At 46.4% G+C, this 144,179-nt stretch overlaps 1 protein-coding gene across 2 annotated transcripts; it reads right to left on the bottom strand.

Moving 5' to 3' along the window:
* Positions 1-43,979: 43,979 nt before the first annotated feature.
* On the bottom strand, positions 43,980-110,282 carry SLC37A1 (solute carrier family 37 member 1). Of its 2 annotated transcripts, none has more exons than XM_063445514.1 (20): positions 110,187-110,282; positions 84,874-84,956; positions 84,595-84,676; positions 80,559-80,688; positions 79,870-79,948; positions 79,532-79,667; positions 79,143-79,219; positions 78,431-78,597; positions 69,773-69,810; positions 69,347-69,418; positions 68,246-68,380; positions 67,942-68,032; positions 67,422-67,484; positions 64,736-64,821; positions 64,532-64,580; positions 61,500-61,573; positions 59,601-59,679; positions 59,317-59,414; positions 47,211-47,275; positions 43,980-44,397 (listed from the first exon to the last, which is right to left on the bottom strand). In XM_063445514.1, the coding sequence occupies exons 2-20, from the start codon at positions 84,927-84,929 to the stop codon at positions 44,382-44,384; spliced, it is 1,593 nt and encodes a 530-aa protein (XP_063301584.1). In that variant the 5' UTR covers positions 84,930-84,956; positions 110,187-110,282; the 3' UTR covers positions 43,980-44,381. The 2 variants fall into 2 exon arrangements, with proteins under 2 accessions (XP_063301584.1, XP_063301575.1); XM_063445505.1 differs by lacking the exon at positions 110,187-110,282 and adding an exon at positions 107,273-107,372.
* Positions 110,283-144,179: the final 33,897 nt, after the last annotated feature.

Below are 144,179 nucleotides of genomic sequence, written 5' to 3'. Positions count from 1 at the left end.
AGTAAGTGAGTGTTTTGACGGCCATAATAAAGCCTGACCACTTACCCACGTGTCATAGCCAGGGTGTCTCGAAGGGACCTCTGTGAAGGGTAGAGCAGAACTCCATTCCTTGCAGCCCTTACATCCTGGAAGCTGAGGTGCCATCGCACAGATGAAGACTGAGGATGAAGACGTCGAAAGAAGTGTTTTTGATAATGTGTATTTTTGTGTTTTTAAATATTCAGGAAAGTAGAGGTACCGACACACCTAGCTGTGAGGTTTGCATTAAGACTACTATAACAGGTAATCATATTTTCCAGACCCTAATTTGGCATTCACAATTTGAGTGTAAAGGATATGTGTCTAGGTGTAGATACTTAGGTATAGAGTATAGTGTATGCCATTTAGGAGTAGGAGACCCTAAGTGCTTCAATCCAGAGTATCAACCCCATACGATTTGGTTGACCCTCCGGAATGGAGATCCACAGGGGACCCTAATAAATAAAACAGTATTAGAAACCGTACATTCTTCGGGTGTTCTGCTATTTGATGCATGTAAAGCGATATCAAGTGGTAGAAAGCCGTGGAATGTATGTGGGGATCTTAAATGGGAGAGAACGTATGGGTCTAACGATAAGTATATTTGTCCCAGTAGTAAAAATAAGTACGTAAGTCCAAAATGCCCAGATAGGGGTTATAATTATTGCCCATATTGGTCTTGTGTGGGGTGGGCAACTTGGGGACAGACAGTAGATAAGGATATGATTGTTACTAAGTTGCCTACCAAACCGTATTGTAAGTCTATGGAGTGTAACCCAGTCCATATACTTATTAATAATCCTGAACAATTTTTAGATAGGTTTGGTAACTTATTTGGGTTCCAGATATATGGGACGGGTTTAGATCCTGGGACAATATTATTTATAGGGATAGAGACCGATACCATAGCATCCCAAACTCATCAGGTTTTCCATTCTTTTTATGAAGAGATGAGTGTAGAAAATAAGATCCCCCATAATGCTAAAAACCTGTTTATAGATTTAGCTGAAAGTATTGCTGGTAGTCTTAATGTGACCAACTGCTATGTATGAGACCAATGGCCCTGGGAAGCAAAGGAGGTAATGTCCGGTTCTCAGACAATTGAACAAATAATATCTTCTCAAGCCGATTATCAAATGAGTGTTAGAGGTAAATCTGAGTGGCGATTAAAGACCTTCATCATAGGTTATGTTTGCATAGCAAGAAAAGGAATAATGTTTAACACATCTGTAGGAGAACTAACTTGTCTAGGGCAAAAAGCTTATGATGATAATACAAAGAATACAACCTGGTGTTCGGCTTCAAATGTCTCAGAACCACCTAACCCGTTTGCAAATTATGCCAATTTAAAGGACGTGTGGTTTGATCTATCTATCACATCTAGTTGGAAAGCCCCAGCAAATTTGTACTGGATCGGGCGTGGCCTGGCAGCTGACGAAGATGGCAGCCTAACAAGGGAGCTCCCGCGAATCCACACTAAATCCAGCACCGGCAAACAGCATCGCAACCGCTAAAAGGTACTCACATGCCCCACAAAGGTCCCAGAGCCACCCCACGCAAGAAAAAACAGGGGGGACCGCAAGAATCCTCTCCCACAGTGGCCGATATGTTTGCGGCCTCCAGATCCACACAGGCCGCACAAGATGGCCGCCGGGCGGGCACACGAGGCTCCCACTCCCCATCCTCCAACACAGATAGGGGACAGCCCGAACAGAGTGAGGATACCGCCGCACAAATCTCGAAACAGCTTGCAGAGGTGAGAACCTATCTGGCGGGAGAGATCACCCGTAGCGCCCGAGATATCAAGGCCGAGATTCAGGCCCTAGGCGCCCGCACCGCTGTACTGGAGCAGCGCGTGGAAACCATAGTGCAAGGCCATAACACAGTGATACAGCACTCCACGTCCCTAAACCTTTACATCAGCGACCTGGAAATGCAAGTGGAGGATTTATCAAACCGCACGAGGCGGAATAACCTCCGAGTCAGAGGATGGCCAGAAGCAACACAAGAGGGCCCCCTGGCACCAATCATGGAGGCATATTTCAGCAACCTCCTACCAGAAATCCCTAAGACCCAATGGACTATGGACCGGGCGCACAGAGCCCTGCGGGCCCGACGCTCGAACACAGAGATGCCACGAGATATCATTATATGCTTCCATCACTTCTCCACCAAAGAGGCCCTACTGCGGTATAATCGGCAACATGAACTCACATACAAAGGCAAATCCATCGCATTATACCAAGATCTGGCCCCGAGCACTTTGCAAAGAAGAAGAGAATGGAGGCCGCTGACAGATATATTGCGGCAACATGAAATCCGCTTCACCTGGGGACACCCATTCAAAATAGTGGCCTTCACAGCTGGAAGAACACTTGCCTACACACCGGGAGGAGACCCACACAAGTTCCTCAGGGACCTAGGAATCACGCCACCGCAAGACTTCGCCCTACCTGGGCCTACCCGACCAGCCCTTACACCCCTCCCGAGAGAGTGGTACACGATCACAGCACAAGCGGACCGAGAGGACTGAGACCCGCAAACAGCCAGGCGCAACTCCAAAAGAGCGCTCACAAGACTTATTGCAGCAATTTTGGCGCTCTGGACGGTTAAGTTCTCCTGAGAGCAGACACCAGGACTCACACACCCCTTAAACCCCCGACAACCCTCTCCTCAATTTGTTTAAAACCTATGGATGGAACTGTCTTCAGTAAAACAAGGGGGAGAGAGAGGAAGGAGAGAGCAGACGACCTCACTGCATGCTGCACAGCGGCACTGACACCAACAGCACTGCAGACCACGAGCACAGCCTGAATGGACTTAACGCAAGGGTGCTGCTTGCACTGGGAGTGATGCACTGAGACAGTTCAAATCCCATGTCATCACGACTTAATATATTACACCTTTAATACATTTCACTACTAAGGAGCCGGGATGGTCACCCGAGCACAAGAGGGAGGGGGGAGGAGGGGGGGGGGTGACTCTCAGGTAAAGATTGCACACAGGTAGGGGGACGCTCCTAGACATGCTGAAACACTCCCAACTACACCTTACTCCGCCATTCCATTCATGTGCCTAACACACAGGGCAGGAATGTTTTCCTAATGCACTGTTGAGCAACAATGATGGAGGGAGAACGGGAGGGCATACAGCAAGACACACAACACTCCTGTAAACCTTAACCACACCCTATATAGACTAACTCAGGAGGGTATGAAAGTTAGAGCGAACACTCGCAGGGGAGGTCCCACAGGCCCCAGGGGCGACAACACGAAGATGGTTGTGACTCACACCACAGTGGATTAACGCGGGGCAATCACCGACTCCGAGAGGTGATTTTTTTTACGCCACTCGGAGGGGGTGAACACCCCCATTCTCATCTGGCACAGGTTAAGACCAGATGGTTAACGAATGTTTATGTTAATTGTTTATGTGAATAAATGATGCAAATGTTCTTTCTTACTCAAGTTATTTTTCTTTTTCTTTTTCCTACTCTATTCTTTAAGACAAGTACAGATTCTTCATCCGCTCTCTCTGCCTGGATGCTGCCTGCGCCCCCGAGGAGGAGCCCCGTAAGCAACTCAGCGCACACCTCAGCCCACGGTTCCCGGAGGAAGGGGGACCCCGCCACATTCAATGCCCTGAATACATCTCCAAATGGCCCTTAAGGTACTATCGTTAAATGTCAAAGGCCTTAACTCCCCCAACAAGCGCAGATTGCTGGTGAGGGACTTAAAAGCCAAAAAAATTGACATAGCACTAATACAGGAGACACACCTCCCCAGGTCTGCGACCACTAGGTTGACGGACAGAAACTACACGACAGTTCACGAAGCACGAGCACTACGGAAACGGGCAGAAGTAGCAATTCTCCAACATAAAAACTGTCCCCTAAACATTACCACCATTCAAGCTGACCCAGAGGGGAGATTTATATACATAGGGGGCACACTCTACACCACTAAAATACACATCATTAATGTTTATGCTCCCAACGAGCCAGACCAACAGTTCTGGGCGAGCCTGGAAATGCTGGTGGCGGGAACAGGGGGAGGGGTCCTCCTGGTAGGGGGCGACTTCAATGCTGTACCCAGCCCAGCAGCTGACAGAAGCACGAAACCGGGCACCGTCAGATCACAGGGCAGAGGGAGCCAGGACAAGCAATTACACACATTCCTGACACACACAGGCCTCCTTGACGCCTGGCGGCTGCAACACCCAACCACAACAGACTACACGTTCTATTCAGCACCACACAACACCTACTCCAGAATAGACAACATATTTCTCAACGGAGCAGGGATGGCCAAAACAATCCACACGGAAATTAACAACATCACATGGTCAGATCACGCAGACATCACACTCACACTCAGCAATCTGTGCTACAAATCCAACTGGTCGTGGAGGCTCAACAATAGCCTCTTAAGGGATGACACAACACGAACAACCATCCAACACGCCATCACAGAATACTTTGACATAAACACGACCCCCGAGGTTAGCCCCACCACGGTATGGGCAGCACATAAAACAGTAATACGTGGACACTTCATAAAACTGGCCACACAGAAAAAGAGGGCCAAAACGAAACAGCTACTTGACTTACAATCTGCTCTACGCAAAAAGGAGCAACAACACAAGACAAACCCAACAGACCCACTCCTCAGGGAGCTCAATGACATCAGACACTCAATCAGGGACATCACTCTGGAGACGGTCTCACGGTCCATTCTATGGTCAAAACGACTTTTCTATGAAAAGGCCAATAAGACAGATACACTCCTAGCAAGAGTCCTCCGCCCGAGACCGCAAGGCAAAATCATAACAAAAATACGCACAACAACAAACACACTAGTCAAAACTCCTGAAACTATAAACGAAGTGTTTACATCCTACTTCTCCGACCTTTACAACCACTCCCCCCAACTCAAGACCACCAACACGACATATATGGCAAACGTGCGTCGCTTCCTCTCCGAACTCACTATTCCAAGGGTGAGCGGAGCCGAAGCCGACGACCTGCAGGCACCAATCACACAGATGGAGGTAGAGGCAGCAATAGCATCCCTAAAAGGCAACAAAGCACCAGGACCAGACGGCTATGACATTAGTTACTACAAACAATTCAAAGACGTATTGGCCCCACCCCTCACAACCCTTAGCAACCATTTTCTGCAGGGAGGGACACCCGATGGCGACATGACAATGGCAAATGTTGTCCTTCTGCCAAAACCAGGGAAGGACGAGACACTGGCCCCGAGCTACAGGCCCATCTCATTAATCAACACCGACCTTAAAATATTCGCAAAAATCCTGGCATCCAGACTGACCCCCCTGCTCCCGCGCCTGATCCACCCGGACCAGGTGGGCTTTATGCCAGGCCGCCAACTATATGAAAACACACGCAGGGGAGTTAGCACGATCTGGCACATGGGGGCTTCCAAGGCGCCTTCTCTGGCACTCTCTTTAGATGCGGAGAAGGCGTTTGACAGAGTGCTATGGCCTTATTTATTTGAACTACTCCAATTTCAAGGGTTCCCAGAGGCCTTTGTCACAGCAATACAAGCACTATACACAGACTTAAAAGCGCAAATACTCATCTCAGGGGCCCGCAAGAGACCCTTCACGCTAGGGAACGGCACCAGACAGGGTTGCCCACTGTCCCCATTACTCTTTGCTCTGACCTTAGAACCACTATTACAAGCCATTAGACAGCACCCAAACATACAGGGCATCGTAATAAGAGACACACCATTCACAGTATCAGCCTATGCTGACGATGTCATGATAACGCTTCAGGAACCCATGCAGTCTCTCCGACACCTCACACAAGTACTGGAGCGCTTTGGGACGATTGCGGGGTACAAAATAAATTACTCCAAATCCGTGGCCATGCCCTTCCACTTAGAACCCACGGACGTAGCCCGCATACACGACATATATCACTTCAAGATAGCCACTGACGAATTCATGTATCTAGGGATACGACTGACAGCAAACACCTCCTCATTATCTACCCGCAACTATACACCTCTATTCCAAACTCTCCTTAAGGAACTAGAACAGTGGACAGACAGACCCATCTCATGGATGGGAAGAGTAAACTCTATAAAAATGAACGTATTACCGAGGATCTTATTCCTCTTTCAGGCTCTCCCGATACAGGTAACCAAAGGGGACCTGATAGGCATCCAAAGAGCGATAGATGCCTTCATCTGGCATAATAAACGACCAAGGATAGCGCGCGCCCTCATGTATAGACCGAAACCTAGGGGGGGACTGGGACTGCCCAACATATACGCCTACTACCTAGCTGCACAGCTGACACAGATAATACAGTGGCACGCACCACCAGGAAAACGAAGATGGGTGGACCTGGAGTCGCTGATGACGGGTCAGGACCTCCCACAATTTTTCATATGGGCGCCCAAATCCCAAAGAGCCATGCTAAGAACCGCGAACCCAGCCATACTCAACTCCATTCAGATATGGGACCAAACTAAAACGAAGTACACCCTCAGTACCCAATTATCCCCCATGACACCGATCCTTAGAAACAGGGCCTTCCCCCCGGGAATGAGTGCAGGTGACTACAAGGGGATAGAAGCCACAGGGCTCCAAAGGTATACCCACCTATATATAAACCAACAAGTGGTCACTTATGAACACCTAGCCACCAAAGCCACCTTACATACCAGAGACTACTTTAGATACGTGCAAATCAGGGACTTTGCACACAAACCCGACGTATGGAAAGCAGCCCTAACACCATTAACTTTCTACGAAAAACTTTGCTACAACGAGACAACACAAACCAAACTCATCACACTAATGTACAATCATCTCATAGGGGCCCCAGACGGAGAAGACGCACTGCGTTATACCAGACAGTGGGAAACCGACCTGGGGGAGACACTAGAGGGCACGGAGTGGCAGGAGATATGGGAAGCATGCACCAAAACCACAATCTGTATAACACTTCAAGAGCAATCCTATAAAACACTATTTAGGTGGTACATGACACCGGTAAAACAGAAGCACATGGGATTGAACCCCACAGATGACTGCTGGCATGGATGTGGGGGGAAAGGAACATATATTCATATGTGGTGGGAATGCCCAGAGGTAGCAAACTACTGGCGCAATATAGTAGAACTTAGCTCCCAAATCCTACAACGACGACTGGAAATGGACCCTTGGGCGTGCCTACTCTCGAGACCGAATGAAGGCCTCCCCAGGCACGAACAAAGGCTACTCAATATGCTCTACCTGGCGGCCCGCAGGGCCTTGGCACAAAAATGGTCTTGTCCAGACCTCCCGAGTATATCCCTGGTCAAAACTAAAATGCGAGATAACTATATAATGGATAAATTAACCGCCCAGGTACGAAACTCAATGCCTAAGTTCCAAAAAGTATGGGACCTATGGGAACAATACGACACCTAAGGGAGCAACCCGGGGAGCAGGGCAGCATCCACGCAGCTCAAAAAGCGGAAACCTAAAAACACGATTACTACCAATTATCACCCCATCACCCGGACGGGTGGCAGCGGCACCACCACCGGACGTGTGAGGGATCAAACTCGAAAAACACAAAGAAAACGCAACCTCAGCAACAACGGATATCTATGTACTTGTCTCTTACTACTTACCTTTTACTTTCCTTTTAACTTTCTTTTATTGAATGCAAGCTCTAGTAACTCATTAACTGACAAATGAGGGAATAAAACACGTCACCCACTAGCAGTAGCAACTAATGGGAGGCAGGTAAACGGTCACACACCCTCCGGGGCCAGGGACCGAAACACTATTTCCCAACCCTACCCTCTAGCTACATGCTATTGTACATAGTTGATTTTGCTTGCCAACAAAATAGAAAATAACAGACGAAAATGTATAAAGGAAAAGCAACGTATAAAAAATGTATAATGTAACTTATACCGCTGACTCTCTGTAAAACTATACCAGCAAATGTGATATCAAATGCATAAATGTAAAAGCTTATACGGTAAATTTCAAAATCGTCTGCTCAAAAATAAAGAATTTAAAAAAAAAAAAAAAAATTGTACTGGATCTGTGGTAAGAAGGCCTATTCGGAGTTACCACAGGACTGGGAAGGGGCATGTGTGTTAGGTATGCTCAAACCATCCTTCTTGTTGCCTATTGAAACAGGAGAGACTTTGGGAGTTAAAGTATATGATGTGAATCATAGGAAGAAAAGGGGACCCCTAGAGATAGGTACCTGGGAGGATAATGGTATCATAGATTATTATGATGTGAATCATAGGAAGAAAAGGGGACCCCTAGAGATAGGTACCTGGGAGGATAATGGTATCATAGATTATTATGGGCCAGCAACTTGGGCAGAAGATGGTACTTTCGGATATAGAACCCCAATATATATGCTCAACCGCATTATAAGGTTACAGGCAGTGGTTGAGATAATTACCAATGAGACATCACAAGCGCTCAATCTCCTAGCGAAGCATAATACTAGGATGAGGACAGCCGTTTACCAAAATAGATTAGCTTTGGATTATCTATTGGCAGTAGAGGGAGGTGTATGTGGGAAGTTTAACCTAAGCAATTGCTGTCTTCAAATAGATGATGAAGGGCAAGCAATAGCTGAGCTTACTAGCCATATGGTTAAACTAGCGCATGTGCCTACTCAGGTATGGAAAGGGTATAATCCAAGTAGTTGGTTTGGTAATTGGTATGAGCAGTTTGGAGGACTTAAGGCATTGGTAGGTGGAGTCATGCTAATCTTAATGCTGTGTCTTCTCCTACCATGTCTTGTTCCTTTGGTAGTTAGGTCTGTGCAGGGCATTATAGAAAATATAGCAGAGAGAAAGGCTGCTGCACAGATAATGGCCATATATAGATATGAGGCGCTAAATCAGGGATAACTAGTGCAGGAAGAAGAATGTTGAGGGATTCACGTCATTAGTCGCAAAGTCTGGTCTGGTTCATGGCAACCTGAGGTATGTGCAAACTAAGGTTAAGTGATGCCTCTGTAATTGTGAAAATATCAGAGGCATCAAAGGGGGGAATGTGGTGGAATCTCGGTAAAAATAAATTTAGTAGGCCGAGATTACCACGTGGCATGTGTACGTGCATATACTGGTGTATCGGTCGGTTGGTTGCACGTGGCAAAGATACGATCAGTAGTGTACGGAGCATGTGCGAGCATACCGGATGTAGTATTCCCCTCCTCCATTGTGCTGGGCAAGCCATGCGGTCAAACCAGGGCCGGATTAACATAGGGGCTGATGGAGCTGCAGCTCCAGGCCCAGGCCCATGGAATAGGCCCATTAGTTTAAAAAAAAAAAAGAAAAAACTTTTTTTTTCCTTTTTTTTTTTTTACACACTACTCTTAGGGTTGCCAGGTATTTCTCATGCATTTCTTAGGGTTGGCAGGTATTTCTCAGGTATTTGAGGCTGCCTAGCCGGTGCCGGTATTGCAGTAATACCGGCAATACAAATGTCTGTCTCAGTATAAACATAGATTATTCTGCAATACCAGCGCCGGCCAGTAGGGGTCGCTGTTTGTGTGGAGAGAGGCAGTGATAAGAAGTTACGGCATCTCCCTCCCTGCCTCTCTCTACTCACTGATCCGCGGGGGAGCAGCTCTGCACAGAGAGTCCAGACAGCAGCTCCGAGACATGGGGACGCTGAGACACTGGGGAACCTGGGGACCCTGAGCATGGACGTCCGCAGGATTTTTTCCGGGGGTTGGGGGGGAGCATAATTGTAATGACATCCATGCTTGGCCCCTTTTTTACAGTGTCATGAAAGGGAAGGAGCATAGTCATTTTCACATAAAGCAAGGATGAATAGCGTTTTCACAACTATGGTGTCAGGAATATATGTTTGTATTCCTGACACTATAGTGTTCCTTTCATCAAATTACAGGAACATTCTGGTCACCATAACAACTTTATCTAAATGAAAATGCTGTGATGCAAGGAGGCCCCTGGGTGCTTTTTCTTTGAAGGGGTGAAACCGCTCTCAAATGGTTTACCCCCAAAGGCTTCCTTCAGCTCCAGATCTCCAGGTCGCTCAGTGGTATTCGACTTCTGAAACAGAGTGTCAGGAAGTGCAGATTGACGTTGGGCATGGGTGCCGCTTATTGGCTAGAGTGATCAGCTGACACTCTAAGCCAATTGCTAGTTCCCGATTCATAAAAAATGTTTTACGTTTTTATGAATGGGGAGCTACTGATTGGCTTAGAGTGCTAGCTGACCCATCTAGCCAATCAGCGGCACCCCTACCCAGCGGCCCTCTGTGTTTCCTGACACTCAGTACATAAAAGTGAACACATTAACACTGATATTTTTTTACCTGGGGAGATGAGAAGGTCCAAAGTTTCCCTGCCAGGCCCAGGTACCAACGCCTTATGATGTGGTGTACAGAATGAAGTGCTCCAATCTCATTTTCTTCTCCTTCATTTAACACAGTCTTCTTTGTCTTCTGAGGTTTCTTCTGCTCCTTTACCTTTCTGCTAATTTCTGCTTATTTTGCGCCCTTCTGCTCCTTTCTCTTTCTGATCCTTTTCTGCTCCTTGATGGCTCTTCCTGCTCCTTGATGGCCCTTCCTGCTTCTTGCAGATCCTTCCTGCTTCTTTCTGCCCCTTCCTGCTCCTTGCAGACCCTTCCTGCTCCTTGCAGACCCTTTCTACTCCTTTCTGCCCCTTCCTACTCCTAGCAGACCCTTACTACTCCTTGCTGGCCCCTTTCAGACCCTTTCTACTCCTTGCTGACCCCTCCTGCTCCTTGCTGCCCCTTCCTACTCCATGCTGCCCCTTCCTACTCCTTGCAGACCCTTCCTGCTCCTTGCAGACCCTTCCTGCTCCTTGCAGACCCTTCCTGCTCCCTCTTCCTACTCCTTGCTGCCTCTTCCTACTCCTTGCTGCCTCTTCCTACTCCTTGCTGACCCCTCTTGCTCCTTGCAGACCCTTCCTACTCCTTGGTGACCCCTCCTGCTCCTTGCAGACCATCCCTACCCCTTCCTGCTGCCCCTTCTTATTCCTTGCCTCCTGCCTCTTGCAGACCCTTTCTACTCCTTGCTGACCCCTCCTGCTCCTTGCTGCTCCTTCTACTTTACCCTCCTGCTCCTTGAAAACCTTTCGACCCCTTCCTGCTTCTTGCTGCCCCTTTCTATTCCTTGCTGACCCCTCCTGCCCCTTGCAGAACCTTTCTGCTCCTTCTACTTTACCTTCCTCTATGCGGTCTCCCCCACCCCCGATCCCTCACTTACCTGCTCTGTAGGCTGCCTCTGTGCTGCTCCCCTGCGGTTTCAGTCATGAGAGAGAGGCAGGGATAAGCTGTAGCTTCCTGCCTTTCTCCATTCACAGCGCCACCTACTGGCCAGCACTGGTATTGCACTGTATTCTCACACTAAAATGAAAAATAGCAGCACAAGCTGAAAAATCCAGGGGGGGGGGGGGCAAGTACCCTCCTTTACCCCCCCCCCATTCGGACGCCCATGACCCTGAGACACTAGGGACACAGTGGCCCCATGTCTCTCAGTGGCCCCTAGTCTGTGTCCCCATGTCTCCCAGCCACTGTCGCTAGTGTCTCAGTGGCCCCATGTCTCCCAGTGTCCCCATGTCTCTAAGTGTCCCCTAGTGTCCTAGTGACATCAGGACACTGGGAGACATGAGGACACAGACTCTAAGGGACACTGGGAGACATGGGGATACAAACACTAGGGGACACTGGGAGACATGGGGACACTGAGAGGCATGGAGACATGGGGACACTGGGCGACTTTGAGACATAGGAGACATGGCAGTGTCCCCATGTCTCCCAGCCAGTGTCCCTAGTATCTCAGTATCCCCATGTGTTCCTGGTGTCTCTCAGTGTCTGTAGTGTGCCAGTGTCCCTAGTGTCTCAGTGTTCCCTAGACTCCCAAAGTCCCCTAGTCTCCCAATGTCTCTGTGTCTCCATGTCTCCTAGTGTCTCAGTGTCCCCTAGTATAAAAGAAAAAATCTCAGGCACTCACTGTGATAGATTTAGGCAGGTTTATTGGACACCGCAACGTTTCGTCCTGTACCCAGGTCTTTATCAAGTCTCCAATGTCCCCTATGTATCAGTGTCCCCTGTGTATCAGTGTCTCGGTGCCCCAGGTCTCTCAGTGCCCCATGTCTCTCAGTACCCCATGTCTCTCAGTACCCCATGTCTCTTAGTGCCCATAGTGTCTCTGTGCCCGTAGTGTCTCTGTGCCCATAGTGTCTCTGTGCCCATAGTGTCTCTGTGCCCGTAGTGTCTCTGTGCCCGTAGTGTCTCTGTGCCCGTAGTGTCTCTGTGCCCATAGTGTCTCTGTGCCGTAGTGTCTCTGTGCCGTAGTATCTCAGTGTCCCCTAGTATAAAAGAAAAAAAATCTCAGGCACTCACTGTGATAGCTTTAAGCAGGCTTATTGGACACCGCAACATTTTGACCAGTACCCAGGTTTTTATCAAGTCTGCAGTGTCCTCTATATATCACAGTGTCTCAGTGCCCCATGTCTTCCCGTGTCCCCTCGTGTCTGTCACCCAGTGTCCCCAAGAGTCTCAGATTTCCCAGGTCTCCCAGTGTCCCCTAGTATCTGTGTCCCCATGTCTCCCAGTGTCCCAATGTCTCTCAGTGTCCCCTAGTGACATGGGGACACTGGGAGACACGAGGACACACACACTAAGGGACTGGGAGACATAGGGACACAGACATTCCCCCTTTTTGTGTATGTTCGCCCTTTCGGCCGTTCTGGTTATGTGATTTGTGTCAGTAGCCCACCCTTTTACCGCATCCATAGACTTCCTGCTTTACTGGACACTGCTGTTAGGGGGTATGGGTTTACTTGAAAGATGAAAGCATGAGATTAGCAAAGGGTATGTGTTTTCTCATAGCTGCATCCTATGAGTTTCCCTACAGCATCATCTCCATCAGATACATGACGCTTAGGAGGTAGGACTGTTTTTGTGTTTTTGGTCAATAAGATTTTGTAATTAGGCCCATCATAATTATCAGCACCAGGCCCACTGGGCTCTTAATCCGGCCCTGGGTCAAACAGGAAGTTAGTTCTTATTCGATTGATTGGGTAAGAAAATGTGTGGGTGGAGCTACTTATGGGTGGAGTTACATGCTTATATAAGGAGCCTACACTATTGCCCGGGGCTCAGAACTTGTTGTATTTTGGTGACATTAGTCCCTCTGAGTCCCGATCGGTGAACCGAATAAAGAATCTCTTCCTTCCTGAAGAAACCTGTGTCCATCTCTCTGTGCTTGGCTTCCGTCAGTTTCTCCGGTATCACAAGGTCATGCCATTCGGGATGAAAAATGCCCCGGCCACATTCAAACGTGTGGAGGACCGGCTGCTCGATAGCTTGCAAGATTATGCATGTGCATACTTGGATGACATTGTGATTTTTGGAGAGACTTGGGAAGAACACTTTAGTCATATAGGAGTGGTACTAGACTGGATAAGAGAGGCCAGCTTAACTCTCAAGCCGAGCAAATGCCATATTGGGATGGCAGAAGTCAAGTACTTGGGACACTGGGTGGGGTGTGGGAAGCAGAAACGCGAACCGGCCAAGGTGGAGGCCGTAGCCCAGTGGCCTACCCCTCGTACCAAAACCCAGGTTTTAGTGTTCCTAGCAACAGCCGGCTACTACCGGAAATTTGTTCCAAACTATAGCACCCTAGCCAAACCCCTCACTGATCTCACCAGAAAGAACCTACCCCGCCAAGTAGTATGGGCCCCACAGTGCGAGCAGGCATTCCAACAGCTCAAGCAGGCCCTTGTTAATAGTCCTGTCCTAGCTACTCCCAATCCATCTAAATTATTTCTTGTTCACACAGACGCTTCAATGTTTTTATTGGGAGTGGTACTAAGCCAGGTTGGAGAAGATGGCGGAGAACATCCCGTAGCTCACCTGAGCAGGAAACTTCTACCCAGGGAGGTATAGAAAAGGAATGCCTGGCTGTGGTGTGGGCCCTAAAGAAACTCCAGCCATATTTGTTTGGATAGCAGTTTACCCTACTCATGGTTCACAACCCATTGGTATGGCTAAACCAAGTGGCAGGGGACAATGCCCGGTTGTTGTGCTGGAGTTTGGCGTTACAACTGTATGTTTTTACTATTAACTACCGCCCAGGGAATCAGAATGGCAATGTCGACAGGTTATCTCGACAAACTGAACTGGAAAAGTGATCCGTGATTAGTCCCCGGACAACCCCAAGCCTATCAGTTAGGGATCAGACTGTGTAATCTGGCTTGTGGTTAAGGGGGGGCAGAATGGATGGTCTAAATACACTTTTGTTCGGCTGTCCGTACACCCCCGGTCGTTTACTGAACCAACTCTGTGTGGTCCCCTTGTTTGCACCTTTTTAGTACCGACCACCCCTGGCTGTTAACCACAAATTGATTATTAGAGCAAGTGTTTTCCCTGTGTGCCATTTTGTCTCCTAAACACGAGCAGCGGTACATGGTCGTCGACCGCGTGGAACTCTTTTCAGATACGGGTACTGCTGTCCATCCAACTTCCCGAACAGTTAAGAGAACGGCGTTCGGGAGGCAGAAACTAAAAAACAGGGGGAGCATTCATATCCTAACAGCCAGGGGATGGATTCATCAGTGTTCGTACGAGAACTCCTGAAAGATGACTGGTCGTTGCCTTGTTTTCTCAGGAAGTGTTTTGGGGCATCACCTCATGGTCGACTGGTCAACACTTCATTTGAATAGCGTTCACAAACCAACAAAGAGATCTGAGTGATATTTCGGCAAAGTGTGTGATCAGATCCAAACTATTCGTGACATAACTTTCGAGGGGTTCTAAAGTTATTCAAATTAATTTTTGGGGTGTTTTAGAATATTGTAAATTTTTCTGTACCTGAGAGATAATTGGATTATAGCTTTTTCTCACGCAATTATCTCTCAGGCACAGAAGATCCTTGGAAGAAAAGTCCTGTATTATTGTATGGGAGACCCCATGTAGGGGTTTGTGCATAAAAGCAGTGTGTGGCTGTAACGGATCACCTGGCACCCCGACTGGGTACCTCCGTTAAAGGATGCTCCTAGTGTTTCCTGAGGACTCCAAGCACTCTGGCAGACACCACAACCACCGAATCGGAGAAGCATATGAATGCTCTCAGGCGTATGAATGCTGTATACAGCCGAATAGGAAAAACCATGCGAATAGGTTTACACTCCTAGCAGTCAAACTGGAACAGCATACAATAAATCCTCCCCCAATAATGAGACGACACTTCACTTTGAGGGTTAAGCAGGAACTCTGGACTGGCTCATCCAGCCTGGCTTTTATTACACTTGTACACTTACAGGCCACACCCAGGGGGAGGCATAAAATAACCAATCACATACATGGTTCAGCCCACACATCCCCTCCCCTCAGATAACAGTAAACCCAATTATACGGTACACATTTTTAGCCAGGTTCTGGATGTACCTCCAAAACAGGGGGTACACCTTTAAATCCAGCATCGCTGGATAGCCCTTATTCAGGGGGACAACATATCCAAAAATCAGTTCATTCGGATATTTTGAATGAATTCCCTTGTTTGTGGGGTTCTTTCTACCGAACGGCGGGTCATTCGGTAGTTTCTATACGAATTTCTGGAAGTATGGCGGTCTCAGCGGTGTTTGCCTAGTCGAGTGTCTGATTTTAGTTCCAGACACTCGACGGCAAAACACCGCTGTTCGGTAGTTTAAGATGGCCGCCGCCACGTGTTCGTTTCCCGAATGGCGGCCACCCAGAGGACAAAGAATACATTACACTGATTGCCAATTACCCGTTTGCAACATTGTTGCAAACGGTAATTGGAGGCATACTTATTCCTGGGTGGTCTGGTTGTTCGGTAGTTTCACTCAGTATAATGAATGGAGTGATTCTACCGAACAATCAGATGAATGCTGCATACATATAACCCAGGTTAACTGAACACATTATAACATATGTAATATTCAAGGCAGTATATTGTAATATGCTCCACAGTCTTAAAGGGACAGTAGTCCCAAAAGTCCCAATATGTCCACTGATGCTTTTAAAAGGGCCAGCAGCAGCAATATAAAGTACAATATGCCCCAAATAACCCAGGGGCCATAGTCAGCAGGTAGGAGGCTAGCAAACAGGCTTCTCCAGGGCCCAGTGGCGAGGTTGGTTTTGCCACATTTCTCCCCTTTTCTAAACAGACTAACAGGGTAGCTGACCCCCTGCCGGTCAGTGCCCTTGTTAGTCCAGCAGCCCACCCACAAAACAGAAACAGCAGTACAGCCCACCCACAATAAATGGTTACTACCCCTGAGTAAGGGAAAAACTTGTCCAGGTCCAGGTGCCTCACCACGGCTGTGTGGGGGGCTGGTAGGCTGTTTTGGTGGGTTGCTGAGTGGGCAGAGACCAGTGGTACTCTGCCCTGGTGCCAGCACTACCACGGGAGTAGTCTGGTTGGAGCCTGGTTGCTGGAGACCAACTGTCTCCCCTTTAGCTGCGCAGCTCTGCTGCTGGAGACCGACTGTCTCCCTCTTGGATACATAACTCCGCTGTTGGAGGGGGAGACCGACTGTCTCCCCTTTGGCTAAGCAGCCTTGTTGCTGGGGGACAGGACTGACTGTCCTTACACCCTGTGCTGTAGGTGCAGAGACCACAGTCCCATCTGCACAGTTGTGGGGCTTACAGTCTCCCCCTGGTACATTAAGCTGCCGCTGGGGAGAGGTGGTAACCAGCTCCTCTCCCATTAGAACCCTCTGCCGCTGGGGAAAGGAGGTAACAATCTCCTCTCCCATGCATACTTTCAGTCTTTGTGGAGGGAGACCGACTGTCTCTCCTCCCAATGCAGTGTCCTGCTGCTGGGGAAAGGAGACTGGGCTCTCTATTCCCAAAAAATCACGCTGCTGCTGGGGGGTAGGACCAACTACCTCTGCCCCCTGTAACTCAGCCCGCCGCTGGGGAGGGAGGACGCTGCTCTCCTCTCCCTGCACTTCACACTGCCTTCCCGGCATATCACTCTGCTGCTGGGGGGTGGGACCAACTACCTCTGCCCCCTGTAACTCAGCCTGCCGCTGGGGAATGGAGACTGGGCTCCCAATTCCCTGCAATTCACACTGCCGCAGGGGAATGGAGACTGGGCTCCCAATTCCCAATAAATCACGCTGCTGCTGGGGGGTAGGACCAACTACCTCTGCCCCCTGTAACTCGGGCGCAGAGACCATGGTCCCATCTGCACTGGTGTGGGGCTTACTGTCTCCCCTTGGTGTGCTAAGCTGCCACAGGGGAGAGGGGGTAACAAACTCCTCTCCCTTACACACCTTCAGCCGCTGGGAAGAGGGGATAACAGGTTCCTCTCCCTGAACCGTAGACTGCCGCTGGGGAGGAAGGACGACACGCTTCTCTCCCTGAACTGTATCCGGTTGCTGGGGCGTGGGTAACCCACCCCGAGCCCTCCTATTGTCCCGTTCTGCTAGGTGCAGCAGGAACTCGATCAGTAGATTCCTCGAGAATTGCACCATTGCCTCAGATGGGTTGGGTCCAAAGAAAGACAGTCGCTCCTTCAGCATCTTGTCAAACTGTGCCTCAGTGCAATTTAGCGCCATGCTTGTTTTGCCGAAAGTTAGTCCCTTTGAAGATAGGGCCGCTGTACGCATACTAGCGTTACCCTCCATTTGTAGTTCCAAACGTTACCAGTGTCTCCGAGCTGCTTTACCTCGCACTAGGACGCCATCCCACCGCTTGCCACCAATGTAACGGATCTCCTGGCACCCCGACTGGGTACCTCCGTTAAAGGATGCTCCTAGCGCTTCCTGAGGCCTCCAAGCACTCTAGCCGACACCACAATCACCGAATCAGAGAAGCATATGAATGCTCTCAAGCCTCTGAATGCTGTAGACAGTTGAATAGGAACCATACGAATAGGCTTGCACTCCTAGCAGTCAACTGGAACAGCATGCAATAAATCCTTCCCCCAATAATGAGACGACACTTCACTTTGAGGGTAAAACAGGAACTCTGGACTGGCTCATCCAGCCTGGCTTTTATTACACTTGTACACTTACAGGCTACACCCAGGGGGAGGCATAAAATAACCAATTACATACATGGTTCAGCCCACACATCCCCTCCCCTCAGATAACAGTAAACCCAATTATACGGTACACATTTTTAGCCAGGTTCTGGATGTACCCCAAAAACAGGGGGTACACCTTTAAATAAAAAAAAGCATCGCTGGATAGCCCTTATTCAGGGGGACAACATATCCAAAAATCAGTTCATTCGGATAAACGGTTCGGGAGATATGGGGTTCCAAAGAGTTGACCGACCGCATGGGTAAAGTATCCGAAAACAGTTCCATGCATTTTGGCCCTGCGGTCGGTCACAGACAAGGGAATGAAAACAGACGAATTGCCTGTGTTATAGAGCCTGGAGAGGGTTTGAATGAATTCCCTTGTTTGTGGGGTTCTTTCTACCGAACGGCGGGTCATTCGGTAGTTTCTATACGAATTTCTGGAAGTATGGCGGTCTCAGCGGTGTTTGCCTAGTCGAGTGTCTGATTTTAGTTCCATAGTTCCATGTTCGGTAGTTTAACACCGCTGTTCGGTAGTTTAAGATGGCCGCCGCCACGTGTTTGTTTCCCGAATGGCGGCCACCCAGAGGACAAAGAATACATTACACTGATTGCCAATTACCCGTTTGCAACATTGTTGCAAACGGTAATTGGAGGCATACTTATTCCTGGGTGGTCTGGTTGTTCGGTAGTTTCACTCAGTATAATGAATGGAGTGATTCTACCGAACAATCAGATGAATGCAACATACATATAACCCAGGTTAACTGAACACATAACATATGTAATATTCAAGGCAGTATATTGTAATATGCTCCACAGTCTTAAAGGGACAGTAGTCCCAAAAGTCCCAATATGTCCACTGATGCTTTTAAAAGGGCCAGTAGCAGCAATATAAAGTACAATATGCCCCAAATAACCCAGGGGCCATAGTCAGCAGGTAGGAGGCTAGCAAACAGGCTTCTCCAGGGCCCAGTGGCGAGGTTGGTTTCGCCACAGTGGCCAAAATAAGTTCAGTTGACTCCCAGAACTATGTGTCGTGTACTTGCTGGGGGGGGGGGGGGGGGGGAGGAATAGCATAGAAGGAATAGCAGAGATACCTATGCTAGGTTTTGGAGCTAGCCATGGAACTAAGCAGACACACATGCTGAGAGCTCCAGAGACAGATCATTACAATAACCAGTCTAACTGCACTAAAAGCTTTTAAACCTACCCGAAAGCTGCCCTAATACCATGGGAAAGAAAACCAAATTCCACAGGAGCGATAAAGCCTCATTGTCCAAAGATATTGTGGCTCTGCTCAGAATCACAGCGCTTACGCAGAAAGATTTTGACTACGCCTCAGAGGACAGCAATCGAGACGACCCTCACTATACAGCCCAGCTGGAAGACATCCCCACCACCCGCAGACAGGAGACAGAAGCCTGGGAGAGAAAACCCCGAAACTTGCCCAGGCCTGATACCTGCCAGCAAAGCTGACATACAAAACATGCTGGCCAAGATGAAGGTCTTCTTTGCAGCTGACATTGAGCTGGTGAGAGAGGATATGGGGGTTATAACAGCCCGGTTGCGAGTGCTGGAAGGGGTAGTGACACCATCAGAGGCAAGCAAGATGACCTGAAAGCTGAGGTAGACAAGCTGAAGCAGGCCAACCTCACTATGGAGAGCAGATTAGCTGTCTTGGAGGACTCCAAGCAGCAACAACACCTGCAAGTCAGAGGTGTCCCCGAAGACGTAGTTGACGCTCAGATATCACACTACGTTCACAGGCTGCTTAGTTCTATGCTCCCTCCAGCCAAGGCCAAAGTCATACACCTGGAAGACAGCCGGGTTCACCGAGAAACGTAATGCTCTGTTTCCAATCCCTACAGAGCAAGTGGCTTATACAGACCACGACTATGAATGCACCTGCCTATAACTTTGAAGGCTGAGACCTCACATTTTTCAACAATATCTCCAGACCTACTATGGTGTGTGTTTGTGTTCCTGATAGTGAGGGAGTTTGTTTGTGTGTGTGTGTGTGTGTGTGCCTGATAGTGAGTGAGCTTGTATTTTCCAAGTAAGTGGATTCATCTCATAAGAGCAAGCATTAGGCTGCTAGAGTAGGACCTGCCAAATATGGGATGCATTGACGTTGTGGTAGGCTTACGCAATGTATGATCATATAATGTAACTAAACCCCCATTATTTTTTGCCTAGGTGAGGTTTTTTTAAATACAACTATTACAATTTGTAAGATTAGAAATCATTGTCTAGTGAATAAGCGAGTGCGCTGGATTATGTATTTTCTGTGTGTGTGCCTGATAGTGAGTGAGCTTGTGTGTGTGTATGTGTGCGTGCCTGATAGTGAATGAGCTTGCATGTGTGTGCACGTTTGTGTGCCTGATAGTGAGTGAGCTTGTGTGTGTGTGTGTGTGTGTGCCTAATAGTGAGTGAGCTTGAGTGTGTGTGTGCCTAATAGGGAGTATGCTTGTGTGTGTGTTCCTGATAGTGAGTGACCTTGTGTGTGTGTGTACGTTATAGTGAGTGAGGTTGTGTGTGTGTGCGTGTGCCTGATAGTGAGTGAACGTGTGTATGTGTGCCTGATAGTGAGTGAGCTTGTGTGTGTGTTTGTGTGCCTAATAGTGAGTGAGTTTGTGTGTGTGCTTGCTAGTGAGTGAGCTTTTGTGTGTGCTTGCTAGTGAGTGAGCTTTTGTGTGTGTGTGTGTGTGTGTGCCTGATAGTAAGTGAGCTTGTGTGTGTGTGCCTGATAGTGAGTGAGCTTGTGTGTGTCTGCCTGATAGTGAGTGAGCTTGTTTGTGTGCCTGATAGTGAGTGAGCTTGAGTGTGTGTGTGTGTGCCTGATAGGGAGTATGCTTGTGTGTGTGTGTGTACGTGATAGTGAGTGATTTTGTGTGTGTTTGTGTTCCTGATAGTGAGTGACCTTGTGTGTGTGTGTATGTGATAGTGAGTGAGGTTGAGTGTGTGTGTGTGTGCGCATGCCTGATAGTGAGTGAATGTGTGTGTGTGTGCCTGATAGTAAGTGAGCTTGTGTGTGTGTGTGCTTGCTAGTGAGTGAGCTTGTGTGTGCCTGCTAGTAAGTGAGCTTGTGTGTGTGTGCCTGCTAGTGAGTGAGCTTGTGTGTGTGTGCGCCTACTAGTGAGTGAGCTTGTGTGTGTGTGCAGGTTGTTGCTAGTGGGTGAGGTTGTGTGTGTGTGTGTGTGTGTGTTTTTTGTGCCGGTTTGTGAGTGAGCTTGTGTGTGTGCCTGATAGTGAGTGAGCTTGTGTGTGTGTGTGTTTCTGATAGTGAGTGTGTTTGTGTGTGTCTGGATATACTTGTCCATCTAGGGACAAATTACTTGGCTTGCAATGAGGTTTCAGATGTAAAGGAAGTTTTTAGTGTTTTTGCCAATGCTATATGGTTGCTTCCACACTGTCATTCTCTGAAGTTCTGCCTGTGCATAACACTCAGCACGACATGCGAATGCGTATTAGGGACTTTAACTTGTGGTTTGGTGAATGGTGTCGGGAGCAAGGATTTGGCTTTATTGCTCATGGTAGCTCTGTTTGGAATGGAAATAAACTGTACAAAAAAGATGGTTTGCATCTTTCTCAAAAGGGAACAAATGTTCTCAGTGAGCAGTTCAGAGGTTTTGCTAGGATGTATTTAAACTAGGAGGGGGGGGGGCAAAAGGGTGCTAAAATATTAATCCAATTGCCCCCCAAAACAAGGACAGAAGATGCCTGTAGCAAGTGTGTTAAAAAATTATAAGCTCAGAGTCATGTCTACAAATGCTTGCAGTTTAGGGAATAGGATTCATGAACTTGTGGCAATAATGGAAACTGATAATGTAGATTTAGTTGCTGTTACTGAGACATGGTATAATGAGAAAAAAGACTGGGACATAGCAATACCAGGATACTCTTTATATAGAAAAGACAGGGACGGCAAGAAAGGGGGAGGGGTGGTCCTGTATGTGAAGGATAGCATAAAATCTAGCCTAATAAATGTTAGTGAGGTGAACATAGAGTCCGTTTGGGTTACGTTAGAATTAGGTAATCACACAGTAACTTGTGTAGGTGTGATTTATAGGCCCCCAGGACAAATAGAAGAGCGGCCATTTTAATTTAGTCAAACGCGGTCAGCGGTGTATGCTAAAGAATCTATGGAACTAAAATTGGCTACGCAAATACGAGAACACCGCTGCCATTACCGTCGCCTCCACTTCGACACTTCGGTTAAAGTCAAAGTACGTTCAACAATTCGAGCATCCTGTTACAATGTGCTATTTGCACGAACTGACCCGTTCGTGCATTCGAACGGGACTTAGTCGTTTTTCTTCAGGAAATTGACCGACCGCACAATCCAAATCTATGGAACTGTTTTGGGCAGGAAAATGCGCTTGCGGTCGGTCATAAAGGACTTCTGTCTATCTTTTTATCCACTGGAGGGATTGGTATGATTTTTTAGAGTGTTTATGTTTAAATTATGCTGAGTTCATATATGTAATTTTTATGGAGATTGGATGTATGGTTTCATAGTTACTGGGTATGTGTAAAAACTGTATTTTTACTGTCTGTGATAATTATGTTAAACCATTGTGTAACATAATTATATCACAGGCAGAGGGGAGGATTCTGTGTGTAATTGCTGGGAGTGTTTTCGGTAATGTACGTGTATGATTGGTTGTTTTGTAACACCCTGTGGACGGTCCTATCTAAGGGAAACCGTCATAAAAGAAGGTTCTTTTGGTGCCAATAAACAGACCACTGCTTGACCCTCAACACGGAGCCTTGTCTCGTTCTTGGGGGGATTTACTGTATGCTGTTCCAGTTTGACTGCTAGGAGTGTAAACCCATTCATATGGTTTTTCCTATTCAACTGTTTACAGCATTCGTATGGTTCCGGTACAGCTGTTTACAGCATTCATATGCTTCTCTGGTTCGCTGTATTGGTGTCTACAGTAGCTGTGCCTGTGTCTCTGGAAGGGAAGATCGACTAAACGGCTTTTAACCCCCTTTTATGCCTGGGGGTGCCGTTACAGTAATTATAAAAAAAGAAAACTGAGTGAGAAAGACAGAATGATCGATAAGATTAGGCAGAAAGAGGCTAAGCAAGTTATAAAAGCCTCCAAAGCACACACATAAGAGAAAATAGCACAGTCAGCAAAAAGGGGACAAGACATTTTTTAGATGCATAAATAAGAAAAAGTAAAACAAGGATTAGTTAGATTAAAAACAAAAGGATAAAGGTCTAGCTGACTGCCTCAATGAATATTTATGTTTAGTATTTACAGATGAAAATAAAGGAAAGGGGCCTCAGTTAGGAAAATGGACAAGTGAGTAATTTGTTACATGTGAGTTTACAGAGAAAGAGGTTCTATTTCAACTGTCAAAAGTAAAGACAAGGGGGCGGAGCCAGTGCCTGTACGAGCCGGACGCACACCGAGACTGCTCCGTGCATCGCACTCGATAAACAGGGATAATTACCGTCCCAGGCACTGCTATACCACTCCAAAGGCACCAGCTCGACTCCCGAAGCCATGGGGAAAAAACCCAAGAAACATCGAGCGGACCCGGGCTCGGGCACCCGCGATATTGGAGATTTCCTCCGCACAACCTCGAGGACTGACACAGCCAAGATGGCGCAGGCTGAGGCCTACACGCCAACGTCGTCTGACGATGACAGCATTGCTGCCGACTCTCTACCTCCTTCACGCCCATGCTCAGGACCACAAACAACCACTGAGCTGGCAGAGTCTGCACCATCAACCAAAGCAGACATCAGGGCACTAATGGCTGAAATCAAAAAAATGTTTAATGCTGATATGGCCCCGATCCGAGAAGCGGTCACAAAGCTAACTGACAAGGTACAAGCACTTGAGGAAGGAATGGAGGGCACTAAACTGGCCCAATCAGCCACTGATGCAGCTATAGGCGCGCTCCAGAAACAATACGCAGACCAACAAGCGCAAATAGCCACCATGGAGGACAGAGCCAGAGCCGCAACCTAAGAATCCGGGGAGTACCGGAGTTGATTGCAGGGGCAGAACTCCCCCACTACTGCCGGAGACTGTTTGCCACGCTGCTCATGCCCAAACAGGCGAAGCAAATGGTGGTGGACTCCTGTTTCCACCTCAACAAGGCTTCCAACGCCGCTCCAGAAGTGCCCAGAGACATCCTGCTAAAGCTGACCCGAGACTCCGACCGCGGAGCGATAATGGGGGCAGTGAAAGGTTCCTCCACAGTGTCGTTTGAGGGGGCACAGCTGATTTTCTTTCGAGACTTTTCAAGGCACTCACTTACCTGGCGGAGGTCCCTCAAGCAAGTCACCCAGACATTGCAGGAACACTCTATCCCCTACAGATGGGGCCCACGCCGAATTATGGCGGATAAAGCCGGCAAGATGCACACAATGTCATGCCTCTCAGAAGCACCCACTTTTCTCCAACGCCTTGGCATACCAGCGGAGAAAGCATACACACAGAGCGCCCAACATGGACAGTTGCGGGAATCATTCCTTTTGTTCCTGGAAGGGGGAGACGTGAGATGGACACCTCACCCACCTGAGTGCGGGACTTACAGACACCCATGTTGGTTGTTCACACTGTTGGTGGACCGTAAGACTGCCTATTGCCTAAAATGCAGATTTTATACCTAAACCCCCCCCAAGGTCTAAACTGGCTCCGTAAGCTGACGGACTAGCCCTATATTACGATACACTACCCCCCCCCCCCCCCCCACAACGAGCAATGGCCTAAAGTTCATAATGCTTTCACTAAGCATACTATGCCTGCACGGGCCATTCCCCAGGCCTTCCACCCTAGCAATAGTATGCCAAGCGTAAAGTCACAGCAAACGAAGGCTAGCAGGCTAACTGTTAACCTCAATGAAGGCCTCAGTGAAGCCGATTCCTCACAGCCATACGGCGATAAGACCTAAGAGGCACTACGAGATCTAAGGCCAGACCCCTCTATAAACGTAGACTGCCATAATGCACCCTGCCCATAATAGGGAAACCTGGTTGATATAACTTAAAAATGAGTGGAATACCGAAATGAGACCTTGAGTAACCCGCAATTGTACCATGTTTGATTGTAAATTTTTTTACATGTTTCATGTGTCATGTTACCCTTACGCGATCACTCGCACAAAATAAAGAATAAAAAAAAAAAGACAAATGAGGCCTGATGGAATACACCAGTGATGGCTAACCTTGAAACCATAAATTGTTTCTGGACTACATTTCCTATGAAGAAAAGGAGGGTGGAACTAAGAGTAGTAGTGACTAGTGATGTCGCGAACACAAAATTTTCTTTGACTTCAATGGGCTGGCGAATTTTAAAACCCACAGGGACTCTTTCTGGCCACAAAAGTGATGGAAAAGTTGTTTCAAGGGGACTAACACCTGGACTGTGGCATGCGGAGGGGGATCCATGGCAAAACTCCCATGGAAAATTACACAGTTGATGCATAGTCTGGTTTTAATCCATAAAGGGCAGAAATCACCTAACATTCCTAAATCACAATGGATATGGATTGACACCTGACATATGACATATTGACACCTTGACATATGGATTGACACCTGTCCTCAGAGACCCTGATACACACTGACACAGAGCAGAATAGGGACTGTTCCCCCTACATAGGGTCACTTGGCAGATATGGATTGACACCTGTCCTCAGAGACCATGATACACACTGACACAGAGCAGAATAGAGACTGTTCCCCCTACATAGGATCACTTGGCAAATATGGATTGACACCTATCCTAAGGATCCCTGATACACACTGACACAGAGCAGAATAGGGACTGTTCCCCCTACATAGGGTCACTTGGCACATATGGATTGACACCTATTCTAAGGATCCCTGATACGCACTGACACAGACCAGAATAGGGACTGTTCCCCCTACATAGGTTCACTTGGCAGATATGGATTGACACCTGTCCTCAGGGCCCCTGATATACACTGGGGGGGGACCTACTGTCCTCCCCCCACTCCCACCCCTGCACGGTGGGTGGGGGCCATAAATCACAATGGGGGAGGACCTAATGTCCTCCCCCCGCCCCCACCCCTGCACGGTGGGTGGGGGCCGTAAAAATAATGAGGGGGGGACCTACTGTCCTCCCCCCTGGCCCCCACCCCTGTGCGGTGGGTGGGGGCCATAAATCACAATGGGGGGAGGACCTACTGTCCTCCCCCCCCTCCCACACCCGGTGGGTGGGGGCCATAAAAATAATGAGGGGGAGGACCTACTGTCCTCCCCCCCGGCCCCCACCCTTGCGCGGTGGGTGGGGGCCATAAAAATAATGAGGGGGGGACCTACTGTCCTCCCCCCGGCCCCCACCCTTGCGCGGTGGGTGGGGGCCCTAAATACAAATTAGCCCCCCAATCAAAGGTGACTAGGGGTCCCCAAGCCCCTAGTCACCCACCCCCCACCCCAAAAAAAGTTACCCCCTACCTACCCCCCTCAACCTAAAAAAATTGTGAAGGGGGAATAAAATAACTAACCTGTAAAGAAAAATTCAGCTTACCATTTGACGTCTTCTTTTTTCTAAAATCTTTTTTCAGCCCCAAAAAAGGCCAAATAAAAAGCCATAAGAACCGACGCAATAAAAAAAAAAAAAAACGAGCGCAAAAAAATTAATCCATCTTCACCCATGGAGGGCTCCGCGCAGACTGAGCTCTGGAGGGCGGGGGAAGGCTTATAAAGCCTTGCCACGCCCTGCAATTAGGCTAAGAACACTCTGATTGGCTGGTTTAAGCCAATCAGAGTGCTCTTTGTCATTTTACACAGCGTGGGAAAATTTCAAAGAACTTTCCCACGCTGTGTAAAATTACACAGAGCACTCTGATTGGTTAGATTCCAAGCCCACCAATCACAGTGCTTTGTGTCATTTTACACAGCGTGGGAAAGTTCTTTGGAATTTTCCCACGCTGTGTAAAATGACAAAGAGAACTCTGATTGGCTTAAACCAGCCAATCAGCGTGTTCTTAGCCTAATTGCAGGGCGTGCCAAGGCTTTATAAGCCTTCCCCCGCCCTGCAGAGCTCAGTCTGCGCGGAGCCCTCCATGGGTGAAGATGGATTAATTTTTTTGCGCTCGTTTTTTTTGTTTTGTTTTTTTAATTGCGTCGGTTCTTATGGCTTTTTATTTGGCCTTTTTTGGGGCTGAAAAAAGAAGATTTTAGAAAAAAGAAGACGTCAAATAGTAAGTTGAATTTTTCTTTACAGGTTAGTATTAGTATTAGTATTTTATTCCCCCTTCACTATTTTTAAGGGTGAGGGGGGTAGGTAAGGGGTAACTTTTTTTGGGGGGTGGGGATTTTTTATTTAGGGCCCCCACCCACCACTAAGGGGAGGGGGCCAAGGGGGAGGACAGTAGGTCCCCCCCCTCATTATTTTTATGGCCCCCACCCACCGCGCAGGGGTGGGGGCCGGGGGAGGACAGTAGGTCCCCCCCTCATTATTTTTATGGACCCCACCCACCGTGCAGGGGTGGGGGGAGGACAGTAGGTCCCCCCCCAGTGTGTATCAGGGTCCCTGAGGACAGGTGTCAATCCATATCTGCCAAGTGACCCTATGTAGGGGGATCAGTCCCTATTCTGCTCTGTGTCAGTGTGTATCAGGGATCCTTAGGATAGGTGTCAATCAATATCTGCCAAGTGACCCTATGTAGGGGGAACAGTCTCTATTCTGCTCTGTGTCAGTGTGTATCATGGTCTCTGAGGACAGGTGTCAATCCATATCTGCCAAGTGACCCTATGTAGGGGGAACAGTCTCTATTCTGCTCTGTGTCAGTGTGTATCAGGGATCCTTAGGATAGGTGTCAATCTATATCTGCCAAGTGACCCTATGTAGGAGGAACAGTCCCTATTCTGCTCTGTGTCAGTGTGTATCATGGTCTCTGAGGACAGGTGTCAATCCATATCTGCCAAGTGACCCTATGTAGGGGGAACAGTCTCTATTCTGCTCTGTGTCAGTGTGTATCAGGGATCCTTAGGATAGGTGTCAATCCATATCTGCCAAGTGACCCTATGTAGGGGGAACAGTCCCTATTCTGCTCTGTGTCAGTGTGTATCAGGGATCCTTAGGATAGGTGTCAATCCATATCTGCCAAGTGACACCATGTAGGGGGAACAGTCCCTATTCTGCTCTGTCAGTGTGTATCAGGGATTCTTAGGACAGGTGTCAATCCATATCTGCCTAGTGACCCTATGTAGGAGGAACAGTCCCTATTCTGTTCTGTGTCAGTGTGTATCAGGGATTCTTAGGATAGGTGTCAATCCATATCTGCCAAGTGACCCTATGTAGGAGGAACAGTCCCTATTCAGCTCTGTGTCAGTGTGTATCAGGGATCCTTAGGATAGGTGTCAATACATATCTGCCAAGTGACAATATGTAGGGGGAACAGTCCCTATTCTGCTCTGTGTCACTGTCTGGGGGGAGTATCTGCAGTAACACAGCGTGTCTGGGGGGAGTATCTGCAGTAATACAGCGTGTCTGGGGGGAGTATCTGCAGTAATACAGAGTGTCTGGAGGGAGTATCTACAGTAACACAGGGTGTCTGGAGGAAGTATCTGCAGTAACACAGGGTGTCTGGAGGGAGTATCTGCAGTAACACAGGGTGTCTGGAGGGAGTATCTGCAGTAACACAGAGTGTCTGGAGGGAGTATCTGCAGTAACACAGGGTGTCTGGAGGGAGTATCTGCAGTAACACAGAGTGTCTGGAGGGAGTATCTGCAGTAACACAGAGTGTCTGGAGGGAGTATCTGCAGTAACACAGGGTGTCTGGAGGGAGTATCTGCAGTAACACAGAGTGTCTGGAGGGAGTATCTGCAGTAACACAGAGTGTCTGGAGGGAATATCTGCAGTAACACAGAGTGTCTGGAGGGAGTATGTGGAGTAACACAGTGTCTGGAGGGAGTATCTGCAGTAACACAGGGTGTCTGGGGGGGGAGTATCTGCTTGTAACATTTATATGCACTGGGGAAAAAAATAATAAATTGAAAAAATAAAATAAAATGGTTGCAGCTTCCGAATGAATCTAAAATGGATGCTGTCCAGTAGGTGGGAGGGTCTGCTAGGGAGGGTGTGCTGCTGATTGGCTGGAATGTGTCTGCTGACTGTGAGGTACAGGTTCAAAGTTTACTCAATGATAAAGAATAGGGGGGGCGGACCGAACATGCTTTGTTCGCCAGGAACTATTCGCCAGCGAACCGTTCGGGACATCACTAGTAGTGACTGAAATCTAATACCATAAAGGAACCTATGTCCTATTAAAACCTAACATTTAAAAACATCCAATAAATGGACTAAACATACAAGACTAACCACAAATACAGATACAATAGTATATATACAAAAAAAATAAAAATGTTGGCTGACACGTAGGAGAGCCCTGGTAAGGATACAAGAGCCCCACAGTATCGGTGCAAGTGTCAGACCTCCATTAGGATGGTGCAAACTAAGTACAAATTAATATACAGGGAGTGCAGAATTATTAGGCAAGTTGTATTTTTGAGGATTAATTTTATTATTGAACAACAACCATGTTCTCAATGAACCCAAAAAAACTCATTAAATATCAAAGCCATGGGCGTGCGCACGGGGTGTGCCGGGTGTGCCTGGGCACACCCTAATCACACCTCCGTGCTGCACTGCCTCTGGGCAGACTGACATGTCGGGTCCTCGGTCTATGACCGAGGACCCGACACAGGAGGGGGCCCGGCGGCTTGCCCACAATGCCGCCGGGTGAGAGGCCCCTCCAGTCCGTCTGCCCAGATGGAGATCCGGCCTCAGTCTGCAGCTCCGCCGGGAGTGAGCTGCAGACTGAGGTGTCTCGCGATCTCCAGCCTGTCAGAGTGTTGTCGCGGCAACGCTCTGCCTGGAGATCGCGAGACTCACCATGTGGTCTGCAGCTCACTCCCGGCGGAGCTGCAGACTGAAGAGAGAGGGCACCCACTGGACCACCAGGGCAGGTATTTAAACCCTGCCTCCTGTCACTCACTGCCCCCCCACCTGCCTCTGTCCCATACCCCTCCTAACCCCTGTCACTACCCCCCCAACCCCTGTCACTACCCCCCCAACCCCTGTCACTACCCCCCCAACCCCTGTCACTACCCCTAACCCCTGTCACTACCCCCTAACCCCTCTCACTACCCCCCTAACCCCTGTCACTACCCCTCTAACCCCTGTCACTACCCCTCTACCCCCCTAACCCCTCTCACTGCCCCTCTACCCCCAACCCATGTCACTACCCCCCAACCCCTGTCACTACCCCTCTAACCCCTGTCACTACCCCTCTACCCCCCTAACCACTGTCACTACCCCCCTAACCCCTGTCACTACCCCCCTAACCCCTGTCACTACCCCTCTACCCCCCTAACCCCTCTCACTGCCCCTCTACCCCCCAACCCATGTCACTACACCCCAACCCCTGTCACTACCCCTCTAACCCCTGTCACAACCCCTCTACCCCCCTAACCACTGTCACTACCCCTCTAACCCCTGTCACTGCCCCTCTACCCCCCAACCCATGTCACTACCCCCCAACCCCTGTCACTACCCCTCTAACCCCTGTCACTACCCCTCTACCCCCCTAACCACTGTCACTACCCCCTAACCCCTGTCACTACCCCCTAACCCCTGTCACTACCCCCCTAACCCTTGTCACTACCCCTCTAACCCCTGTCACTACCCCTCTAACCCCTGTCACTACCCCTCTAACCCGTCACTACCCCTCTAACCCCTGTCACGACCCCTCTAACCCCTGTCACGACCCCTCTACCCCCCTAACCACTGTCACTACCCCCTAACCCCTGTCACTACCCATCTAACCCCTGTCACTACCCCTCTAACCCCTGTCACGACCCCCCTAACCCCTGTCACGACCCCCCTAACCCCTGTCACGACCCCCCTAACTCCTGTCACTACCCCTCTAACCCCTGTCACTACCCCTCTACCCCCCTAACCCCTCTCACTGCCCCTCTACCACCCCAACCCATGCCACTGCCTCTCCACTCCCCTCACCCCCTGTCACTGCCCCTCTACCCCCCCCAACCCATGCCACTGCCTCTCCACTCCCCTCACCCCGTCACTGCCCCTCTACCCCCCCAACCCATGTCACTGCCTCTCCACTCCCCCCACCCCCTGTCACTGCCCCTCTACCCCCCTAACTCCTGTCACTACCCCCCTAACCCTTGTCACTACCCCTCTAACCCCTGTCACTACCCCTCTAACCCCTGTCACTACCCCTCTAACCCCTGTCACTACCCCTCTAACCCCTGTCACGACCCCTCTAACCCCTGTCACGACCCCTCTAACCCCTGTCACGACCCCTCTACCCCCCTAACCACTGTCACTACCCCCTAACCCCTGTCACTACCCATCTAACCCCTGTCACTACCCCTCTAACCCCTGTCACGACCCCCCTAACCCCTGTCACGACCCCCCTAACCCCTGTCACGACCCCCCTAACCCCTGTCACGACCCCCCTAACCCCTGTCACGACCCCCCTAACTCCTGTCACTACCCCTCTAACCCCTGTCACTACCCCTCTACCCCCCTAACCCCTCTCACTGCCCCTCTACCACCCCAACCCATGTCACTGCCTCTCCACTCCCCTCACCCCCTGTCACTGCCCCTCTACCCCCCTAACTCCTGTCACTACCCCCAACCCCTGTCACTACCCCTCTAACCCCTGTCACTACCCCTCTACCCCCTAACCCCTGTCACTACCCCTCTACCCCCTAACTCCTGTTACTACCCCTCTACCCCCTAACCCCTGTAACTAACCGTCTATCCCCGCTACCTCCTGTCACTGCCCCTCCACCCCCCACCTCCTGTCCCTCTACCCCCCAACCCCTGTCGCTTCCCCTCCACCCTCCTAACCCCTGTCGCCCACACAGTGCACCCCTCACAATCATACACACTGTACCCCCCACACACTGAATCCCTCACAATTACACAAACTGTACCCCTTACAATCACACACACTGTACCGCTCACAATCACACACACTGCACCTACGTATATTTGTATATATATATATATATATATATATATATATATATATATATATATGTTTGTATGTATGTTTATATATAAATGTTTGTATGTATATGTATGTGTGTGTATGTGTATATAAAAATACATATACACGCGGCGTGTGTGTTTGTGCTTTAGGGTGCACACCCTAATGCAACAGGCTGCGCACGCCTATGATCAAAGCTGAATATTTTTGGAAGGAGTTTAGTTTGTTTTTAGTTTTAGCTATTTTAGGGGGATATCTGTGTGTGCAGGTGACTATTACTGTGCATAATTATTAGGCAACTTAACACAAAACAAATATATACCCAGAAACTGGCAGTAGGACTGGGAGTTGAGCTTGACTCCACCCTCAACCCGAAAAGGCCCCACAAGCTCATCTTTGATGATACCAGCCCAAACCAGTACTCCACCTCCACCTTGCTGGCGTCTGAGTCGGACTGGAGCTCTCTGCCCTTTACCAATCCAGCCACGGGCCCATCCATCTGGCCCATCAAGACTCACTCTCATTTCATCAGTCCATAAAACCTTAGAAAAATCAGTCTTGAGATATTTCTTGGCCCAGTCTTGACGTTTCAGCTTGTGTGTCTTGTTCAGTGGTGGTCGTCTTTCAGCCTTTCTTACCTTGGCCATGTCTCTGAGTATTGCACACCTTGTGCTTTTGGGCACTCCAGTGATGTTGCAGCTCTGAAATATGGCCAAACTGGTGGCAAGTGGCATCTTGGCAGCTGCACGCTTGACTTTTCTCAGTTCATGGGCAGCTATTTTGCGCCTTGGTTTTTCCACACGCTTCTTGCGACCCTGTTGACTATTTTGAATAAAACGCTTGATTGTTCGATGATCACGCTTCAGAAGCTTTGCAATTTTAAGAGTGCTGCATCCCTCTGCAAGATATCTCACTATTTTTGACTTTTCTGAGCCTGTCAAGTCCTTCTTTTGACCCATTTTGCCAAAGGAAAGGAAGTTGCCTAATAATTATGCACACCTGATATAGGGTGTTGATGTCATTAGACCACACCCCTTCTCATTACAGAGATGCACATCACCTAATATGCTTAATTGGTAGTAGGCTTTCGAGCCTATACAGCTTGGAGTAAGACAACATGCATAAAGAGGATGATGTGGTCAAAATACTCATTTGCCTAATAATTCTGCACTCCCTGTACATGTGACAGATCCATCTGTATAGACTTATATTGCTGGTTCGTCTGTTTGCCTTGATTTCGTTGGATTTCCTGTCCGTATGCCCCTGTTCGTGTGTTTCCCCAAATACCGATTGAAACTACCGAACGGACGGCTACCCAGGAGAGGAGTGTGCTGCTAGTTAACTTATTGACCTCAATTAGAACGTTGCGGTTAACCGCAGACACCTCTCCATTCCATTCGTACGGGTGGTCGTCGTTCGTATGCCGACCACGAGGCGGCAGCCATTTTGGGACACGAGGAGAATCAGCGGTGTTCGGTGCAAATCCTATGGAACTAAAAACGGATACTTTATCTGCCAAACACCGCGGGAAGTCGCCGCCCGCCTCCTATTTCGTTGAGGCGTACGAACACCGGTCAGTTCGGGAGTTTCTACCGTTCGTATGGACTTTACCCAGATAGCCGTCCCATGGAGTCGTTCGTATACCGAAGGACTTGTGAAAGACTTTGACTCCATGGCGATTGAACTATGTACATCGGATCTGAGCGCTATTCGGTAGAAGTATGCACTCAGGTCCAGGCTATCTGGGGATACATTACACGAACCATATGCATTCAGTATTTCTCAAGTTATGTATTTTAATGTATTTTTCTTACTGTATTTTAAAATGGCGATTGTCTCTATCCTTGGAGATAATTAGGTTTCTTCCTAATTATCTCCGGGATAGAGAAGAAGGATTTATGGGTAAAATGGGAAGGGCTTATGTTGAAGCCACTGCGATTGGCTACTGTCCAATATGTTTTACAGTCTTCCACAAGGTCCCCTAGGGGAGTGTCCACCTTGTGGAGACCCGCATAAATACCGGGCAGGTAGCCCCCATTAAACACATTCCTGTTTGACCTTCAAGACGGAGCTTGGTCTCGTTTGTGGAGGGATTTATTATTGGGACAGTACTTTCGTTATTTTTAGCTGTGGAAGGAGTTCGACTGGATTGCTGATCGGGAGTTGCCGCGTTCGTATGCTCTGTTCGGGAGTTTGATGATCGGCTGATTTAAAACTGCATTTCTGGAGAAAGGGGATTATCTACTAAACGGCGGCTTCATCTCCCTGGCAGTGAGTGTCGTAACAATTCGGCTCCCCCCTTGTGGGACACTCCGGCAGACCCGGCTTGACCCTTTAGCGGGTCAACTTGGGGATGACTGGACTAGGAGGTAGCAAGAACGTCGGTTTGCCGTGACAATCCATCTGCATTCCCATTCTGCTTACCGGGTCGGTAGCTGATGGTGAAGTTATATGGTTGTAAGGCTAAACTCCACCGCAGCAGTCTACCATTGTCTCCTGAGACCCGGTTAAGCCAGACAAGGGGATTGTGGTCCGTCACAAGGGAAAATTCCTGTCCATACAAATAAGGGCTTAACTTTTTCAATGCCCAGACCAGGGCCAGGCACTCCTTCTCCACTGCCGCATAACGCACTTCTCGGGGTAACAGCTTTCTACTGAGATATGCGACAGGGTGCTCTCCTCCATCTTCCCCGACCTGGCTCAACACAGCCCCCAGTCTATACATGGAAGCATCTGTATGGACGAGAAAACGTTTGTTAGGGACTGGGGCAGCCAGGACAGGGGCATTCACGAGAGCCTGCGTAAGTGCTTGGAACGCAGCTTCACAAGCTGGAGACCACAGGACCTGCTTAGGGAGATTTTTCTTAGTCAGGTCAGTCAGGGGCTTAGCGATAGAGCTGTAGTCGGGGACAAAGCGTCTGTAATACCCTGCTGTCCCTAGGAAGGCTAACACCTGGGTCTTAGTGATAGGTGTGGGCCAGTTAGCTACTGCCTCTATCTTAGCTGGCTCCGGTCTCTGGCTCCCACACCCCACTCTGTGACCCAAGTATTGCACTTCAGCCATGCCTAGATGGCACTTCTCTGGCTTCAATATCAGGCCAGCGGCCCAAATTTTGTCCAGCACTACCCCTACATGTACCAGGTGTTCCTCCCAGGACTGTGGTCTCTACCTCCAAAAGAGGTAGAGACTTAGCTGTTCCACCATTCAGACGGTCTGATGACTCCCTTTCCCGCGGTCTATCCGGTCATGCAAGGCCGGCCGCGAGGGAGTGACTGCCTTTTACACCATCTAGGCAGGAAGTCATCATCAGGACACTCCCCCGGATCGACCTGTCAGTCAATTGCTGCAGGACCAATCAGGACGTCTCGGAGGTGTGGTTACTGCTCTGAACGGGGTATTTAACAGAGCTTCCTTCATTAGCTCATTGCCCTGTCGTGGTTCTAGCTTGTTCTAGTCACTCAGTGCTTGTGTATTCTATTATCCCTTTTGGTTTTGACCCGGCTTGTTTACCTTACTCTGCTTATCTCTGTTACCCTTGATTCGGCTTGTCTCTCGCTTACCTGTCTTCTGTTACCCTCGACCTCGGCTTGTCTTTGACCATTCTATACGGTACTACTTACGTTAGTCCGGCCATTCTAAGGTCCGGTATACGTATCTGGCTACTGTTTGTACTCTGCGTGTTGGATCCCTGTCCCGATCCTGACAAGGACCCACTGTAGATCGCAATGTCATCCAGGTATGCACAAGCAAATTCCTGGAATCCATCGAGGAGCCTATCCACCATACGCTGGAAGGTAACCGGGGCATTCTTCATCCCAAATGGCATGACCTTAAATTGGTACAAGCCAAATGGGGTGACGAAGGCCGACTTGGGGATAGCGTCCTCGGCCAGGGGGATCTGCCAGTAGCCCTTACACAGGTCTATGGTGGTCAGATAGCGTCCCCTGGCAATGCGGTCTAGTAATTCATCTACCCGGGGCATCGGGTAGGCGTCAGTGGTGGTCTGCTCGTTGAGCCTCCTGTAGTCCACACAGAACCGGGTGGTCCCATCTTTCTTAGGCACCAGGACTACAGGGGAGGCCCAAGGGCTATCGGAGTGTTCGATGACCCCAAGCTGGGTCATCTCCTGTATCTCCTTCCGCATTCCTTCTCTGACTGCTTCAGGGATACGGTAAGGGGGTTGTCGCAGGGGGTTCTGTCCAGGGGTTTCTACCTTATGTTCAGCTAGGGTAGTGTAGCCGGGCTCTTGGGAGAACGTTGCCTGCTTCTCCCACAGAAGCGGTCTTGCCTGTCCCTTCTCTGTGGGGCTCAACCTGTCCCCTAGCTGTACAAGGCTAGTAAGGTCAGTCTGGGAGTCTCTCTCTAGCAAATCGGGAAGGGGTAAGTTTTCTGGGTCGTCTGCAGCCGGGGCACATACTGCAGCTACTTTCTCTGGCCTCTCCTGATACTCATTTAGCATGTTCACATGTAAGGATCGCTGGATCCTTTCATCTGAACAGCTGGCTATAAGGTAGGTAGTATCACACACCTGAGCTAACACTTTATACGGGCCCTGCCAAGATGCTTGCATCTTGTTTGCCTTCACAGGTTTGAGCACTAACACTTTCTGCCCCACCTGGAAGACCCGCTGCTGGGCACCCCGATCGTACCATCTCCTCTGTCTCCCCTGGGCCACCTGGAGATTCTCTCTTACCATCAGAGACAGTTTCTCCATGCGGTCCCGGAGTTCCAGGACATACGGTACTATGGGGGTCCCTTCTTGCTCTGTCTCCCCCTCCCAGTGGCCTCTAATGAAATCTAGGGGTCCGCGGACCCTTCTCCCATAAAGCAACTCAAAGGGGGAGAACCCAGTAGATTCCTGGGGCACCTCTCTGTAAGAAAACAACAGATGAGGCAGGAATCGCTCCCAGTCCCTGCAAGTGTCAGAAAAGGTCCTCAACATCTGTTTGAGGGTGCCATTAAATCGCTCGCAAAGACCGTTAGTCTGTGGATGGTATGGGGAACTAAGTATCGGTTTAATGCCGCATACCCTCCACAGCTGCTGGGTGAGCACAGCGGTAAATTGGGTTCCCTGGTCAGAGAGAATCTCCTTAGGGAACCCGACCCTGGTAAAAATCCTAACCAGGGCGTCAGCAACTGTCTCTGCCTCTGTATGTTAGACAGCGCTACTGCCTCTGGATAGCGAGTGGCATAGTCCACCACGGTGAGAATATATTTCTTACCGGATGGACTAGCCCTGGCCAGTGGACCCACAATGTCAACGGCTATGCGGGCAAAGGGCTCCCCAATGATAGGCATAGACATAAGCCTAGCTCTTGGGTGGTCCCCCCGCTTTCCTACCTGTTGACAAGTGTCACACCTACTACAATATATCCGCACAGCCTGATTAAAACTTGGCCAAAAGAAGTTCTGCATGATCCTATAGGCTGTGCGGCGGGACCCTAGATGTCCAGCTAGCGGAACATCATGCCCTATCCGCAGAATCTCCTGCCGGTATTTTGCGGGCACCACCAGCAGTCGATTCGGCGGATGGGCAACACTTTTCTGGGACGGTTTAGGGATCCTATATAACCTGTCCCCCACCTACTCATACCGCTCCCCATCTACTCCTTCCTCTCCAGTATCTGCCCTGTCTCTATACTTATGGAGAGTCGGATCTGCCTGGGTTTCCCTCCCAAACTCCTCTGGGGAATCCCAGCTAACAAAGGTCTGTCCTAGGGTATCAGTCGGGGAATCGGGTCTTACCTGGGTCTCAGTAGCAGGTGGGCTGGTTCCAGCAGCACGGGTAGTCACTGGGTTGACATCAGCAGGTCCCATTGGAGCGTATGCAGAAACCAAAGGGGCCAAATCATTCCCAAGTAAAACATCAGCAGGCAAGTCTTTCATAACCCCCACATTCACATGTCCAAAGCCCACTCCCCAATCCAAATGAACCCAGGCAACAGGCAAACGGAACACGGCGCCTCCTGCTACCCTCACTGCTACAGTATTTCCAGTATGCTGGTGTTCGGAAACAAGGTTCTTTTGGAGTAAGGTCATAGTGGCTCCGGTGTCCCTCAGACCAGTGACCACTTTACCATTCAGCTTAACGGTCTGTCTGTGCTGTTGGTGGTTATCCTGCTGGGCTGCTTGCACTGGTTCTGCCTCAGTATACCCCAAAATTCCTCCTGCTCAAAACAGTGAGCAGAAGGCTGGGGTGGCTGCTGATTTCCGCCGGCTGGTCTTCTCCACGACTGGGCTTGGCTGGAAGTGTTCAATGGGCACTCCGGTCTCTTGTGCCCCAATTGTTTGCACCCGTAGCACCGGATCTGCTAAGAGTAATCCCGGGCGTTGAATCGGGCTGGCTGAACATAATTGTTCGCTGGTGGCATGGTGGGGGTGCGTTGTGCTGGGGGGTGATATACAGTAGTGGTTGAAGGCAGGGGCGTATTAGCCGCGAGGCAACCAAGGCATTTGCCTTGGGCGGCATTTTCCAGGGGGCGGCAAAAAACGCCGCCCCCAAATGCCCAAGGCAAATGTCTTGTTAGCCTTGCGGCTAACAGACATGCTGGGCTGGTTGCTGGGCGGCCGGCGAGGGAGCTCTTCCCCTGAGCTCTCTGCTCAGCTCCCTCGCGCGCCGCCCGCAGAGTGAGACTGGGAGCCGGAATATGACGTCATATTCCGGCTCCGCCTCCCAGCCTCACTCTGCGGGCGGCGCGCGAGGGAGCTGAGCAGAGAGCTCAGGGGAAGAGCTCCCTCGCCGGCCGCCCAGCCTGCCCGCCAGTGCCGTCCTGCAGCCACTGGACTACCAGGGAATGGGAGAACCCCCCCACCCCCAGCATTCCCAAAGGTAGGGGGGGGGGAGTAAATAAAATAAAAAAAATAATGTGTTAATGTGAGTGTGTGTGTGTCTCTCTCTGACTGTGTGTGTCTGATAGTGTGTGTGTCTGTTAGTGTGTGTGTCTGTTAGTGTGTGTGTCTGTTAGTGTGTGTGTCTGACTGTGTGTGTCTGACTGTGTGTCTGTTAGTGTGTGTGTGTGTGTGTGTCCGACTGTGTGTGTTTGTTAGTGTGTGTGTCAGACTGTGTGTGTTTGTTAGTGTGTGTGTCTGACTGTGTGTGTTTGTTAGTGTGTGTGTTTGTTAGTGTGTGTGTGTCCGACTGTGTGTGTTTGTTAGTGTGTGTGTTTGTTAGTGTGTGTGTCTCACTGTGTGTGTCTGTTAGTGTGTGTGTCCGACTGTGTGTGTTTGTTAGTGTGTGTCCGACTGTGTGTGTTTGTTAGTGTGTGTCCGACTGTGTGTGTTTGTTAGTGTGTGTCTGACTGTGTGTGTCTGTTAGCTAGTGTATGCGTATCTGTCAGTGAATGTGTGTGTATTTAGAAGGCGGGGCAGGGGGGAAGGGTTGGGTGGGGGTGGCGCGCGCGCGCGGGGGGGTGTCTGAGTTTTGTCCTGCCTAGGGCAGCACAAAACCAAGATACACCACTGGTTGAAGGTGCTGCCGGTTTGTACTCCACTCGGGTAGGGACCTTGGCTGCTGTCTGGTCCAGCTTCCGTGCATCGGTGTACTCATCAGCCAGACGAGCAGCTTCAGGTAAGGTAGCGGGTTTGCGGTCCCTAACCCACTCTCTGACTCCTGCAGGTAACCGATCAAAGCAGTGCTCCAACAAAAACACTTGCAGCACCTCCTCCCCAGTTACCGCTTGGCACCCTGCCATCCAGTGGACTGCTGTGCGGTGTACTCTGCATGCCCATTCCACATAAGAATCGCCAGCCTGTTTGTTAGTGTCCCGGAATCGCCTCCGGTACGCCTCAGGGATAACAGCGTATCTGGCCAAAAGGGCATCCTTTTCTGCCCGGTAACTAGTAATTTCCTCCTCTGGGATGGCCCGAAAAGCCTCACTGGCCCGGCCGGATAACTTCCCAGAGAGGATAGTGACCCATTCTTCTGCGGGTACCTGGTGTAAGGCACACTACCTTTCGAAATCAGCCAGGAACCCGTCTATCTCTCCTTCTGTTTCCACAAAATTTCTAAAAGCAGAAAATGGTACCTTTCTCCTTCCATTATTATTATAAGGTACCTCTGCTGCTGCAGCTCCTCTTCCCTGGAGCGCCTGTTGTGCTGCTACTGCGGCTTGCACTTGAAACACAATATCTGCCGCAGGGTTGGGGCCAAAGTGTGCCAGCCTTATCTGGACTGCCCGGTTAAACTGTATCTCTTCGGGTGTTAATTCCAGTGGGCCCGGCACATTAGCTCTCTCCATTCCCTGTGCTGCATCCATCTCCAATAATATAGCAATAATCTTTTCTTGAGATTACTCGCTGATCGTCCTCTGCGTTCCAATATATCTTTACGGGTAGCACGCCTTAATTCTTCATACTGCATTTCCAATCTGGGATGTGTAGCTGGCCTTCAGGGCGGTGGGATTCATCCCGTCGCTTGCCACCAATTGTTACGACACTCACCGCCAGGGAGATGAAGCCGCCGTTTAGTAGATAATCCCCTTTCTCCAGAAATGCAGTTTTAAATCAGCCGATCATCAAACTCCCGAACAGAGCATACGAACGCGGCAACTCCCGATCAGCAATCCAGTCGAACTCCTTCCACAGCTAAAAATTACGAAAGTACTGTCCCAATAATAAATCCCTCCACAAACGAGACCAAGCTCCGTCTTGAAGGTCAAACAGGAATGTGTTTCATGGGGGCTACCTGCCCGGTATTTATGCGGGTCTCAACAAGGTGGACACTCCCCTAGGGGACCTTGTGGAAGACTGTAAACCGAATTGGACAGTAGCCAATCACAGTGGCTTCAACATATGCCCTTCCCATTATACCCATAAATCCTTCTTCTCTATCCCGGAGATAATTAGGAAGAAACCTAATTATCTCCAAGGATAGAGACAATCGCCATTTTAAAATACAGTAAGAAAAATACATTAAAATACATAACTTGAGAAATACCAAATGCATATGGTTCGTGTAACGTATCCCCAGATAGCCTGGACCTGAGTGCATACTTCTACCGAATAGCGCTCAGATCCGATGTACATAGTTCAATCGCCATGGAGTCAAAGTCTTTCACAAGTCCTTCGGTATACGAACGACTCCATGGGACGGCTATCTGGGTAAAGTCCATACGAACGGTAGAAACTCCCGAACTGACCGGTGTTCGTACGCCTCGACAAAATAGGAGGCGGGCGGCGACTTCCAGCGGTGTTCGGCAGATAAAGTGTCCGTTTTTAGTTTCATGGGATTTGCACCGAACACCGCTGATTCTCCTCGTATCCCAAAATGGCCGCCGCCTCGTGGTCGGCATACGAACGAAGACCACCCGTACGAATGGAATGGAGAGGTGTCTGCGGTTAACCGCAACGTTCTAATTGAGGTCAATAAGTTAACTAGCAGCACACTCCTCTCCTGGGTGGCCGTCCGTTCGGTAGTTTCAATCGGTATTTGGGGAAACACACGAACAGGGGCATACGGACAGGAAATCCAACGAAATCAAGGCAAACAGATGAACCAGCAATAGAAGTCTATACAGATGGATCTGTCACAGTACACTTTACTAGCAACTAAAGATGGACTGCTAAATGCCCAGTCCTACTGCATTAGATGATGTATTAGAGAATATAAATTGATGCACACTAGTTTGCTAGCAATTGGATGTGGGCTGCTAAATCCCCAAAACTACAAAGAAGGATGTTGGCTGAAAAAAAATATATAATAATAAATGCACACTTATTGCTGGCAGCTCAATGTGGACTACTTAAAAACTTGTCCTACAGGGTGTATCAAACAGAGGTACTGTAACGGGACTGCAATATTAAATCCCCAGATCTCCGCTGGTATAGAAGGTAATATCCCAAATCCCCCAGTAACCAGACGAAACACCGTTCAGGAAGACAACTGCCAATTTTTATTGTCGGCTCAAGGAGTAAACTGCCAACTCTCAACTTTTAAAAATGTTCTGCAATGCATTACACACACATACCCTTGGTTCTTAAAGTGGTACATACATATTGAACCGAACGGATACAGGCATTTAAACAGCAGGGAGAAGTTTTAACTGAGGGCCCACCGGAAAATACATGAAAAATCCTTCACAGGTACTATTAGGCTATCCAGAGTAAATTATTGCCATGTTATTGTTTTACAAAGGCATTTGGCTCATAGTCACAGTGTGGTAGTCTTCACTGAAAGCTAGAGACAGTGTAAACTAGAAAAATGGTCAGAGTTGTGGCAACTGACATTTAATATGGATAAGTGCAAGATAATGCATCTTGGACGTAAAAACCCAAGGGCAGAGTACAGAATATTTGATAGAGTCCTAACCTCAACATCTGAGGAAAGAGATTTAGGGGGTGATTATTTCTGATGACTTCAAGGTGGGCAGACAATGTAATAGAGCAGCAGGAAATGCTAGCAGAATGCTTGGTTGTATAGGGAGAGGTATTAGCAGTAGAAAGAGGAAAGTGCTTATGCCATTGTACAGAACAGACCTCACTTGGAGTATTGTATGCAGTCCTGGAGAAGGATATTGATACTTTGGAGAAAGTTCAGAGAAGGGCTATATAACGGAGCTCCCTGTACCCCTGGCTGGGTAGCTCCACCAAGGACCGTTTCCTAGCTGGAACAGGGGACAAACCGCAGCACTTCTGCCTATAGTTGCCGTGGCTTGACTAGGGTCCTGGAACCGTTTCTTCCTGGAGCTGAATGGGGAACTCGCTCTAGACACCCCGCCACACTGGAACAGTGCCCTCCCAGTAACCAAACAACACATAGTTCTGGGAGTACAAGCTGGAATTTCCTGAAAGTCATAGTTTGACCGACCGCATGCATGGTCCCATGGCCAAAACAGTGTCAGAGAATCAGGGCTTGTGGCCGGTCTAGTTCGGTAGTTTAAAAAAACGAACAAACTACCGAACATAGTCAATGTTCTTACCCTGGAGCTTGTTTCCCTTGTTCGTGGGAACGTTTACACCGAACAGTGTCTTTCTAAGTGTTGTAGAACCAAACACAGGCGATGATGGAAGTCCAGTGGTGTTCGGGAGTTTCAGTGTCCGAAAATAGTTCCACGAACTTGACAACCAAACACCGCTGCCAGTGTTCATGCGAACAAGATGGCCGCTACCTCGTGGTTGTCCATAGGAAATGCCGCCACCCAGATGAACACTTAGAACACTACGGTGGAAATTGCTACAAAGTATACAATTAGGCTTAACAAGCTCCAGGGTGGTCTCCGGTTCGTGCGGCTGTTCGGTTCCCGAACCATATAGTCCAAATACACGAACGGAGACTTTTACATTACATTTTACAGGGTCCATAGACTGTGGGCAGGAGGCTGGCAAGCAGGCTCCTCCAGGAGCTCGTGGCAAACTCACTTGGAAAGGAGAGTTTGTCACAGGCTACTAAACTGGCTAATGGATTACAGGATAAGCTTACAAGGAAAGGTTAAAGGATCTTAACATGTATAGCTTGGAGGAAAGATGAAAGAAACATTTAAATACATAAAGGGAATTGACACAGTAAAGGAGGAGACTATATTTTAAAGAAGAAAAACTACCACAACAAGAGGACAGTGTCTTAAATTAGAGGGACAAAGGTTTAAAAATAATATCAAGAAGTATTAGAGGTTAACACAGTAAAGGAGTTTAAGCATGTGTGGGATAGGCATAAGGCTATCCTAACTATAAGATAAGGCCAGGGACTAATGAAAGTATTTAGAAAATTGGGCAGACTAGATGGGCCGAATTATTCTTATCTGCCGTCACATTCTATGTTTCTATGATGACAAACATGCAATAACACAAACACGTGACAGGCAGGTAATGACACACACACGTGTCAGGCAGGTAATGACACACAATTACTGACAAAACAATGACACAAATAACAACCATCACACAGAAACCAGGGGCAATAAATATTTATAAATAATAATGACCCTTCTATGTCACAACGTAAGCTTTATAGTGTGAACACACATCCTTCCTTCACATTGTGAGCTGAGTGCAGTTTGTAAACAAGTTTATAATAATATCTTTATAATAGAATCTTTATATATATATATCCCAATCCTTGCACTGCAGGACGATCCAGTAACAGTCTGCGGAGATCGAGCACTCAGGCAGGTTAATGGCCGCATGTAAGTTTGCAGACATTTATGAATAGATTAACATGGACAAGTCTGGGAGCTCTCTGGAGTGTGACTGGTCATTCGCAGACAGACTGACAGACATGGTGACACAGTGAGAGCAGTCGCGGATTCATTCTTCATTTTGAAGGAGTCGAGAGAAGAGGATGAAAGCCTTCTCAATGTTCTTTCAGCCTATAAATGAATACATATAAGAGTGGGGATTAAAGAAAGGAAACAGGACAACAAATTATTAATTAATAGGGTGAGACTTGAAAAATGGGAAACAAGACAGAATACGCAATAACGGGAGCGATATGGGAGAACGCGTGATAACGGGAGCGATATGGGAGAACGCGTGATAACGGGAGCGATATGGGAGAACGCGTGATAACGGGAGCGATATGGGAGAACGCGTGATAACGGGAGCGATATGGGAGAACGCGTGATAACGGGAGCGATATGGGAGAACGCGTGATAACGGGAGCGATATGGGAGAACGCGTGATAACGGGAGCGATATGGGAGAACGCGTGATAACGGGAGCGATATGGGAGAACGCGTGATAACGGGAGCGATATGGGAGAACGCGTGATAACGGGAGCGATATGGGAGAACGCGTGATAACGGGAGCGATATGGGAGAACGCGTGATAACGGGAGCGATATGGGAGAACGCGTGATAACGGGAGCGATATGGGAGAACGCGTGATAACGGGAGCGATATGGGAGAACGCGTGATAACGGGAGCGATATGGGAGAACGCGTGATAACGGGAGCGATATGGGAGAACGCGTGATAACGGGAGCGATATGGGAGAACGCGTGATAACGGGAGCGATATGGGAGAACGTGTGATAACGGGAGCGATATGGGAGAACGTGTGATAACGGGAGCGATATGGGAGAACGTGTGATAACGGGAGCGATATGGGAGAACGTGTGATAACGGGAGCGATATGGGAGAACGTGTGATAACGGGAGCGATATGGGAGAACGTGTGATAACGGGAGCGATATGGGAGAACGTGTGATAACGGGAGCGATATGGGAGAACGTGTGATAACGGGAGCGATATGGGAGAACGTGTGATAACGGGAGCGATATGGGAGAACGTGTGATAACGGGAGCGATATGGGAGAACGTGTGATAACGGGAGCGCTATGGGAGAACGTGTGATAACGGGAGCGATATGGGAGAACGTGTGATAACGGGAGTGCTATGGGAGAACGTGTGATAACGGGAGCGATATGGGAGAACGTGTGATAACTGGAGCGATATGGGAGAACGTGTGATAATGGGAGTGATATGGGAGAACGTGTTTTAATGGGAGTGATATGGGAGAACGTGTAATAACGGGAGTTGTGGCAAACCTAGCCACTTCAGACTATAGAACTGTGACTCTAAAGGTTGTCCTAAACACTGCTGCCATATTATGTTTGAACGTACTTTGCATTCTGTATTGAAATGTATGTTTGCCTGTAATCCTTATAGCATTCGTATGCTAGCAGCCGAAAGCCGCTAGCATTTACATGGTTGTTTCACGAACAGCAACTTTACCGGCTGTTCGTGAAACGAACTAAGTACCGAATCCAAGCCCACACACTGAGGGTCGTGTGGCACCAATTACCAGATTGCAACGTTGTTGCAATCGGTAGTTAAGAGCTTTCCTGGGTGGCCGTCGTTCGACTACCAACCACGCGGCGGTCGGCCATCTTGGATCCTTTGTCTCCCCAGCGGTATTTTGTCGTCGAGTGCCTGGAACTGAAAATGGCTACTCGACGGCACGAACACCGCTGTACTTCCAGGCCGTTCGTGAGCTCCGGTTCCCCATCGGTGTTCGGTACTTTCAGACGACCTTAATAATAAAGTGTATTTCATGCGGCGTTCGGTTGTTCTAGCTGGGATCTGAGCGGTACTCTCACGAAAGGTGCACTCAGACCCCAGCTATCTACCGAACGTCCGTTCGTCAGAATAACATGAATATTGTACAAGTGGTGAATTTAAATGTAAAATGCCGGTTCTGCTGCACGGAGGGATAATCCACTTAACGGTATATTTCAGTGGGAGTGTCCCTCTCGTGCAGCAGTGCCTGATGGGAGAAATGCTCCAAATGTTAAGTCCCCCATGTAGTCCCTTACTGTATTACCCCTGCTATGTCAGTAAGGAAACCCCTTGCATGGGGACTTGCATAAATACTGGAAGCTGTGAATAAAGACCTCAGTTGACTCCCAGAACTGTGTTTTGTCCGGTTACTGGGGGATTTGGGATATTGCCTTACTTTTCAGCGCTGACTGTGGATTTACCTTTAATACCAGCGGAGATCGTGGGATTTAATATTGCCGCTCCGCTACAGGAGTGATATTGGAGAATGTGTTTTAACGGGAGTGATATAGGAGAATTAGTTTTAATGGGAGTGATATGGGAGGACGTATAATAAGGTAAATGATATGGGAGAATGTGAAATAACGGGAGTGATATGGGAGAACACGTAATAACGGGAGTGATATGGGAGGACGTATAATAAGGTAAATGATATGGGAGAACGTGTAATAACGGGAGTGATATAGGAGAATGAGTTTTAATGGGAGTGATATGGGAGGACGTATAATAAGGTAAATGATATGGGAGAATGTGAAATAACGGGAGTGATATGGGAGAACACGTAATAATGGGAGTGCTATGGGATGTTAGAGAACGTGTAATAACTGGGGACAGATGTTCAGATGATATCAGAGATCATGTAATAACTGCCCTTTAATATGAGAAACATGTAATAACAGAAAAATAGCAGTGGAATGTAACAAAACACGTAATAACAGGAAACTGATAAAACATATTAAAAGGTGAATTACATACAGTTTGATGTTATGAGAGATCATGGGCTGAATTTGTACTGACATGAGATGGGGGAGTGATATAATGATCAGGTAATACACCGTCAGGTGTAGGAATGCCATAACAAACATAAGAGGACACGACATGGACAGAACGATGCTCGTTGGTTACGTACTGTGTCTGAGTCTCCGGACTAGGTCGAATGCAGGTTATTTCCTTCTTAATGAGACGCAGCAAAAACTGTGAAAACAGAAAAGGATTTGCTTGAGCAGACTGAGGAAGCCTATTGTGTATCTGTGTGCCACATAAATTGCGGAGCTCTGAAATTGCCATTTGTTTTATTTCTGAGCCACACATGCAAGTTGTTGGGTCCATCTTATTTGATCTAATATTTATTTTGGTAGAACACTATGGAAGCAGCTCTCTTATAAAACACAAGACGATTAAGAAAAGCAATTGTTGTATATATAACAGAGGGGAGATGGGCCCAGAGCCGGATTAAGGAGGGCTGTCTAGCCTCATGGCATGGCAACATACCTCAATATAAGAATGAAATACTACACCGTATTTGGATTTCAAGCCTTACTCCAGCTGGGACATTAATATGAAGATTGTTAAGATATAAATTACATTTTCACGGTTTGATCAAGTGCCAAGCTTGTTTGGTTTTGCACAGTAGTTGGAATTGGGTGATTTAGGTTCACTTTAAGTGTGATAACAGCTAGCACAACATTCCACATTTTTATTCAAGCCATTTAGAATTGTTTAAGTTTACCAGTACGGATGGTATTCGTGAAAAATTAACATTATTTGGTGTGAGCACGGATCCTACTAGCACTATTGAAAATCATGTCTGGTTCTCCATCCAGCCACTTAAAGCGGCACTGTCATGCCGAACTTACCTTTCCTCAATCTCTTCCTCTTCTCCCCCTCTCTCAGGATCGGTTCTTCTTTTCTTCCTGTCTTCTTTAGTTTTCTTTAAAACCATAAGACAAAGTAGGGACTCTTTGTCTTATGGGATTCCTCCGCTTGACCAGCTCTGACCAGCGGAGGAGCAAAGTGTGCTTCATTTCCGCTGGTCAGAGCAATTTTCCCATGATCCCTAGCTTTCCTCCCTGTTCCCACAATGCTTCCTGTCAGTATTGCCGATCGTCCTGTCACTTAGACAGAACGCCGGCAAAACTGCCGAATTGCATCCTAACAGAATGAGCACTGTTTCTCCATTGGTGTTAGGATGCAATTCGGTACTTTGTTTGTAGCGGAATTTCATTCTAATGAATGAAACTCCGATCCTATTCATTGCCGCGGCTGCATCTTGCAACCGCTTAGTAGATAGCTCCCTGATACCGTGGGAATTAGGGAGTTATCTACTAAAAGGCTGAAAGACCTGAATTGGTCTTTCAGCCAACTTTACTAATACTAAGTAAAGATTACTTAGTATTAGTAAATAATATGCCCCTACTCGCTATACCGCGAGTAGGGGCATGTCTAGTAAGCAGTGAGCAGCCTGTGGCTGCTCACTGTAAAAAACAAAAAAACAGTAGGTCTGTGTCATTTTACACAGCGTGGGAAAGTTCAATTTTCCCACGCTGTGTAAAATGACACAGAGCACTGTGATTGGATGGCTTGAAATCCATCCAATCACACTGCTCTGTGTCATTTTACAAGCGTGGGAAAGTTCTTTGGAATTTTCCCACGCTTGTAAAATGACACAGAGCACTGTGATTGGATGGCTTGAAAACCATCCAATCACAGTGATCTGTCATTTTACACAGCGTGGGAAAGTTCTTTTGAATTTTCCCACGCTGTGTAAAATGACACAGAGCACTCTGATTGGCTTAAACCAACCAATCATTGTGTTCTAAGCCTAATTGCAGGGCGGGGCAAGGCTTTATAAGCCTTGACCCGCCCTGCGGAGCTCAGTATGCGGCGTGCCCTCCATGGGTGAAGATGGATTAATTTTTGTTTGCGCTCGTTTTTTTTTTTTTTTTTTTTTTTTAAAGTGCGACGGGTTTATGGATTTTTATTTGGCCTTTTGGGGGGCTGAAGTAAGAAGAATTTAGAAAAAAGAAGACGTCAAATGGTAAGTTTAATTTTTTTTTTTACAGGTTAGTTATTTTATTCCCCCCTCACTATTTTTAGGGTGAGGGGGGTAGGTAGGGGATAGAATGTTTTGGGTGGGGGGTGACTAGGGGCTTGGGACCCCTAGTCACCTTGATGGGGGGGTCATTTAGGGCCCCCACCCACCGCGCAAGGGTGGGGGCCAGGGGGGGAGGACAGTAGGTCCCCCCCCTTATTGTTTTATTAGGGCCCCCACCCACCGCGCAGGGGTGGGGGCCAGGGGGGCGGACAGTAGGTCCCCCCCCTTATTGTTTTATTAGGGCCCCCACCCACCGTGCAGGGGTGGGGGCCAGGGGGGGAGGACAGTAGGTCCCCCCCCTTATTGTTTTATTAGGGCCCCCACCCACCGCTCAGGGGTGGGGGCCAGGGGGGGGAGGACAGTAGGTCCCCCCCCTTATTGTTTTATTAGGGCCCCCACCCACCGCGCAGGGGTGGGGGCCGGGGGTGAGGACAATAGGTCCCCCCCCTTATTGTTTTATTAGGGCCCCCACCCACCGCTCAGGGGTGGGGGCCAGGGGGGGGGAGGACAGTAGGTCCCCCCCCTTATTGTTTTATTAGGGCCCCCACCCACCGCGCAGGTGGACATGCCCCTACTCGCGGTATAGCGAGTAGGGGTATTGGGGAGATTTTAATCTCCCTTGTGCTATTATGGGGGTCATATTGACCCCCATAGAGTGAGGGGGGGACCTGGGGGGCTTATGAAGTGGTGGGGAGCTCTGCTCCCTGCCGCTTCTATCTGTACATATTACAAGGAGGGAGCTGCACACCGGTAGCTCCCTCCTTGTAATAAACTGAACGAACAAACGAACACTGATACACAGTGTTAGTTTGTTCATCTGATTTTTTTCTATTCATTCATTCGTCTGTCTGATGAATGAATGGATGAAATTCCCGTTCGCATGTCCAGGTGTTTCACTGGGCATGTGCGGGAATCTCAAAGTCTGTGTAGTGTGGGTAGATGACGTGTCCCACAGGGACTTCACCTACCCACACAAAGATGGCGGCGCCCTGAATAAAGATCGGGGCAGAAGATACAGATTTAAAAAGAGGTAATGTGGGGGGCTTAGGGGCATTTGGGGGTGACTAGGGGGTCGATTGGATGTAGTGGAGGCGGGAGGGGGGTTAAAAAAAAAAACGGGATTCGGCATGACAGTGCCGCTTTAAGGGCTAGGAACTCATTCTGCCCAGTTGCCATTTCTAAAGTATAATAACTCATTTATTTAATTTCTTTTTTTTTTTTTTGTTAAAATGTTCTAATTCCCAGATAACACGGGAGCCCTAGCATACACCTCTCCAAAGAGCCTTTCAGAGCACTAATTGCCAAGATTAATTTGTAACATCATTACCAACCTATTGTGACTAAGTATAAACAGAATATTCAATATCGGCCTTAATTTAATATGGTTGTATAAACTTTTCAAATGATTTAATATTTTTGGATAAAGTTTTGAAATATTTTTTTTCAAAATAATATCCAAAAATATATCACTATATTAACATTTTTCAAAGTATTCAATATCTTCTACATGTATCCAAAATATAAAATCAAGGCCATTGCATGGGCGTATGTAATGTATGAATATTCAATATCTATACATTATACCCATACATTATATTTACCAACACGTTCCATCTATCCACACGTTATAGTTACCCATTGTGACAAACCGCCTGCCACCCCGACTGGGTGTCTCTGCCATCCGATGCTCCTAGTGCTCACCGAGGACTCTAAGCACTCCACCAGACACCATCAGCACCATAGCCCCTTCGCCACCGCAGCTTGATTGGGGTCTCGCGGTCCTCCACCCACCCTGGACAAGGATCCAGCTTCCAGTAAGTGGACCTCTCCTCCTCCAGAGAGTACAGCAGGTCTGGCTGTGTAGCTCTTACAAGAGCTAGTGATTATAGCCAGTATAGTAATCCGAAGCAGGTATAGGTGGTGTAGATCAGTTCAGGGGTATAGGAATTTCCTGGAAGTCATTTATTTGACCGACCACAGGCATGGTCCCATGCCCAAAACAGTTCCAGACAATCAGGGCTTGCGGTCGGTCTAGTTCGGTAGTTTGAAAACTAACAAACTACCGAACAAAGTCAATAGTCTTACCCTGGAGCTTGTTCCCCACATCCAGGTGAATTATTTCAACGAACAGTGCCCTTCTAAGTTGTATAGAACCGAACGCAGGCGATGATGGAAGTCCAGCGGCGTTCAGAGTTTCTGTGTCCGATTTTAATTCAATGAGATTCATGCCCAAACACCGCTGCCTGCATGGATGCGAACAAGATGGTCGCCACCTCGTGGTTGTCCATAGGAATTGTGGCCACCCAGACGAACAATTAGAACATTGCGGTGAGAAAAGTTCCAAGTTGTTAATAGGTGTTAGCAAGCTCCAGGGTGGTCTCTGGTTCGTGCAGTTGTTCGGTAACCAAACCATATAATCCCCATTGCACGAACAGAGTCTTTTTAAAGAATTTTGGCCATAGTCCTGGGGCAAGAGGCTGGCGAGCAGGCCCCTCCAAGGACCAGTAGCGAGGTTCTGTTCGTCACACCCATACATTATTTACCAACACGTTCTAACCACACGTTATAGCACTTGTACATGCTTGTACATAGCCCGTGTAGTTCTGGGCTGATTCATCACCGTTCTCATGATCATTGAAACACCATCTTGCATGGAGCACCAGACCGAGGGAGACTGACAGTTATTTTGTGTTTCTTCCATTTGCGAATAATCGCACCAACTGTTGTTACCTTCTATCCAAGCTGCTTGGCAATGGTTTTGTAGCTCATTCCAGCCTTGTGTAGGTCTACAATCTTGTCCCTGACATCCTTGGACTGCTCTTTGGTCTTGGCCATGGTGGAGAGTTTGGAATCTGATTGATTGCTTCTGTGGACAGGAGACTTTTATACAGGTAACGGGCTGGGATTAGGAGCACCTTCTTAAAGTGAGCACTCCTAATCTCAGCTCATTACCTGTATTAAAGTCTACTGTCCACAAAAGCAATCAATCAGATTCCACACTCTCCACCATGGCCAAGACCAAAAAGCTGTCCAAGGATGTCAGGTACAAGATTGTAGATCTACACAAGGATAGGGGATCAAATACTTATTTCACTCATTGACATGCAAATCAATTCATAACTTTTTTCTGGATATTTATTTTGTTATTCTGTGTCTCCATGTTAAAATACACCTACCATTAAAATTATGGACTGATCATTTCTTTGTCACTGGGCAAACGTTCAAAATCAGCAGGGGATCAAAAGTATTTAAATAGTAGTAAATACTCCCCCTCCCCCCTCACTGTAACCCCTTTGGCATAAGCTTCCTGTTCCCTCCAGGATCAAAATAAAACTGTTAACACTAACCTACAAAGTTCTCACTAACTCCACTCCACACTATATTTCCTCTTTACTTAACAAATATACCCATTCACTCTGCAAATAACCTTGTCATGACATTTTCTCGTTCCCAAATTGCCAACTCATCTGCAGGATTTATCAAGGGTAGCCCCGTTCTTTTGGAATTCCTTACCCCGTGCCATCAGGCTCTCCCCCAGCCTCCAGTCCTTTAAAAAGTCAATGAAAACACGCTTCTTTAGGAAAGCTTATCATCTGCCTGGGAGACTTTCGTCTAATTTCTCTCCCCTCATCACTTAAATCACCTCCATAACTCGCTCTCCTGCCACTGGTCAGGGTCACGAATGCACCCTACTCCAAGAGTGTGCGTGACGTAGTTGTGGTGAAAGGGTTAAAGTTCACTATTTGTCTCCACTAGACCGGAAATAATGACAAAATCCCCCTTTAACACCACCCACACTTAAATATAATAATATAACTATTACTATTTTAACACTGCCACCACCAAGACAATTTATAAATGGGGTGCCTTGGTCCCCTGGTTAAATCAATACTAAAACCCACCAAATATTACTTAGTTTTTTTGCAATTCCTTAAATATTGTGCTAACTAGTCTCTTTAGGTAACGTGATTCTTAACCAGACGAAGGCAGAACTTAATAAATGAATGTTTATTATGAGCAAAAATTGTCACAGTGCATATAAAAATATATGATAAACAAATTATTAACACCAACAACAGATGAAAACAAAAGGATAAAATACAGAAGTCCTAACTACTCACTTTTTTCAAAGTGCAACTTCTGTCCAGGGGGGGTCTCTGGCAAGGAAATATGGTGACTCACTTAGAATTAGATTCTGACCCCCAAGCAAGTACACCAAGACCTTTCAATATCACTTGTTATATACCCTTTGGATTCATCTCAAGTTCCCAGCCTTTCCAGAGGCCGCTCCATTGTGTTCCAGAAAACAACAAGCCAAACATATATTTTTTTTTTATCTCCTCTACTGTACTTGCCACAGACATAATAATTGCCTCTATGAATGTGTTACCATTTTCCAGGGCTATATCACATGACTTACGTTTGACCTAATATAGCAGACATCACAACCCCTGCCACCCGGTTTAAGTTGTATAAGTGGTGTTTAGACTTTATTAAAAAGGCTGTACTTGTCCCATTCTAAATATAATAAAAATGAGGTGAAATTATTAATCTGTTGTTAAGTATTAATGTTTCTTTGGATATGATAATATAGCATACCGGTCTTCATGAAACTAATACCATTACCATATCAAAGGATTGAACTATCCATTGATAGTTTCAAGCCAGATGGTCAAAGTCAGTTAGTTTACATTGAAACTAGACATACAGGCGGCTTAAGTGTAAAATGTCTCATCTCGCAGGGCCTTTGATAGAACAAAAAAAGGGCATTCCTATTCACCCCTTGCAGAAGCCCCTTTTGATCAAAAGAGCAATTCCTCTTTGCCATTTGTCCTCTACTGAGGTGTCACACTACACAAGTTATTTTAAAGGACAATATTACATAAATTATGCACCCTTGCCGTGACAGTCGGTTCTTCTACTCACCACTTTTACCAGCTTATTTCGACACTGGCATCTTATCCATTTATCCCTACCTACTCTGACATGCTGCTGTTTCTCTTGTGGCTGATCAGTGTATGAGTAAGGTGTAAAGACACACAACTAGTGATGTCGCGAACATAAAATTTTCGCTTCGCGAACAGGGCAAACCGCCATAGACTTCAATGGGCAGGCGAATTTTAAAAACCACAGGGACTCTTTCTGGCCACAATAGTGATGGAAAAGTTGTTTCAAGGGGACTAACACCTGGCATGCCGGAGGGGGATCCATGGTAAAACTCCCATGGAAAATTCTAATGTGCCACCAGATAGGAGTGGTGTGTTAAGTAGTACTATTCTTATCAGTTTAATCCCTGTTACATCCCCTATCAGGGGACGTGTATATAAGGCATCGATTTTAGGAAGCGGGAGATGGAAAAACATGCTTGGTCGGTCCTCCTACTTCAAATTTGGGGCACTGCGCGTGCAATCTAATGTGCCACCAGATTGGAGTGGTGTGTTAAGTAGTCCCCCTCATCAGGCCTTTTTTAGTCGAATGTATCGCCCACTGTCAGTCCCTTCGGGATCCATCCCTCATTCATCTTAATAAAGGTGAGGTAATCTAGACTTTTTTGACCTAGGCGACTTCTCTTCTCAGTGACAATACCTCCTGCTGCACTGAAGGTCCTTTCTGACAGGACACTTGAAGCGGGGCAGGCCAGAAGTTCTATCGCAAATTGGGATAGCTCAGGCCACAGGTCAAGCCTGCACACCCAGTAGTCAAGGGGTTCATCGCTCCTCAGAGTGTCGATATCTGCAGTTAAGGCGAGGTAGTCTGCTACCTGTCGGTCGAGTCGTTCTCTGAGGGTGGACCCCGAAGGGCTGTGGCGATGCGTAGGACTTAAAAAGCTCCGCATGTCCTCCATCAACAACACGTCAGTAAAGCGTCCTGTCCTTGCCGGCGTGGTCGTGGGAGGAGGAGGATTAATTTCACCTCTTCCCCTGTTAGATTCCCGTTGTGCTGTGACATCACCCTTATACGCTGTGTAAAGCATACTTTTTAATTGATTTTGGAACTGCTGCATCCTTTCCGACTTGCCGTAATTCGGTAACATTTCAGGCACTTTTTGCTTATACCGGGGGTCTTGTAGCGTGGACACCCAGTACAGGTCGTTCTCCTTCAGCCTTTTTATACGAGGGTCCCTCAACAGGCACGACAGCATGAAAGACCCCATTTGCACAAGGTTGGATGGCGAGCTACTTATGTCCTGTTCCTCGTCCTCAGTGATCTCTCTGAAGGTATGTTCTTCCCCCCAGCCACGTACAACACCACGGGTACCAGATAGGTGACAACGAGCACCCTGGGATGCCTGTTGTGGTTGCACGGCACATGTGTCAACTTGCCCAAATGCAATGCCGCCAACAAATTTCTTCCGTTGTCACAAACCACTTTGCTGATCTCCAGTTGGTGCGGAGTCAGCCACTGATCCACCTGTGTGTTCAGGGCGGACAGGAGTGCTGGTCCGGTGTGACTCTCTGCTTTCAGGCAAGTCAATCCCAAGACGGCGTGACACTGCCGTATCCGGGATGTGGAACACTACCTGGGAGCTGAGGGGGTGCCGTTGATGTGGAGCAAGACGCAGCAGCAGAAGAGGACTCACCCGAGGAGGTTATGGAAGAGGATGGAGTAGGAGGAGTAGAGGAGGTGGCAGCAGGCCTGCCTGCAAGTCGTGGCGGTGTCACCAACTCCTCTGCAGAGCCACGCATTCCATGCTTGGCAGCCGTCAGCAGGTTTACCCAATGCGCAGTGTAGGTGATATACCTGCCCTGACCATGCTTTGCAGACCAGGTATCATTGTTCCGATGGACCCTTGCCCCAACACTGTGTGCCAGACATGCCATTACTTCCTTTTGCACAATCGAGTACAGGTTGGGGATTGCCTTTTGTGAAAATATATTTCGGCCGGGTACCTTCCACTGCGGTGTCCCAATAGCTACAAATTTTTTGAACACCTCAGACTCCACCAGCTTGTATGGTAAAAGCTGGTGGGCTAAGAGTTCAGTCAAGCCAGCTGTCAGACGCCGGGCAAGGGGGTGACTTTGTGACATTGGCTTCTTACGCTCAAACATGTCCTTGACAGACACCTGACTGTGGGCAGATGAGCAGGAAGTGCTCAAGGCGAGAGACAGAGGGGCGGATGGTTGAGAGGGGGCAAGGAGGACAGCAGTGGTTAACGTGGCTGAAGATGCTGGACCAGGAGGAGGATGGCGGCTTTGAGTTTGTGTGCAGCTTGTACTCATGTGTTGATCCCATAGGCGTTTGTGATGTGCGATCATGTGCCTTCGCAAAGCAGTTGTACCTAGGTGGGTGTTGGACTTCCCACGACTCAGTTTCTTTTGTCACAGGTTGCAAATGGCATCGCTGTTGTCAGAGGCAGACACACAAAAAAAATGCCACACTGCTGAGCTCTGCAATGACGGCATTCTGGTGGTGGCAACAGCATGCGTTGATTGGCGTGCTGTCTGGCTGACCCCGGGTGCCGATGTATGCTGTCTGACTGTGCCACTAGCTCCTTGCGACGACCTCCCCCTGCTTCCGACTCGTCTCCTCCTCCTCCTCTCTGTCTCCCCATCTGAACTTTCCCCCTGTTCTTCTTCTCTTCTAGCGGGCACCCACGTGACATCCACGGACGCATCGTCATCATCAACCACTTCATTTGTATCTGACAACTCAGCAAAGGAAGCAGCAGTGGGTACAACATCATCATCATCACACTGTACGTCCATGTGTGTAATGCTGCCTGCCTGAGACATATCCCTGTTATCTACATCCTCTGGCAATAATGGTTGCGTATCACTCATTTCTTCCAACTGATGTGTAAATAACTCCTCTGACATACCAAGTGAAGCGGCTGTGGTGCTAGTGTTGGTGGTGTCAGGCAGGCGAGTGGTAACTTGAGAGGTGCCCGAAGCAAAACCATTAACAGATTTTTTTAACCAATCATTAACAGGAGTAGTCCAAGAAGATTGGAAGTTAGCAAATGTTGTGCCTATTCACAAGAAAGGTAGTAGGGAGGAGTCGGGCAACTATAGGCAAGTAAGCCTTACTTCAGTAGTAAGGGAAAGTAATGGAAACCATGTTAAATGATAGGACTGTTGAACATCTAAAAACACATGGATTTCAAGATTAGAGACAACATGGATTTACTTCAGGGAGATCATGCCAAACTAATCTTATTGATTTTTTTGATTGGGTAACTAAAATAATAGATCAGGGTGGTGCAGTAGACATTGCTTACCTAGATTTCAGTAAGGATTTTGACACTGTTGCACATAGAAGGCTTATTAACGGCGTGGCCGACTGCTGTACGGAATGGCCACATGTTAGAACAGCTCTGGGTGAAGAAGGCAGTAAAGAGATAACGGAGGAAACTGTAAGCTAATTTGGGGAACCCCAAGAGAGTCCAAAGCTCCCACACCAGCTCCGGGAAGACCCCGGCGGGCAAAACGGGCTCGGTTTCAGGAATATCCTGGAAGTCATAGTTTTGACCGACTGCAAGAATGGCCCCATGCCCAAAACAGTTCCAGGGAAATCAGTGCTAACAGTTGGTCAAGTTTGGTAGTCTTTTACAGGTTTCCCTGCAGGGTCCATAGTCTGTGGGCAGGAGGCTGGCAAGCAGGCTCCTCCAGGAGCCTGTGGCAAACTCAGGTAAAAAGGGGAGTTTGCCACAAGCCTGTCTCCACAACACCACTACCCTCGGTGCCTGAGCCTGTCTCCACAACACCACTACCCTTGGTGTCTGAGCCTGTCTCCACAACACCACTACCCTTGGTGCCTGAGCCTGTCTCCACAACACCACTACCCTTGGTGCCAGAGCCTGTCTCCACAACACCACTACCCTTGGTGCCTGAGCCTGTCTCCACAACACCACTACCCTTGGTGCCTGAGCCTGTCTCCACAACACCACTACCCTTGGTGCCAGAGCCTGTCTCCACAACACCACTACCCTTGGTGCCAGAGCCTGTCTCCACAACACCACTACCCTTGGTGCCAGAGCCTGTCTCCACAACACCACTACCCTTGGTGCCTGAGCCTGTCTCCACAACACCACTACCCTTGGTGCATGAGCCTGTCTCCACAACACCACTACACTCTGAAAATGCTGAAAATGAATTATGTAGAGCAACAGACTCTGCAATATGCCTTTTATTCACAACTCTACCAACTACAAAGTCTACCAGATCCTACAGTAATCCATCTACCATTGCTAGTACGTCTCTGCGGCAGTGGCTTTGCAGCAGTTCCAGCCTGAGGTTTACCAGATAATTTACAAATCTCAGATTTAAAAAATACAATTTCCTGCCGCAATATAGAGAACTGTCTACAGATTAGACAGCATCCAAAATCAATATTTGTGTGTTTGTATCTGTAGGTGTGTCATTCTGTGTATCTCAATGTGTGTCATTCTCGGTGTCTGTATCTGCATGTGTGTCTGTGTGTATATATGTGCCTGTGTTAGTTTGTTTGTGTATTTGCATATGTGCGTCTGCATGTGTATCTACATGTGTATCTGCATGTATGTCAGTGTATGTTTGTCTGTTTATCTGCATGTGCTTTAGTGTATGCATCTGTGCATCTGTAACTGTCACCCCACCACACACACACACTGTCACCCCCCTTCACCTTGCCACACTCACAATAACTCCCCAATGCCATACTCACCTCCCATCGCTCTGCCATGTTCATCCTATTACACTCACCTTCTCTAGCACTGTCACTCACCCCCCAATCCTTTTATACTCATTCTCAATCACTTTGTCACACTCGCCCACTTTCACCCTGCAACACTCACCCCATCACATTAAACCCTCCAATTCTGTCATACTCATCCCCACCAACCAAGCCACACTGACCATGTGGGGCTTGAATGAGACACATGGAGGGACTGGGAGGCATGAATGTGAGAAATGGAGGGTCTGGAGGTGGGGGCGCCTCTGTTTTTGCCATTTCTTTCCTGACAGGACAACCCATATTTTTGTAAATTGATATTTACTGAAGATTCTTTTTAGGAAATCTTCTGGGTTTTCTACACCTGAAGGGAAGTCCGTTATTAAATTATTATATTAATTTCACTTTGATCACTGAAACACTTTATATAATTGTGAAAGTCACTTTTTGCAATATTTAGATTCCAATTACTGCAGGAAAGTGGAGAACTCACCAGAAGGGCGAAGGCATCACTTATCATTAACATGAAGAAGACATTGTGCCATCCATATGGAGATAGAAGTCCAGCCAAGAGAGGGCCCAAAGCTGCACCTGCGAGTGGAGAGCAAGAGATTGTCAACTCTTGGGGTCAGACAAGGGTGTGTGAAGCATGGGACACATTGGAAAACATTATTGTGAAATATAATTGGGAGACAGCAATGAACGTGAAAAGATGGTGATAACCTATTGGTACTAATCATCTGTAGTAATTCAATATGAGTTTATTTCATTTCTTACCTACTGATCCCGTGCCATCTATAATGGCAGTAACGGTGGATAAGGCATGGGCGTTCCCTTTTAGAGACTTGTGTGTTCCCTGCAGCAGACAGAAAATAAAGAACATAGAATATATAATAAAATCCATGCTAAAACCAGAACTGCAGATTGCCAACTATCACACTGTGTTTAATAACGAGGCACTCCATCCACTGGCACTCCCTCTATATATCACACTGTGTTTAGTAATGAGGCACACTCCATACACTGTGTGATATCTGGTTATTAAAACACAGTGTGATGTATAGAGGGAGGATATTCCGTATCAGTGGATGGAGTGTATGGTTATTAAACACAGTGTGATGTATAGAGGGAGGATATTCCGTATCAGTGGATGGAGTGTCTGGTTATTAAACACAGTGTGATGTTTAGAGGAAGGATATTCCGAATCAGTGTATGGAGTGTCTGGTTATTAAAAACAGTGTGATATATAGAGGGAGGATATTCCGTATCAGTGGATGGATTGTCTAGTTATTAAACATAGTGTGATGTATAGAGGGAGGATATTCCGTATCAGTGGATGGAGTGTCTGGTTATTAAACACAGTGTGATGTTTAGAGGAAGGATATTCCGTATCAGTGGATGGATTGTCTGGTTATTAAACACAGTGTGATGTATAGAGGGGGATATTCCGTATCAGTGTATGGAGTGTCTGGTTATTAAACACAGTGTGATGTATAGAGGGAGGATATTCCGTATCAGTGGATGGATTGTCTAGTTATTAAACACAGTGTGATGTATAGAGGGAGGATATTCCGTATCAGTGGATGGAGTGTCTGGTTATTAAACACAGTGTGATGTATAGAGGGAGGATATTCCGTATCAGTGGATGGAGTGTCTGGTTATTAAACACAGTGTGATGTATAGAGGGAGGATATTCCGTATCAGTGGATGGAGTGTCTGGTTATTAAACATAGTGTGATGTATAGAGGGAGGATATTCCATATTAGTGGATGGAGTGTCTGGTTATTAAACACTGTTTGATATAAAAAAGGGGGGGATACACAGTATCATTGTATGGAGTGCCTCATTATTAAACACAGTGTGATATATAGAGGGGGATACACAGTATCAGTGTATGGAGTGCCTCATTATTAAACACAGTGTGATATATAGAGGGGGATACACAGTATCAGTGTATGGAGTGCCTCATTATTAAACACAGTGTGATATATAGAGGGGGGATACACAGTATCAGTGTATGGAGTGCCTCATTATTAAACACAGTGTGATATATAGAGGGGGATACACAGTATCAGTGTATGGAGTGCCTTGTTATTAAACACAGTGTGATATATAGAGGGGGGATACACAGTATCAGTGTATGGAGTGCCTCATTATTAAACACAGTGTGATATATAGAGGGGGATACACAGTATCATTGTATGGAGTGCCTTGTTATTAAACACAGTGTGATATATAGAGGGGGGATACACAGTATCAGTGTATGGAGTGCCTTGTTATTAAACACTGTTTGATATATAGAGGGGGGATAAACAGTATCAGTGTATGGAGTGCCTTGTTATTAAACACTGTTTGATATATAGAGGGAGTGTTACGAACTTGTTTTAAACTATGTGATGAACTCCCTCTTAACAGACTTTAGTAAAGAGGTTCTTCTATTTCGTTTCCCAGTTTGACTGAAAACCATACGTTTCCCTTTGGTTTGGTATTTTTGTTTTACCGAACAATGACCACCCACCCTGGCTCATTAACTTCAAAAGAAACACTTAACTCAAGTGCTCTCTCTTGGTGTCCGCCATTCGTATAATCGAACACGTGCTTTAGTAAAAGGTGGCTAATTTGTCTCCAAACGCAGGCAGTGGAGCACAGCATTATTAAACATTGTGTGCTGCTTACCAGATCTGCAGACACAGCAGTTGTTATAAGTGAATACGGACCATTTACGAGCGCTCCACAAACCAGTAACATAACTGGAAGAGAAAGGGAGAAGAAATGTTTAGATAAAGAGAAAAATATATATCCAGAATTTCTGTTTTATCCAACAGTTTATAAAGTCTGTTTTAATAATAAATTGGTAATAATTCAGCATGCATGTGGTACTAGAAGAGTATGCTAGCTAAGCTTGAATTAGGGAGCTAATGCCGGGAGTGTCAGGAAGGAAACTACAATAAATGTAAAAAATACGCTATAAGGGATAAAAGAAAGGAGACAGAGGGACAGAAAGACAGAGTGAGAGGCATAGATAGAGAGGGAGTCAGAGGGTGAATGAAAGATACAGTGAGACAGATAGAGATATGAACTGTGGGAATGAGAGAGACAGATTAAGAAACAGCGCACACATAAAATTACATTTCTACAAGGCTACTTATATATCGCCTATCTCAGCAAACATATATGGGTTCCACCATATCGCCATATTGTGTTAAACCCACCACTACATCACAGTACCCCAATATCGGTGGGTCCTACACCCTATTGTTCCTGTAAGTTTATTTGTAATTGTCCTATTTATAGTTAAATCCCCTCTCATAATATTGTAAAGCGCTACGGAATCTGTTGGCGCTATATAAATGGCAATAATAATAATAATAATTATAATAATAATAATAACTACATCACAGTACCCCAATATCGGTGGGTCCTACGCTAATTACGTCACATTACCCCTATGTGGCGAACGTGACCTCGCCACATGCTCCTGCAGGAGCCTCTATCCCCTCTATCCCCCTCCTGCCTCAAGACTATGGGCCATGTGAAAAGGCTCATAAAAGACTGTATTCGGGCCATTTCTCCATGCTGTTCGGGAACCGAACAGACACACGCACTATGGATCACCCGGGAGCTCATTAAACCCATTTCACACCTTGTAATGATTCTCACCTAAGTGTTCTAATTGTTTGTCTGGGTGGCCGCAATTTGTATGAATGACCACGAGGTGGTGACCATCTTGTTCGCATGAACGCAGACAGCGGTGTTTGGTCGTCGAGTTCATGGAACTAAAATCGGACACTGAAACTCCCAAACACTGCTGGACTTCCATCATTACCGGCGTACGGTTCTGAAGTTCCTAGAAGAACACAGTTCAGTGGAATCGTTCGTCTGGATGAAGGGAACAAGCTCCATGGTTTAAATATAGACTACGTTCGGTAATTCTTTCATTTTTATGTTACCAAAGTTGACCGCTAGCACTGATTTCATGGAACTATTTTGGGCTTAAGCCACATGTGCGGTCGGTCAAAAAGGGTACTTCCATGAAAAACCCAAACCCCTAAACCGATCTGAGTGATTTTTGGATATGTTGGTCACCCAGATCGGGGCTATCAGGGGATGTGACTTTTGTGGGGTTTGTACATTGTGTGTTTTCTGTACCTGGAGATAATTAAGTTACTCCAGTTCCTGACTCAATTATCGCTCAGGCTCAGGGGATTTTGTGATTTTGTATGAGAAACCCCTTGCATGGGCTTGTGCATAAAAGGCCGTGTGTGGCCCTGAATAAAACAGATGACTTCCCATCAGTAAGCCTTGGCTCATGTGCTATACAGGCTATAGGTTCTTGGAGGAGAGGTCTTCCCACTGGGAACTGGATCCAGGTGTTGGTCCAGGGTGGGAAGGGATGGAGAGACCCTAGCCAAGCTGCGGCGGCTAAGGGGACTACGGTGCTTATGGTACTCGGCGACAACTAGGAAGCGCGATTTGTGGAGGTACCCATTTGGGGTGCCAGGCGGCCCGCCACACCCAATATCCGTGGGTCCTCCACTAATTAAGTCACTGTACCCCGATATCGGTGGGTCCTACACTAATTACGTCACAGTACCCCAATATCGGTGGGTCCTACACTAATTACATCACAGTATCCAGATATCGATGGGTTCTACACTGACTACATCACAGTACCCAGTTATCGGTGGGTCCTACGCTAATTACAAATGTGGGAGACAAGTTAAGTAGTGCTAGTGCTGGATGACCTAAAGTGTATTTACATAATCTGTATTTTATATAAATGTTGGTCTTTATGGCAACTGCTTAGACATGAAGTAAGAGAGACTGAAAGCAGCAAAGAGAGGGTTTACTCTGCAGTGTGGTACTAGAGAGAGGGCTTACTCTGCAGTGTGGTACTAGAGAGAGGGCTTACTCTGCAGCGTGGTACTAGAGAGAGGGCTTACTCTGCAGCGTGGTACTAGAGATAGGGCTTACTCTGCAGCGTGGTACTAGAGAGAGGGCTTACTCTGCAGCGTGGTACTAGAGAGAGGGCTTACTCTGCAGCGTGGTACTAGAGAGAGGGCTTACTCTGCAGCGTGGTACTAGAGAGAGGGCTTACTCTGCAGCGTGGTACTAGAGAGAGGGCTTACTCTGCAGCGTGGTACTAGAGAGAGGGCTTACTCTGCAGCGTGGTACTAGAGAGAGGGCTTACTCTGCAGCGTGGTACTAGAGAGAGGGCTTACTCTGCAGTGTGGTACTAGAGAGAGGGCTTACTCTGCTTACTTAATAGAAACAGGCAGATTCGAGGAGTGAGAAAGTGAGGCAGACTCGAGGAGTGAGAGAGAGACAGACTTGAGGAGTGAGAGAGAGACAGACTTGAGGAGTGAGAGACAATTCCCCAATCGAGGAGACTGCATCCCTTCTCATAGGAAATATTCTTCATTCTTAGCAATATTAAATAAGGACATGGTGCTCCGGGCCCTGAAATAGGTCTATACCCCTGGTCACAATATCCAAAGAAAATAGAGGGGTGGATCCACTCACTATTCATATTTGACAGTTATTTAATGTCACCAAGCTTACAAGACAAGGTTTCGGTCACCGTGACCTTTATCAAGGTCTGGGTGACAACTATATAAAAAGCAAAGAGCACAAAGGAAGTGGGACTTTGTCCCAACACATTACAGGGTTAATTTAGGAGCCAATAAAGAGGGTGTTGGAAGACTCACCAACGGTGAACATTGGTCCCGTACTGCGGACTGCTGAGAAGATGTAAAGCTGTAAAAATGGTAAAGATAATTGTTATATATCTAGCCAGACTGAACACAGATCAAGCAGGAATCCAGAGCAATTATGGATGAGGAAGAGGCACATGAGCTTATACGACAAGAATTCTCCATCTAGAAGTCAGTTACAGAAGAATCGGAACTTACTGTGGGGGCTGCAAACATTAGCATTAGGCCGCATGTTGTTGCACGTTTGTGAGACTTATCTGAGATTATCCCGGCTAGTATTCCACCTGCAGGATGGGAAACATCCTTAATTCAACAAAGAAAACATCAGTAACATTTCCCTTCACCTCAGCTTTCCCTTCATTTCAGCTCCACCTCCTTACGTGATCCAATCCCTTACAATTCACATGTATGTTCATCCCCAACATATAACGCTATCAGTTACCATTAATTCCCAAACTGGATCCCATCAGCAAACCATTCATCCCCAAACTGGATCCCATCAGCATCTCATTCATCCCCAAACTGGATCCCATCAGCATCCCCAAACTGGATCCCATCAGCATCTCCAAACTGGATCCCATCAGCATCTCATTCATCCCCAAACTGGATCCCATCAGCATCCCCAAACTGGATCCCATCAGCATCCCCAAACTGGATCCCATCAGCATCCCCAAACTGGATCCCATCAGCATCTCCAAACTGGATCCCATCAGCATCTCATTCATCCCCAAACTGGATCCCACCAGCATCCCCAAACTGGATCCCATCAGCAAACCATTCATCCCCAAACTGGATACCATCAGCATCTCATTCATCCCCAACATATAACCCCATCAGTTACCATTCATCCCCTGTGGCAAAGATGCCTCTGCCACTTGTTCCTGGAGGGGCCTGCTGGCTAGCCTCCTGCCCAAAGGCTATGGCCCATGTAAAAAGACATGTTAAAAGTTGACTTCCATGGAAAATACGAACCACTGAACCGATCTGAGTGATTTTAGGAAAATAATGGTCACTCCAATGTGACTCTTGGGGGATTTCCATGGATTTTGGGGGTACTTTTGTGGTGTTTGTAAATTGTGTTTTTCTGTACCTGGAGATAATGGAGTTTGTGCAGTTCCTCACTCAATTATCTCTCAGGCGCAGAGGAGGAGTATGTTGAATGGATTGCTTGTCTGTGACTCTCCCCTTCCCCCTTTTTCCTGTCCTATTGTTTCTCCAGCAGGAAGTTGTCCGAGTGATACTGACAGGCCAGTTTAAACTGGCTGCTCTGTCCCTCCTCAATCTCCAATCAGCCCCTGCTATTGTCTGATCCCACCCTTCCTTTTACTATAGTGCATGTAAATTGTTGTAGGTAAATGAGGCTGCTGGGGGCTTAAATGTGTGTGCTATGTCTATTAAAGTTAGTTGCCGTTTTAACCATTACTAAGTGTCATCTGGTGTTTGGTCCAGGGTGAAAAAAGGCCCTCAGTGATCCCAGTCAAGCCTCAGCAACTGGGTCTGATGTGCTCCAGGTCCCTGATAGCTATAAGGAAGCAGACTTGTCATAGGTACTTGGTTGGAGTACTGGAGATCCTTTACACCATTCATCCCCATAAATGATCCAATAAATAAATAATCCATTTACATTATCATCCTCTGTCTCTGAATATCCATTGCTAGCCACACCTCAAATAATCTCACCTCCCAACTGAGATCCTTCATGTGCTCTACCTAAAACAAAATCACAACCCATTCCCACCTCAAATAATGCCATCCCCTTCTCTCCCGCCAATCGATCACAGCCTCAATTGTCAAAGCATAATCATATCCCCTTCACACTCTGTGTTTTGAGGATGGAGCTTGTAGCGGTTACCCCGATGAGTAGAGGGGTTTCCACCACTAGAGGGTGTCCTTCTCCCGATGGTGAGGGGTATTCTTAGCATTCAGCAGTCATCCAAGTTGAGAAGCTCTTAAAAGAGCTAGTGTTATAGCTGTATAGCAGTTTCCCCCAATAAGAGACAAGACTCTAGATTGAGGGTAAAAGTAAGAAAGGTTTAATTGCACATTGGTTTCTTTTATACAGTATTTTCACACAAGGTCACCGCCCAGGTGGACCTTGTGGAACACAGGACATGAAATTTACAATCCAATCAAAACAGAGGTTTACATTTGAACACTTCCAGTTACTGTACCTAAGACCTCCCCTCTGCTTGGGAGATAATTTAGTTAATTACTGTATCAACTCAATTATCTCCAAACGAAAAATTCGGTTTTTACCCAATTTCTCAAACACCCCGAAAAAATATGGAAAACACATAAATTATACATCCCCTGATAGCCCCGATCTGGGGGAACAACATATTGAAAAATAACACAGATCGGCTCAGGGGTTCAAAAGTTAGGTGGAGGTCTCTTTTGACTGACCGCACGCATGTTTCCATGCCCAAAACAGTTCCAGAGGATTAGGCTGTGCGGTCGGTCTCTTTCGTATAATAAAAATAAGGTCAAAGAAGTTCCTGGTCTGGGTGGTCGGTCGTTCGGTAGGGAATTCGTGAAACGAACGGCCATTAGCACAATAAAAGTACAGTTATTTCAGACGAACAATTTAAACAAAGTTTTCAAAGTTTAAAAATCAGGGACAGAGCTTGTGATGGATCAAACACAATCCCATTCCCTTCACACTACAATCCATCACAAGCTCTATCAAACATAATCCCATTCCCTTCACACTACAATCAAACATAATTCCATCCCTTTCACAGTACAATCCATCACAAGCTCTATCAAACATAAACCCATTCCCTTCACACTCTGATCTCCAACATGATGGCATCACCTTCCCAGTTAGTACCAACTCCATTCCAAAATCCAATAACAAAATATTCTCCTTCATCAGCATACTCACCAATTATACCCCCAACATCAAACAAAGTGGACAGATCTCCAGCTTGCCGTGCATCTAGATGTCCTGCCAGCAAAAACAACAGAAGTCTAGTGATACGAGAAGAGGAAAAATACAGAAACAAGCGGAGCAGGTATAGGGAGCATTGGTAGGAGTTATAGAGAGAGTTATGCGGAGTAACAAGGAGAGTTATAGGGAGAGTGAAACAAAGTAATAAGTAGTTATAGGGAGGGGGAAACTGAGTAATAGGTAGTAATAAAATGAGTTATAAGGCGTAATTGGAGGAGCTATAGGTAGGATTATATAGAGCAATAGGGAAGGTTATTTGGAGTAATAGGAGGAGTTATGGAGAAGGTTATAATAATGGGTAATATGAGGAGTTATATGTAGTTACAGGATGAGTTATAGGGAGGGTTATATTGAATAATAGGAGGAGTTATAGAGAGGTAATATAGAGTCATAGGTAGGTTTATTTAGGGGAAATTGGATGTGTTCAGAGACATTACAAATTGATAAAACTCACCCACATTAGTGATGTAAAGTGGAAGCCAAAACAGGAACGTGTAACTGACCAATTTTGCAAATAACAAACACATTGAAAATTCAATCACTCCCTGTGTGGACAAATACACAAATTAACCAACAGCCAGAAATACACAATCGAACCAACAGCGTGAGATATGTAGAAACATAGAGGTGCCATTAGGTGCGTACAAGGATCCTATTCTATATTAAATGGCATGGGACAGGAAGTCTGTGCGAACATGCAAGGAATTCTAGAAGCGTACAATATGCACAAGTCATTTTGCATTATTTTCTTCACTTACTGGGATCCGAAGAGCACCAAGAAAGCTGATAGCAGAGGATCCATTAGTACCAACATAAGTGTCTTTTTGGAGAACCACAACATGATGTGTGGGGTACACTGGAGATGGTCCCAGCAGGTTCTGACCCTCCCAGTTCTTAGAGAGAAATATATGAAAATTAGAGTCATAAAATAAGATGCACCCTGACCAGATAGATTACAACCCCTGACGTGGTAATCCCCAACCCCTGACCAAGTAATACCCAACCCCTGACCAGATAGAATCCAACCCTTGACCGGGTAATAGCCAACTCCTGACCAGGTAATATGCAACTTAACTATTTATGTGTATATAGGTCATGCCTCCCAACCATCCTGAGTTTGACGGGACAGTATAAATTTTCAGGAGTGATGATAGGAGTCGCACTCAATCCCAGCAGCCACTCGGTGCTCAGGATCAGGACCAGCAATCCCACAACGACAAGGCAACACAAGGAAGGTCTTTATCAAGCTAACACCACAAGTATAAATATATATATATATCTCAAACAGTGCAAATAGGTCCTCCTTCCTTTAGATTGCGCTTGCACAGACAGATCGGCGCTGGTGTTGCTCTCCCTTATGCGTTTCAAAGAACAAGAAACGCTTTCTTGCATTCCACCTGATCGGAAATGGGTCTTTGGTGTTTTGATAAGCGGTTATTTTTGTTTTGTTTATACTTTATTACTATTTTTTCTTTTGTCTCTCCCTCCTTTGACACACAGAGGTAAGTCGTTAATGGATTACTGTATATCTTGTGTAATTTGCATGATTTGTGTTAATTACTGATGTTAATGAGATTTGTGTAAGTTCTTTATTGGTTGACCTTTTTGCACTGTTTGATATATATACACAACTATGTTTGGTTTGTGGTGTTTGCTTGACAAAGACCTCTTAGCAGGTCGAAACATTGATGCTCCTTTTGTTCTATTAAAACTACCTGCGGCTTGAACTACTTGAGAGCCTTGAGAATTTCTTGAGTTACAATTTTCAGGTCCTGTAAAGACTTCCCTGGTGTCCCAATTTTGCCTGGGAAGCAGATAGAGTAATTCTGTGTTCTAAAACCAGTGCCAGTTCCATTTACCTTGTCTGAAGTGGTGTTTAGGATCTCATGGTTGAAGAACTTAAACTCGTTACATGACAAACGTGGTGGGGGCTGTGAGAGAACAAACAACGTGCAATCAGGAATCCCTCAAAGATTTGGATTGAGAAAGGAGGCATGCTCATGGTGTGATAGCAATATCTGCAGTTTACCCCCAAACCCCAGGATCCTCTGAGAAAGAGGGATGGGGAGCACTGGCTGGGGGTGATGTACGTTAGAATGGAGGCATTAGTAGGAGCCTTGGTTGGCTATGGGTTACAGTAATGGCTGTGGTTGGATAGTATTGGTGTAAATGGTAAAATATAACAGACCAGGAAGCACAGATAAGTGGAGATAGTGGGTGTTTAGATAGAGCAGCCATCATTGGATGATCATGCAGGAAATCAAGGAGAAGGATATTGTACTCACTGGAGACAGGGGCATCTCTGGCTTGATATCCCGTGGATCTGTAAATAGAGAGAATTTAGTTTTCCATCAGGTACAAAATATTGCTAATAGGAAAGGCAGAAAATATTCCGTATTCAGACAGGGACCAAGACAAGCAGACAGACAGAAAGGAATGAGAGATCATATGTGATGACGGTAAGAGCTGTTCATACAACTTCATAGCAGAGCACTGTCCATGCAGAGTGTCAATCATTCAGGTGGCTCACATGGTTCTGCTTTGTTTTCCTGTTGGATCTTTCTCGTCTGAGATTTCGAATAACCCAGAAGTCTGCCTCTACCTATAGGCGGTGCTCCTCACATCCTGGGGTCCAGAGCACCACAACAACACTTTCAAAAATCAAAGAACATATTTCTAATTTTACTCCGGACTCCCACCAGTCATCGGCGATGCAGATTTAGCCCTTGCCAGTAGCAATTCAGCCTTGGCAAGCGTGGCATGGACCTCAAGGCTTGCAGTGGCCAGTAACTTTAAAGCATGTAATATCCACAAGTGAATCTTAAATAGTGCATCTTTATTTCATAAAATAAAAAGTATAACATGGCATGAAAATAGCAGGAAAACCTCATCAATAAGAGGGTATCCAAAAGGATTTAAAACACATACAGAGCCCTCTTAGGCGTTTCACCTATATTTTACAACTTTCTTCCCACACACCCCCTTCCAGCAGGCACAGGGTTCTACTTTTGAACTGGTGGTCATTTTTTGTGGTATGTTTATTATTTATTCTGTATTTTGGCATTTTGGACATCCGGTTACAAATGAGGTTTGAATGATATTTTGAGGTCCTGTTATACTTTATGTAATAAAGATGCACTATTTATGACTTACCTTGTGGACATTACATGGATGACAGCGAGTGTGGACCTTTTGAAGTGATGTGGTGATGTTTTCATATTGGATCAGTCTAGTACACGTATACCTGAAAACTGTGTAACCAAGTAAGTGACCACAGGATTTAGATTTTCCTTTTTGCGGGTGTGTTTTGCCCTTTTGGATGGGGTTTGCAGCACTAAGATTTTTTACAGGCGATTTCCCATGGAGTTCTGTAGAATTCAGTAACTTTTAAGGCCTGGCTAGTAGAGCTGGGTTTCAAATTGTGGTTTTAAAGCTGGCTGGGTTGATACTCATATGTGGACCTTGATCTGAATTTGTCATTTATTCCAGTTGGTTGAAATTACTAGGCAGTCAAATAAAAAATGGCTTTGGTTTCCAATTTTATAGCATGACAGGAGGCTTCATATTTGCTTAAGTCTCTCTTTACTGGAACTCCACAGCAGCACATTAACAGAGAGATAAACACCAAAGACAAAAACATAAGGTATCTATATAAGGCTCCTCCTAAGCCACCATTCCCTCTTTCTTTGCTGCTCTGCATCAGTACAGGTCAGAGTACCACTGCCTCCTACTTCTAGTGGTTGGCTTTGGGATTTAGTGTGATTTATTTATGATTGTTATGAACTATGCTTGGTTGTGAGATTTATGTGCCTTTCTGGCTCTTTTATTTTCTTTGGGGAATGTTTCCTTTACAATACTGATAGATTACCATGTGTTTAGTTATACAGATTACTGACAGTTTGCCATGTGTTTAGTTATACAGATTACTGACAGTTTGCCATGTGTTTAGTTATACAGATTACTGGTAGTTTGCCATGTGTTTAGTTATACAGATTACTGGTAGTTTGCCATGTGTTTAGTTATACAGATTACTGACAGTTTGCCATGTGTTTATTTATACAGATTACTGATAGTTTGCCATGTGTTTATTTATACAGATTACTGGTAGTTTGCCATGTGTTTAGTTATACAGATTACTGGTAGTTTGCCATGTGTTTATTTATACAGATTACTGGTAGTTTACCATGTGTTTAGTTATACAGATTACTGGTAGTTTGCCATGTGTTTATTTATACAGATTACTGGTAGTTTGCCATGTGTTTATTTATACAGATTACTGGTAGTTTGCCATGTGTTTATTTATACAGATTACTGGTAGTTTGCCATGTGTTTATTTATACAGATTACTGGTAGTTTGCCATGTGTTTATTTATACAGATTACTGGTAGTTTGCCATGTGTTTATTTATACAGATTACTGGTAGTTTGCCATGTGTTTAGTTATACAGATTACTGGTAGTTTGCCATGTGTTTGGTTATACAGATTACTGGTAGTTTGCCATGTGTTTGGTTATACAGATTACTGGTAGTTTGCCATGTGTTTGGTTATACAGATTACTGGTAGTTTGCCATGTGTTTGGTTATACAGATTACTGGTAGTTTGCCATGTGTTTATTTATACAGATTACTGGTAGTTTGCCATGTGTTTATTTATACAGATTACTGGTAGTTTGCCATGTGTTTATTTATACAGATTACTGGTAGTTTGCCATGTGTTTATTTATACAGATTACTGGTAGTTTGCCAGGTGTTTATTTATACAGATTACTGGTAGTTTGCCAGGTGTTTATTTCTTTGTGCCTGTTTTCTCCTTGGGAGTTTTGTTTTACCCTGTTGGCTTTATTGTTTGTTCTGTTTCCTCTGGCTTATTGGCCGTGGTGGTCGCCGAGAAGCGGTCCTCCGACCGCTCCCCGTGCCGACCGTGGAGAAAGACTCCTGCGGTCCCTCGTGTGTTGCCTTTGATTCCCGCCCACCGGCTTCGTCCGCCGAGCGGGAATCCCCGTTTTGATCTTTACCCCGCCCGCGTCCCCACTCACTCGCTAACACTTGTCAGAGTGGGGACGGAGCAGGGATCTTCTCATTTGCCGCGGGAGCCTCCGCTCCCGGTCACCCTCCCCGAGACCGCGTGGTCGGGCAGCAGGTGCGCGGCTCCCCACTGTGTTTGCCGCACGCGTCACAGCCTTATTAAAGGTACAGTGACTAGCTGGTCCGGTGTGTTTCCCCATCTCCTGGGTGGTTTGGGGGTGCGTATTTTTCGGTGACAGCTTTCTTTTCTGTCCATGTGAGGCAGCTCTGTGAGCCCTTGCATCATAAATTATGCCCCATATATGAGGGTCGCAGATTCAATCCCCCTCACCTCCCCAAGTAACTAAGCAATAGACTTTAGTTTTCGATTCTTTGCATGTGTGCTTGCCCTGCATGTTTTTCTATGGACATGGTTTTACGGTTTACTGGTTTTCCTGACTTCCACATGGCACTGCGTGCCTCCTGCAGGTGTCCCTGCCTGGTGTCCTTACCCACTTATTGAACTAGGACTGCTCTAATCAAGCCTCAGTTGCCTGATGGAAGTTGCACTGGCGTCCAAAGCCAGGGATTGTGGGTTCAGGCCCCATCTGGGTGGTTGAGCATGGCACTCGTATTTTGTGGCCTAATGGATTAGGCACAACCATATAAAAACTAAAGTGTTTCGCTATCTTGAAGAACCTTGCCTATAAGGACCCAGCTTCGTCTCTACCCTGCACCCTAATAGTCAAGATTCTACTACATGTCTAAAAGGATCTAGGGTACCGCCCGTACCCTTATACTGGCCTGCCTTGTCTGTGCCCCTATAATTGGCCTGCTTTGTCTGTGCCCCTATAATTGGCCTGCTTTGTCTGTGCCCCTATAATTGGCCTGCTTTGTCTGTGCCCCTATAATTGGCCTGCTTTGTCTGTGCCCCTATAATTGGCCTGCTTTGTCTGTGCCCCTATAATTGGCCTGCTTTGTCTGTGCCCCATGATTGGCCTGCTTTGTCTGTGCCATACTATGCATGCTATTGGACTGGTGGCTCCATACCCTGGATAACGGTTTGTTGAGCCTGCATGCATTATTACTTGCCTCTGCCAACACTAGGGGTGCTGCCCCTTTTGCCTGCTAATGATACCGGTTTTCTAGCTTCGTAGGTATCAAGTATTATAGACTCAGACTTTATGGACGCCTCTGCACAGGAGCAGAATTTGCAGGCTTTACTTAATGCGGCTGTGACCGCATCTGTTGAAATAGCCCTGGCTAGGGCCCTCCGTCAACCACATACGGACAGGGGTGTGTGCGGAACCCCTCAGTTGGCAGAAGACTCAGATGAGTCAGACTCTCAGGTGCGAGAGCAGGCAAGTGCGCAAACGCGCTATTGAAAGGGTGAAGACCCTGAACCACGCTCCCGGACGGGCAAGACTCCAGCGAAGTGACGTGGTTTGAGGTTGATAACCTCGCCGGCCAGGCGCCACCGCCTATCGGGCGCAGGGGAGGAGGCCTCCTTACCCCCCCCACCTTGGCCGCGCTGGATGTGTGGCGGGCAGACCAGCCTCCCTCAGATGGAGAAGATGTTTGGGTTGAGGACCTTGGCGCGGGTCCCGGTGGATGCTGGGAAGAGGAAGACGCGCCACCGACTAGGGCCCCCACGACAATGTTGGGGGACGATACCCTTTTGGGCACTACTGGAGAACCTCTGTTAGAGCCTCAATCTATCCGATGCCCCAGGTCCTCGGACTAGTCACTGCCCGACCACTTGGCACAATTTGTGCGCTACTGGGTCCGTAGACCCCTTGGAAGTGAGGCCTGCAAGAAGCTGCGGGCGCAATGCCCCAAACCGGTACTGCCGGACAGGGTGGCGGTTACCCTGGATGTTGGCCCTAACAGACGAGGCCTTCACAGAAGGTAGGGCTCTGGACCCAGCCACCATGAGGGACTGGGCACTTCGTTCCATTTGCCTGCTGGGCAATGCCACTGTGGCCCTTTGCACGGAACCCAGGAAGACGGCACTCTTCCATATGGACAACAAGCTGTCGGATTTGGGAGCCGAAGATGTGGGTCCCCTGGCTAAAGGTCTGCTGTTCAGGGAGCCTTTCGTTGAGGAACTGCAGAAACAGGTTATTCTGTTTACCTCCCGGGATAAAGCGAAGTCTTCGATCGGGAAGGTCTTCCGCCCACGGTTACCTTCAGACGTATGGGTCCTTGGGACAGTGCGGAGTTATGTCACAGACTTCCACTCTTCCCCTACACAGGTTGGACGCCCGAGGATCCCCGTCATCACAAGAGGCCAATAGCCCTTGTTGGAGGTGGAAGTTCGAGCTCCGTACCAATTCCCATGCCTCCCCTTCGGCCTCAGCTCGGCCCCTTGGTGCTTCACCAAGCTCCTGAAGCCGGTGGTCACCCAATTCAGAGCAGAGGCCGTACGCTGCATCGTCTATCTGGACGACTTGCTTATCTTTGCGAGGACCCCGCGGGGCTCAGATTTCGGACGCGCTCTGCGTTTTCCTTGTTGGAATGCCTGGGGTTCGTGGTCATTCTGAAGAAATCAGCCTTGGAGCCTGCGCAGACGGTGGAATTCTTGGGTTTCGTAGTCGTTGCGCAAGACGGCATTCTCCGCCTGCCTGTGGCGAAGATAACGGCCATTCGGAAGGAGATCAGACGTGTTTTCGACAAGACCAAACTCCCCTCCGGAGGTTGGCTCGCGTGGTGGGTCTCCTCTTGGCCTCGATAAAGGCGTTCTACCCGGGCCCACTACATTACAGGGCCATGCAGCGGCTGAAGGCGCACTCTCTACGCAAGAGACCCTCTTAGGACCAGATCTCCCTGGCCTCGGACGTGCAGGCCGGATTGAGCTGGTGCCTCCTGCATATATCCGCCTGGAACAGCAAGGCGATATTCGGGATGACCCTGGATCTCGTGTAGGAATCGGATGCGAGTCTTTGGGACTGGGGTGCCTCGTGCAAGACGAGGTCCACGGGGGGCCCGTGGTCGGACAGTAGATCGGAATCCCGCATCAATTGCCTGGGGTTGATTGCAGGTTCGTTGGCAATTTGGAGCCTGGCGAAGCATCTGTCGGACTGATGCGTGCTCCTTCGGATGGACAATGGTTCGGCGGTGCAATACATCAACCACTCGGTTTCGAGCACTAGAGGAGGTGTTATCTCCCAACATGGAGCTCTTGGTGTCGGTGGTGCTTGGAACGGGATACCGATCCCTTTACGGGTCCTGTATCTAGCGTGCTGAATTTCTTGTCTCATCTCTTTGACCTGGGTCGGTCATATCGCTAGGTTATCGTGGTTAGATCAGCTATCTCGACGGCACATGTCCCGCTTCGGGTTTTTCCCCATCGGCCAGGATCCGCTAGTCTGCAGGCTCCTGCATGGAATGAGACTGGTGCGCCCTCCGGTGCCCAAGTATTCTTCCCTCTGGGACGTGCGTTTGGTTTTGGCGTTCTTTCGGAATTGGCCTGATAACCAGGACCTTTCTCTTCGCCAGCTTTCAGCGAAATTTGCCCTCTTGTTGTGTCTGGTCTCGTTCAGACGTGTTTCGGATGTCCGGGCCTTCGATGTCGGCGCTTTCTCGTTTTTCTCCAGAGGGGGTCTCCGTCAAGGTGCTTAGACGTACCAAGTCGGAATCGACGGTTGTATCATGCCCTTACTTCTAGGACTCGCCTAAGCTTCGTGTAGCGAAGGCACTGGCGCGATGGATAAGATGTCTTTTGGCTCTGGCGGGCGTGGATGCGACCTTCGGAGCGCTTTTGGTTAGGGGCGCCGCAGCTTCCGGAGCTTTTTTGGCGAGCGCTTCCCTTCAGGACATTCTGCGTTCGGCGGACGGGTCCCGTGTAGAGTTTTTTCGCCTATTTTACTTTAGACCGTCGGAACATGCTTCTTTTGCTTTGCTGTCGGAGCGTTAAAACAGCAAATATGAAGCCTCCTGTCATGCTATAAAATTGTAGATTATACTAGCTTTAGTGTAACTATAATCTTAATTTTATTAATGACAGGAGGCGAATATTTCCCACCCAATTTGATTTCTTCCCCCCCTTGTTTTGGATGGATTGCATTGATTGTATTTCTGTTGATTTGTCTGATTATCTGGGCTAGGTTGGTTAGTCTGGGGTGATGTTGTAGGAAGTGCATGTTATACTGTATTGACGGTCATTAGTATGGATTTCGTGTCTTTATTCTATCAGTACTGGATCGTGGGATTTATGTTTTATCAGTACATTTCGTTTACTAATCAGTGTTTTCGATTCTGTTTATTTCGTTTCAGTTTAATGGATCGACTTCAGTTCATAGGATCGGCCGTTTGGCGGGATAAAGATCAAGTTCATCCATTATCCGAAGTTTTTCCAGATGACATTCATCGTTATGTTGTGAATTTTTCTTTATTTAGTTATTGTCATTGTTGTGTACGTTACGTTGTCACAGCGTGAAAGAGGAAATGGTGGCTTAGGAGGAGCCTTATATAGATACCTTATGTTTTTGTCTTTGGTGTTTATCTCTCTGTTAATGTGCTGCTGTGGAGTTCTAGTAAAGAGAGACTTAAGCAAATATTCGCCTCCTGTCATTAATAAAATTAAGATTATAGTTACACTAAAGCTAGTATAATCTACAATTTTCTTTATTTAATTTATCCCAGGAGCTTCACTCTAAAAAAGCAGTAAAATGCACAAAGTGAGCTAGTCTTAGTAACATTAAACTTTTCCTTGAGTTCATTACAGGGACATTTTTAGTTCCAAACCACTTCATCTTGTTGTTCTGAAGGCTGGAGTCCATGTGGGAAAGTTTTATCTTAAGGTGTTATATCATTTTACAACAGATTATCGCCAAATATTCTCTGCTAAGCCGCCATACTGAGCTGAGGAGGGCATCCATGAGAATGAGTCAGTGAGTAACAGAATAAATAAAGTAAAAAACTTCACCCAGAGACTCTAGCCCCTTTATTGAAATTAAGCTGTTTTGAGGGAAGTCCTTTTCACCCGAACACCTAGTTACCACTTTACCTACCATCCATCTCTGTACTAATTAAAGCCTTTTTAGTAGAATCCTACCAGAGGACATATGAAGGGGGGGACGCCGTGCTCCACGAACACAATCAACATTACACAAAAAGACTCGGAAAACTAGTAGTCAAGGATTCCGGTTAAATGTCGTTAATGCACTGGTTTAATAAATCACACAGTTGTTGGAGATGTTGGGGGGAGAGGCAATATTTCACAGTAATCCATTTACATATCCTTAATGGAAAAGCATTGTGCACACTCACAGCTTCACAATCTCCAGATCTCCCCTCATTCACACCACTGTCAAGTAAAACACAATACCAGCAATGACAGAAAAGAAGACTTCATTTGCCACATACAACGAGCTGACAATCATATTCTGCTCAATCACTGCAACCTTTCCTGAACACATCCACCGTTATCATGTTCCTCCAGACAAAGTACTACTGTAATTCTTCTCGAAATTCCTTTATGAGGTAGCTGGTTGCTTACCCCCACCCCCACTCCCCCATTATGAGGTACGGTTTCAAAATATTCAATAATGCTTTATGTAAATTAATTCTGGAAAAAATATTTTTTAAGTAAGCTTGATTAGTTGATTAGGCACTCCTCACATATTGGTAACTCACTTCTGATTTTCTTTGGGGACTGAGTGCATTGCTGGAAGAACACTATATCGGCTATTGCCTTCAGATTCTAAGAGGCAAGTAAACCGACCATGAAACAGAGCTTCTCAAAAATAGGTCAATAGACCATCAGACATAGCTTCTAAAAGTTAGGTCAACACACCAGGAGACATGACTTCTAAAAGTTAGGTCAACAGACCAGGAGACATGACTTCTAAAAGGTAGGTAAACAGACAATGAGAGAGAGCCTAATAAAAGGTGGGTGGGTGAACAGACTAACAAAAGTGTATATATTATTTTACTCACGCTCTATGAGAAACAGGAAGCACACTATTCCCATCACAGAGATAATGACACCAGGAACAAGGAAAGACATTCCCCAGCATGAAGACACCCAGAATCCAGCAATAAGAGATCCAAGAATGTTTCCCACTGATGTGTGTGAATTCCAGACTCCCATAATAAGCCCTCTCCTGCGGAGGCAATTTGTAAGATGTGGTTATTGGTCAATAATAATCAAGACAACCATTGTTTCCTACACTTCTCAGTATATATCACATACTCTCACTCTCTTGTAAGACCTATCTGCTGGTCATATCTCAGGATCTCTCTGGTAATCATCCGATAATCTCTCTGTATCTCCGGATCTCTGTCTTGGTGTTCATCCCATACTTTCCTTATCTCAGAATCTCTGTCCAGTGATCATCCCATGCTCTCTCCTTATCTGAGGATCTCTGTCTGGTGATCATCCCATGCTCTCTCCCTATCTCAGGATCCCCATTGAGTGATCATCCCATACTCTTTGTATCTCAGTCCGGTGATCATCCCATACTCTCTCTGTATCTCTGGATGTGTCTGGTGATCATCCCATACTCTCCCTCTATCTAAGGATCTGTTTGGCATTCAACCCATATTTTCTATCTCAGGATCTCTGTCTGGTGATCATCTCATACTCTTACCCTCTATCTCAGGATCATAGACCTCCATTTATTTGTCATTATTACATTAACCAACTCACCTTCCTTTTCCAAACCAGTTTCCAATACAAGTTACTACACTCGGCCAACCTGTAGTCTGAACTAAGCCATTTAGCACCTGAGTAGAGAGAAAACAGTAAGTAAACTGTGTTCCTGCAAGGACCATTTTGATTAAATTGGTGTCTGTCAGTGTATCGGGAGTCTATCCTGTGTCTGTCCAGTAACTGTCTGTCTGACAAGAGTCTGTATAGTTGACCAGTCCTTTGGTATATCCAGTCTCTGATTCCCTATCCGGTCTCTGTTTTTGATACCATGGGATGTGTTTGTGGTAATTTTGATCAGTTTAAATGTGTTACATTTTAATAACCACCTATTTCACAGTGATCTCATCGTGATTTTGCTGTAAAACCCATTAACCTGTGCCACTCACTTGGATAATGATGTAATAAGACAAGTTATGAATATTGTAAAAATAGCCAAAGCCAAAAAGAATAGTGAAGAATCCGCTGGCCACCATACCACAGGACAGGAAGTATCGAAGTGGTAATCGCTCACCAATCATCCCACTGAGGGCAAGAAAAGACAACCTGTTAGATCACATTATTAAGGAAGTTATTTACTAACAGTGCAATTGCAATTTAAATAGGTCACCGCATCCTTCTCCCCACTCCCATCTAGAGACATGTCCTCTCTTCCTCCCCTACATACAGACATCTCACCTCCCCTACCTATAGACATCTCCCCACTCCCTGCCCTAAACACAGTTACCTGAGAAACATGCCCACTGCATACGCACACAGGAAGGAATAGTCCAGGGCACCAAGAAGCTGTTTGTAATTTTTCTTATCTAAAAACAAACAAACAAACAAACAGGTCTAATCAGGTAAAATGGAAGCTTATATATTTGGGGAGTTGGGGAAGGGGGATATAAGGAGGCGGAGAGAGTGTGAAGAGATTTAAAGAGACAGGAGCAGTCATTGATCCTCTAAGGCAGGTCTTGGCACCCCAGACTACATCTACCCTGGTGCATTGTTAGCATTATAGCTGTAAGAGCATTATGGGGGATGTAGTCCACGACAGAGTGCTGAAGGTTACCTACCCCGCTGGAAGGAATTATAAATGTCCAGGCCACCCTAACTATTTTGGAGTGGATTTCTCGCTCTATGCAGACGCACTTTAAGGCGAGTGAGGACCAGGCAGATTAACCCCTTAAGGACCAAACTTCTGGAATAAAAAGGAATCATGACATGTCACACATGTCATGTGTCCTTAAGGGGTTAAGCAATTTGAGCTAATTAGTTTCAAAGTAGACTAAGTAAGATGAAAAGAATGGAGAATGAAGAAAGAAGAAAGGGGGTTATGAGAAAAGGATTAAACATATATCAACAGATGTCGCTAGAAGAAGATAAATAATGATAGTAAATATGATAAGACGTAATGGCTTCGATTGTAATTACCAAATGGCGCCCATCCACAGCGAGAGGCATTGTGAGATTGGTGTAGAGGCGAATGATCCAAAATCACAAACTCTTTATAGCTGAGAAGTTCTATTTCATTTGGTTCTGCGCAGTGCTTGTGCAGCTCACCCTGAAAAACAGTATGGCTCAGTATCCCCTAAAACACAAAAACTAGTATACATAGCTCTCACCACTTAGTATCCCCAGCTTGAACAGCTTAGTATCTCTAGAAACCTAGCTTTAACCACCTAGTATCCACACCTCTAACCACCTAGTATCCCCACCTCTAACCACCTAGTATCTCTAGAAACCTAGCGCTCACCAACTAGTATCCCCACCTCTAACCACCAAGTATCTCTAGAAACCTAGCCCTAATCACATAGAATCCCCGCCTCTAAGCACCTAGCATCCTCGCCTCTCATGACCCAGTAACCCCAGCTTGAATAGCTTAGTATCTTTAGAAACCTGGCTCTCACCACCTAGTATCCCCGCCTCTAAGCACCTAGTGTCCCCACCTCTAAGCACATAGCATCCCCCCCTCTAAGCACATCGCATCTCTAGAAACCTAGCTCTAACCATCCTCTAACCACCTAGTATCCCCACCTCTAACCACCTAGCATCAACAGCTCTAACAGCTTAGTATCTCTAGAAACTTAGCGCTCACCAACTAGTATCCCCAGCTCTAACCATTTAGTAACAATGCTTCAAACCACCTAGCATCCCCAGCTCTAACAGCTTAGTATTTCTAGAAACCAAGCTCTAACCACCTAGTATCCCTAACTCTAACTCTAACCAACTAGCATCCCCACCTCCAACATCTTAGTATCTCCAGAAGCCTAGCACTCAGCACTTCGTATCCCCAGCTCTAACCACCTAGAATCTCTGCCTCTAACCACCCAGTATCCCAACCTTGAACAGCTTAGTAGCTCTAGAAACCTAGCTCTAACCACCGAAAGTCCCCACCTCTAACGATCTAGTATCCCCAGCTCTAACCTACTAGCATCCCCAGCTCGAACAGCTTAGTATCTCTAGAAAAATAGTTCTAACCACCTAGTATTTCAGCCTCTAACAGCTTAGTATCTTTAGAAACCTAGATCTAACCACTAGGTCTTTCCGCCTCTCACCACCTAGGATCCCCAGCTCGAACAGCTTAGTATCTCTAGAAGCCTAGCTCTAACCACCTAGTCTCCCCACTTCTAACCACCTAGGATCCACAGCTCGAACAGCTTAGGATCTCTAGAAACCTAGCTCTAACCACCTAGCATCCCCGCCTCAAACCACCTAGCATCCCCGCCTCAAACCACCTAGCATCCCCGCCTCAAACCACCTAGCATCCCCGCCTCAAACCACCTAGCATCCCCGCCTCAAACCACCTAGCATCCCCGCCTCAAACCACCTAGCATCCCCGCCTCAAACCACCTAGCATCCCCGCCTCAAACCACCTAGCATCCCCGCCTCAAACCACCTAGCATCCCCGCCTCAAACCACCTAGCATCCCCGCCTCAAACCACCTAGCATCCCCGCCTCAAACCACCTAGCATCCCCGCCTCAAACCACCTAGCATCCCCGCCTCAAACCACCTAGCATCCCCGCCTCAAACCACCTAGCATCCCCGCCTCAAACCACCAAGCATCCCCGCCTCAAACCACCAAGCATCCCCGCCTCAAACCACCAAGCATCCCCGCCTCAAACCACCAAGCATCCCCGCCTCAAACCACCAAGCATCCCCGCCTCAAACCACCAAGCATCCCCGCCTCAAACCACCAAGCATCCCCGCCTCAAACCACCAAGCATCCTCGCCTCAAACCACCAAGCATCCCCTCCTCAAACCACCAAGCATCCCCGCCTCAAACCACCAAGCATCCCCTCCTCAAACCACCAAGCATCGCCGCCTCAAACCACCAAGCATTGCCGCCTCAAACAGCTTAGTATCTCTAGAAACTCAGCACTCACCAACTACTATCCCCAGCTCTAACCACCTAGTCTCCCTACTTCTAACCACCTAGGATCCCCAGCTCATAGAGATTGGCACTCACCAATTTGAATCCCTGCTTCTAACCACCTAGTATCTCTAGAAGCCTAGCTCTAACCACCTAGTCTCCCCACTTCTAACCACCTAGGATCCACAGCTCGAACAGCTTAGGATCTCTAGAAACCTAGCTCTAACCACCTAGCATCCCCGCCTCAAACCACCTAGCATCCCCGCCTCAAACCACCTAGCATCCCCGCCTCAAACCACCTAGCATCCCCGCCTCAAACCACCTAGCATCCCCGCCTCAAACCACCTAGCATCCCCGCCTCAAACCACCTAGCATCCCTGCCTCAAACCACCTAGCATCCCCGCCTCAAACCACCTAGCATCCCCGCCTCAAACCACCTAGCATCCCCGCCTCAAACCACCTAGCATCCCCGCCTCAAACCACCTAGCATCCCCGCCTCAAACCACCTAGCATCCCCGCCTCAAACCACCTAGCATCCCCGCCTCAAACCACCTAGCATCCCCGCCTCAAACCACCTAGCATCCCCGCCTCAAACCACCTAGCATCCCCGCCTCAAACCACCAAGCATCCCCGCCTCAAACCACCAAGCATCCCCGCCTCAAACCACCAAGCATCCCCGCCTCAAACCACCAAGCATCCCCGCCTCAAACCACCAAGCATCCCCGCCTCAAACCACCAAGCATCCCCGCCTCAAACCACCAAGCATCCCCGCCTCAAACCACCAAGCATCCCCGCCTCAAACCACCAAGCATCCTCGCCTCAAACCACCAAGCATCCTCGCCTCAAACCACCAAGCATCCCCTCCTCAAACCACCAAGCATCCCCTCCTCAAACCACCAAGCATCCCCGCCTCAAACCACCAAGCATCGCCGCCTCAAACCACCAAGCATTGCCGCCTCAAACAGCTTAGTATCTCTAGAAACTCAGCACTCACCAACTACTATCCCCAGCTCTAACCACCTAGTCTCCCTACTTCTAACCACCTAGGATCCCCAGCTCATAGAGATTGGCACTCACCAATTTGAATCCCTGCTTCTAACCACCTAGTATCTCTAGAAGCCTAGCTCTAACCACCTAGTCTCCCCACTTCTAACCACCTAGTCTCCCCACTTCTAACCACCTAGGATCCACAGCTCGAACAGCTTAGGATCTCTAGAAACCTAGCTCTAACCACCTAGCATCCCCGCCTCAAACCACCTAGCATCCCCGCCTCAAACCACCTAGCATCCCCGCCTCAAACCACCTAGCATCCCCGCCTCAAACCACCTAGCATCCCCGCCTCAAACCACCTAGCATCCCCGCCTCAAACCACCTAGCATCCCCGCCTCAAACCACCTAGCATCCCCGCCTCAAACCACCTAGCATCCCCGCCTCAAACCACCTAGCATCCCCGCCTCAAACCACCTAGCATCCCCGCCTCAAACCACCTAGCATCCCCGCCTCAAGCCACCTAGCATCCCCGCCTCAAACCACCTAGCACCCCCGCCTCAAACCACCTAGCACCCCCGCCTCAAACCACCTAGCACCCCCGCCTCAAACCACCTAGCACCCCCGCCTCAAACCACCTAGCACCCCCGCCTCAAACCACCTAGCACCCCCGCCTCAAACCACCTAGCACCCCCGCCTCAAACCACCTAGCACCCCCGCCTCAAACCACCTAGCCCCCCCGCCTCAAACCACCTAGCATCCCCGCCTCAAACCACCTAGCATCCCCGCCTCAAACCACCAAGCATCCCCGCCTCAAACCACCAAGCATCCCCGCCTCAAACAGCTTAGTATCTCTAGAAACTCAGCACTCACCAACTACTAGCCAGCTCTAGCCACCTAGTCTCCCTACTTCTAACCACCTAGGATCCCCAGCTCATAGAGATTGGCACTCACCAATTTGAATCCCTGCTTCTAACCACCTAGTATCTCTAGAAACCTAGCTCTCACCACCATAGTATCCCCAGCTCGAACAGCTTAGTATCTCTAGAAACCTAGCGCTCACCAACTAGTACTTCTGTTTTAGCAGTATTCAAATCCAGATATCTTACCTTGACAATAGTAATAGGTTTCCTTGAAAGATGGAAGCTGCAGTAGAGCAGGTATGTCAGAATCAGAACAAGGGCCCGAAACCTGCACCAGAGAATTTTGTTTGAAAGAAATCACAATCAGGACCATAAAACCAACCCGTTACATGTCAGGACATCCTGACCCACAGACTAACCCGTTACAGGTCAGGACATCCTGACCTGCAGACTAACCCATTACATGTCTGAAGTTTCAGATTTCTACCTTAACACCCTTGGTGACTTTTTCTGCATTCTACTTACCACTGGTCCCTGGAAAATGACAAGAATAGGCGGATTCCAGGAGGCAAAGCAGCCATTTAATGTCAACAATGAAACGGAGAGCCCTGTAGGTAGAAGGGAAACAGTATGGTTTGTATGAGCGATGTGGCTGATAGCCTCAGTTCACAGTGTACAAATTCGGTCTAGATCACTCCCCTGGCTCCCTTTGTGTCCACCTCCCCTCAACGTGTTTCCAACAAGCGCTTCTCTCTGCACTCTCTCCCGAATGTATAACAAACCGGAGTGCTTTAGACTGCTCAGCAGGACTGATCGGTGTTTCACGTGGAACTCCGGTTCGGCCACGCACTACACCCCGTCCTGTCGTAGTCATAAATGCTCTTAAAATCATATTAAATAAAAATATTAACTGACAACGATTTTTCCTTTTGCAGTCTTATACTAATGAAGAAAGGGGGCAGCAGGAATAATTTTAATTAAATAAATAAATAAAAAGAAAACAATGATGGGCAATGACGACCTACTCCTCTGGTCCATCCTGAGAAGAACAAAAACGTTCCCACACATCCAATCTGTAGTGCGAGTGACCGTCCAGTGTGAACAAAAACAGTGTGCCCTATCAACGTACAATTCTGCTCAAACGTTTACATACCCTGGCAGATATTATGCAATTTTTGCATTGATTTTGAAAATAAGACTAATCGTGCAAAAAAAATGTGTTTTATTGAAGGATAGTGATCGTATGAAGCCATTTATTATCACATAGTTGTTTGGCTCCTTTTTAAATCATAATGATAACAGAAATCACCCAAATGGCCCTGATCAGAAGTTTACATACCCTTGAATATTTGGTCTTGTAACAGACACACAAGGTGACACACAGGTTAAAATGGCAAATAAATGTTAATTTCTCACACCTGTCTGGCTTTGTAAATTGCAATTAGAAAAAGAAAAATAATAGGCGCTCGATATAGTAATCAGGCAGCAGCATACAAAACAAGGATTCCCCAACCTTGTGAGTGAATAATAGAGAAAGAAAGAGGGCGTATACCGCGCCTAGTAATTTATATACGCAGAAAATACATACATGTATCCTTGGATATTCCAATTAATCGTAACCTCGAAAAAGAATTAAGATAAAAAATAATAGTGCAATACAGTAAATTTTATCTTAAAAACAGGTAGTTATTAACTATGTACAGTCCACTCACATTGAGATGAGCTATAACAGAGCTCTGCTGTGAAGCGCTTGGACGGTACAATCCCCGTAATAAAAAGTAACTTTAAAAGTTTTACTTTTATCACCTATTATTTTGTTTGTTTATATTAAAGTATACTTTTAAAGTTACTTTTTATATTAACTATTTTTTATTTCCTGGTATCCTGTATATCCTTGGTGGGGATTATACCACCTAAGCTGTTTACACTAGAGCAGGTCACATGCTCTGGAAAGTGTAAGTACAATACTATTTATTATCTATTATATTATTGGTACTTACTTCACCATATTGCTGCTATCTTTCTTTTATACCAACTACGCCCTGAGAACATCTGGGGCAACTACTACAAATCCAAAGACGGGGATTGTACCGTCCAAGCGCTTCACAGCAGAGCTCTGTTATAGCTCATCTCAATGTGAGTGGACTGTACATAGTTACTAACTACCTGTTTTTAAGATAAAAAATAATAGTGCAATACAGTAAATTTTATCTTAATTCTTTTTCGAGGTTACGATTAATTGGAATATCCAAGGATACATGTATGTATTTTCTGCGTAAATTGCAATTAGTGTCTGTGTATAAATAGTCAAGGAATTTGTTAGCTCTGAGCAGGCTAGATACTGAGCCATGGGGAGCAGAAAAGAACTGTCAAAAAATCTGTGTAACAAGGTAATGGAATTTTATAAAGATGGAAATAGATATGAAAAGATATCCAAAGCCTTGAAAATGCAAGTCAGTACTGTTCAATCACTTATTAGGAAGTAGAAAATTCGGGGATCTCTTGAAACCAAGCCAAGGTCAGGTAGACCAAGAAAGATTTCAGCCACAACTGCCAAAAGAATTGTTCCGGATACAAAGAAAAACCCACAGGTAACCTCAGGACAAATACAGGCTGTGACAAAACTAGCCACTTTAACCCCTTAAGGACCAAACTTCTGGAATAAAAGGGAATCATGACGTGTCAGACATGTCATGTGTCCTTAAGGGGTTAATGTGCAAAGACTATGTTAATTCGTTTAATTTGACTTCACGAACAGAACATGGACAAATATACAAAATACTGAATGAAGTACCACACAAGGGAGTCGTGTGTCTCCAATTAAGAACTGGCAACATAGAGAAACTGCAAACACCTAATGGTTGAATGGGTGGTCGTCGTTCGTATGACCGAACATGTGGCGGTGGCCATCTTGGCGCATGAACACCCAGCGGTGTTTGGTCGTCGAGTGCATGGAACTAAAATCGTCCCCTCGACCTCCTAACACCGCTGGACTTCCATAATGTTCGTACAGATACTTCCATTCATTCAAATTGAGCGGTGTTCGCCTAAAGGAAATCACCGACCTTCAGACACACGACTACCCAGTATATAAATATGTACGTTTGTCTGTTCATCCGTATGAACTCCTGAAAGAAGACCGGTCAAAGCCTGCAATTGTCTGGAACTGCTTTGGGAGTCCCTCCTCGTGGCTGACCGGTCCATAACTTCACTCGAATGGCTTTTCTATTCTAACGAACGGATCTGAGCGGTATTTCAATAGATTGGGCGCTCAGATTCCAGCTAACTAGTGAAGTGTCTTTCGTGGAGTTCGGATAAATATTATATGAATTATTATGTTTTAACCAATATTGTGTAATTTTCTGTACGGAGAGATAATTTAATTAAAGGTGTGCTCTTACGCAATTATCTCTCCAGTACAGAAAAGGATTATGGGAAATGCTACTGTACACTCAGTTTTCCACAAGGTCCACCCCTGGAATGTCATTAAGGAAACCCCTTGTATGGTGATTTGAATAAAACTGGCTGTGGTTCATTAAAAGTTCAGTTGACTCCCAAAACTGTGTTTCGTCCAGTTGTTGGGGAATGGGATTGGAATTACTACGCTACCCTTTATTTATATGCTGACTACATCTACCAGCGGAGATATTGCAATTTACACTTCTACTCCGCTACACAGGCTGCTCTGGAAAAAGATGGTGTGGTTGTTTCAAGGGGCACAATACTATACTACTTGAACAAAAATTAGCTAAATGGTCGAGTTGCCAGAAAGAAGCCTTAACTGCACCAATGCAAAAAAGCCTGGTTACACTATGCCTACCAACACCTTGACACACCTCACAGCTTCAGCACACTGTGATTTGGAGTGACAAAACCAAAATAGAGCTTTATGGTCGAAACCATAAGCGTTATGTTTGGAGAAGGGTCACTTCCATCCCCACTATGAAGCATGGTGGTGGCTCACTGATTTTTTTGGGGAGGTGAGTTCTAAAGACACAGAGAATCTTCTAAAAATTAATGGCAAGATAAATGCAGCATGTTATCAGAAAATACTGGCAGACAATTTGCATTATTCTGCACGAAGGCTACGCATGGGATGCTCTTGGACTTTCCAGCATGAGAATGACCTTAAGCATGTGCCTGCTGTCAAATAGTCGGGATTAGTTATTTCTTTAAACTTTCAGACTAGCACAGGAACCGATAGACCCACTAGTGGGCGGTTTGGGATTTCAGGAGGGCAGAAAACGCCCAGTGGGCCTTGATGGCCATGATGGCCATGAACCAAGGGGGATCCTTTCATCTCCCCTGCCGGCCTATGCAAAGCCTTGCTTTAACCCCTCCCAGTTCAGGAGATCTCCCTCACCGGCCGGCTGGCCGGCACTTAGTTCCAGCAGAGGGGGGGGGAGGGGGAGGGGCCTTGGAGGCTCTGTGTTCGTCCCGCAACCAGGTTGGTTGGAGCGTTGCAGCACATGGCCACGTTCCAATACAGTGGTGTGCTTGCAGGAGGACAGAAGAGTCAGCCTGCAGCCAAAGGAGCTGCAGGCTACAGTGAACATGGGCTTGCCACATTATGGGCTGGGCTTGCAGCATTATACCACCTGGGCTTGCAGCATTATGTCCCTCCTCCCTGGTAAACCTACACACAGTATAGACCCTGTGCACTTATTACACAGAAACACACACTACACCCTTATACACACATACTGCATCTCACACACACATATATATATATATATATATATATATTTTTTAGTACATATATTAAAAAAAATAAAAACCTTTCTAAAAATAAAAAAATACAAATCGCACTCGTGTTATTAAATTACTTACTGCGGCACTGGTGGGCGGTAAGGAAATGTTACCATCAACAAAGATACAAAAGTGGGCGGTAGGTGTTAAAAAGGTTGACTACCCCTGCTCTAATCTGTAGTGAGTATACATTTTACAATCTATGTAGATCATTACAAGGGTTAATTTTTATTGTTTTTAATAAAAGTTACATTTTAGGAACGCCTAAAACAAATTTTATAACATGACAGGAGGCTTCGTATTTGCTTAAGACTTTCTTTACTAAAGCTTCACAGCAGCACTTAGTAACAAGGTAACCAATCAGAAAAAAGATAACATGGTATAAAAGTCCCTCCCTGTGACGTCACTTACTCTTTCTTTGCTGCTTCACACCAGTACAGGTCAGAGTGCCACTGTCTCCTACTTTTCTGTGGTTTTCTGTGGTTTATTCTTTATTCTTTATTCCTTATTTTTTACCTGTTTCTGTCACAATTTCACTTTAAATATGGTTTCTTATTCATAGGTTTCGTTTCCTACCCTAGCTTATTTTTTTCCCTAAGTTTCTTTTAACTTAGTTCTTATTACCACCTTATTTTTCTTTCCTCATTCTACAGTTCCATTTCTGTTGTGTATCTATTGAATGTATTAAATTAATAATTTTTTTAAAACATTTACCATTTTAACGGTCCGGGTTGCGGTCGGCATATTTTGCCCCGTTTTCCCGGGCTTTCTGGGCCGTGGAGAACGCCTCCAGCGGCCCCGAGTGCGCACGGCGGCCATCTTGGATCTCGCGCACCTCTGCGAGATCCAAACGGCCGCTTCTCTTCTTTGTGCGCATGAGCACGATCGCGGCGGCCATTTTCTTGGAGCCGCGATCGGAGCCCAAATAGCCGCACGGCGGCCATTTTAACTGCACTTCGGCAGTATATTAATTTCTAACAAAGAAATATATATATTTTACACTGCTAATTTTCAGATAATAATAATAATATTACCTCTGAGTAGGTTTGATTTCACTCCCCTTGGAAATATTTCACTCTGTAATTCAGTTTGATGAGTTACTGGCTTATACTACTCCCCCTGGTGGTGAATGGGAAGTACTACTTGGAACCAAATATTGATATTTCGAATTCATATTAAACAACTCAATACCGTTGTTGGGATTACCCCATTACCATTCAGCCTGAGTTTCATCACATTAATACTGAATTATTTTCAGGGTAAATCCCTAAATATATTTATGATTGCTGTTATGATATACAGCCCATGATTGGCCCGCTTTGTCTGTGCCGCCATACCTCTATACGGGTTTGAAACATTACTGCCGGAGGTTATTAAGACTGGGTGACCCCCAGCTACAGCTTGCACGGTTTTAAAACATTTTAATAAAGTTTTGTGTTATTTCGGACGGCCTCAATACATTCTAATGCTGGCCTATTCTGCCCCATAGGTATCATCACTATTGCTATGGAGGCTTCAATCCAAGACCAAAACTTACAAGCTGTTATAAATGCGGCTGTTGCCGCTTCACTGGAAAAGGCCCTGGCTCGGGTGCTGCCCATTGAGCCTAAAGATCCAAAAACTTCTGAGCCCCCGCCTTCTGAGGAAGAGGCGGATGATTCAGATTCCACAAGAAGGAACCCTTCCAAACCCAATAAAAGATATTGGAAAGGGGATGGGCCAGAACCCCTCAAACGCAAGGGGAAAGAACCGGCAAAACGCCCGAAACAGACTGACACCAAAACTAAACATCCCGTGCAACCTACTCTGTCAGAGGAAGAGGACGACTCCTTTGATTTACACCCCTTGGCCATCCTAGATGAATGGCAAGCCGACCACTCTTCTGAAGATGAAGAAGACTGGCCTGTGGCTTCTTTTAAAGGGGCACCTTTCCCTCAAGATTTTAATAGAGATCTCACAACAGAGGATTCTGTACCCGAACAGAACCCTTCGGAAGACGCCGAAACCTTTATGGATACACTGGGTCAACCCCTATTTGACCCACGGCATATCAGATATCCTCGGTCTTCTGAATGGTCACTCCCATTTCATCTCTCCCAATATATCCATTTCTGGATCAGGAGACCACTAGACCGGGAGGTCCGCAAGCGCCTAAGAGCTGAATGCCCTAGGCCGACTTTGCCGGACAAGGTTGCCATGACCCCGGAGTTCGATCCTATGCTCTGCACGTACCTAGCCAGAACTGGCCGTGACCCTGAAAAGGGCATCGAGCGCAGCCTACGCCTCACCCAGGACAAGATGTTGGATGTCCTGGGGCCCCTGGCAAGAATTCTACTATTGGCTGATGAAGCCCTCACTAACGAGGGCCCCTTAGACCCATCGGTTATAAGAGAATGGGCACTACGCTCCATTTGCCTGCTGGGCAATGCAAATACTTCCCTATGTACGGAGCGTAGAAAAGCAGTGCTGCTGCGTATGGATGCCAAACTAACCGATCTGGGTACCAAAGAATTGGGCCCCAAGGCTAAGGGTCTATTATTTGGAGAACCCTATATCAAAGAGTTACACAAGCATGTAAACTTATACACTACTTTGAACAAAGCACAATCATCCATGAAAAGAGTATTCCACCAACAACCCTCACGGGTTTTTGGAAGGGCTGGCCGTTCAAGGGGTCGTACAGTCAGCCGCTTCTGGGCCACAGGCCAACGACAACGACCCCCCACCTCATCCTTCTTCCCCAACTACCAGTCAAGGGGTTTCTACACCCAAAGAGCAGACAGGGGAAGAGGAAGCAGAGCCCGTGGACGCAACAGATACCCTACAGGTGAGATTTCCTACCTTTCACCTTACTACGGTTTATCATGCGGGCAGGTTATTACATTGTATAGATATGTGGAAGACGCTGTCTTCAGATACCTGGGTTCTAAACACAGTTCGGGGTTATTTGATAGAATTTTATTCTCTCCCTACTCAAACAGGTTTTCCCCATTACCCGATAATGTCAAGAGCTCAAACCACACTCCTCGATTCGGAACTACGTTCCTTACTGACAAAAGGAGCTATTCAACCAGCTCCAAACGACAAAGGCTTTCTAAGTTCCATCTTCCTAGTCAAGAAGAAATCAGGGGAATTTCGCCCAGTAATCAACCTTCGCCAGTTGAATACTTTCGTGATATACAGGCACTTCAAAATGGAAGGGATTCATCTCCTCAGAGACATCCTCCGACCAGGCGATTGGTTCACCAGACTCGACCTCAAGGATGCTTACCTCTCCGTACCGGTACATACATCCAGCCGACGTTTTCTCCGCTTTCTCTGGCACCACCGGGTCTTCCAATTCACCTGCCTTCCATTCGGCCTGAGTTCCGCTCCATGGTGCTTCACCAAACTACTCAAACCAGTCACCGCACATCTTCGAGCAAGAGGCATTCGCTGCCTAATCTACCTCGACGACCTTTTACTACTCTGCGACGACGCATCCAGCATACAGTCACAAACGAACTACGCATCTTCATTGATCGAATCTTTGGGATTCGTTATCAACAAGGCGAAATCCTCACTGACTCCATCCCAAATCATTCAATTTCTCGGCTTCGAGATCGACTCCTCTACCTGTGTGCTCCGCCTACCTCAAACCAAACTAACTGCGATCAGGAAGGAACTACGCAAGACGCTTCGACGAGCGGATATACCTCTCCGAGGTTTAGCTCGGATTGTAGGCCTACTTTCGGCTTCCATTCAGGCGATCTACCCAGGTCCCCTCCACTATCGGGCCATGCAACGCCTGAAGGCTCAGTTCCTCCAGACCCATCCATCATACGACCAGAGGGTCCCGATCACTACCGAGGTGAGGGAGGAACTCAACTGGTGGCTCCGCCACATGTCTGCCTGGAATGGCAAAGCAATTTTCGGCCCCACTCCAGACTTTGTGGTGGAATCAGACGCGAGCCTCCAAGGCTGGGGCGCAACTTGTCATGCAACTTCCACCGGGGGACCATGGACTGCGGCGGAACACTCTCTCCACATCAATTGTCTGGAGTTAATTGCAGGCTCGTTCGCAATCCGCAGTCTGGCCAACCACCTCTCAGACTGCTGCATCCTCCTTCGAATGGACAATATCTCAGCTGTCCAATACATCAACAAACTAGGAGGGGCCAGATCTCGTACCCTATCCGAAGTGACAAAGGACATCTACAATTTTTGTTTCCAACGCAACATAACAATTCGAGCAGAATATCTCCCGGGAGAGACGAACATTACGGCGGATTGGTTCTCCCGACATTGGAGGGACGTCAGCGACTGGCGCCTGCACAAATCAGTTTTCTTCCGCATCTCCAAGCTCAGAGGACCGTTTACTCTGGACCTTTTCGCCTCCCGAACGAATTTTCAAGTCCCACATTTCTTCAGCTGGCTACCAGACCCAGAATGCTCGGCGGTAGACGCCTTCCTTCAAAAGTGGCCGACTACGGGAGCCTACGCTTTCCCTCCTTTCGCAATGATCCCGAGAGTCCTTCTCCAGATTCGCAGACAACAAGTCACGCTGGTACTACTCACCCCGCTCTGGCAGGGCCAAGCATGGTTCCCAGATCTCCTGGACCTATCCTGCCAACATCCCCTCCTTCTACCTCCATGGCTCAACCTGCTAGAGGACCCTCAAGGGAACCCTCATCCGATGATAATTCAGGGCCACCTCCAACTAGTGGCTTGGACTCTTTCAGGGGATCCTGGAATTTCGGAGAATTATCGCAGAGAGCTAAGGAACTCCTCTGGGATTCTTGGGCGCCTGGAACCAGAAGATGCTACCTTTCCTCCTGGGGTGCTTGGTGCAATTGGTGCCTGGAACGGAATACCGATCCCCTTACAGCCCCTAGACAGTTCATTTTGAATTTCCTCTCACATCTGTTCGACTTAGGCCGCTCATACCGTTCCATCAACGTTGCCCGGTCAGCAATCTCAGCGGCCCACGTACCTTTAGATGGAGCTCCAGTTGGCCAGGACCCATTGGTTTGTAGACTATTGCGGGGCATTAAACTAGCTCGCCCCCCAACTCCGAAATACTCCCATCTATGGGACGTTAATGTCATGATTCGCTTCCTTGAAGCTTGGCCGAACAACGAAGATCTAACCCTACGTCAACTCTCAGCAAAATTCACTCTGTTGCTTTGCCTAATCTCCTTCCGAAGAGTATCAGACGTTCGAGCATTTGACCATAACGCTATCAACTTCTCACCAGAAGGTGTCACCTTTTCCGTGTCCAGACGGACAAAATCAAACTCCTCTTCAGTATTTTACCCTTATTTCCCTAACCATCCAAAAGTGTGTGTGGTCTCGCTTCTCTCTCGTTATTTATCAGTCACCTCCTCTCTACGTTCAACCTCCTCCAACCAGCTATTAATCTCATACGTCCGACCCCATCATCCTGTATCAACCACAACCCTTGCCAGATGGCTTAGGTGGTTGCTCTCCCTGGCCGGGATTGAAACTTCCTTCGGAGCCCACTCCATCAGGGGTGCAGCGGCATCGGGAGCATTCAACGCTGGAGCCTCCCTTCGGGACATCCTTCGCTCAGCAGACTGGTCCAGGGAACAGACGTTCCGCAACTTCTACTTTCGTCCAGCTGTGCACGCTTCCTTAGCCCTCCTGGGGGAGCGTTAAAACAGCAAATACGAAGCCTCCTGTCATGTTATAAAATTGTAGATTATGCTAGCTTTAGTGTACTGATAATCTTAATTTTATTAATGACAGGAGGCGAGTATTTCCCACCCATTCACCTTCGTTTTCTTCCCCCCCTTGGGTCGCCTCTTTAGGTAAGTTTATCTCAGATTAGAGTAACACGCTATTGTATATTCTACCAGGAGGGGCTAAGAATTTCTCTCCATGGCTGTATAAATTAACACTTTAGGGGAGGTGGTCTATTATATATGATTTTTCTAATTACTGGACACCATAATTTTAGAAGTCCAATTCTCGGATTAATCCTTGGTTTCGACTCTGCTCTTTCGTTTCAGCGTAAAGCCCCTCAAGAGGACAAGTTTAGTTGCTGTTTCATCTCAAGCATCATCTCAGCTCTCCTAGAAGTCATGTTTTCGTTCCTGTTCCCTCTCAAGCATCTACTTTCTCGTCTGGCATTCCGGATTTCTTATCGGTTCCCTTACAGTTTCCCGTTCCTTTGGTTCGCAGCCAGAAAGAGGAAGTGACGTCACAGGGAGGGACTTTTATACCATGTTATCTTTTTTCTGATTGGTTACCTTGTTACTAAGTAAAAAAGTGCTGCTGTGAAGCTTAAGTAAAGAAAGTCTTAAGCAAATACTCGCCTCCTGTCATTAATAAAATTAAGATTATCAGTACACTAAAGCTAGCATAATCTACAATTTTCGCCTTTAAAAATGATACATACATTACCAAGGGTATGCAAACGTTTGAGCACAACAACTGTATACCAACTGCGTCGGCGTGGTAACAAGCTTAGGCACACTGCCACACTCAGCCAGGCGACACCACAACCATTAAACCACTTTGAAACACCACCATCACCACGTTAGAATACTTCTAGAAATTTAGAAGAAAGATTTAGAAGCAATTTACGTCTACAGTTTATAATGCTTGATCCCCCAGGGGAGGAATGAATGAAGAGTCAATCACAAAGCCCCCAACGTCAAGGCTCCCTTGATAAAGGCTTCCCTTGATAAAGGCTTCTTGCCGAAACGTTGGGGGCTTTTTGATTGACTTTGTCCCTGCTTCTCACTAGGTCTGGTATGGTTTTGGGATTATTTTATATGTTGTATCTTTTTGGGGGGTTTGGATTGTACTAGCATTATATTTGTTTGCTTATGTTACAGATTTTTTTTGTTCATTTACATATTACGCATTTTGCGTTTATATATGACCAGAATATTTTCTGGTAGATTTTTTACAGCATTATGACTTTGTATCTTTTGCTTCATATTTAAAGAGATATTCCTATAGTACCGTATGTACCCATGTAATAAAGATTTTTATTTTAAAGCATAGGAATAAACACAAATATAGGGGATGACTGTGACGAGACCAATCTCGCCACTGTGCATTGGAGGAGCCTGGTTACCTGCCTGCTGCCTTTTGACTATGGACCTGCATTTAAATACTTTATTTTCCTATGCAGAAAGGTCTATTCATGTATTTCTGCCCTGGCGTTCGGTTGATTCTCTGATTTACTGAATTAACTAATTTAACCCAGATAACTATGCCATGGAGCTTATTCGTGTAATAAAAGACTTTGGTTACATGGCAATTGAACTGTATGTGTGCGGTCTGATCGCCATTCAGTAATAATGTGCGCTCAGACCTAAGCTATCTGGGGATATGTTGCATGTCTGTATTTTATGTAATATATGTAACCTTGTGTATTTTATTGTATTTTACTGTCTTTTTACTGCCAAACAAAGTAACCCAGGCTTTATCCCATACTACGGCAATAAAACGCAAATTGGAAAAGTCAACAAAATGAAAACAAAGGCCAGGTGTCCCAGATCCTGGAGACACGCTCAGAGCTGGAACGGAGCCACGTATCTCACAAGATGGACTTTGCTGAGGATTGTGGGGAATGGGTGGGTGTGAGGGCGATAGGCCCGGGGACACAGAGATGATGGGTTGGATCCAAGTATCTCACAAGACTGACCTTGCTGAGGATTGTGGAGGATGAGTGGGTGTGAGGGCGATAGGCCACAGAGAAGATGGGACGGTGGATATTTTTACAATGTATTGGGAGCTGGACAGGAAATGGAGGGATGTGCTTTAATAAACTTAATTAAAATAAAACCTTATAAGTACACCTCAAAAAAACAGAGCAAACAATGAGTGAATAAAACTGTATTTACAAACAAAGTGTGCAGCGAGTGACTAAAAGGACTTGGTTAGGCTGGAAGCATTAAAGGGACACTATAGGCAACCAGACCAGGTATGAAGTGGTCTGGGTGCAGTGTCCCTATTGCCCTTAGTGCTGCAATGAACATTGCAGGTTCATAGAAATGATTTACATTGCAGCTCTAAGCCTGCCTTCAGTGGCTATCTACCACACAGACACTAGAGGGCTTCCTGGATCGAAATGGACCTTTGGTCTGGTAACTGACACTGGACGTCCACACGCTCTGCATGAGGACATCCAGCGTCAGATTTCCCCCCATAGAAAACATTGATTCAACGCGCATTAGACCCCGCTAGTCGCATGACGAAGGAGAGGGCGCAGAGGGAAAAGGTAAAGAAACCGTTGTAACGGATCCACTGGCACCCCGACTTGGTACCTCCGTTAAAGGATGCTCCTAGTGCTTCCTGAGGACTCCAAGCACTCTGGCAGACACCATAATCACCGAATCCAAGAAACCTTTAAATTCTCCCAAGCGTATGAATGCTGTAGACCATTGAATAGGAACCATACGAATAGGCTTGTACCCCTAGCAGTCAACTGGAACAGCATACAATAAATCCTTCCCCCAATAATGAGACGACACATCACTTTGAGGTAAAACAGGAACTCTGGACTGGCTCATCCAGCCTGGCTTTTATTTCCACTCACACATACAGGCCACACCCAGGGGGAGGCATAAAAGAACCAATGACATAGATGTTACCTCCCACACATCCCCTCCCCTTAGTGTGACACATAATCCCATTATGCATACAGAGTAAAATATACTTTTACACAACTTTCATAACTTTAAAACCATACATCACATTCACATAAAAATACATATCCACAATCAATCCATTCAGGGGAACAACATATTAAAAAATGGCATGAATCCGACCAGGGGTTCAAAAGTTACTAAAAGTATATTTTGTTCCTTTCTGGCTGGCAGAAAAACATCCCCACAATGCACCCTGGTTTCCTCCCTTCTGCCCTGGAGTTAATTGGAGAAGTAATCCAATTACCCAGGACTAAAGGCAGACTCCATTAACCACATGGTTGCAAAACAACATAAAACACTTTAAAATACATAAAGTCACATTTACACATAACACACAGACATTTCACCTATCCCCAGATAGCTGGGATCTGCACGCACAAAACTACCGAATAGCGCGCAGATCCTACTCACACAGTACAATTGCCATGGAGCTAAAGTCTTTCCCATAGTCTTTCATTATATGAATAGGCTCCATGGTATGGCTATCTGGGGTATCACATTCCCATAAAGTCTGGTCCATAGTCCAAAGGCAAGAGGCGGGCAATCAGCCCCCTCCAAGGACACGTGGCGAGGTCGGTTTCGCCACACTTCTCCCCTTTACCCCCCAGACTAACAGGGTACTTGACCTCCTGCCGGTCAGTGCCCTTGTTAGTCCAGCAGCCCACCCACAAGACAGAAACAGCAGAGCAGCCCACCCACAATAAACAGTTACTACACCTGGGTGAGGGAGAATCTTGTCCAGGTTCAGGTGCCTCACCACGGCTGTGTGGGGGACTGGTAGGCTGCCTTGGTAGGTTGCTGAGGGGGCAGAGACCAGCGGTACTCTGTCCTGTTGCCAGCACTACCACGGGAGTAGTCTGGTTGGAGCCTGGTTGCTGGAGACCGACTGTCTCCCCTTTAAATACACCGCTCTGCTGCTGGAGACCGACTGTCTCCCCTTGAGTTACACAGCTCTGCTGCTGGAGACCGACTGTCTCCCCTTTAGTTACACAACTCTGCTGCTGGAGACCGACTGTCTCCCCTTTAGTTACACAACTCTGCTGCTGGAGACAGACTGTCTCCCCTTTGGCTAAACAGCCCTGTTGTGGGGGGGCAGGACCGACCGTCCCTACCCCCTGTGCTGGAAGTGCAGAGACCACGGTCCCATCTGCACAGGTGTGGGGCTTACAGTCTCCCCCTGGTACATTAAGCTGCCACTGGGGAGAGGTGGTAACCAGCTCCTCTCCCATTAGAACACTCTGCCGCTGGGGAATGGAGACTGGGCTCTCTATTCCCTGTACATTAATGATCCGCCGCTGGGGAGAGGTGGTAACAATCTCCTCTCCCATGCATACTTCCCGTCTCTGCGGAGGGAGACCGACTGTCTCTCCTCCCAGCACAGAGTCCTGCTGTGGGGGAAAGGGGGCTGGGCTCTCTATTCCCTGCTGGATACTCTGCCGCTGGGGAATGGAGACCGGGCTCCCAATTCCCAACAAATCACACTGCCGCTGGGGAGGGAGGACGGCTCCTTCAGCTCCCTGTAACTTGGGCGCAGAGACCACGGTCCCATCTGCGCTGGTGTGGGGCTTACGGTCTCCCCTTGGTGGGTTAGGCTGCCGCTGGAGAGAGGGTGTAACAAGCTCCTCTCTCTGAACTGTAACCTGCCGCTGGGGATCTGGGCCGACTGCCCAGCATCCCTGTAGGGCCAGTAGAGAGACCTCGATCCCATCTCCACCTGCCATCTGTGGGTCTCTCCAGGACCAGTCTATGAGGTCTGGTTCTGCTTGTCGGGTAGGTTGGAGCTGCACGAAGCTGAGCAGGTGTTGGTAGTCCTGCTCCAGCTCCCACTCCCTTGTTACCAGGTGGGTCATGTCTTTGCTCACCTCGCATTCGTCAGCCCAGACATACATGCCCATCCGGTAGTCGTAGATGTCCCAAAACCTAGACCCCTCCGTGCTGCCAAGATCAATGTCGTCCTCCAAGGCATCCCATAATAAACCCGGGCCATCATAATCATCCCCCTCCGGTAAGTCGTGCTCGGCCGTCCAGGGGGTAAGTCGAATGGTATGCCACCAGAGGGCCTGGTATGCGTTGTCTAGCCAGATCTCTCGCCATACCAGGGTCTCTAGTCTTGTCACCCACTCATCCAGGGGCTGCTCTCCCAATAGATACATGCGCATCGCCACACGCTTCTGTAGCCGCTGCTCATCACTGGGGAGACTCTCACCTCGCCGCCACTGGGCGTCTTCCAGGGCATCATACCAGACTTCCTTTCTGTCTGCATCCCTGTAGTCCGTGGCCGCCTCCTCCTCCTCATCATGGAACGCTGTCCAAAAACTAGCTGATTCCATCCTGCTGTAGCCAGGGGCGCTGTACGGATACTAGCGTTGCCCTCAATTTGTAATTCCAAACGTTACCAGTGTCTCTGAGCTGCTTCTCCTCGCACTAGGACGCCATCCCACCGCTGCCACCAATGTAACGGATCCACTGGCACCCCGACTTGGTACCTCCGTTAAAGGATGCTCCTAGTGCTTCCTGAGGACTCCAAGCACTCTGGCAGACACCATAATCACCGAATCCAAGAAACCTTTAAATTCTCCCAAGCGTATGAATGCTGTAGACCATTGAATAGGAACCATACGAATAGGCTTGTACCCCTAGCAGTCAACTGGAACAGCATACAATAAATCCTTCCCCCAATAATGAGACGACACATCACTTTGAGGTAAAACAGGAACTCTGGACTGGCTCATCCAGCCTGGCTTTTATTTCCACTCACACATACAGGCCACACCCAGGGGGAGGCATAAAAGAACCAATGACATAGATGTTACCTCCCACACATCCCCTCCCCTTAGTGTGACACATAATCCCATTATGCATACAGAGTAAAATATACTTTTACACAACTTTCATAACTTTAAAACCATACATCACATTCACATAAAAATACATATCCACAATCAATCCATTCAGGGGAACAACATATTAAAAAATGGCATGAATCCGACCAGGGGTTCAAAAGTTACTAAAAGTATATTTTGTTCCTTTCTGGCTGGCAGAAAAACATCCCCACAATGCACCCTGGTTTCCTCCCTTCTGCCCTGGAGTTAATTGGAGAAGTAATCCAATTACCCAGGACTAAAGGCAGACTCCATTAACCACATGGTTGCAAAACAACATAAAACACTTTAAAATACATAAAGTCACATTTACACATAACACACAGACATTTCACCTATCCCCAGATAGCTGGGATCTGCACGCACAAAACTACCGAATAGCGCGCAGATCCTACTCACACAGTACAATTGCCATGGAGCTAAAGTCTTTCCCATAGTCTTTCATTATATGAATAGGCTCCATGGTATGGCTATCTGGGGTATCACATTCCCATAAAGTCTGGTCCATAGTCCAAAGGCAAGAGGCGGGCAATCAGCCCCCTCCAAGGACACGTGGCGAGGTCGGTTTCGCCACACTGGTTTCGCCACAACCGTTTTTAACCCTTTATTTACCAGGGAGAAGGGGGGGGGGGGCGCAATGGAGGGGGGAGGCAGGGGCAGCACTATACTATTCCTTTAAGCCATATCTGCGGTTTTTAAATTTACTGAGAAGCAATGGTCTCTTCTCTCACATATTTAAAGTGTATCTTTCAATGGGGGGGGGGGGGGGGGGGGGGGGGGAGGAGAAGGGGGGAGGGGGGCCATCAGAACTAGCTCTTACATACTATACACACTACACAGTTACTGCCATTCTATATACACTACACAGTTACTGTTACACCATACACAGTTACTGTTACACCATACACAGTATACTGCCATACTATACACAGTAACTGCCATACCATACACACTATACACAGTTACTGCCATACCACACACACACTATACACAGTTACTGCCATACCACACACACACTATACACAGTTACTGCCATACCACACACACACACTATACACAGTTACTGCCATACCACACACACACACACACACACTATACACAGTTACTGCCATACCACACACACACACACACTATACACAGTTACTGCCATACCACACACACACTATACACAGTTACTGCCATACCACACACACACTATACACAGCTACTGCCATACCACACACACACTATACACAGCTACTGCCATACTATACACAGTTACTGCCATACCACACACACACTATACACAGTTACTGCCATACCATACACACACACTATACACAGCTACTGCCATACCATACACACACACTATACACAGATACTGCCATACTATACACAGTTACTGCCATACCACACACACACTATACACAGTTACTGCCATACCACACACACACTATACACAGTTACTGCCATACCACACACACACTATAAACAGTTACTGCCATACCACACACACTATACACAGTTACTGCCATACCACACACACTATACAGTTACTGCCATACCACACACACACTATACACAGTTACTGCCATACCACACACGCTATACACAGTTACTGCCATACCACACACACACACACACTATACACAGTTACTGCCATACCACACACACACACACTATACACAGTTACTGCCATACCACACACACTATACACAGTTACTGCCATACCACACACACTATACACAGTTACTGCCATACCACACACACTATACACAGTTACTGCCATACAACACACACTATACACAGTTACTACCATACCACACACACACACTATACAGTTACTGCCATACCACACACACACACTATACAGTTACTGCCATACCACACACACACTATACAGTTACTGCCATACCATACACACACTATACACAGTTACTGCCATACCATACACACACTATACACAGTTACTGCCATACTATACACACAGTTACTGCCATACTATACACACACTATACACAGTTACTGCCATACTATACACACACTATACACAGTTACTGCCATACTATACACACACCATACATAGTTACTGCCATACTATACACACACTATACACAGTTACTGCCATACTATACACACACTATACACAGCTACTGCCATACTATACATAGCTACTGCCATACTATACACAGCTACTGTCATACTATACACAGCTACTGTCATACTATACACAGCTACTGTCATACTATACACAGCTACTGTCATACTATACACAGCTACTGTCATACTATACACAGCTACTGTCATACTATACACAGCTACTGTCATACTATACACAGCTACTGTCATACTATACACAGCTACTGCCATACTATATACAGCTACTGTCATACTATACACAGCTACTGTCATACTATACACAGCTACTGTCATACTATACACAGCTACTGTCATACTATACACAGCTACTGTCATACTATACACAGCTACTGTCATACTATACACAGCTACTACCATACTATACACAGCTACTACCATACTATACACACTTACTGCCATACTATACACAGTTACGTCCATACCATACACACTATACACAGCTACTTCCATACCATACACACTATACACCGTGTAACGGATCACCTGGCACCCCGACTTGGTACCTCCGTTAATGGATGCTCCTAGTGCTTCCTGAGGACTCCAAGCACTCTGGCAGACACCACAATCACCGAATCCGAGAAACCTTTTAAATTCTCCCAAGCATATGAATGCTGTAGACCATTGAATAGGAACCATACGAATAGGCTTGTACTCCTAGCAGTCAACTGGAACAGCATGCAATAAATCCTTCCCCCAATAATGAGACGACACATCACTTTGAGGGTAAAACAGGAACTCTGGACTGGCACATCCAGCCTGGCTTTTATTACACTTGTACACTTACAGGCCACACCCAGGGGGAGGCATAAAATAGCCAATCACATACATGGTTCCACCCACACATCCCCTCCCCTCAGATAACAGTAAACCCAATTATCCGGTACACTTTTTTAGCCAGGTTCTGGATGTACCCCAAAAACAGGGGGTACACCTTTAAATCCAGCATCGCTGGATAGCCCTTATTCAGGGGGACAACATATCCAAAAATCAGTTCATTCGGATAAACGGTTCGGGAGATATAGGGTTCCAAAGATTTGACCGACCGCATGGGTAAAGTATCCGAAAACAGTTCCATGCATTTTGGCCCTGCGGTCGGTCACAGACAAGGGAATGAAAACAGACAAATTGCCTGTGTTATAGAGCCTGGAGAGGGTTTGAATGAATTCCCTTGTTTGTGGGGTTCTTTCTACCGAACGGCGGGCCGTTCGGTAGTTCCCATACGAACTTCTGGAAGTATGGAGGTCTCAGCGGTGTTTGCCTAGTCGAGCGTCCGATTTTAGTTCCAGACACTCAACGGCAAAACACCGCTGTTCGGGAGTTTAAGATGGCCGCCGCCACGTGTTCGTTTCCCGAATGGCGGCCACCCAGAGGACAAAGAATACATTACACTGATTGCCAATTACCCGTTCGCAACATTGTTGCAAACGATAATTGGAGGCACACTTATTCCTGGGTGGTCTGGTTGTTCGGTAGTTTCACTCAGTATAATGAATGGAGTGATTCTACCGAACAATCAGATGAATGCTGCATACATATAACCCAGGTTAACTGAACACATTATAACATATGTAATATTAAAGGCAGTATACTGTAATCTGCTCCACAGTCTTAAAGGGACAGTAGTCCCAAAAGTCCCAATATGTCCACTGATGCTTTTAAAAGGGCCAGCAGCAGCAATATAAAGTACAATATGCCCCAAATAACCCAGGGGCCATAGTCAGCAGGTAGGAGGCTAGCAACCAGGCTTCTCCAGTTCACAGTGGCGAGGTTGGTTTCGCCACACACCGCTACTGCCATACTATACACACTCTATACACAGTTACTACAATACCATACACACACACTATACACAGTTACTGCCATACCATACACACACACTATACACAGTTACTGCCATACTATACACAGTTACTGCCATGCCATACACAGTTACTGCCATGCCATACACACTATACACAGTTACTACCATACCATACACACACTATACACAGTTACTACCATACCATACACACACTATACACAGTTACTACCATACCATACCATACACACACTATACACAATTACTGCCATACCATACACACACTATACATAGTTACTGCCATACTATACACACATTATATACAGTTACTGCCATACTATACACAGTTACTGCCATACCATACACACACTATACACAGTAACTGCCATACCATACACAGTAACTGCCATACCATACACAGTAACTGCCATACCATACACACACACTATACACAGTAACTGCCATACCATACACACACTATAGACAGTTACTGCCATACCATACACACACTATAGACAGTTACTGCCATACCATACACACACTATACACAGTTACTGCCATACCACACACACACACTATACACAGTTACTGCCATACCACACACACACTATACACAGTTACTGCCATACCACACACACACTATACACAGTTACTGCCATACCACACACACACTATACACAGTTACTGCCATACCACACACACTATACACAGTTACTGCCATACCACACACACTATACACAGTTACTACCATACACACACTATACACAGTTACTGCCATACCATACACACACTATACACAGTTACTGCCATACCATACACACTATACACAGTTACTGCCATACCATACACACTATACACAGTTACTGCCATGCCATACACACTATACACAGTTACTGCCATGCCATACACACTATACACAGTTACTGCCATGCCATACACACTATACACAGTTACTGCCATACCATACACACTATACACAGTTACTGCCATACCATACACACACTATACATAGTTACTGCCATACTATACACACACTATACACAGTTACTGCCATACTATACACACACCATACATAGTTACTGCCATACCATACACAGCTACTGCCATACTATACACACACCATACACAGCTACTGCCATACTATACACACACTATACACAGCTACTGCCATACTATACGCACTATACACAGTTACTGCCATACTATACACAGCTACTGCCATACTATACACACACTATATACAGCTACTGCCATACCATACACACACACTATACACAGTTACTGCCATACCATACACACACACTATACACAGTTACTGCCATACCATACACACACACACACTATACACAGTTACTGCCATACCATTCACACACACTATACACAATTACTGCCATACCATACACACACCATACACAGTTACTGCCATACTATACACAGCTACTGCCATACTATACACAGCTACTGCCATACTATACACAGCTACTGCCATACTATACACAGCTACTGCCATACTATACACAGCTACTGCCATACTATACACAGCTACTGCCATACTATACACAGCTACTGCCATACTATACACAGTTACTGCCATACTATACACAGTTACTTCCATACCATACACAGTTACTTCCATACCATACACAGTTACTTCCATACCATACACACTATACACAGCTACTTCCATATCATACACACTATACACAGCTACTGCCATACTATACACTCTCTATACACAGTTACTACAATACCATACACACACACTATACACAGTTACTGCCATACCATACACACACACACTATACACAGTAACTGCCATACTATACACACACTATACACAGTTACTGCCATACTATACACAGTTACTGCCATGCCATACACACTATACACAGTTACTACCATACCATACACACACTATACATAGTTACTGCCATACTATACACACATTATATACAGTTACTGCCATACTATACACAGTTACTGCCATACCATACACACACTATACACAGTAACTGCCATACCATACACAGTAACTGCCATACTATACACACACACTATACACAGTTACTGCCATGCCATACACAATTACTGCCATACCATACACACACTATACACAATTACTGCCATACCATACACACACTATACACAATTACTGCCATACCATACACACACTATACACAATTACTGCCATACCATACACACACTATACACAATTACTGCCATACCATACACACACTATACACAATTACTGCCATACCATACACACACTATACACAGTTACTGCCATACCATACACACACTATATACAGCTAGTGCCATACCATACACACACTATACACAGCTAGTGCCATACCATACACACACTATACACAGCTAGTGCCATACTATACACACACTATACACAGTTACTGCCATATCATACACACACTATACACAGCTAGTGCCATACCATACACACACTATACACAGCTAGTGCCATACCATACACACACTATACACAGCTAGTGCCATACTATACACACACTATACACAGCTACTGCCATACCATACACACACTATACACAGTTACTGCCATACTATACACAGTTACTGCCATACTATACACAGTTACTGCCATACTATACACAGTTACTATACAAAGTTACTGCCATACTATACACAGTTACTGTTACAGTATTAGGTATCTTTACCTGCTGGGTTATGGTCACTGGTCCCCACGTTATGCACCTGTCAGTATCCTCAGTAAGTCTCACCTTACAGCCGACTCCTCTCTCTCTCTCTCTCCCTCTCTCCCTCTCTTTATCTCTCCCTATCTTTATCTGTCTTTATTTCCTTGTTGCTTCAGTAACTGACAAACATTTTACTTCCTGGAATAAGATCTAGCAACAAGTAACCACCTCCCTCCTTTACAGCACCTACCTGGCTCCCCAACTCCCTCCTTTACAGCACCTACCTGGCTCCCCACCTCCCTCCTTTACAGCACCTACCTGGCTCCCCACCTCCCTCCTTTACAGCACCTACCTGGCTCCCCACCTCCCTCCTTTACAGCACCTACCTGGCTCCCCACCTCCCTCCTTTACAGCACCTACCTGGCTCCCCACCTCCCTCCTTTACAGCACCTACCTGGCTCCCCAACTCCCTCCTTTACAGCACCTACCTGGCTCCCCACCTCCCTCCTTTACAGCCCCTACCTGGCTCCCCACCTCCCTCCTTTACAGCACCTACCTGGCTCCCCACCTCCCTCCTTTACAGCACCTACCTGGCTCCCCACCTCCCTCCTTTACAGCACCTACCTGGCTCCCCACCTCCCTCCTTTACAGCTATACTACTATACATCTACTATACACAGTTACTGCCATACCATACACACACTATACACACATTACATACAGTTACTGCTATACCATACACAGTTACTGCTATACCATACACACACACTGCTATACCATACACACACACTAAACAGTTACTGCCATACCATACACACTATACTCGGTTACTGCCATACCATACACACTATACTCGGTTACTGCCATACCATACACACTATACTCGGTTACTGCCATACCATACACACTATACTCGGTTACTGCCATACCATACACACTATACTCGGTTACTGCCATACTATACACAGTTACTGCCATACTATACACACACACATTATATTCAGTTACTGCCATACTATACACAGTTACTGCCATACCATACACACACATACTATACACAGTTACTGCCATACTACACACAGTTACTATACACAGTTACTGCCATACTATACACAGTTACTGCCATACTATACACACACACACATACTATACACAGTTACTGCTATACTATACACACACACACACATACTATACACAGTTACTGCCATACTATACACAGTTACTATACACAGTTACTGCCATACTATACACAGTTACTATACAAAGTTACTGCCATACTATACACAGTTACTATACAAAGTTACTGCCATACTATACACAGTTACTATACAAAGTTACTGTCATACTATACACAGTTACTGCCATACTATACACAGTTACTGCCATACTATACACAGTTACTATACACAGTTACTGCCATACTATACACAGTTACTATACAAAGTTACTGCCATACTATACACAGTTACTATACAAAGTTACTGCCATACTATACACAGTTACTATACAAAGTTACTGCCATACTATACACAGTTACTGCCATACTATACACAGTTACTATACAAAGTTACTGCCATACTATACACAGTTACTATACACAGTTACTGCCATACTATACACAGTTACTATACACAGTTACTGCCATACTATACACAGTTACTATACACAGTTACTGCCATACTATACACAGTTACTATACACAGTTACTGCCATACTATACACAGTTACTATACACAGTTACTGCCATACTATACACAGTTACTGCCATACTATACACAGTTACTGCCATACTATACACAGTTACTATACACAGTTACTGCCATACTATACACAGTTACTGCCATACTATACACAGTTACTATACACAGTTACTGCCATACTATACACAGTTACTATACACAGTTACTGCCATACTATACACAGTTACTATACACAGTTACTGCCATACTATACACAGTTACTATACACAGTTACTGCCATACTATACACAGTTACTGCCATACTATACACAGTTACTGCCATACTATACACAGCTACTGCCATTCTATACACAGTTACTATACACAGTTACTGCCATACTATACACAGTTACTGCCATACTATACACAGTTACTATACACAGTTACTGCCATACTATACACAGTTACTATACACAGTTACTGCCATACTATACACAGTTACTATACACAGTTACTGCCATACTATACACAGTTACTATACACAGTTACTATACACAGTTACTGCCATACTATACACAGTTACTATACACAGTTACTATACACAGTTACTGCCATACTATACACAGTTACTATACACAGTTACTGCCATACTATACACAGTTACTGCCATACTATACACAGTTACTATACACAGTTACTGCCATACTATACACAGTTACTATACACAGTTACTGCCATACTATACACAGTTACTATACACAGTTACTGCCATACTATACACAGTTACTATACACAGTTACTGCCATACTATACACAGTTACTATACACAGTTACTGCCATACTATACACAGTTACTGCCATACTATACACAGGTACTATACACAGTTACTGCCATACTATACACAGTTACTGCCATACTATACACAGTTACTGCCATACTATACACAGTTACTATACACAGTTACTGCCATACTATACACAGTTACTGCCATACTATACACAGTTACTATACACAGTTACTGCCATACTATACACAGTTACTATACACAGTTACTGCCATACTATACACAGTTACTATACACAGTTACTGCCATACTATACACAGTTACTATACACAGTTACTGCCATACTATACACAGTTACTATACACAGTTACTGCCATACTATACACAGTTACTGCCATACTATACACAGTTACTATACACAGTTACTGCCATACTATACACAGTTACTGTGACAGTATTAGGTATCTTTACCTGCTGGGTTATGGTCACTGGTCCCCACGTTATGCACCTGTCAGTATCCTCAGCAAGTCTCACCTTACAGCCGACTCCTCTCTCTCTCTCTCTCTCTCTCTCTCTCTCTCCCTCTCTTTATCTCTCCCTATCTTTATCTGTCTTTATTTCCTGGTTGCTTCAGTAACTGACAAACATTTCACTTCCTGGAATAAGATCTAGCAACAACTAACCACCTCCCTCCTTTACAGCACCTACCTGGCTCCCCACCTCCCTCCTTTACAGCACCTACCTGGCTCCCCACCTCCCTCCTTTACAGCACCTACCTGGCTCCCCAACTCCCTCCTTTACAGCACCTACCTGGCTCCCCACCTCCCTCATTTACAGCACCTACCTGGCTCCCCAACTCCCTCCTTTACAGCACCTACCTGGCTCCCCAACTCCCTCCTTTACAGCACCTACCTGGCTCCCCAACTCCCTCCTTTACAGCACCTACCTGGCTCCCCACCTCCCTCCTTTACAGCACCTACCTGGCTCCCCACCTCCCTCCTTTACAGCACCTACCTGGCTCCCCACCTACCTCGTTTACAACACCTACCTGGCTTTACAGCACCTACCTCTTTACCTTCCTCCTCATTGCACCTACCTTCTTCGTCACACCTATCAGCAATTAGCTACCCACCTACTTCCTTTTCACAGCACCTAGTTTCTTACTTTTTAAAAACTTTGAAACATCATTTTACTTTTTTAAAACATCAATTTACCCTCAACTTCTCTGTGCACCCACCTAACTGCTCCCCTTGCAGCCCCCAGCCCCCTCCCCCTTGCTCTCTGCAATACAGGTAACTGGTTAGACAGGTTGGCCAGCTGTTGTTGGAATGTTCTGCTAGGTGTGACCAGGTGACATTACACTCCCCGTGCCATTCACACTATAAGCTGTGAATCTATGTAACTGGGTACACTGTGAGCCCCTCACCCCATGTCATAGCACACAGTGACCCCCCTCACCCAATGTCATCATAGCACACAGTGACCCCCCCCCCCCCCATGTCATAGCACACAGTGACCCCCCCTCACCCAATGTCATCATAGCACACAGTGACCCCCCTCACCCAATGTCATCATAGCACACAGTGACCCCCCCCCCATGTCATAGCACACAGTGACCCCCCCCCCCATGTCATAGCACACAGTGACCCCCCTCACCTCATGTCATGGCACACAGTGACCCCCCACCAACCCCATGTCATTGCACACAGTGACCCCCCTGATCCCATGTCATGTCACACAGTGATCCCCCACCAACCTCATGTCATAGCACACAGTGACCCACCTCACCCCATGCCATAGCACACAGTGACCCCCCTCACCCCATGTAATAGCACACAGTGACCCCCTCTCACCCCATGTCATCATAGCACACAGTGACCCCCACCAACCTCATTTCATAGTACACAGTGACCCCCCTGATCTCATGTAATAGCACACAGTGACCCCCCTGATCTCATGTAATAGCACACAGTGACCCCCCTCACCCTATGTAATAGCAAACAGTGATCCCCCCCCAATGTCATCAGAGCACACAGTGACCCCCCCATGTCATAGCACACTGTAACCCCCTGATCCCATGTCATAGCACACAGTGATCCCCCACCAACCTCATGTCATAGCACACAGTGACCCCCCTTACCCAACGTCATCATAGCACACAGTGACCCCCCTCACCAAATGTCATCATAGCACAGAGTGACCCCCCTCACCCAATGTCATCATAGCAAACAGTAACCCCCCCCATGTCATAGCACACAGTGACCCCCCTTACCCAATGTCATCATAGCACACAGTGACCCCCCCATGTCATAGCACACAGTGACCCCCCCACCCCATGTCAAAGCACACAGTGACCCCCCCACCAACCTCATGTCATAGCACACAGTTACCCCCCTCACCCAATGTCATCATAGCACACAGTGACCCCCCCATGTTATAGCACACAGTGACCCCCCTTACCCAATGACATCATAGCACACAGTGACCCCCTCATGTCATAGCACACAGTGATCCCCCTTACCCAATGTCATCATAGCACACAGTGACCCCCCCACCCAATGTCATCATAGCACACAGTGACCCCCTCATGTCATAGCACACAGTGATCCCCCTTACCCAATGTCATCATAGCACACAGTGACCCCCCTTACCCAATGTCATCATAGCACACAGTGACCCCCCCCCACGTCATAGCACACAGTGACCCCCCACCAACCTCATGTCATAGCACACAGTTACCCCCCTCACCCAATGTCATCATAGCACACAGTGACCCCCCCTCACCCCATGTCATAGCACACAGTGACCCCCACCTAAAATAACCTTCCCTTCAATATCACACCTACCTACCTCCTTCACACAGCACCGACCAACCTGCCTATCCCCAACACTACACCTGGTCTAAAACCATTTGGAAGGAACAGGATTTGGGAACGTGTACAGGACATTATAACACATTAATAGCCAGTAATTAGTCATTAGTCACTGAGAACCAGACCACTTTATGTTAACTATTGATCCCATTAAGGACACAGTAAAAGACCTGATGGGAAATGTCTGTCAAACTAAACTGTAAACACATTCACAGCAGGTGACACACAGCATTAATTACTGTGGAGCTCTGTGATACCCTCCTACACACCATTCATTACTGTGGAGCTCTGTGATACCCTCCTACAAACCATTCATTACTGTGGAGCTCTGTGATACCCTCCTACAAACCATTCATTACTGTGGAGCTCTGTGATACACTTATACACAGCATTAATTACTGTGGAGCTCTGTGATATACTCATACACAGCATGAATTACTGTGGAGCTCTGTGATATACTCATACACAGCATTTATTACTGTGGAGCTCTGTGATACACTCCTACACACCATTCATTACTGTGGAGCTCTGTGATATACTCATACACATCCTTTATTACTGAGAGTTGTATTAATGTGAGCTCTGTGAAACACTCCTACATAGCATTTATTGCTGTGGAGCTCTGTGATACACTCATACACACCATTCATTACTGTGGAGCTCTGTGATATACTCATAAATCACATTTATTACTGTGGAGCTCTGTGATACACTCCTACACACCGTTCATTACTGTGGAGCTCTGTGATATACTCCTACACAGCATTCATTACTGAGAGTTTTATTAATGTGGAGCTCTGTGATACACTCCTACACACCATTCATTACTGTGGAGCTCTGTGATATACTCATACACACCATTTATTACTGTGGAGCTCTGTGATATACTCCTACACACCGTTCATTACTGTGGAGCTCTGTGATATACTCATACACATCATTTATTACTGTGGAGCTCTGTGATACACTCCTACACACCATTCATTACTGTGGAGCTCTGTGATACACTCATACACCGCATTCATTACTGAGAGTTTTATTAATGTGGAGCTCTGTGAAATGCTCCTACACAGCATTCATTACTGAGAGTTTTATTACTGTGGAGCTCAATGATACACTCATACACAGCATTCATTACTGAGAGTTGTATTACTGTGGAGCTCTGTGATATACTCCTGCACAGCATTCATTACTGAGAGTTTTATTACTGTGGAGCTCTGTGATATACTCCTGCACAGCATTCATTACTGAGAGTTTTATTACTGTGGAGCTCTGTGATATACTCATACACAGCATTAATTACTGAGAGTTTTATTACTGTGGAGCTACTCCTACACCGCATTCATTACTGAGAGTTTTATTACTGTGAAGCTCTGTGATACACTCATACACAACATTCATTACTGAGAGTTTTATTACTGTGGAGCTCTGTGATACACTCATACACACCATTCATTACTGAGAGTTTTATTACTGTGGAGCTACTCCTACACCGCATTCATTACTGAGAGTTGTATTACTGTGGAGCTCTGTGATATACTCATACACAGCATTCATTACTGAGAGTTTTATTACTGTGGAGCTCTGTGATACACTCATACACACCATTCATTACTGAGAGTTTTATTACTGTGGAGCTCTGTGATACACTCATACACACCATTCATTACTGAGAGTTTTATTACTGTGGAGCTCTGTGATATACTCATACACAGCATTCATTACTGAGAGTTTTATTACTGTGGAGCTCTGTGATACACTCATACAAAGCATTCATTACTGAGAGTTTTATTACTGTGGAGCTCTGTGATATACTCATACACACCATTCATTACTGAGAGTTTTATTACTGTGGAGCTCTGTGATACACTCATACACAGCATTCGTTACTGCGAGTTTTATTACTGTGGAGCTCTGTGATATACTCATACACACCATTCATTACTGAGAGTTTTATTACTGTGGAGCTCTGTGATACACTCATAAACACCATTCATTACTGAGAGTTTTATTACTGTGGAGCTCTGTGATACACTCCTACACACCATTCATTACTGAGAGTTTTATTACTGTGGAGCTCTGTGATACACTCATACACACCATTCATTACTGAGAGTTGTATTACTGTGAAGCTCTGTGATACACTCATACACAGCATTCATTACTGAGAGTTTTATTACTGTGAAGCTCTGTGATACACTCATACACCGCATTCATTACTGAGAGTTTTATTACTGTGGAGTTCTGTGATATACTCCTACACCACATTAATTACTGAGAGTTTTATTACTGTGAAGCTCTGTGATACACTCATACACACCATTCATTACTGAGAGTTTTATTACTGTGGAGCTCTGTGATACACTCATGCACAGCATTCGTTACTGCGAGTTTTATTACTGTGGAACTCTGTGATATACTCATACACACCATTCATTACTGAGAGTTTTATTACTGTGGAGCTCTGTGATACACTCATAAACACCATTCATTACTGAGAGTTTTATTACTGTGGAGCTCTGTGATACACTCCTACACACCATTCATTACTGAGAGTTTTATTACTGTGGAGCTCTGTGATACACTCATACACACCATTCATTACTGAGAGTTGTATTACTGTGAAGCTCTGTGATACACTCATACACAGCATTCATTACTGAGAGTTTTATTACTGTGAAGCTCTGTGATACACTCATACACCGCATTCATTACTGAGAGTTTTATTACTGTGGAGCTCTGTGATATACTCCTACACCACATTAATTACTGAGAGTTTTATTACTGTGAAGCTCTGTGATACACTCATACACACCATTCATTACTGAGAGTTTTATTACTGTGAAGCTTTGTGATACACTCATTCACCGCATTCATTACTGAGAGTTTTATTACTGTGAAGCTCTGTGATACACTCATACATACCATTCATTACTGAGAGTTTTATTACTGTGAAGCTCTGTGATACACTCATACATACCATTCATTACTGAGAGTTACTGCTAAACTAGAAAATGAGAAATTGATAGCCAAAGAAAGCAAAACCAACCCCAAAGTTTTTTCAAGTACATCAATTCTAAAAAAAACAAAAAATGAAAGTGTAGGTACACTGGAAACAGAGATGGGTTTGTTAGCTAATGAAGACCAGGAAAAAGCAGAAATTTTAAATAACTATTTTTCTTCAGTATTGTAACGGATCGCCTGGCACCCCGACTGGGTACCTCCGTTAAAGGATGCTCCTAGCGCTTCCTGAGGCCTCCAAGCACTCTAGCCGACACCACAATCACCGAATCAGAGAAGCATATAAATCTTCTCAAGCCTCTGAATGCTGTAGACAGTTGAATAGGAACCATACGAATAGGTTTGCACTCCTAGCAGTCAAACTGGAACAGCATGCAATAAATCGTCCCCCAATAATGAGACAACACTTCACTTTGAGGGTTAAAACAGGAACTCAGGTGCTGGCACACCCAGCCTGGTTTTTATTGCAGTTGTTGCAAATACAGGTCCGCCCACAGGGAGGTATAATACAACCAATCACATCACAGTTACATCCCAAATATTCCCTCCCCTTATCCTGAGAGGAAACTCAATTATACATACAGTTAAAACATACTTTCTACCCAACTTACATAACTCTAAAACCATACATCACATTCACATAAAAAAATACATATCCACAATCAATCCATTCAGGGGAACAACATATTAAAAAATGGCATGAATCAGACCAGGGGTTCAAAAGTTAGTAAAGTACCTTTTAAAAACCCCTGCCAGCATGGCTTTCCGGCTCAGACCGGTTTTACAGAGCCCTCTCTCCTGGAGACAATGGAGAAGTAATCCAATTACCTCCCAGGACATAGACAAGACTCCATTATGCACATGGGGACAAAAAGACAGTAAAACACTTTAAAATACATAAAGTCACCTTTTACACATAACACACAGACATTTCACATATCCCCAGATAGCTGGGATCTGAGCGCACAAAACTACCGAATAGCGCTCAGATCCTATTCACACAGTTCAATTGCCATGGAGCCGAAGTCTTTAACTACACGAATGGGCTCCATGGCATAGCTATCTGGGTTAACACATTCACATAAAGTCGGGTCCATAGTCTAAAGGCAAGAGGCGGGCAAGCAGCCCTCTCCAAGGACACGTGGCGAGGTCGGTTTCGCTACATTTCCCCCTTTTACCAACTAGACTAACAGGGTATCTGACCTCCTGCCGGTCAGTGCCCTGGTTAGTCCAGCAACCCACCCACGAAGCACAAACAGCAGTACAGCCCACCCACAATAAATAGTTACTGCACCTGGATGAAGGAGAAACTTGTTCAGGTCCAGGTGCCTCACCACGGCTGTGTGGGGGACTGGTAGGCTGCCTTGGTGGGTTGCTGAGTGGGCAGAGACCAGCAGTACTCTGCCCTGGTGCCAGCACTTCAACTGGAGTAGTCTGGTTGGAGCCCAGCTGTGAAGAGGGGGTGGTAGGCTCCTCTCCCTGGACCCCTTTGGATAAACAGCCCTGTTGCAGGGGGACAGGACCGACCTTCCCTACCCCCTGTGTTTTGGGCACAGAGACCACGGTCCCATCTGCACCGGTGTGGGGCTTATCATCTCCCCTTGGTGGGCTAGACTGCCGCTGGGGAGAGGAGGTAACCAGCTCCTCTCTCTGCACTGTAAACTGCCGCTGGGGAGAGGGGGTAGCAGGCTCCTTTCCCTGACACTCTCTCTGCTTGAGGGGAAAACCGACTGCCTCCCCTTCCAATACCTTGGCTTGCTGTTGGGAAACAGGACAGACTGTCCTTATCCCCAGTGGTGTAGGTACAGAGACTGCGGTCCCATCTGCACAGTTGTGGGGTTTAACATCTCACCTTGGTGGGTTAGGTTGCCGCTGGGGAGAGGGGGTAACAAACTCCTCTCCCTTACACACTTCCAGCCACTGGGGAGCAGGGCTGACCATCTGTACTCCCTGTAGCTTGGGCGCAGAGACCACGGTCCCATCTGTGCTGGTGTGGGGCTTTCTGTCTCCCCTTGGTGGGCTACGCTGCCACTGGGGAGGGGGAACGAGACTCTCCTCTCCCGGTAAAATATTCTGCCGCTGGGGAGCAGGGCTGACCCTACGTACTCCCTGTAGCTTGGGCGCAGAGACCACGGTCCCATCTGCGCTGGTGAGGGGCTTAGTGTCTCCCCTTGGTGGGTTATGTTTTTGCTGGGGAGAGGGGGTAACAAGCTCCTCTCCCTGACGCTTTCTCTCTTTCGCCAGCTGGAATTCTCGGCCCAGCCTTGTGTTTCGCTCGGCCATGACCTGGTTCCAGATCACCCGGCGTGTCTCCATGGGTACATCATCCCCATACTGGGCCACTCGCTGCCTTACTTCGGCCAGCCAATTATCTCCAAAACCTTCCATAATTGTCTGCTTGTGAAGAGGGGAAACCAACTGTCTCCCCTTTCCATATATTGTCCTGCCGCTGGGGAGCAAGGATGGCACCTTCAGCTCCCTGTGGTTCTGGATAAGATTCGGGCCGCTGGCCTGACCCTGAAGTGCAGTACTAAGGACACAGGGTCTCCCTGTGGAAACCAGAGACCGGAGCCAGCCAAGGTAAAGGCAGTAGCTAACTGGCCCACACCCCGCACCAAGACCCAGGTACTGGCCTTCCTAGGGACGGCAGGATATTGCAGACGTTTTGTCCCCGACTATAGCACGATAGCCAAGCCCCTGACAGACCTGACCAAGAAGAATCTCACTAAGCAGGTCCTGTGGTCTCCAGCTTGTGAAGCCGCATTTAACGTCTTAAAGCAAGCCCTTGTGAATGCTCCCGTCTTGGCTGCCCCAGCACTGCCGCTGGGGAGGAAGGACGGCACCTTCAGCTCCCTGTAACACACACTGCCGCTGGGGAGGAAGGACGGCACCTTCAGCTCCCTGGAACACATCCTGCCGCTGGGCAGAGAGACCAATTGGCCACAGCCCCAATCTCCGCAATCGGCACTCGCATTTCCATGCCGCTCGATTCTCCGCATCCAACTTGCGCACGGTTGCCATAAGCACCTCTGTTGAAGGATTCGGGCCATATCTGGTTAACCGTCTCATGACCTCGTCCCTGTACGCGTCGCCCTCAAAGCGATAGGTCATGTTTGCTGTGACCAGGGGCACTGTACGAATACTAGCGTTGCCCTCAAATTGTAACTCCAAACGAACTGTGTCTCTGAGCTGCTTTACCTCGCACTAGGACGCCAACCCACCGCTTGCCACCAATGTAATGGATCGCCTGGCACCCCGACTGGGTACCTCCGTTGAAGGATGCTCCTAGCGTTTCCTGAGGACTCCAAGCACTCTGGCAGACTCCACAATCACCGAATCTGAGAAGCATATAAATCCTCTCAAGTCTCTGAATGCTGTAGCCAGTTGAATAGGAACCATACGAATAGGTTTGCACTCCTAGCAGTCAAACTGGAACAGCATGCAATAAATCCTCCCCCAATAATGAGACGACACTTCACTTTGAGGGTTAAAACAGGAACTCAAGATTTATTCACACACTGTCTTATAAAGGATTCTCCCATGCAAGGGAAGGATTTACAATACACCAATCACACAATGGTTACATCCCACAGATTCCCTCCCCTTAGCCTGAGCCGCTTAGCCGCTGGCCTGACCCTGAAGTGCAGTACTAAGGACACAGGGTCTCCCTGTGGAAACCAGAGACCGGAGCCAGCCAAGGTGGAGGCAGTAGCTAACTGGCCCACACCCCGCACCAAGACCCAGGTACTGGCCTTCCTAGGGACGGCAGGATATTGCAGACGTTTTGTCCCCGACTATAGCACGATAGCCAAGCCCCTCACGGACCTGACCAAGAAGAATCTCCCTAAGCAGGTCCTGTGGTCTCCAGTTTGTGAATTCGCATTTAACGCCTTAAAGAAAGCCCTTGTGAATGCTCCCGTCTTGGCTGCCCCAGTACCTAATAAAGTTTCTATGTTTGGACTGGGGGCTGTGCTAAGCCAGGTCGGGGAGGATGGAGGAGAGCACCCTGTCGCATACCTGAGCAGGAAATTACTACACCGGAAGTGAGTTATGCGGCAGTAGAAAAAGAGTGATTGACCCTGGTCTGGGCTCTTAAAAAGCTAACCCCCTACTTATACGGACAAGAATTCTCCTTGATTACAGACCACAACCCATTGGTATGGCTGAACCGAGTCGCAGGGGACAACGGCAGGTTCCTACGGTGGAGCCTGGCCCTGCAACCTTACAACTTTACTATCACCTACAGACCCGGTAAGCACAATGGTAATGCCGATGGGTTGTCACAGCAGACTGACCCTACTCCAGCTTCTCAGTCCGGACATCCCCAAGTTGACCTGTTGAAGGATCAAGCCGGGTCTGTCTGTGTCCCACAAAGGGGGAGCCGTGTGACAGATCCCTCTGTCTTGGATTTAAATGGAACTACTATTACTTCGTTTGCTTGAATTTGTGTTATTTTATTTGATTCGTGTCTTTCCCCATTCGTGTGGAACTCTATATGCTTCCTGGAAACTACCGAACAAAACTCCCGAACGGCCGGCCACCCAGTAGAGAAGAACGTTGAGGTTAACCGCAGACACCTCTTAATTGATGCCTGTAGCTGGGTGGCTGCCATTCGTATCCCGAACACGAGGTCGCGGCCATTTTAAATCCACGAATGCTCAGCGGTGTTTGATGACAAACTCATGTAACTCAAAACGGACACTTTTTGGCACGAACACCACTGAAGCCGCCAACCTCCGTTCTCCTTCGGTAGAAAACTCACAAACGTCCCTGTATTCGGTACTTTATCCACGAATAAGCCATACCCCAGATAGCCATCCCGTGGAGTCTATTCATATGGAGAACAGACTTTGTGAACACTAGTGATGTACCGAACTGTTTGCTGGCGAATAGTTCCTGGCGAACATAGCGTGTTCGCGTTTGCCACGGCGGGCAAACACATGCGCGGTTCGATCCGCCCCCTATTCGTCATCATTGAGTAAACTTTGACCCTGTGCCTCACGGTCAGCAGACACATTCCAGCAAATTAGCAGCGGACCCTCCCTTCCAGACCCTCCCACCTCCTGTACAGCATCCATTTTAGATTCATTCTGAAGCTGCATTCTTAGATAGAGTAGGGAAAGTGTAGCTGCTGCTCATTTGATAGGGAAATTGATAGCTAGGCTAGGGTATTCAGTGTCTACTACAGTCCTGAAGGACTCATCTGATCTCTGCTGTAAGGACAGCGCCCCAAAAAGCCCTTTTAGGGGTAGAACATCAGTCTGCTTTTTTTTTTGTGTAATGTAATTGCAGTTGCCTGCCTGCCAGCTTCTGTGTCAGGCTCACAGTGGATACTGTGCCCACTTGCCCAGTGCCACCACTCATATCTGGTGTCACAATAGCTTAAGCTTGCATTTAAAAACAAAAAAAATGTTTTTCACTGTAATAGACTGAATAGCAGTTAGTTGTCTGCCAGCTTCTGTGTCAGGCTCACAGTGGATACTGTGCCCACTTGCCCAGTGCCACCACTCATATCTGGTGTCACAATAGCTTAAGCTTGCATTTAAAAACAACATTTATTTTTCACTGTAATAGATTGAATAGCAGTTGCCTGCCTGCCAGCTTCTGTGTCAGGCTCACAGTGGATACTGTGCCCACTTGCCCAGTGCCACCACTCATATCTGGTGTCGCAATAGCTTAAGCTTGCATTTAAAAACAAAAAACTTTTTTCACTGTAATAGATTGAATAGCAGTTAGTTGTCTGCAAGCGTCTGGGTGTCAGGCCTTCACCGTGTACTCTGACAACCTCTGCAAGTGCACTTTGCCACTCATATCTGGTGTCACAATAGCGTGCCTTTAAAAAGCAAAAAAGTTTTTCACTGTAAGCTAATAGCAGTCAGTGTACTTCAAGTGGGTGTCAGGCCTTCAGGGTGTACTCTGCCAACCTCTGCAAGTGCACTTTGCCACTCATATCTGGTGTCACTATAGCGTGCCTTTAAAAAGCAAAAAAGTTTTTCACTGTAAGCTAATAGCAGTCAGTGTCCTTTAAGCGGGTGTCAGGCCTTCAGCGTGCACTTTGCCACTCATATGTGGTGTCACAATAGCGTGCCTTTAAAAAGCCAAAAAGTTTTTCACTGTAAGTTAACAGCAGTCAGTGTCCTTCAAGTGGCTGTCAGGCCTTCAGCGTGTACTCTGCCAACCTCTGCCAGTGCACATTGCCACTCATATCTGGTGTCACAATAGCGTGCATTTAAAAACAAAGATAAACAACATTTATTTTTCACTGTAATAGATTGAATAGCAGTTGCCTGCCTGCCAGCTTCTGTGTCAGGCTCACAGTGGATACTGTGCCCACTTGCCCAGTGCCACCACTCATATCTGGTGTCGCAATAGCTTAAGCTTGCATTTAAAAACAAAAAACTTTTTTCACTGTAATAGATTGAATAGCAGTTAGTTGTCTGCAAGCGTCTAAGTAGCTAAAAACTAATTAAATTAAATTTAAACTAATCCATAAGTGCATTTTTAGCTACTTAGCCAGGAAGGTAGTAGGGTAAAAGGTAGGCACTTGTGTGTTATCACAGTGCCGAAGTAACAGTAATAGTACCCTCTCTTTTAGAGATTGGGGGGTACTTTTTTGGAATTGACCTTGGGGATTTCTTTATTTTCCCCTCCAAGGAGGTGTATTTGCCTCCTCCTCCTCGTTTTTTTCCTACCCTTTTAACAACCCTTCAGTTTGGAGGTGGTTGACCTTACTATATTAGGTTTTGAATCTCTCTGTTAAAGTGGTTGATTGGATCTGTATGTGTTTTTGACACAGCTAGTCCCTCTGCCCTATATTTCCTTCCTGTCTTTTTTACTTACCTGTACCCTTAGGATTATTAAAGGTAGGGACCCCCTTTACATTCATAACTCTTCCACATAGGAACCTTTGGTTCCATAATTTTCTTCTTTTTTTCTATTTAAAAACAAAAAACTTTTTTCACTGTTATAGATTGAATAGCAGTTAGTTGTCTGCAAGCATATTGCCACTCATATCTGGTCTCACAGTAGCTTGCACGCATAGTACCACTAATCCAAAAAAAAAATGACAGGCAGAGGCAGACCACCCCGCAGGGGCCATCGTGGTCGTGGTGCTGTGATTCCCTTTGGCCCTAGAATAATGCCCAGTTTTCAGAGGCCACGTACCCTGAACTTGAAAAGTTCTGAGGACATAGTTGACTGGCTAACACAGGACACCCAATCTTCTACAGCTTCCGCTCGGAACCTTGACGCACCATCCTCCTCCAGCTTAGCTTCGGGCACCTCTCAAGATATCACTCACTCACCCGCCTGCCGCCACCACCAATACTAGCACCACAGTCGCTTCACTTGGTATCAGAGGAGTTATTTACACATCCGTTTGAAGAAATGAGTGATGCGCAACCATTATTGCCAGAGGATGTAGATAACAGGGATATGTCTCAGGCAGGCAGCATTACACACATGGACATACGGTGTGATGATGATGATGTTGTACCCGCTGCTGCTTCCTTTGCTGAGTTGTCAGATACAAGTGAAGCGGTTGATGATGATGATGCGTCCATGGATGTCACGTGGGTGCCCGCTCGGCAAGAAGAAGAACAGAGCGAAAGTTCAGATGGGGAGACAGAGAGGAGGAGGAGGAGACGAGTTGGAAGCAGGGGGAGGTCGTCGCAAGGAGCTAGTGGCACAGTCAGACAGCATGCATCGGCACCCGGGGTCAGCCCGACAGCACGCCAATCAACGCATGCTGTGTCCACCACCAGAATGCCGTCATTGCAGAGCTCAGCAGTGTGGCATTTTTTTTTGGTGTCTGCCTCTGACAACAGCGATGCCATTTGCAACCTGTGCCAAAAGAAACTGAGTTGTGGGAAGTCCAACACCCACCTAGGTACAACTGCTTTGCGTAGGCACATGATCACACATCACAAACGCCTATGGGATCAACACATGAGTACAAGCAGCACACAAACTCAAAGCCGCCATCCTCCTCCTGGTCCAGCATCTTTAGCCACGTCAACCACTGCTGTCCTCCTTGCCCCCTCTCAACCATCCGCCACTCTCGCCTTGAGCAGTTCCCGCTCATCTGCCCACAGTCAAGTGTCTGTCAAGGACATGTTTGAGCGTAAGAAGCCAATGTCAGAAAGTCACTCCCTTGCCCAGCGTCTGACAGCTGGCTTGTCTGAACTATTAGCCCGCCAGCTTTTACCATGCAAGCTGGTGGAGTCTGAGGCATTCAAAAAATTTGTGGCTATTGGGATACGGCAGTGGAAGGTACCTGGCCGAAATTTCTTTTCACAAAAGGCAATCCCCAACCTGTACTCGATTGTGCAAAAGGAAGTAAGGGCATGTCTGGCACACAGTGTTGGGGCAAGGGTCCATCTGACCACTGATACCTGGTCTGCAAAGCATAGTCAGGGCAGGTATATCACCTACACTGCGCATTGGGTAAACCTGCTGACGGCTGCCAAGCATGGAATGCGTGGCTCTGCAGAGGAGTTGGTGACACCGCCACGACTTGCGGGCAGGCCTGCTGCCACCTCCTCTACTCCTCCTACTCCATCCTCTTCCATAACCTCCTCGGCTGAGTCCTCTTCTGCTGCTGCGTCTTGCTCCACATCAACGGCCTCCCCCCCCCCCAGCTCCCCAGGTACTATTCCACATCCCGTATACGGCAGTGTCACGCCGTCTTGGGTTTTACTTGCTTGAAAGCAGAGAGTCACACCGGACAAGCACTCCTGTCCGCCCTGAACGCACAGGTGGAAAAGTGGCTGACTCCGCAGCAACTGGATATCGGCAAAGTGGTTTGTGACAATGGAACAAATTTGTTGGCGGCATTGAAGTTGGGCAAGTTGACACATGTGCCGTGCATGGCACATGTGTGTAATCTGATCGTACAACGCTTTGTGCATAAGTACACAGGCTTACTGGACGTCTTGAAGCAGGCCAGGAAGGTGTGTGGCCATTTCAGGCGTTCCTACACGGCCATGGCGCACTTTGCAGATATCCAGCGGCGAAACAACATGCCAGTGAGGCGCTTGATTTGCGACAGCCCGACACATTGGAATTCAACACTCCTAATGTTCGACCGCCTGCTCCAACAAGAAAGAGCCGTTAATGAATATTTGTATGACCGGGGTGCTAGGACAGCTTCTGGGGAGCTGGGAATTTTTATGCCACGTTACTGGACGCTCAAGCGCAATGCCTGTAGGCTCATGTGTCCTTTTGAGGAGGTGACAAACCTAGTCAGTCGCACCGAAGGCAACATCAGCGACATCATACCATTTGTTTTCTTCCTGGAGCGTGCCCTGCGAAGAGTGCTGGATCAGGCCATAGATGAGCGTGAAGAGGAAGAGGAAGAGTTGTGGTCACCATCACCACCAGAAACAGCCTTATCAGCATCGCTGAGGAAGAGAAGTCAGAGGAGGAATGTGGCTTTGAGGAGGAGGAGGAAGACCAACCACAACAGGCATCCCAGGGTGCTCGTTGTCACCTATCTGGTACCCGTGGTGTTGTACGTGGCTGGGGGGAAGAACATACCTTCATTGAGATCACTGAGGAGGAGGAACGGGAAATGAGTAGTTCGGCATCCAACCTTGTGCAAATGGGGTCTTTCATGCTGTTGTGCCAGTTGAGAGACCCTTGTATAAAAAGGCTGAAGGAGAATGACCTGTACTGGGTGTCCACGCTACTAGACCCCCGGTATAAGCAGAAAGTGGCGGAAATGTTACCGAATTACAACAAGTCTGAAAGGATGCAGCATTTGCAAAATAAATTAAAAAGTATGCTTTACACAGCGTATAAGGGTGATGTCACAGCACAACGGGAATCTAACAGGGGAAGAGGTGAAAGTCATCCTCCTCCTCCCATGACCACGCCGGCAAGGACAGGATGCTTTAAAGACGTGTTGTTGATGGAGGACATGCAGAGCTTTTTAAGTCCTACGCATCGCCACAGCCCTTTGGGATCCACCCTCAGAGAACGACTCGACCGACAGGTAGCAGACTACCTCGCCTTAACTGCAGATATCGACACTCTGAGGAGCGATGAACCCCTTGACTACTGGGTGTGCAGGCTTGACCTGTGGCCTGAGCTATCCCAATTTGCGATAGAACTTCTGGCCTGCCCCGCTTCAAGTGTCCTGTCAGAAAGGACCTTCAGTGCAGCAGGAGGTATTGTCACTGAGAAGAGAAGTCGCCTAGGTCAAAAACGTCTAGATTACCTCACCTTTGTTAAGATGAATGAGGGATGGATCCTGAAAGGACTGACAGTGGGCGATACATTCGACTAAAAAAGGCTTGATGAGATGAGCTGCCTTGGGCTAAAAATTGTCCACACGCTGCTGTATTTTAGCTCTGAATGCCGGTTGACTTGCGTGACTTATCCGCCACCAACTAGGGTTCAAGCCGCAATGTTTTAGGGCACTTTGTGCCTGGGAAGCAAACATCAATTTTTATGGCCGCTGCTACAGCAGCGGCTGCAACAATACCTAATTTTTCAGGCATGTGTACATGCCTAATTTTTCGGCCCTCTGGTGTTGCACTGTGGCTTCAAAAACCAAACCAAAAAAAAGGCACATAACAGGGATTAAACTGATAGGAATAGTACTACTTAACACACCACTCCTATCTGGTGGCACATTAGATTGCACGCGCAGTGCCCCAAATTTGAAGTAGGAGGACCGACCAAGCATCTTTTTCCATCTCCCAGTTCCTAAAATCGATGCCATATACACGTCCCCTGATAGGGCGCCAGCTCGTTATTCTCTTGGGCGCCAGCTTCACTACACTTTACTGCACTATGGGCACTTAGACCCACGCTTTGTCTTGCACACTGTTATTCCTAGCCAGCATCTGTGATGGGAAATCAGGCATCTAAATGTTTAGATTGAGCTTTAGCTTAGAACACCCTTGAAGGTGTTTAAGGAGATTAGGGCTAGTTTAGAGGATTCTTCTTAGACCTCTCTGAGTCTTTATAGCCCTTCTACCTATCCAGCATTTCTGGAAACTAGCTAAGAGAAAGGGTGGCTGTGTGTCTGTGATACATTTAACTTTATATCACCTTATTGACACTTTATCACTCCGGTCTCCATACTCTCTGCCTATACCCATCTATTTAGAGGGAATTTCCTTGCCCCTGCCAATATTATATAATAGGTAATAGTATTACCATTATTACACAATTAGGTCTCCGAGGACAGGTGTCAATCCAGATATGCCAAGTGACCCTATGTAGGGGGAACAATCTCTATTCTGCTCTGTGTCAGTGTGTATCAGGGATCCTTAGGACAGGTGTCAATCCATATCTACCAAGTGACCCTATGTAGGGGGAACAGTCTCTATTCTGCTCTGTGTCAGTGTGTATCAGGGATCCTTAGGACAGGTGTCAATCCATATCTGCCAAGTGACCCTATGTAGGGGGAACAGTCTCTATTCTGCTCTGTGTCAGTGTGTATCATGGTCTCTGAGGACAGGTGTCAATCCATATCTGCCAAGTGACCCTATGTAGGGGGAACAGTCTCCATTTTGCTCTGTGTCAGTGTGTATCATGGTCTCTGAGGACAGGTGTCAATCCATATCTGCCAAGTGACCCTATGTAGGAGGAACAGTCCCTATTCTGCTCTGTGTCAGTGTGTATCAGGGTCTCTGAGGACAGGTGTCAATCCATATCTGCCAAGTGACCCTATGTAGGGGGAACAGTCCCTATTCTGCTCTGTGTCAGTGTGTATCAGGGATCCTTAGGATAGGTGTCAATCCATATCTGCCAAGTGACCCTATGTAGGGGGAACAGTCCCTATTCTGCTCTGTGTCAGTGTGTATCAGGGATCCTTAGGATAGGTGTCAATCCATATCTGCCAAGTGATCCTATGTAGGGGGAACAGTCCCTATTCTGCTCTGTGTTAGTGTGTATCATGGTCTCTGAGGACAGGTGTCAATCCATATCTGCCAAGTGACCCTATGTAGGGGGAACAGTCCCTATTCTGCTCTGTGTCAGTGTGTATCAGGGATCCTTAGGATAGGTGTCAATCCATATCTGCCAAGTGACCCTATGTAGGGGGAGCAGTCCCTATTCTGCTCTGTGTCAGTGTGTATCAGGGATCCTTAGGATAGGTGTCAATCCATATCTGCCAAGTGACCCTGTGTAGGGGGAACAGTCCCTATTCTGCTCTGTGTCCGTGTGTATCAGGGATCCTTAGGATAGGTGTCAATCCATATCTGCCAAGTGACCCTATGTAGGGGGAACAGTCCCTATTCTGCTCTGTGTTAGTGTGTATCATGGTCTCTGAGGACAGGTGTCAATCCATATCTGCCAAGTGACCCTATGTAGGGGGAACAGTCCCTATTCTGCTCTGTGTCAGTGTGTATCAGGGATCCTTAGGATAGGTGTCAATCCATATCTGCCAAGTGACCCTATGTAGGGGGAGCAGTCCCTATTCTGCTCTGTGTCAGTGTGTATCAGGGATCCTTAGGATAGGTGTCAATCCATATCTGCCAAGTGACCCTATGTAGGGGGAATAGTCCCTATTCTGCTCTGTGTCAGTGTATATCAGGGTCTCTGAGGACAGGTGTCAACCCATATGTCAAGGTGTCAATATGTCATATGTCAGGTGTCAATCCATATCCATTGTGATTTAGGAATGTTAGGTGATTTCTGCCCTTTATGGATTAAAACCAGACTATGCATCAACTGTGTAATTTTCCATGGGAGTTTTGCCATGGATCCCCCTCCGGCATGCCACAGTCCCCTTGAAACAACTTTTCCATCACTTTTGTGGCCAGAAAGAGTCCCTGTGGGTTTTAAAATTCGCCTGCCCATTGAAGTCAATGGCGGTTCGCCCGGTTCGCCCGGTTCGCCGGTTCGCGAACGTTTGCGGAAGTTCCCGTTCGCGAACCGAAAATTTTGTGTTCGCGACATCACTAGTGAACACTTTGACTCCATGGCGATTGGACTGTGTGCATAGGATCTGAGCGCTATTCAGTCCTTTTGTGTGCTCAGATCCCAGCTATGAATGCCTGTATTATGTCCATTTATTGTAAAGTTATATATTGTTATGGTCACTTAAAATGGCGTTTGGTCTTTGTCCAGGGAGATAATTGAATTACTTCACAATTATCTCCCAGGCAGAGCAGAGGGTCTTGGGTAATTAAAGGGGCATGGCTACATGTGTAACACTCTGATTGGTCAATGTAATGTCCTTGCCACAGTCTCCCATTTGGTCCCGTAGGGGAGTGTCCACCAGGTGGGAGACCTGCATAAATACCGGGTAGGTAGCCCTCAATACGGAGCTTTGTCTCGTCATTGGGTGGATTATTTGTATGGATTACGCTTGTTCGGCTATTTAGGAGAATAACTGGTTTGTGTGATTGCTGTTTGGCTGTTTGGGAGACTAACTGGTTCGTGTGATTGCTGTTCGGCAGTTTGGAGCGCTCAGTGGCTACCTCTGTATTCGGGAAGGGAACGTCCAATGCGGCTGTAACCCCTCTCCTACCGGGGGAGCCGTAACAGCAAGCAGGGCCCGTATAAAGTGTTAGCCCAGGTATGTGATACTACCTATATTATAGCCAGCTGTGCAGATGAAATGATCCAGTGATCCTTTCATGTGAACATGCTGAAGGAGTATCAGGAGAGACCAGAGGATGTCACTGCAGTATGTGCCCCTGCTGCAAACGACCCAGAGAATCTGGCACAGGCAAGGCAGCTTCTGTGGGAGAAGCAGGCGACGTTCTCCCAAGAGCCCGGTTACACTACCCTAGCTGTACATAAGGTAGAGACCCTTGGACAGAACTGTGTTTAATCTCCCTCCGTTCGTCTGTTTGTTCAGTTATTTCCTTGCCCGTACAGTCCCCGTGTGTTCCCTTGTTATTTCCCAAGAAGATGCACGAAGGCGCGACCACCGGGAAGCTAGCGTGTGCCGTCAATTGACCACCCAGTAGCTGCGGTTAACCGCAGCTTAATTGACTGTTACCGGGTGGTCGCGGGTACCCATGGTGGCTGCACGGTGGCGGCATTCTACAGCTCCCGGACAGCCAGCGGTGTTCAGCCCAGCCTCAGTTGTTAAGACACTCCCAGCTTAAATGAGTGAAACTGCAGTTTAGTTGATCTTCCCCCTTTAGAGACACAGGCGCTGTTGCGGTAGACCGCCAAACTCCCGAACGGAGTATAAGGGAATGCTTTAAACTCCCAAACAAAGAATCAGCTGAACTCCTTCCACAGCTAGAACAGGCAAAATAATACTTTCAAGTAGCAATCCCCCCAAACACGAGACCAAGCTCCGTCTTGAGGGAAAACAGGAATCTGCTTTAATGAGGGCTACCTGCCCGGTATTTATGCAGGTCTCCCACCTGGTGGACACTCCCCTAGGGGACCAGATGGAAGACTGGGACACATAACATACAGTAGCCAATCACAGTGGCTCGTGTATAAGCCCTCCCCTTTACACAAGTAAATCCCTCCTCTCTATCCTGGAGATAATTGGGAAGAAATCCAATTATCTCCAGCGATAGAGGCAAACCGCCATTTTACATGGTACATTAAAAACACATAAAAATCCATAACTGTAAAACTACCGAATACATTTGATTCGTGTAACGGATCCCCAGATAGCCTGGATCTGAGCGCACATTACTACCGAATAGCGCTCAGACCCAATGCACACAGTTCGATCGCCATGGAGTCAAAGTCTTTCACATTGTTCTTTCGGTATACGATTGACTCCATGGGGTGGCTATCTGGGTTAAGTCCATTCGTATAATAAAAAGTCCCAAACGGACCGGCGTTCGTATGCCCGATGATAAGAAGGGCGGTCGGCAGTTTCAGCGGTGTTCGGTAGAAAAAGTGTCCGTTTAGAGTTCCATAAGTTCTTCGTCGAACACCGCTGTTCATTCGCGTGTTTAAAATGGCCTCCGCCTCATGGTCGGCATACGAACGACGACCACCCTGCATACGGTTAGAATGAAGAGGTGTCTGCGGTTAACCACAATGTTCTAATTGAGGCCAATAGGTTAACCAGCAGCACACTTCTCTTCTGGGTGGCCATCCGTTTGGTAGTTTTATTCGGTATAACTTGCAATAAACGAACAGGGACATACAGACAGGTAATTCCACGAATGTAGATAAAACAGACGAACCAGCAAATAGTATTTAAACAGATGGATCTGTCACAGTGAACTAAAAGCAGACACTTTTACTCGCAAACACCGCTGAGCCGCCAGCCTGCTTCTAGCTCCGGTCGTAGTGCTGAACACCAGAGAAATTAGGACTTTGTATTTAGTGAATGTTGTACCCAGATAGCTATGCCATGGAGCCTATTCGTGTAATAAAAGGCTTTGGCTCCATGGCAATTGAACTGTATGTGTGTGGTCTGAGCGCCATTCAGTAATAATGTGCGCTCAGACCTAAGCTATCTGGGGATGTGTTACATGTATATGTTTTATGTATCATTCGTGACATTGTGTATTTTATTGCATTTCCCTCTCCTGTTGTCACCTCGTGGGCAATGGCGATTTGCCTCTGTCCTGGGAGATAATTTAATTACTTCCCAATTATCCCCAGGACAGAGAGGTGGGAACGCAGTGTATCCTGGGGATATTTTACCCCTTGTATGTCTGTCATTGATACGTGTCTGTCCCTTGTCACAGTCTCCCAACTGGTCCCCTAGGGGAGTGTCCACCAGGAGGGAGACCTGCATAAATACTGCATAAATCAGAATCCTGTTTTACCCTCAATACAGAGCTTGGTCTCATGATTGGGGGGATTGCTACTGTGGAGTATTCTTTTGCCTGTTACAGGTGAGAAGGTTTTCGTATGTTTCCCGTTCGGTGGGTTTGAGTGTTCGTGAGCTGCTGTTCCCTTGTAAAGGTGGATCCCTTAATCAGTATTAGCTCTCACTACACCGGGTTATACCGTAACAGGTACCGTAACAGGTACTGTAACAGGTACACCCAGGGATAACAGGAGTTAATACCGCTGAGGACCTTCACCTTCCGAAGGGAGAGACAGCTAACGAAAGCTCCAATCAGCCGAACAGGAACCATTCAAAATCCTTCACGTATCAAACAGCCGAACGAGTAAACCATACGAATCCAATACCCCCAAGTACGAGACCAAACTAGGTATTGAGGGTTGAGCAGAGATCTGATTTAATGTGGGCTACCTGCCCAGTATTTATGCAGGCTTTCCACCAGGTGGACACTCCCCTATGGGACCTGGTGGAAAACTGTGACAATAAGAATACAGTAGCCAATCACAGTGGCTCAGGCATAAACACTCCCATTTAGCTGAAACATACCTCCTCCCTATCCTGGAGATAATTGGGGAAGTAATTCAATTATCTCCGAGGATAGAGGCAAATCGCCATTTTATATGTAACAGTAAAACACACAAAAATGTATAACAGGAAAAATACCGAATGCATCAGGAACGATTAAAGAATCCCCAGATAGCCTAGATCTGAGTGCACATTATTACCGAACGGCGCTCAGATCACATACATACAGTTCAATCGCCGTGGAGCCAAAGTCTTTCACATAGTCTTTCGTTATACGAATAGGCTCCATGGCATAGCTATCTGGGTTAAGTACATTCGTGCAGGCGTTCGTATGCGGGATGCTGGGAAGGAAGGTCGGTGGTTTCAGCGGTGTTCGTGAGAAAAAGTGTCTGTTTTTAGTTCCAGGTGATCGTCGATGAACGCCGCTGGGCATTCGTGCATCCAAGATGGCCGCCGCCTCGTGGTCAGCATACGAACGACGACCACCCAGCCTACCTTTGACAATTAAGAGGTGTCTTCGGTTAACCACAACGTTCGAATGAGGCCAAGAGATTAACCAGCAGCACACTTCCATGCTGGGTGGCCGGCCGTTCGCCAGTTTATTCGGGAGTTAAATAAATAAACGAACGGGGGGTACGGACAGGCAATTAACCGAACAAACAAACCAAAGGGGGAATAGAAATAGTTCACATATATAATACATGTTGTATTTTGAGGTACTCATGAGACTTTGTAAAATATGTGTTTTTTTATGCCAGGGGATAATTACGTTAATGCATTATCTGCCTTAATTATATCACTGGCAGAGGGGAGGGTTTGTGTACTGTATGTGGGAGTGTCATTCATTGTCACATTGTTTTTATTGGCTTGTACACTTTGTGTCCCTGGGCCCAACAAGGTCCACCTGGGCATCACCTTTGTTTGGATACCTGCATAAAAGGCCAGTGTGCCTCCATTAAAATTGAGTTCCCGTTTTACCCTCAACATAGAGCCTCGTCTCATGTTTGGGGAAAAAGGCTGCATCTACCCTGGGGATTGCTATATCACTATACTTCCCTGGGATTATAATCACTAAGTGTGCTCACGAACGCACGGGAAACTGGTACCACTGCCCATCTAACTTCCTGAACAGTTAGGAGAAAGGTGTTCGGGATTCAGAAACTACCGAACAGGGGGAGCTTTTGTATCCTACCAGCCAGGGGATGGATTCATCAGTGTTCATGCGAGAACCGCCGAAAGATGACCGGTCGTTGCCCTGTTTTGGGGCATCACCTCGTGGTCAAAACTTAATTTGAATGGCATTCCTGAACCACCGAAGGGATCTGAGAGATATTTTGTCAAAGTGTGAACTCAGATTCAAGCTATTCGGTGATATGACTTTCGTGGGGTTCTGAAATTATTGAAATTGATTTTTGGGATGTTTTGAAATATTGTAGATATAACTTTTTCTCACACAATTATCTCTCAGACACAGAGGATGTTGGGAAGAAAAGGCCTGTAATTGTGACTGAGAAACCCCATGTATAAAAGGCAATGTATAAAAGTCGTGTGTGGCAGGAATAAAACCAGTTGACTGCCAGAACTATGTGTCGTCTATTTGCTTTGGGGAAAGTGTCTTGGATTATTATACTGCTTATTTTAGTTACGAAGAAGGAATAGCAGAGAAACCTATACTAGGTATTGGAGCTCCGCTACAGGCAACACAAAAACATAAAACTACTCCAAAACATCATAAAAACATTCAGTGGCCCCTCAAATAATACATACCAAAATAGCCCTGATCTGAGTGCCCAAGTTCTCCAAATAGAGCTCAGATCCATGCAGTGTAAGGTAAACGCCACCAAGTTCTGACCAGCCGCACATGTGGTCCTATGCCCCAAATAGTTCCAGGGTGTTTGGTGCTTTTGGGAGCTCCTGAGTCCGAAATATGGGGTGCTCTGCCTGACTTTTTGGTAGCGTTTGTTCCTCTTAGTCTGAGGCACCTTCCCTCCAAAAAGCGCTCTCCTGGCGGGTTGCAAAGTGGTTCAAAACCCCGGACCAAGTTGTCCTGGAACCACACAGTCATCTCATGCCAAAAACAGTTCCATAACATTCGGCTATGTACCGCTGAGGTGATCGGGGACCCACAATGCCAAAATTATGCCTTTTGACAAAATTAGTTCCACAGCAGTCATGGCTAAGTACCGCTGAGGACCATTCGTGGGTTTGGTTCATGCGAACAGCTGCCAGGGAGCCAGTTTTCGGTTCCATTCATGAAAAAGGGAAAGTGCCAAATCAGGGGTACCCAGCGAAAGCTGCTAATGGCGGCTGGGCAGGGTAACTTCCAAACGGTGTCTCAGACCTGCACCATAGTTGGGGGGCAGGAGACCGGCTTCCACACTCTTCCAGGAGTCTGTGGCAAATGTTCGTGGGAAGGAGCGTTTGTAACAATGACTTTCCACTAACATTTTCACAGATTGTCTGGATTTAGGTATGGGTAAGACAGAGAGTGCCCCCTGTTAAGCTGGACATCACCACAGGGTCTGGAAACCCTTATACTGCCGTGGACTTATTCACCAACAAAGAAGTTTCTGCTTTCATTTATCTCTATTTGAGCTTTTAGGAATACTTAATGAAGTCACACCACTCAGATGTAATATCAATAGGAAAAACAAGAAGGGTGGTGGGGTATGTTTGTATGTCAACCATGATTTAAAGCCAAATCTTAAGCAAATTGAATGCGATGAGGAAAATGTGGAAGCTTTATGGGTAAATATCTGCTTGGGGGAAAAGAAGGGAAACCAACTATTGGTTGGGATATGTTATAAACCACCTAATGTTAATATTGACGAGGAACAACAGCTGTTTGAGCAAATTGAGAAAGCTGCAAATCTTGGTAACACTTTAATTATTGGAGATTTTAATTACCCAGACATAAATTGGGACATAGGGACTAGTAGCTCAGCAAAGGGAATTAGGTTTTTAAACTTGTTAAATGACAACTTCATGTCACAACTTGTACAAGCACCAACTAGAATGGACGCTTGTCTGGACCTGGTTTTAACAAACAACGTTGATCTTTTGACCAACATTCAAGTAGGTGAGCACTTGGGAAATAGTGATCACAATATAGTGTCCTTTGAAATAAACTCAAAAAAACAAAAGCACATGGGGTATACTAAAACATATAATTTTAAAAAGGCCAATTTCAATAAGATAAGGGAAGCTTTACAATATATTGACTGGCATAAACTCTTTAGTGAAAAGAACACTGAGGATAAATGGATCATCTTCCAACAAATATTAGAAAGGTACATTTCTCAGTATGTACCATTGGGAAATAAGTATAAAAGAAACAAATTAAAACCAATGTGGCTTAGTAGAGAAGTAAAACAAGAGATTAAAAATAAGAAAAGGGCATTTAAAGCATTTAAATCAGACAAATCAGATGCATCTTATAAAAGATATAAGAAAGCAAATAATGCGTGCAAAAAGGCAATTAAACTTGCTAAACTTCAAAATGAAAAAATGATAGCTAAAGAGAGCAAAACCAACCCCAAAGCATTTTTTAAGTACATAAATTCCAAAAAACCCAAAAATGAAAGTATAGGTACACTTAAAACTGAAACGGGGGTGTTGGTTAATGAAGACCAAGAAAAGGCAGGAATTCTAAATAACTATTTCTCCTCCGTATATATTAAAGAAGAACCCATGGCAATAGATGTGCAAATGATTGCTACTAAAAACTTGCAGAATAATTGTAATTGGTTAACTCAAGACAATGTGCTGCAGCAACTAAAGAAAGTTAATATAAACAAAGCTCCAGGGCCTGACGGTATCCATCCACGTGTACTTAAGGAACTAAGTGTAGAAATAAGTGAACCTCTGTTTTTAATCTTTCAAGATTCTTTTCTTTCAGGAAGTGTTCCGGAGGATTGGAGGAAGGCAGATGTGGTTCCTATATTCAAAAAGGGTTCAAAATCCTTGCCTGGAAATTATAGACCTGTGAGCTTAACTTCTGTGGCTGGTAAAATATTTGAAAGGTTATTAAGGGATAATATTCAAGAATTCCTTGAGAAGAATATGGTTATCAGCAAAAATCAGCACGGTTTTATGAAGCACAGGTCATGTCAAACTAACTTGATTGCTTTCTACGAAGAAGTAAGTAGAAGTATAGATCAGGGTGTTGCAGTGGATGTGATCTATTTGGATTTTGCCAAGGCATTTGATACAGTTCCACACAAAAGATTAGTGTTCAAACTCAAGGAAATCGGTCTCGATGAAAATGCTTGTTCTTGGGTAGAACATTGGCTTAAAAACAGAATACAAAGAGTTGTCGTTAATGGTAAATTTTCAAGCTGGACAGAGGTGGCAAGTGGTGTCCCTCAGGGGTCTGTTCTGGGACCCCTTCTATTTAACATTTTTATAAATGATCTTGAAGACAGCATTGAAAGTCATGTTTCAGTGTTTGCAGATGACACAAAACTTTGTAAAATAATACAATGTGAGCAAGATATTACTTTGCTGCAGAAGGATTTAGATAGACTGGGGGACTGGGCACTCAAATGGCAGATGAAATTTAATGTTGAAAAATGCAAAGTTATGCACTTCGGCGTAAAGAATACACAAGCAACGTATACCCTTAATGGAAGCGAATTAGGGATAACAACACACGAAAAGGACTTGGGAATTGTTATAGACAACAAACTATGCAACAATGTGCAATGTCAATCAGCAGTGGCCAAGGCCAGTAAGGTATTGTCATGCATGAAAAAGGGCATTCATTCTCGGGACGAGAATATCATTTTGCCTCTCTATAAATCACTGGTAAGACCACATATTGAATATGCTGTGCAATTTTGGGCACCTGTTCTAAAGAAGGATATCATGGCACTAGAAAAAGTGCAGAGGCGGGCTACAAAATTAATAAAAGGAATGGAACATATCAGCTATGAAGAAAGGTTAACAAATTTAAACCTATTTAGTTTAGAAAAACGTCGCCTGAGAGGGGATATGATAACATTATACAAATATATTCGGGGCCAATACAAACCATTGTGTGGAAATCTATTCACAAACCGGACTTTACATAGGACACGAGGCCATGCGTTTAGACTGGAAGAAAGAAGATTTCGTCTAAGGCAAAGGAAAGGTTTTTTTACTGTAAGAACAATCAGGATGTGGAATTCTCTGCCTGAAGAAGTGGTTTTATCAGAGTCCATACAGATGTTCAAACAGCTACTAGATGCATACTTGCAAAGACAGAATATTCAAGGATATAATCTTTCAATGTAGGGTAATAACTGCTTGATTCAAGGATAAATCTGACTGCCATTCTGGGGTCAAGAAGGAATTTTTTGTCCTAGCTTGTTGCAAAATTGTGCTTCAAACTGGGTTTTTTTCTTTTTTTTTTTTTTTCTTTTCTTTTGGATCAACAGCAAAAAACAGGTGTGAGGAAGGCTGAACTTGATGGACGCAAGTCTCTTTTCAGCTATCTAACTATGTAACTATGTAATAAGCATTCAAAGGATTAATGCATGGTACATCGTATATATAAAACACAGTTTGTCTAGGGGTGTATAGATCAATGGCAACATTAACCAATCATGGAAGTCTCAGAACCGAAAGTATAACTTTTCACATAACATTACATATTGCTATTAGTTAGTCTCCTGTTCACTGATGCAAGTGACAGACTTAGTTTTAGGAACCCAATTAAAAATTGCAGGTGTTAGAAAGAGTGCTATTTTTTTCAAGTTTAGTATGTGTAGCGGGCCTGCTGACCCCTTCTGGTTGTCCTGGTTCAGCCATGTCTTGTCCTTGGAAGGGAATCAGTTATAGTATGGAGAGACCCATTTCCCACCCAGTAACCAGACAACACGCAATCCCGGGGGTACAACAACTACTTTTTTGGCCACACTCGACTTTATACTTTCCCCATGCAAGAAGTGGATCTCATATAATGACAATGTCCCCTCCCAGGGGTCTCCTGACAGAAACAGAACTCCAGTCCCTTTGTCCCCTGTTCCGACCACCCATCCTCAGGGTACCAGGGGGTCTTCATCCCATGAGCCTCTGTACCTGGGAGTCCCAGTGTGGGTAAGCTTCCCGCCTTTGTGACTCCCAGCCACAGAAAGCCCGCCACACCGACATTGTCCCCAAAATGGTGTCCCCACCAATCTCAAGGACCCCAGAACGGTAACTGCCTCCGTTCGTGGGGTTCCTGGGTGAAACCAGGCGAGGGAAGTGCCTCCTTTCGGGACACGAATGCTCCCCCTGGCCGCGGCTCATCCATATTAACGGCGGCCACCCAGGGAAGCACTCATTAATTACTTCCCTTGTGGTTTTACACTTATGTTGCAAGTTGCCAATGTTCTAATTGATTGGTGTGAACACTCCAAGTGCACTGGGGAGGTCCCCGTTCAGGTACTGAACGGGGTGGAAATCAATCCACAAATGCTCCAAGTGTCAGGGTACCTGTAGTCTCTACCTCAGAGGAGGTGAGAGACTTAGACGTTTATCCTCCCAGAGGGGTTGTTTCTTCCGTTCCTCGCGGTTCTCTCGGCCATTTACAAGCCGACCGCGAGGGATCCACTTCCTTATATGACGCGACGCTCAGTAGTCGACGTCATGACGCCAACCCGGGTCGACCTGTCAGTCAAGTCCAGAGCACTAATCAGGACTCGTCGGGGGCGTGATTACCCTCTAGAATCAAGGTATAAAGTAAGGCTTTCGGCATCTGCTCATTGCCCTGTCGTGGTTCTAGCCTGTCTAGTCACTCAGTGCTCTTGTATTCTAGTTGTCTCTTTGGTTCTGACCCGGCTTGTTTGTACTACCCTGTTTATCTCTGTTACCCTTTGACTCGGCTTGTCTCTCGCTTACCTGTCCTCTCGTTCCCCCGACCTCGGCTTGTTCCTAGACCATTCTCTACTTACTCCTTACGTTAAGTCCGGCCATTCTAAGGTCCGGTATACGTACCTACCACCTGTTTGTACTCTGCGTGTTGGATCCCTGTCCCGATCCTGACACCAAGTAGGCGGCGTTCGTCTAACAAATGGGCCGCCACGCACCGAGGCTTCCCTTGCGGTTTGTGGTTTCGACACCTCGTTATGAGGTGTGAACGTTCTAAGACAACATTCTAAATAAGGTTTTGTGGTGGTCCTTGTTTGGGAGGCGAACAGAACCCATTCACATTGACTCCTCCCGAACGGGGAGCAGGTATAACACATGACTACAAGACAATACAGAGGAAAACACAGGGAATATCTCATAGCAATTCACGAACAGGCAGCGGTTCCGCCACAGTATGTTTATAAAGCTGGTGTCAGATGCAAGAACACAAGAACAGAAAGATATTGTATTTTTATAAAATGCGAGTTTAACATTCAAAGCATGAGTATCTTATATTATAATCAGGTCTATTGACTATTCGGTCTTTTAAGCTATATATACAGTAATTCTTTAGCTATGTACTAAGAAATACAGAAGTAGAAAGCAGGACATGAAACTGACGCCCTGTATCATAAAATGTATATATAGCTCTGTATATATACATTTTATGATACAGGGCGTCAGGTTGGCAGGTGGGCTCATCCTCTCATGGCCATTGGAGGTAACTAAAAGACCTCCATTTGTTTTAAAAATACATAGGGATAAAGGAGAGAGCGCAGGCAACTAGTTTTTCTTTGTTTTTTTACTATAATTTGGGGCTGATGTGTACTGTAGTCATTGCAGCCGCCCAGTAGTGATGGGAGTTGAGCGCAGGACTTTTCTTTCTGCATATAGCTCTGTATGTCTAGGGGAATATTCACTAAGCATTGCATAGGTAAAGAAAAATTTCCAACACCCATTTTCCAATCCTTTTTAATTTATCACTTTACCTTCCTCTATTCTGATCCTCCCAGATCCATTTATTATCCTACTGCAGTAGTATATCAAACCCTACAGCTTGCAGTATACTTGTGTGTATTAGTGAGATTGTAGTGTGCTTGTGTGTGAGTTAGTGAGCTAGTAGTGTGCTTGTGTGTATCGTGAGCTTGTAGTAAGCTTGTGTGTATCAATGAGCTTGTGTATGTGTCAGTGAGCTTGTAGTAAGCTTGTGTGTATCAGTGAACTTGTAGTGACTTGTGTAAATCAGTGAGCGTGCAGTGCACTTGTGTGTATCAGTGAGCTTGTAGTGTGCTTGTGTGTGTCGGTGGGCTTGTAGTGTTCTTGTGTTTATCAGTGAGCTTGTAGTGTGCTTGTATATGTGTCAGTGAGCTTATAGTAAGCTTGTGTGTATCAGTGAACGTGTAGTGAGCTTGTATGTGTGTTAGTGAGCTATTAGTGTGCTTGTGTGTATCAGTGAGCTTGTGTTTGTCAGTGAGCTAGTAGTGTGATTGTGTGTATCGGTGTAGCTTGTGTGTATCAGTGAATTTGTAGTGAGCTTGTGTGTGTCAGGGAGCTTGTAGTGTGCTTGTGTGTGTCAGTGAGCTAGTAGTGTGCTTGTGTGTATCGGTGAGCTTATAGTGTGCTTGTGTGGGTCAGTGAGCTAGTAGTGTACTTTTGTGTATTAGTGAGCTTGTAGTGTGCTTGCGTGTGTGTCAGTGAACTTGTAGTAAGCTTGTGTGTACCAGTGAATTTGCAGTGAGCTTGTGTGTATCAGTGAGATTGTAGTGTGCTTGTGTGCAGGGCTGCCATTAGGGGGTGACAACCATGACGGTTGTCACGGGCCCAGCGGCCCTGGGGAGCCTGTAGTTGAACCAGGGCCCGCATGCTGATGGGGCCCAGCGGGTGGCCCACGCACTTAGGGCCACCCGATGGGCTCTATATCTTCAGGGGCCCGGTCAGTGCTGTGGCCGCGATATAGTCTATCAGTATGTATATATCTATCTATATGTATATCAGTATGTATATATGTCTGTATGTCTGTCACTATTTATGTCTGTATGTATTCAGGTATCAATGTATGTCTGTATGTCATTATGAATGTATGTCAGTATAATAGATAGGGTATTTGGGGATTCTGCTAGTGTACCTATAATAGAGGACAAAACATTAGCAAATATTGATAAAAAACTATAATAAAACTTCCGATGATTAGAATGCACTCACATATTCCAGAAAAATAAAGCGTATTATGGGTGCCTCCCCTTGATGGAAATGGGGGGTATGTTCCTTTAAATATCCCTCCTCAAGTGATAGCCAATGGGGTATCCAGGTCAGCAAGGAGATCCACAAACAGCAACCAAAAGGAATACTTCAAAGGCGATTTATTCACTTGTAAAAAGGTATATAAATAAAATTCATAAAAACAAAATTAGAAAGAGATGCTGGTCCTACGCGTTTCGTCCTTGTGCAAAAGGACTACCTCAGGGACCTCTTTCAGTAAATAACATTTAACAGGTACATAAAATCAAACAGCATCCTAAAACGCTAACATTCAAAAGATCTTATATAGGGCTAGTCCCTTCAACTCATTGGTGGAATAGTGGGTGTCTTCTAAACTTGCAGTTCCAATTCACCGGAGTATTCCCCCTCAGGTGTGACCGCTTTGCTGCAATGAAAAAATGCCGGGTCCATTCGAATTGTTAGCCACTTCCGCATTCGTCATACGTTACGCATGCGTCACGTGTTTGGTTATTCATCACATGATCGTCATGCGTTCCACGCTCGGGAAGGAAAAACATGGCTGTGCGTTCCACAGCATAATAGCAGCCTAAAGAAGCACTTTTCTTATACCTGATGTTTGTGTATACGTAACTGAAAATAGAAGACTGTTAGGAACCATCTTGTAATCATATAGAATGTAATAATAGAAATAATATGTCCTCTATAACAATAATAATAATACTAACCAATTTGAGACATTATAAAAATGAATGACAAACAACTTCCTATCTAAGTTGATCATTCATGATATCTATTATTGTGGTGGAATCTCGGTAAAAATAAATTTAGTAGGCCGAGATTACCACGTGGCATGTGTACGTGCATATACTGGTGTATCGGTCGGTTGGTTGCACGTGGCAAAGATACACTCAGTAGTGTACGGAGCATGTGCGAGAATACCGGATGTAGTATTCCCCTCCTCCATTGTGCTGGGCAAGCCATGCGGTCAAACAGGAAGTTAGTTCTTGTTCGATTGATTGGGTAAGAGTATGTGTGGGTGGAGTTTATTATGGGAGGAGTTACATGCCTATATAAGGAGCCTACACTTTTGTCCGGGGCTCAGATCTTGTTGTATTTTGGTGACATTAGTCCCTCTGAGTCCAGTTCGGTGAATCGAATAAAGAATCTCTTCCTTCCTGAAGAAACCTGTGTCCATCTCTCTGTGCTTGGCTTCCGTCAGTTTCTCCGGTATCATTATAACTTTGCAAAAAATGATAATTGATTGCTAATAAATTCATATATTAACGGCAATATTTTAACATAACAAACCATTAAAGTGACATAAATGACCATATATCAATTGCAAATCCATTTTGTGTAAAGTGACATGAATATTTATTTATATATTCAATTACATATCCATATTGTGTAAAGTGGATATATATATGGATATGTTTTGTCCTCTATTATAGGTACACTAGCAGAATCCCCAAATACCCTATCTATTATACAGTCTTGTTATACGGTTATCAGCTGGGAGATAACCTTGGGAAGCCGTGTACCCATCAGTTAAGTTAATTTTTTCTTGTGTTTTATCACCTTTTCACGGGTGTCCGTGTGTTTATAAATGTATGTCAGTATGTATGTGTGTATGTCGGTATGCATGAATGTATGTCAGTATGTCTGTATGTATGTATATATGTATGTCTGTATGTCATTATGAATGTATGTCTGTGTGTGTATGTCTGTATGTATGCGTGTATGTCAGTATGAATGTATGTATGTATGTATGTCTGTCAGTCAGTATGTACACTGTGTGCAGAATTATTAGGCAAATGAGTATTTTGACCACATCATCCTCTTTATGCATGTTGTCTTACTCCAAGCTGTATAGGCTCGAAAGCCTACTACCAATTAAGCATATTAGGTGATGTGCATCTCTGTAATGAGAAGGGGTGTGGTCTAATGACATCAACACCCTATATCAGGTGTGCATAATTATTAGGCAACTTCCTTTCCTTTGGCAAAATGGGTCAAAAGAAGGACTTGACAGGCTCAGAAAAGTCAAAAATAGTGAGATATCTTGCAGAGGGATGCAGCACTCTTAAAATTGCAAAGCTTCTGAAGCGTGATCATCAAACAATCAAGCGCTTCATTCAAAATAGTCAACAGGGTCGCAAGAAGCGTGTGGAGAAACCAAGGCGCAAAATAACTGCCCATGAACTGAGAAAAGTCAAGCGTGCAGCTGCCAAGATGCCACTTGCCACCAGTTTGGCCATATTTCAGAGCTGCAACATCACTGGAGTGCCCGAAAGCACAAGGGGTGCAATACTCAGAGACATGGCCAATGTAAGAAAGGCTGAAAGACGACCACCACTGAACAAGACACACAAGCTGAAACGTCAAGACTGGGCCAAGAAATATCTCAAGACTGATTTTTCTAAGGCTTTATGGACTGATGAAATGAGAGTGAGTCTTGATGGGCCAGATGGATGGATTGGTAAAGGGCAGAGAGCTCCAGTCCGACTCAGACGCCAGCAAGGTGGAGGTGGAGTACTGGTTTGGGCTGGTATCATCAAAGATGAGCTTGTGGGGCCTTTTCGGGTTGAGGATGGAGTCAAGCTCAACCCCCAGTTTCTGGAAGACACCTTCTTCAAGCAGTGGTACAGGAAGAAGTCTGCATCCTTCAAGAAAAACATGATTTTCATGCAGGACAATGCTCCATCACACGCGTCCAAGTACTCCACAGCGTGGCTGGCAAGAAAGGGTATAAAAGAAGAAAATCTAATGACATGGCCTCCTTGTTCACCTGATCTGAACCCCATTGAGAACCTGTGGTCCATCATCAAATGTGAGATTTACAAGGAGGGAAAACAGTACACCTCTCTGAACAGTGTCTGGGAGGCTGTGGTTGCTGCTGCACGCAATGTTGATGGTGAACAGATCAAAATACTGACAGAATCCATGGATGGCAGGCTTTTGAGTGTCCTTGCAAAGTAAGGTGGCTATATTGGTCACTGATTTGTTTTTGTTATGTTTTTGAATGTCAGAAATGTATATTTGTGAATGTTGAGATGCTATATTGGTTTCACTGGTAAAAATAAATAATTGAAATGGGTATATATTTGTTTTTTGTTAAGTTGCCTAATAATTATGCACAGTAATAGTCACCTGCACACACAGATATCCCCCTAAAATAGCTATAACTAAAAACAAACTAAAAACTACTTCCAAAAA

Source organism: Pelobates fuscus, chromosome 1 (genome assembly GCF_036172605.1).
Source record: "Pelobates fuscus isolate aPelFus1 chromosome 1, aPelFus1.pri, whole genome shotgun sequence".
Classification (NCBI taxonomy): domain Eukaryota; kingdom Metazoa; phylum Chordata; class Amphibia; order Anura; family Pelobatidae; genus Pelobates; species Pelobates fuscus.
The sequence above is the reverse complement of the archived record's forward strand: the minus strand, read 5'-3'. Positions and strand labels throughout refer to the sequence as shown.

Excerpts from the sequence above, each read along its gene's own strand:
- SLC37A1 (XM_063445514.1), bottom strand. The coding sequence starts at position 84,929 with ATGGCTGCTTTGCCTCCTGGAATCCGCCTATTCTTGTCATTTTCCAGG. Across the intron at positions 68,033-68,245 it reads TTGGTGCTCTTCGGATCCCA|GGAGTGATTGAATTTTCAAT; the intron begins GTAAGTGAAGAA and ends TTGTCCACACAG. Across the intron at positions 59,415-59,600 it reads AGATGGCACGGGATCAGTAG|GTGCAGCTTTGGGCCCTCTC; the intron begins GTAAGAAATGAA and ends CTCCACTCGCAG.